The sequence below is a fragment of the Dromiciops gliroides genome, chromosome 3 (assembly GCF_019393635.1).
Source record: "Dromiciops gliroides isolate mDroGli1 chromosome 3, mDroGli1.pri, whole genome shotgun sequence".
NCBI lineage: Eukaryota > Metazoa > Chordata > Mammalia > Microbiotheria > Microbiotheriidae > Dromiciops > Dromiciops gliroides.
In genome coordinates this window covers 571,864,111-572,000,824 of record NC_057863.1, presented here as the reverse complement: position 1 = coordinate 572,000,824, position 136,714 = coordinate 571,864,111, and the positions used below count along the sequence as shown (strand labels likewise).

The following is a 136,714-nucleotide window of genomic DNA, read 5'->3' as shown; positions in this document are numbered from 1 at the left end:
TCATCTTGCAGACTTTGGTATTGGTTATCAGCATAGCACTGTTGTGCTTAGCAACACCCATTCATTCCTGAGGTGGGAGACAAAACTTCCCCTCCTCTAGGAAAGTTTGAGGATTCCTTGGGGGTTGAGGTCCCTCATCCCACAACATTCCCCCCTCTTTTTTCTGGGGAGAAAGGGGCAAAGGTCCATTTTCTGTAGCTTCTTCAAGGCTGAAAAATAGGATGTAGAGATGTCCCTATCGATTAAGGAGAGAGGGAGTGAAAGATCTTATGGGCACCATCCAAGGGTTGCAGGGGCATCTCTGCCATGCTTGTCATTTCTTTTAACTCAATAATATTCCTTTACAATTGTATACCATGGCTTATCCAGCCATTCCTCAATTGATGGGTATCCCTTTGGTTTCCACCATTCTTAGCCACTACAAAAAGAGCTGATAAAAACACTTTTATATAAATAGATCCTTTCCCCCCTTTTTTGAATATCTTTGGGATATAAAACTAGCAGTGGTATTAAATCATACTTTAACCATCTTCCCTTATAGATATAGGATATTATGGGTATTGAACATAACATACAAGGTCAGACAGGATTGATATATTCATTGAATTTACTGGACCATTTTTTTCCTCTTTCAATCAATCAACAAACTGGAATGTATTTAGCACTTACTATGTGTCAGGTGGATGCTAGGTTTTAGAGATACAAAGACAAAAATGTAATGGTTTTTGTCCTCAAGAAGCTAGCATTCTAGTGACAGTGAATAACATGAACATAAATAAATTTACCAAAAAAAAAAAACCAAATACAAAATAAACAAGATATTATGCATTAGGACTTTGGGAGATAAGCAAAGGCTTTATGTAGAAGGTAGAAATTGAGGTGAGTATCGAAGGTGGTAAGGGTTTGTACCAGGTGAAGGGGAGAAGGGAGTACCTTCAAGCCATGGAGAACTGCCAGTGTAAAGGCATGGAGATTGGAAATATAATATGTGTGAGGAATAACAAGAAAACTAGTTTGGCTCAATTGTAGAGTGCAAAAAGAGGCATAATGTATAATGAAGGTGAAAGAAAGTAGGTATGGGCCAGATTATTGAGAGATTTAAAAGCCAAAGACAGGAATTATACTTGATGCTAGAGGCAATAAAGATCCACTGGAATTGACTGCATAGGGGAATGTCTCAATCAGACCTACATTGAGGAAAAGTCATATTGGCAGCTATATGAAGTAGGAGGCTCTTGCAGTAATTTAGGGAAGATGTGATGAGGGTCTCAACTCTCACACATTGAGAAGAGGATGGTGCTAACAGATGTCATAGTAGTAGAAATGACAAGACTTGGTAACTAATTGAGTGTGTGGGCTGAGGGAGTATGAGGAGTTGAGGATAACACTGAGGTTAGTGTGAGAAAATAATGGAGGAAAGCAGTGTCATTTGAAAGATAAGTTTGGAAACCAAAGGGCAAAGGATTGAAAGTGAACTAGAGGAAAGGAAGTAGAAGCAAGATACCTTACTGGGAATAGTGGAGGGAGAAGATACATATTCAAAAATGAAGGTGATAAAAACCAAAAGGAATCAATAAAAATTAAATTAAAATGCTTCTGTGAATTTTCATCTGCCGATGTTCTCTGACAGATAGATTTCTTTCTTGATTTTAACAAGAGGAATGATGGCGAAGGCTAAGGGTGATGGAAGCTAAAGATGAAACTAAAGATAGTGAGGTGTCTGCAATTTTTACCTTCATGTGGAGCTCCTTTCTAAATGGTTTAGACATTCCCATTTCAAGAGGCAGGGGAATGGATTAGATGGGACTGCTTAAGGTCCTGAGTATGATTTTATATGTCATCATCACATCAGATTTTAAATTTCTCCATGAAAAGACTTGTGAACTGATGCAGAGTGGAGTAAGCTGAACCAGGAAAACAGTGTATACATTTACTATAACAGTGTAAAAGAATGAACAACAGCAACAACAAAACCCTAAAATTGAATGCTTTGTGATTATAATGACCAAGCTTGTCTTTCAAGGAGAGAAAAGGAAATGCACCTGCCTCCCTTCTTTGCAAAGTGGCTGTGGAACATTACATGTGCTATTCTTAGACTTGGTTGATTTGCTGATTAGTTTTGCTGAGCTGTGTGTTTTTTTCTTCTCATTTTTTTCTTTGCTAGTTAGGGGATGCAAAAGATAATTGAAAACTAAGGTGATAAAGAAAAATATATCAACAATATTAAATCTTTTAAAACTTTAAAATTTCTCTAGGGCAGGGAGAGTCTTTGGTGCATATACTGTCCAGCATGATTCCATGGATACACTGTAAGTGTAATAAAAATGGATAATATTATTTGCAGCTATATTAGTGTAGTTCTGGCTACTATCTTAGACATTAATAGTCTTAAAATCACAGGCTTATATATGAAAGAGAAATAAAGCAAAGAAAATATATAGAGATCATTCATTACATAGACTTTAAAAAACCCTTTATTTGAGAAACTACTAGTAGAAAATAACTTTAAGATTCTAGTCTATAAAATATCTAAGAAAAATCATTTATTTTAGGTTTGAATTCACTTGTCATCATGCAAAGTAATACTTTTGTACAATACTTTTTGTCACCTCTCTGGCTGATTGAAACTTTTGTGCAGAAAGTAATAGATCTAGATATTTGAATCCACCTAATCCTTAACAATGGGGTAGTATCATATAGCTGCTACCATCTCTTGGTTACCATAGCACATGACCAACTCCCTGCTAAAGACAGTCCAATGCTTTCTCAGAGTGGAGAACTTATCAACAGCAGCAAAGAGCTGCATATGCCAACCCTCACAATCCTAGCTTAGTGGAATGACATACACTGAACAGGCTCTCCTTATGATGTATATTAGTGCTGTCTTTAATCCCTATCCAACCGGATTTCATTTTGAAGCCAATAATTACTTCTTCAGGACCATGGTCAGCACAGAATATTCAGCTCTGTAAAGCTGAAATAAAATTGATCCAAGCACCGTACTCAATATATTACAGTGACTGAAATGAAAGGGAATGGTGGAGCGGAAATGAACTCACTGGCTTCAATTATCTTCAATTACCCTTTTGATGGAAGATAACCAGAAGATATTTGCACTACTATCTCTTGAAGCCACAAAAGATGCTTAGGTCTTCTTTGACACTTATTGGACACTACTTTGTGCCTTCAGATTGTTTATGCTGCTATTAGTTATTAAATATAAATGTTTCATATCTGACACATGCTGCAGCCAACTACCTGACAATTTACGAGGCTGCCTACCTTCTGGTAAAAGGCACGGGGTATGGAAGCAGACCACCTCGCCCCAGTTTAGATCAAGAGACTGAAGGATAGACGTCTAGGAGTCACCAAGAGAGGGAAGCAGCACACCATGTTTAGAAAGATTCATTCCATCTTTCAGTCCAATACCCAGAGAAAGTCTCTGACTGATGAAAGCTCTTACTATGATGGAAACAGTCCAACTGTAAGGCTGATCCGCAGTAGCTCTGTGTACATTGTAGGAGGCAATGGGGAGAAATTCAGTGAGTCCTTGAAAAAATACAAAAGCACAAGCAGCATTGACACCAGCATGTACTACCAACAAAATGAAGAGGATCAAGCATGGACCTACTCCCGGACTCAGGACTGTTTGCAATATTTACAGGAACTGTTAGCCTTGAGGAAAAAATATCTCAACAGCCTCAATGAATTGAAGGCCAGTCGCACCCATGGGATTTCTTCAACTTCTTCCAAATCATCTAAGGGAGCAAAAAAACCTTTTGCCCCATTACCTCTTAAGGAACATAAGGTAGGCACAACTGCATCATGGTAGAGAGATAAAATTCTTTCCAGTTGTCTGCCATAATTTTCTCTGAGCATTGTCCGGTTTTTCTCTTTCACTGTCCAGTTTATTTACTTACTTAATTTCTGAATACTTATTCCTCAGAACACTCCCTTTACTGTTCCCCAACCTGAGGAATGAGGGCTAGACTCTTTATTTCTTAATGCTGGGGAGGCGGAGAAAGATAACTTCAGGTACACAATATCTAACATTCAGATGAAAAGTAAAAATTCAGATACAATCAGATATTTCCAAGAATCTGCATTTGTCATTATATAAACCAAGCTGGAGAGTTAACTTCAGGTGTCCTCTTTAATCCAGGTGTTTTGAGGGTATTTATCTCGATGTTCACAGAGACACTCGGTGACCACATAGAATCCCTGACTCAGTATATAGAGGGGAGAGAACTCAAATTCAGGTTGGAATGCCTTGAATTGCTCCAATGTTCTGTATTTTTAAAGAAGGCCTTCATAAACCTTGTTTCATTTTGCCCTAACAAAAGGCTTGGTAGGTAGAGCATGTGTTACTGTCTTCATTTTATGAAGACATGGAGGCTAAAAGAGATGTTACATAATATGACTTCTATTGCATAGCCTCCTTCGTCACTTCAGCTTTGTAGACCTGAAAGTGATGATGTACTTGGATCTGAATCTCTGTTATTGCCTGTTCTTTTGTAATTTCATTTCTCCTTACCCCAGTGATTAGGCTATAAACTACTCTGGGTCAGGTCCTGTATTTTCTATTTTGTCTGTAACTCTCTAAAATGTGGTGCACGCAAGGCACACTTAATGAATGTTGAATGGCTGATTGACTGCCAAATCTCAGGTGTCATGGGGTCAGTCTGACTAATTGAAACTGTCTGTATTTAGCTCCAAAGACAAACAGTTCAAATAATGATTTGAACACTCTAAAAATAGGCCAGCAGTTCCCTTGGCATTTGTAGAAGAGGAAGAATGACTTACAGTATCCTCCTGGAATGCTATGCTTGAAATGTCATTCTAGATGTACCATATTACAATGGAAAGAACCCACTTTGGAGTCAGAGGTCATAGGTTTAAATCATACCTCTGATGCTAACTTTGTGACCTTGGGGAATTTGCTCAATTTCATTGACCTCAGTTTCCTCCTCTGTAAAGTGATGGCATTGGACTAAATGTCCAAATGAGGCTTATCATGGCTCTTGAGCTAAGATCCAATGATCTTCCTTCCAGAAAGAATTGATTGGTATTGTCACTGATGATAAATATCAATATATTGCTAAGAGTGAATCCCCTTCTTCCTTTTCTCTCCTTCTTATGTCTCTCTGAAGGGAAACAGGTAGGTTAGGAGTAGGGGCCATGCTATGGGTATGGGATAGAGTTTATAGGAACATCTGGGAAATGAAGTGAAGATCATATAAAAACTTTGAAAGTCCTTCAGAAATTATCCCACTTCCTTCCACGTCAGTCATCTGTTTGGAAGCAGCTGTTAGGAGTCAAAGATCGCAGAGAAGACTGTTTGTACTTCCCGATGTTCCTTGTAGCTCCTTTTTAGACTATGAGCTCCTTGAGGTCAGAAAAGTTGTCACTTTTTAGCTTTCTGTCCTACAATGCCTTGTATGTAGTAGTAGGTGCTTAATAATGTTTATTGAATTGAATTATGTTAATTGCTTAGAAGTAGCTACTTGTCTCATTTTCTTTTCTAGACTCTAAGCTCATTGGTGTAGGGACCCAATCTTACCCATCATCATGTCAAACACCATGCCAAGCTTAGATCTTTGCAAATAATAAGGGGCCAATAAATACTGAATCAGACTTAATTCATTTGAGTGTATTATTCTATCACTGAAAAAACTCCTCCCTGAGAGTCAAGTGGGGAGTGTCCATCCTCCATGTTCTTTTCAAGATTCATTGGCAGTCTCTCCTAATTGGTGTTCTGGGGAGAAACTGTCAGTGGCCTGAGGTCCTGGGTCTGTAAGCACTTTGGAAAGGGCTCCAGAATGGGAAAATCACAGTCACAGGTTCTGAGAATGAATTTACCTGCCTGTCTCAGAGTCCTTAATTACCTAACTAAAATATTTATTAAGAGTCAACTGTCTTTAGAACATTGGGTGAGATAGAAAGCTTAAGATGCAATCCTTTCCCTCATACAGCTTATAGTCAACACATACAAATAATTACAATACAAAATTGTACATCCTAAGCATGCTGTAGTGGAGTCAGCAGTAACCTAATGGTTCTCTTGAAGAAACATTTAGCACTGTCATCTCTCAGGGTTTCAGGGAGAATGACTACATCTGCACATTTTGCAGAAAGGTTGGTAATTTGTAACCAAATGGACAAAGACTACTTTATGAACAATTTAGTCTATGTCATGTCAGATGGTTTTGTTTTTGTTTTCTGCACCTGTCTAATGATAAGAGGCTTGTAGGGGATCGATTTACTTCAATTCAACAAATGTTTATTAAGTGCTTACTAGGCGCCAAGCACTGGACTAGGCATTAGAGATAAAAAGGCAAAAAGAATTGTTTCTTGTCCTCAAAATGCTTATAGTCTTGTGTGGGTATGTGACTTGCACACATATAAGTATAACAAAAGGCTATTTTAAGACTCAAGTTGAAAATTGAGGGAAGACAAGTGTTCTAAAAAATAGAAATGAAGAGAGAATGCATTCTAGACATGGGTAAGAATGCCAGAGATGGAGAAAGAACTTTAGAGTTTGAAGAAGAGCTGTTTTTAGTGTGAAGTTATCTGTAAGAAATAATGACACCATCTTGAAATGATGATTCATTAATGAACTTCTAAAAGCTTAGTTCTAATTAATTTATCAGAGTCTTAGGGTCTCTGAGAGAATGGAGCCCAGGATCAATAGGTTACAATTCAGAAATGAATTAGGACACTTCTAAAACAAGAAAGAAGGAAGGAAGGAAGGAAGAGAGGGAAATAGGGAGGGAGGAAAGGAGGAAGGAAGGAAGCAAAGATAAGTATTTCTTAGACATCAACTATGTGACAGGCATTTTACTAAGAGCTTTACAAATATATCATTTTATTCTCACAACCCTCAGAGATAGGTGCTATTATTTTTTCCATTTTATGGTTCTGGAAGCTGAAGTAAACAGGTTAAATGATTTACTTAGGGTCACATAGCTAATAAGTGCCTAAGCTAGATTTTAACTCAGATCTATTTGACTCTATGGTCAGTGCTCTATCCATTGTTCTACCTAGCAGCACTCGTCTAGAGTGGGACATTACTAAGATGTCTGAGGGTCATGAGGGCATTGATCCCTTGAAAAAAATGGGGGTGGGGTTATCACAAAGGAGCTAAATGAGAACTTGAGATAAATTTTATTGAGATAAATTTTATTTATTCCATGGTACTTTCAGTGATATAGACTCAGTAGCCATCTGACCTGGGTCATATCACCTTGTGTTTGAGAAATGAGGAATGAAAAGACTTCAGTCTATTATTGGTTTCCAACATTTGGTTTTTGTTTGTTTGTTTGTTTTTTTGGTGAGGCAATTGGGGTTAAGTGACTTGCCCAGGGTCACACAGCTAGTAAGTGTCAAGTGTCTGAGGCTGGATTTGAACTCAGGTCCTCCTGACTCCAGGGCCAGTGCTCTATCCACTGCACCACCTAGTTGCCCCAACATTTGTTTTTATAAGATTTCCAATTTCAAATTTTTCTCCCTCCCTCCCCTCCCTCCCCCTTCCCCAAGACAGCAGGTAATCTGATATGTGTTATATATGTACAATAATATTAAATATATTTCTGCATTAGTCATGTTATAAGAGAAGAATCAGAGCAAAAAGGAAAAACCTTAAAAAAGGAAAAAAAAACAGCACCAAAACCAAAAGAAATAGTATGGTTCAATTATTATTATTGGATTAAAGTATTATTAATGCTTTTTGCTTTTATATATGGCAATTTCTAAACCTCCTTCTTACCAAGTACCCACCAACAAGCCAAAAAAATAAGTTAAGGAAAATCAATCAGCATAGCAACTCAGCTGACATGATATGCAATACTCCACACTCTTCTTCAAGGAAAGAGAGGGATGCTTTTTCCCCACCTCTTCTCTGGGAACAAGATGGATCACCTTAATTATGCATGACTCATCTTCATTTTATTTCTCTTTATCCTTATATTATTGTTGTCATTGGGTATATAATTTTCTGGATTCTATTAACTCTGCATTAGTTCATATAGGTCTTCCAATATCTTTTGGAATTTCTCATATTTGTCATTTCTTTTGTTGCAATAAAATCCCAATACAGTCATGTGACAATTTTTTAGCCATTCCCCCAATCAATGGGTACCCACTTTATTACCATTTCTTTACTATCCCAGGAAATTCTACCATGAATGTTTTGCTACAGACTCTTTAAATCTGAATTGGTCAGCCAGCATGTTGTCATTCTTAGCCTTTCTTTCATGCGATTGAGTTAGTCAATGAGCAATTTTTTTTCAAAGGCTGCTCCATGTAAATCATAGAGATGGACACTGTGAGATAGTTTTGTAGGAAGGACACTCCACTTGTCCATATAATATACAACAGAATCATCAGCATCTACTGTGGTCACTCCAACAGTTACACCATTGTCTCCTTTCCTTCTCCCCATTTTGCTTTTGGGGAGCCAAATCATAGCATTGGTTGGCATTATCTTCCTTTTCTCCAGGAAAAAATCTCTGGTTGAATAGGTAAGGGGGTGATAGGAGGATTTTTTTCTCCTTTGCCCTGGGGGGTATGTGACAAGCACCCTTCCTTCTGCCAATTTATTACTTCTTTTTTTCCCCCCAGAAAGTTTTCCCTGATTATTTCTACCTAATTTTGATTAATTCTCTACTTTGACTTCTCACAGCACTTAAGTTTGAAATTTTGGTATATTATTTGGCATTTGTTGATTTGATAACTGGAAAATATTTTAAAGTTATAATAGATTCCCAACCAGATCCTCCAACATACTATTTATTTATTTATTTATCTATTTATTTATCTATCTATCTATTTATTTATTTTTTCCCCCAACATACTATTTATATAATTATCTGGCCACTACTCTATTAGGGAATACATGTATACAGGGTGTTTCAAAGACCTTAGTGTAGTATTAAGCTGTTAAGTGTTCAATATTGAACAAATTCTTGATTTTATCATTGTGAGTTCTACCCATGAAGACTACAATATCTCCTGGACTTAGTCTGCTAATTTTTGTTTTCCCCAAATTTCATAAACATATATATATGTGTGTGTACGTACATGCGTGTATACACATATACACAGCTATAGTATACACATGTTTCTACATACATCCTATAGATGTATGTGCCATATGCTATACACACATATAGTCTATAATATATGTGTGCATGCCATATAGTATGTTTTATAACGTAGGTATATACACATATAGTAGACCCACCTACACCTATAGTTTATATGTATAGACATGTATATTATACTTCAATGTACTTTAATATTTTACTAAGTACTGCCACATATGTTTTTGTTCAGTTGTTTGAGTTGTGTCTGACTCTTAGTGACCCTACTTGGGGTTTTCTTTTTTTCTTTTCTTTTCTTTTTTTGGCAGGGCAATGAGGGTTTAGTGACTTGCTCAGGGTCACACAGCTAGTAAGTGTCAAGTGTCTGAGATCGGATTTGAACTCAGGGCCTCCTGAATCCAGCGTCAGTGCCTTATCCACTGCGCCACCTAGCTGCCCCCTATTGGGAGTTTTCCTGGCAAAGATACTAGAGAGGTTTGCCATTCCCTTCTAAGTTCATTTTACAGATGAAGAAACTGAGGCAAACAGGAAAAACTATAGTCAGGCCACCACCAGAGCTACCTCAGGGAGGCCTTTTGATGTACCTGTAGCATCAGAGATTTAGAGCTATAAGAGATCATAGATGCAACCCAGTACAGCCAACTGCCCTGTTTTACAGATAAGGAAACTGAGGCCTGGAGGGACAGTAACATATTCATAACATGGATAGTGAGTGACAGAGACTGAATTCAAGTTGGGCCCTCTAATTCTCATCTTGAACTCTTTCTGCTATAACATTGAGTGCTTGTAAAAGGCTCACTGTAGTTATGTTCTTTTGTGACTCCTTAAATTCTACCTCCTAACCTCATTACTTACCTGGTAAGACCTTTTTTTTTTTGGTGAGGCAATTGGGGTTAAGTGACTTGCCCAGGGTCACACAGCTAGTAAGTGTCAAGTGTCTGAGGCCAGATTTGAACTCAGGTACTCCTGAATCCAGGGCCGGTGCTTTATCCACTGCGCCACCTAGCCGCCCCCCAAGACCTCTTTTTAAAAATAGAAACCCACACTATTTTTTGGAGACAGTAGGGGTTAAGTGACTTACCCAGGGTCACACAGCTAGTAAGTATCTGAGGACATATTTAAACTCAGGAAGATATATAATACATGGAAACTCCACACACGTGTACACACCCACCCACATATATACTCTAAATATGTATGTATGTGTATTTATGTATATTTGGTTTTGGTCCACATCTATAAGTTCACTGGTATAGAGAACCCTTGGTGTAGAAGTTCCCTCCACTGAGGCAACTCATCAATCTATCAGTAACTCATTTTCTTAAAAGATCCCCTGAAGGGCATTTAAGGCTTAACTGACTTGTCTGGGGTCAGCTATTATAGAGAGAGAAGCAGAACTTGAACCCAGATCTTTGACTCTAACTTGACCATTTGTAAATGATGATAAAAATATGAAAATAAAGAGCATGAGTGGCAGTGAGGTGGTGCAGTGGATAGAGCACTGGCCCTGGAGTCGGGAGGACCTGAGTACAAATCCGGCCTCAGACACTTGACACTTGCTGACCCTGGGCAAGTCACTTAACCCCTATTGCCTCAAAAAAGCATTTTTTTAAAATATAAAAAGGTCTTACCAGGTAGGTAATGAGTTTAGGAGGTAGAATTTAAGGAGTCACAGAAGAACAGAACCACAACGAGCCTTTTACAAGCACTCAGTGTGAAATGTATAGCGGAAAGAACTCAAAACAAGAATTAGAGGGTCCGAGTTGAATTCAGTCTCTGCCACTTACTAGCCATGTGTGAGCAGGTCACTGCCCCTCTGGGCCTCAGTTTCCTTATTTGTAAAACAAGGCAGTGAGCTGTATTGGATTGCCTCGACAGTCTCTAGTAGCTCTGAATCTCTGATACTATAGGTACATCAAATGGGCCCCCTGAGGTAGCACCTGTGGCCTGACTATAGTTTTCCCAGCACCTCGGAGAAGGGAAGGGTCCAGCCTCCTGAGAGGGGGTGAAACCAGGGAGGATGAGCTACAAAGAGCAAGCTTAGGAAAAGGATCCAAACAGTCCTACAGAGGTTAGAAATCTGGACAAGAAACGCAGTAGGCTTTGGTTTGGAAAGCTGCACACTATTCTATGTGTGAAAAAATGTAATTTGAAATGCAGACCTGCGGAGGGGAAAGGAAGCTTGAAAGGGGGCGATTCTGCAAACCACTGAAGGCTGAGTGTGAACAGCAAATTGGACAAGGGCCTGAAATGCGATCTGGCAGAAGAAAAGGCTCATTCTATTTAGAGCTGCCTGTAAGGTTGCACAGAAGTGTCATTACGTCATGGAACACTGTCCCTTTGCTCAGTGTGACACTAGCAAGCCTATGGAGGGAATGTGGGCTTCTGGGTTTAGTGAGGAGATAAACTGATGGCAGCAGTCCAGAGAAGAGGGGAAAACACTGAAGAGAAGACAAGATTGATTGAGAAGCAATGTCTTGGATGGACACTGGAAACTCCCCCTATCAGTATTGGTTCTAAAGGTGAATTCAATATAGGTTAACCCTGCCTTGGACCTCATCCCTCTGAAGGAGTTTAGTTATGGAGGTACCTTAACAAGCTCTGTATAAGAGAGCTACAGTTATACAGTAAAAGGAATCCTGAGCTAGGCACTGGATGGCCTAAGTTCTCACCCTAGTCCTTACCAGCCACTGATTTTAGGCGAGGCTCTTTCTTTGTCTTAGTTTCTTTATCTGTCTGTAATCTGTGGACCAGAATGCTAAGCTCTAGGTTTAGGGGGTTCAGTCTCCTGGACTTTACTGGCTATCTGATTTGGGGCAAGTTTTCTTCCCTTTCTGTGGCTCAGTTTTTTTATTCGTATGTAACCTGTTTACTGGAATGCTAAACTCTGAGCTCCTATGTCCAGTCTTAGAAGATAACCCCTCAGAGGATATTCTTTGACTGAGACAAGTTGGCTATAACTTGTGTGTAGTTTCCCAGAGATGCAGATAAAAAAATTCTCCAGATCATCTCATAAAAACATGTAAAGCAAAAAAAAAAAAACAAAAAACAAACCCCAAACATGTACAGGACGATCTTTATTCCACCTTGTAGAAAATGCCAAAAATATACATCCTAAGAGTTTTGGATTCCTCCCAGAAGGTATCAAGATCTAGAAAATAGGTGGGATGGAACAGAATAGCCCTTTCACTATGGATTCACAGGGAAATTCCGAGGGGATCACAGAGTTTGGGGCTGTAAAGCTTCTAATAGCTGACAGGAACACTGAATATGCATGAAGCATCCTTCCCAGGTCTTAAAAAAGTAATAATAATAGCTAGCATTTATATGGTACCTACTATATGCCAGGTACTATGCTAAGCACTTTACAAATATTACCTCATTCAAGAATCTCACACCAAACATGGAAGGTGGGAACTATTATTTTCCCCATTTTACAAAAGAAGAAACTGAGGCAGGAAGTAGTTAAATTACTTACCCAAGGTCACACATATACCTGAGTATCAGTATATGAGGCTGAATTTGAACTTGTCTTCTTGATTCCAAGGCCCAGCGCTCTATCCACTGCACCACCTAATTGTTTTGATTAAGTGTTATAAGCATTAAGAGATAGTGTAGCAGAGTGGATAGAGTAAAGGACCTAGAGTCAAGAAGGCCTGGGTTTAAATACTATCTCTGATCCATGCTAACTGTGTGACCATGGACAAGTCTATTGCCCATTTAAAAAAATGTTTATGCTTTAGTTTTCTTTATAAAAATAAGAGGGTTGAACTTAGAGGTCTTCAGGTCTTGTCTTGACTGAAGGCCTGCTTATTGGCATCCTCTTTCCATTTTTATTTTTGCAGTCATTGTACACAAGGATCTGGGCACTAGGAGTTTCCTAAGTGCAAACCAAGCCAGGCATTTCCTCCTCCCATTCCCTCTTTTGGTTACTTACAGCCTGTCTCCAAAAGTCTTGGTGAGATGTTTTTTGTTTTTTGTTTTTGTTTTTGCAGGGCAATGAGGGTTAAGTGACTTGCCCAGGGTCACACAGCTAGTAACTGTCAAGTGTCTGAGGCTGGATTTGAACCCAGGTCCTCCTGAATCCAGGGCCAGTGCTTTATCCACTGCACCACTTAGCTGCCCCCTTGGTGCGGTTTTAATAATTTAAATAGCTTAATAGTTTAATAGTTTAAAACTGCTCTAAAACAAATTACTAGTTAAACCTAAGTTTTAGTTTTATTAGTGTTAACTTAAAAGTAGTAAGTTAGTGCAGTAAAGACCTTTGGGGTACCCTATATCATAAACATTCCACAAGGACGAGTCATTCACCTCTGAAGCCCTTTCAGTTCCAAACTCTCTGTCCCCAGGTTCCACACCTGCTCTGCTCTTCATCTCTCTCTGTTACCTTATCCCCCATCATTACTTCACTCCATTGTCTCCTTTCACAATGAATATTCTCCTTTATCCCAATAAGAAAATAGGAAAAAAACCATTTCTTTCTCTCTACTTTTCTTGATGGTGATCTGATGTAAGTTAGGAGGAATTCCAAGCCTAATGGGCTTAGAGGTGCAGAGGGAGCTAGGAGAGGGGATGGTTGTGGGGAGAAAAAGCTTAACAATCACCCATCCAGGAAGAGATTATTCATTTCATCCCTTAAGGTCAGCCAACTTTGGAAGCAAATGAAACGTCTCTATATAAATAGCCAGGGTTCAGCTTTTTTCCCCTTTTAAACAGTTTTTATTAGAAATTAGAAATTCACCAATAAACATGGACATTTCCATACACAAAGAAGTCCAGAAAATTGTGATTATACAAGAGACCACAAATCCATAACATAAACTTGTTCCTTTTAATATATATTAAATGGTCCAGCATTGCTCTGCCTAAAGGTGCCCTACCTCCCTAAAACTCCTCTCTGGTCTCCTGTGCATTTTACAAATGTGTCATTTAGACAGATATAAAAAACAAAATAATGGTTTTAATTATTTATTATATAATTACATATTTATGACAAATAATATAATTGTTTTATCAGTCATATAATTATATAGCAATTATACTTTTATTATATAATATGCATATTTGTAGTAATATATATTATACTATTATTTTATTTTATGATATTATAATATCTAAATGTATATTTAGATATCTAAATACAACTATATAATAATAAATACATAAATAAGTTGAAACAAATAATAAAATATATTTAAAATATAAAAATATAATTATGAGACATTTAAAAAATGTACAGGAGACCAGAGAGGAGTTTTGGGGTTGTAGTGCACATGTGTGTATGTGTATATTCTTTATATTGTTCCCTTATATACATCATGATCACAACCCCTTTATCATCTCCCCATTCTCCACCCCTACATATGAAGCCCTTCCTTGCAACAAAGAATAGTCGAGCAAAATGTACTTGAGTTGTCATGTTATGACTGGAAGGGTTCCACTTTGAATCCAGCTAGGTGAGCCTTAGGAAGCTTAGAGGCCACAACTTAGAGTTATTGTCTTGGAGATAGAAGGGCATATGCCTTGAACAACATAATGATCTGGTTTGATATTTCATCCCTGAACTGGATAATAAATAGAAAGTCTGAAAAGCAGGTAGATGTGACTGAAAGACTTGGGAGGCAGAGTTGTGGGTTCGAATTTTACCTCTGCCACTGAATAGCAATGTGATCATTGTTGTAAGTCACTTAGGTTCTCTTAGCCTCAGTTTCCTCATCTGTAAGATGAGGATAATAATAATAAACTACCTCACAGGGTTGTTGTGCAGAAAGTGTTTAGGAGAACTTTTAGTACTATGTAAATGTGAGTTATTTCAAATAAAACCAGATTAGGAAAGGAAGAGAAACAGTCATTATGAATGCCATGGGAGATGGAACAGAGTTCAAATCCTTGGGGAAGCTTGAAGAAGTTGTCAGAAATGAACAGAATGAGGTTTACTAAGACAAATGCAGAAGTATAGCTTGGGAGAAGGAATGACCTACGCTGAAGCAAGATTGGGCATGGTCAGGAAAGGGAAATATAAGGATCTGGAAGACCGGAATTAAAATCCCATCTCCAGAAATAATAACCATATGACCTTAGGCAAGTCATTTCAACTCTCTGCAAAAGGGGAACAACATATCCATATTACCTCCCTCACAGGGTTATTTTGGAATTCAGATGACTATATATGTATGCGTATACACATTGTATATATTATATATGCATGTACACACACAACACATGTATATGAACGGACACACATGTGTACACATCACACGGCATATATGTGTATGACACATGCATATGTGTACATGCGCGTATACACGTGTGTACACACATATTTTGTTATTGTTATTGTTCATAGTTTTTCAGTCATGTCTGACTCCTAGTGACCCCATTTGGGATTTTCTTGGCAAGGATAATAGAGTGGTTTGCCATGTCCTTCTCCAGTTCATTTTACAAATGGAAAAACTGATGCAAACTGGGTTAAGTGACTTGCCCAGGGCCATACAGCTAGTGTTTGAGGTTAGATTTGAATTTAGGTCCTCCCGACTCCAGGCCTGGCATTCTATCCACTGTGCCACCAAACTGCCCTTAGATTATGTATGGGAACCTTAAAGCTATTATAATGATAGGGTTTGTAGCTAGAAGGATCTTTAGAGAGCGTCTAATCCAATGTCCTCATTTTACAAATGAGGAAACTGAGGTCCAGAGAGGGGAAGTGGTTTTGCCCATATTCCCAAAGCTAATCAACAGCAGACCCAGCATTCATCCTAAATCCTCTGACTCCCAAGTCCCGGAGTCTTGTTTCCATGCTATAGCTGCCTTGTTAGCATAATGGCCAGCATTTATACAAGTGCTTTAAACTTTGCAGTGTTTCCCAGACATTATCTCATTTGAATCTTGTGCTCAATCTGAGAAACTAGTGTGACGGGTATGATTATTCCCACTTTAAAGATAGAGAAACTGAGGCTTCAAGAAGGTAAAGTGACTTGGGCAGGGTCACATATCTAGTAAGTGTTTAAAGTAGGATTCCAACTCAAGCCTTCTTGTATCCACATCCAACATTGTATCTGCAATGCCACAACAATGCCTCTAGTGCTGGGGGGTGGGGGGGGTGGAGGGAGGGATCCCACTACAAATGCTTTGCTTTCAGTGACAAATAAATCGCTTGGACTCAATGTGTCTGGCCGAGGAAGGCTGGAAAGATGACCAGAGTATGAGAAGAGGTCTTTCCGTGGGAAGGATTGATCTCTGAATAACAGAGTTTTGGTCCCTCAGAGTATAGATTGGTCAGGCATAAATAATGTTCATGGCCATTTTTCACTTTTCAGTCACAATCAGGATTCAAATGCTCTTCCAACAGAAATAAGTTTTATTGTGATAAAAGGATGAATAGCCCACCAAAGGCTTCTGAAGTAGACCCAGAAGAGCAGTCTGTTCTAGGTCGGCTCACAAGTTTACTTGTCTAAGTGTCTAGGTGTGGCTGGAACGGTCCCAGGAACACAGTGTGAGGGAAAGAGAATCCTGAAACTTCTCCTGAGATCTCCTGAAGCCTATAGGTTTAGCACCAATGAGTTTTTGGAAGCCAGTAAAATGTTCCCATGTTTGAAGTAAATAGGCCGGGCTGCAGCTTTGAGACTAGGCTGGCAAACTTTTGAAAGCACAAAGGATGCTGGCAATATAAGCCATAAGCTAGGTTGATGGTCCGACAGCAATTTATTTAGTTAAAAGTTTACATGCACAGATATCTCCCCAGGGATAGTTCCAGATGACTCCTAAGAGGTTCACACGAATCCAGAGAAACAACAGTAGCAACATTACCTAAATTTGGCTTCGGCCCAACAGTATGAATAGTCAACAAGGCCAAGCTCTTTTTCCTATTGGTTTCTTTTGTTAAGTCTTCTAAAGGTAAGAGATCAATACTTGTTTTCTTTAAGTGTCCAAATGCCGGGTCTTGTTGAAACAAGATGATTTATTCAGACTGTTTTGAGTCTATTTCCAATGTCAGCTTTCCAGTCATTTTAAAAATGAATAGACTGGGTGAAGTGAAGGGTTAATTGGCAAACCACCTGGGTGAAGGAGGCAGGGTTTCTGTGAAATCCTGGCTCTGGAATCAGAACCCAGACTCTGTGGTTTCTTATCTGTGTGACCTTGGGTAAGTCACTTAAACTCCCTAAGCCTCATTTTCCTCATCTATAAAATGAGGGATTGGATTAGATCACTTTGGAGGTCTCTTCTAATGCCACATCTACAATAATAAATGCTACAATTTATATACTACTTCAAGGTGGGCCAAATGCTTTATAAGCTCTTCATAACAATCCTCTGAGTGTTTGTTGTTCAGTCATTTTTCAGTCGTGTCCACCTCTTCATGACCCCATTTGGGAATTTCTTGGTAAAGATACTGGAGTGGTTTGCCATTTCCTTCTCTGGCTCATTTTACAGATGAGGAAACTGAGGCAAAGACAGTGAAATGACTTGCCCAGGGCCACACAGCTACAGTCTGAGGCCAGATTTGAACTCAGGAAGATGAGTCTTCCTGATTCCAAGCTCTGTCCACTGCAGCATCTAGCTGCCCCATCCTCTCAGGGAGGGAGGTGCTATTATTAGCTCGTCTTATGGATGAACAAACTAAAAGAAGTGAAGCAGCTCATCCAGGTTTATCCAGGTGGTAAATGTCTGAGGCAGGATTTTGTATCCAAATCTTCCTGCTTCTAAGATGCCTCACTGCCTCTAATTATGATCCTATGCTGCTAAATTAAATACTCAAGGCAAAATTAATAATAATAACTATAATTTATATATCACTTTAAGGTTTGCAAAAAACCCATTTCAATATATTATTGCATTTAACTATTACAACAAATGTGGGAGGCAGGGACTATTTTTTTTTTTTCAGGGCAATGGGGGTTAAGTGATTTGCCCAGGGTCACACAGCTAGTAAGTGTCAAGTGTCTGAGGCCGGATTTGAACTCAGGTACTCCTGAATCCAGGGCCAGTGCTTTATCCACTGCTCCACCTAGCTGCCCCGGCAGGGACTATTTTTACCCCCATTTTACAGATGAGGAAACTGAGACAGAGAGTGTTTAAATGATTTGCCCAGCATCACATAGCCAGTAAGTATCTGAGATCAAGTTTTGAACTCAGTTCTTCCTGACTCCAGTTCCAACACAATATCCTTTGTACCATCTTTCTATCTTAATTGAGATATATTCTTTAAACACAACTTGTTAAGGGTTGTCCTTCATCAGAGACTTCCCAGCATTGCAAGAAATCATAGACTTAATAGTTCTTTTCCCTGGGGGGTCAGTCTAAGTAGTTCAAATTATGTTTCCTTCTGTCTGCTTTATCTTCCACAGACTGCTGTCTCTTAACTGTAGCTGTAATATTTCATTGTAATTAAAGTAACTTTTTTTAAGTATGAAGAAGTGCCTGGGGCAAAAATAAGTAATGATCAAAAAACAGAAAGTCAAGAGACTTGGGTTCAGGGGTGTGCTGGCAAATATTTTACAACTGGCTGGGGGCAGGGGGTAGGGGGAAATATATGTATGACACATTTTAAAGTTTAATTTACATTATTCACATTTTTCCCAATCTCTCTTTCAAGTCTACTATAGGCAATGAACACAATAATAAATCAAGCCCTCATTTGTAGTTTCTGCTGAATTTTGAAGTGTAAATGTTCACAATGAAAATTTAACAGCCAGCTCTCACTGGCAGGTTTGAGCTGATTCCAGCACATTTTGCCTAAGGTCTAGTCTTGGCTGTGTTTCTTATTAGATATGTGACCTTAGGCAAGTCACTACTTCTTCTAAGGCCTCATCTTGAGGACCCCTTCTGGCTCTCAAATTCTATAATCTGTGACGTAAATTCAGAAACACAGTTGTAATTGAATGCCAGATATAGCAAATGAGAGCTAGTGAATCTGATCAGCCACTGTTGGCTTTTAAAACTCAAGAGCTTAGATGGCTTAGCTCCCCCCTACAACCACTCACTTTTCCAATAAAAATGTCTCCAAAAAAAATGTCTTCCTGTTTCACGATTCAATGAAACATGCCTAGGAAATGACCTGGTTGATGAAAGAAACTGTTCAAATTACCCTGTTTGTGTAGAATTTGGGTAGACTTTTTTGGGGGAGGGGTGGGGCAATGAGGGTTAAGTGACTTGCCCAGGGTCACACAGCTAGTAAGTGTCAAGCATCCGAGGTCAGATTTGAACTCAGGTCCTCCTGAATCCAGGGCCAGTGCTTTATCCACTGCGCCACCCAGCCCCCCCCTGGATAGACTTTTAAAGCAAGCTTCATTTTACCTAAAGAGCTTTAGATGCCTGGCCCTGGCCAAATCATTTCACCATCTTTGCCTTAAATTCCTCATCAGTAAAATGAGCCAGAGAGGGAAATTGCAAACCAGTCCAGTATCCTTATGTCAAAAAGAAGTGATTAGCCATGGTCTGAATCTAAGAGCACACTCTATAAATATATAACAAAAAAAGTCAGCCTATTTAAGATAGTTTCTTAGAAATATGAATTGCATGTATTTGGACACATATGCAAGGGGCAACATGTCAGAGCACATGGAGTCAACCTTGAAGCTAAGAATTTGTTGTTGTTCGATCATGTCCAAATATTTGTGACTCTGTGGACCATACTGTCCAAGGAGTTTTCTTGGCAAAGATACTAGAGTGCTTCACCATTTCCTTCTCCAGCTCATTTTACAGATGAGGAAACTAAGGCAAACAGGCTTAAGTGACTTGCCCAGGGTTACACAGCTAGTACGTGTCTGAGGCCAGATTTGAACTCTGGTCTTCCTAACTCCAGGTCCTGATTCTCTATCTACTGAGCCACCTAGATGTGTTCAAATTTGGCCTTTAACATGTACTGGTTGTGTTACCCTGGGCTTAACTTCTCAGACCTCTAGGCCAGAGTTATCAAATGTGGGCTTGAGGGTTACAGGAGGCCAAGACACCCCAGTGATGCAGAAAACAGATTAAAATGCAATTGGAAATATTTTTTAAAATAATCAATAAAATACAATAAAATATATATAATGCTAATTTGTGATTTTCTAGGTCAATATGGGCCTATAGGGATCCTTATGTATAGTGGCCCCATTTCTATTTGAGTTTGACACTGCTGCTCTAGTTAGCTCCTTAAGAAATTTCAGAAAAAATGTCAACATGCATTGGTAGAAAGTTTCCTTACCTGGGAATTTTCTATACTATGGAAATCACAAGGCTAGTCCTTGTGTCTTATTTATACATAGATGTATGTTTATATACATGTACACATAGAGAAATATCATTGCGTTTCCCACCATGCCAAATTATAATTTTTACTCTTGTTCATCTGTAAGACTACAACATTTTTTCAAATTAATTTTTGGGGGAGCAGGGCAATGAGGGGTAAGTGACTTGCCCAGGGTCACACAGCTAGTAAATGTCAAGTGTCTGAGGCTGGATTTGAACTCAGGTCCTCCTGACTCCAGGGCCAGTGCTCTATCCACTGTATTACCTAGCTGCCCCTGCAAATGAAATTTTTTTTTGTCTTTTTTTTTTTTTTAGGCAACGGGGGTTAAGTGACTTGCCCACGGTCACACAGCTAGTAAATGTCAAGTGTCTGAGGCCGGATTTGAACTCAGGTACTCCTGAGTCCAGGGCCGGTGCTTTAACCACTGCGCCATCTAGCTGCCCCTGCAAATGAAATTTTAAAAATTTAAATATATAATTGCTTATGTCAACCTGAATTCATAAATATTTCTTGTAAATGTCCCATTTTCTGTTTTTCTTTTAGTTTTAACTATTTATATTGTGTCCTCAATCCCATGGTTTAGTCTCCTTATTAATTCACATGCTAATTCTGTCCTATCTAGTATCTATCTGTCTGTCTGTTTGTCTACCTACCTACCTACCTACCTACCGACCTATCTATTCATTCATTCATTCATTCGCCTACTTGTTTAGGTGGCTAGGTAGCCCAATGGATTGAGAGCTAGGCCTCAGAGTCAGGAAGACCTAAATTCAAATCCAGTTTCAGATACTTACTAGTTGTGTCATTTAGTCTTTGTGTGCCTCGGTTTCCTTCACCTGTAAAATGAGGATAATAATAGCACCTACCGCCTAGGGTCATTGTGAAGATCAAACAAGATAAAAATTGTAAAGAGCCTAACATAGTGCCTGGCACATAGTAAGCTATATAAATGTTATATATAACACCATATAAATGTTAACTTCTTTTATTATTATTACTATTATTTCTGTCTTCCATTGTAGCTTATCCACAATATATGTGCTATAACTCCCATGACATTGAGGTTATGAGACATAATAGAAAAAATCCTAGATTCAGAATCAGAAGACCTCGTTAGAATCTCAGATCTACCACCACTAGCTGGGCAACTTTGAGCAGGTCATTTACCATCTAGTACTTTAAAGATAATACCACCTACCTCACAGGGTTCATGTGAGATAAGCTCTTTGCAAATTGTAAAGCAACATATAACTGTGAGCTATTCTTGGTGAAGCACCTGCTATCCCCTGAAGACTACCTTAGGTTCAAGGCCCTTTGTGGGAGTGCATAAATAACCACTCAAAACTATAGCTCATGAGCCCCCACTGATAAATTTCTTTTTTTAATCAACCAGAGGACACATCAACTCAAACCAAAAGACATTTTATTAAATAGCATGGTAGGATGTCACAAGGAAGATTCCCCCTCTCCCTTACTAAAGAGGGTATATTCTACAGGTTATAACACAACGAATGGGAGAAGAACCCTATGTAGCCAGGGCAACTCACACTTCAGAGTCTACTGCTCCCTCTACTAGAAAGCCACCAGTGACTTCTTCCCCCCCCCCAGGGCAATGAGGGTTAAGTGACTTGCCCAGGGTCATACAGCTAGTAAGTGTCAAGTGTCTGAGGCTGGATTTGAACTCAGGTCCTCCTGAATCTAGGGCTGATGCTCTATCCACTGCACCACCTAGCTGCCCCCCCCTCGCCCCCCGCACCAGTGACCTCTTAATGGTCCCTGCTGAATTAGGGTCCTCTGCTGTTCTGTTCTTTCTTCCACACTATTCTTTGCTGGATGTCTCTATGTTTTCTATGGCCAGCTGCTGCTTGAACTTTTCCCCCATTAGAGGAGAGGTCTAATATTGTATTATACAGCAACAAGGTCTATTTAGCTCTTTTGTGATTTCAGGCCCTAGCCAACTGTATCCAGTTAGCTGACTAGAGAAACTTTTAGACATGTAAGTTTGTTTCTCGAACTCCTTTTCCCCACCTGCTGCTATCCAGCTCTCTGGGTCTAATTTCTTAGTTAAGGCTAAACATTCATTTAAAATCCTATCATACTTCTGGGTCACTAGACTGGTTCTATTCCAGTCGTTTCAAGGACTCTGCTTAATGAAATTGTAAGGAAGTTGGGGTAAGAAGATTATTTTTGATGCTTACAATGCCTCTGGTTACCAAGGAAAACACTTCTAGGGCTAGACTAAAAAGAACTGGGAGGAGCTGGTGAAATTGGTGATCTTGCCCTTAGCAACTAAAATTATGTTACTCTCCCATGGTATTATTCTAATCTGTGTACTCCTTCCATGAAAAGCCATTAAAACTCTCCTCTCTTTTTCTTTCTCTTGTTACCTCAACTCATTCAATAATAAGAACTCAATTTTATAGAGCATTTGTCAGAATCAGTGTCTGAGGATAAGTTTAATTGAATCTGCAAAGGCTGGTCGCTAGGAGGCTGCCTATGAGATAATGATTTTTTCAGGCGCAACAGTTCAAGATGTCCATGATAATAACTGAAACATATATAACACTTAAAGTCTACAAAGTGATTTGTATATATTATGTCATTTGAACCTCACAACCAGCCCCAAAGGTAGGCACTACTATTATTCCAACTTTACAGATGAGAAAACTGAGGCTCAGTGAGGTTAAATGACTTGTTGGTGATCACACAACTAGCAAATGTCATAGGCAAGATTTGTATGCAGTTCTTGACTCCAAGTCCAGCATTCCATTTACTATATAATACCACATTTTAGTTCAATCATTTTTCAGTCATGCCTGAGTCTTCACGACCCCATTTGGAGTTATCTTGGCAAGGACACTAGAGTGGTTTGCCATTTCCTTCTCCAGCTCATTTTACAGCTGAGGAAACAGAGGCAAACAGGGTTAAGGTATTTGTCCAGGGTCACACAACTAGTAACTGTCTAAAGCTGGATTTGAACTCAGATCTTCCTCACGCCAGGCCCAGCACTCTATTCACTGCACCACCTAGCTGCCCAAATGCTACATTATACTACCTCTGCTAAGGTACGGAGGGATTCCAATCCGCACTAGTAAAGGGCTTGCTCACACCCCTGAAAGCACAGATAAACTGTAATATGTTGAAATGCCATCACCTACAAAATGCTTTTCATATATTACTTTACATGATCTGCACAACAACGTGTTAGACAGATGGTACTGTAAGGGCTAAAGTTCTAGCTATCCTGTCTAAACTATCTAATAAGTGATTGCCAATAAATTATAAGCTTTAGCAAGAGTTTAAACTTTTAAGCATTTATTAAGGAGAATATGAATTTGGTGGAGAGAGAGAGAGAAAGAAGCCTAGATTCATCTATCTATTAAAGGGTGAGTGCATTCCTAGCTCCCTTCTCCACCAGAGTCCTCAGGAAAGAGTGCAAGCCAGCACGCCAGCCTCCCCCTTCTTCCTCCCACAAGCCAACGTCACTTCCTGACGCCAAAGAAAGCCACATGGTCCTGCCCTCAGGGGCCCTCTCCTCATGTTGGAGCTTTCCTACAGTAAGTGTCCAGCAGGTGGTGTCATTCCAATCATTACAGTACAAGCATTATGCCTATTTCATAGATGTAGGCATCGAGGCTCAGAGATTTGACCAAAGGTTACATAGGAATAAGCTACAGAATCAACCCGGAACTGTTGGCTCCAAATCTAGCTCCCAAATCATATGACTTCAATATTCTAACTTTGTAGTGCTCTGTCTCCCAGGTGCTATTTTTGGTGAAGTGACTCCTTTCCTTCTATCAGTGACAATGGTGACCTGCAGAGAATCTGACAGAGGCAAGGAGGCTGAGAGGCCATTTAACACACTGAGAGAAACTTTCAACATCCTAGTTCATAGTTATTTGAAAGGGAAAAGGCCCAAGAGAAGCTACAGGCAGTAGCCTCGGGAGCCATGTGTCAAGGGCTGCCTAAAATGGTATACCTTAAAAGAAATGGCATGCTTTACAGGCACAAACTGTCACTTTGTTGGGGAGGGAACATGCCAACTGCCCCAGGACAATGAAGGCTGTTTACTAAACAGGCCCAGGAAATCCTGGATGGAGAAAGATCAGTGGAAACTCAAATGTGATAACATAAGTAAAGCACATTGCAAATCCTCAAGTCCTACAGGTATAGCTCAGAGGAGAGATTGTGAGTTCAGTTCCACACTACCTCAATAAAGCAAGTCACATAAATTTTTTAGTTTCCCGCTGCATATAAAAGTGATATTTATACTATACTGTAGTCTATTAAGTGTGAAATAGTATTATGTCTAAAAAAAGAATGTACATAACTTAATTAAAATATTTTATTGCCAAATATCATCTGTGTCTTTGATGAGTTATAATCTTATGCTGGTGGAGAGTCTTGCCTTGATGCTGGTGGCTGCTGACTGATCAGGGGGCTGGTTGATGAAGGCTGGGGTGATCGTGGCAATTTCTTAAAATGATAACAATGAAGTTGGACAGATTGATGGACTCTTCCTTTCACCTGAGCACTTAGAGGCCATTGTAGGGTTATTAATTGGCCTAATTTCAATATTATCATGACTCCAAGAATAGGCAGACCCAAGGAGGAGGAGAGAGAGATGAGAAAACTGGTTGGTGGAGCAGTCAACATTTTATCTATTGTTTATGGTCTCATATGGGTGCAGTTCTTGGTGCTCCAAAACAATTATAATAGTAACCTTAAAGATCACTAATCACAGCTCACCCTAACAGATATAACAATAATGAAAAAGTTTGAAATATTTTGAGAATTACCCAAATGTGACACTAAGACATGATGCGAGCTCATGCTATTGGAAAAATGGCATCAATAGACTTGCTCAATGCAGGATTGCCACAGACCTTCAATTTGTAAAAAAAAAACCAATATCTGGAAAGTACAATAAAGCAAAAGGCATATGCAAGATATGCCTGTATATAAATGCTAGCAGTTGTTATTAGCTATGGACTCTGAGTTGTCTTTCTCATTCTCTTCCTCAGATATAGGTATTCTTCAGTTGGTAGAATTGTGGTTCTGTATTCTCTGCCTTTACTCCAGCAAATTTTTGTTGAAACAGATCTTTTTAATCCCATTAATTTGCAAATAGAAGACACACTATTTATTTCCATTTTAGATTATTATTGTTCGGTTGAGTAGCAATTCCATTCAGCAAACATTTGTTTCTTAACATCTTGGATGATAGTAGCTCGGTGCCTTCTCATCTCTCACTGTTGTATTACAGAAAATAGCACCAAAGAAATCCCCACAACTGAATGCAGATGTGATGGAAGCCATTGCTTTCTTTGATTCCATCATTGCTGAACTGGAGACAGAAAAATGTCCCCGAGCTCCTGTGGCAGAACCCCCAAATGAAGACGTTGACTTTGATGGTAAATACACCAAACACATGGAAAAAGGAGACATTCGAGTAGCCAAAGGAGATGGAGCAGGTGGCAAAATGGAGCTTGGTTAAGGCCATAGACTGATGCTGCCATCTTCCCTCTGGGGACCCCCAATAGTGCCTCCTGGTTAGCCCCACCCATGTCAAGTCTTTCAACTGCCATTCTACCTCTTGTGTATCCTTCTTCTTCCTACATCAATTGATTCAATATTTATTAAGCACCTACTGTGTTCATGGTATGAGGTGCTATGAATACAAAGGAAAAAATAAACTAGATCTTGTTTTAAAGGAGGATTTTTTAGGGGGCGGTGCTGCTCCTGCTGCTCCTGCTGCTGCTGTATTGCTCCCTATATCTTTAGCAGTTTCTGGTACATAGTGAGTGCTTAATAAATGCTTGTTTATGAAATGACTGACTGCTGCTCACATTTCCACAGCCTAATATCACTTATCTACTTTAATGGTATTTTATAGGAGAGAAGAACCATGGATTTGAAGAAGATTTAAGAACCTCACTTCAAATCCCAACTCCCCCACTTATTGCCTATATGACCTTGGGCCTCATTTTAAATATGAGAGTGTTAGACTAGATGACCTTTGACAACTCTTAAGCCACGAACCTATCGTATACACAGAAGGGAGGAAGGAAATAAGCATTTTTTAAGGACCTACTATGTGCCAGGCATGGTGTAAGCACTTTACAAGTATCTCATTTGACCCTCACTACAACCCCAGGAGGGAGGTGCAATTATTATTCTCTTATTAAAGTTGAGGAAACCAAGGCAGTGGAGGTTAAGTAACTTGCCCAAGTTAATATAGCTACCAAGAGTCAAAATTCATATTTGACCTTGGGTCTTCCTGTCTCAAGGCCCAGCATGACTGCTTCCAGAAATATAGTCCTTTCATAGACAAAGTTCAGTACAATCTCTGGTGCCCTTGGATTTAAAAAGGATTACTGCCCCATCCCTATTCCCCTACCACCCCATCTCAGAAAAGATTGAGAGAATTTTTCTCTCTTGGAAGGGCATATTATTAGCCTTTTCCTGAGCAAACTGGGTGGGTAAATTGAGCTCACTTTAAAATTACTATTTAACTTTCAACAACTTTGAAATAGGATTTATCAGCAGTGGTCTAATGAAATGGTGTTTTCCTTCCTGTCTTTATTCAATCAAGACCAATTTAGGAACGTGGTAGCATTTGGTGTGATTATTCCACAATTCTTGTGAAGTATAGCCAATGCCCAAAGTTAATTAAACTACTTTTGTTGTTCTTGATGGTCTGGCCTTCGTGGCAATGTGGAGGATATTTTGATCATTACTGGATTCTGTAAAATGTTCCCAAACTATGCCCCTCCCATGGATTTCCTAAGGCTGAGATCTGGAGAGGAATTTGTTATTTGTCAAGAGTCTGGCAGAAATGCTTTGGAAGGAGTTATAACTTTGTCTTGACTCTCAAAAGCTGGAAATAATGTGTTTTTTTTAAAACTTTATTATGAACTCAACAATAATTAACAAAACATTCCAAATACAAAAGAGGATTGAATATGAAACCATGACCTTCTGTTACACAGAATTTATCTACTAAAAGCACAAATAAAGTTTCATTTATTTATTTATTTGCCGGGCAATGAGGGTTAAGTGACTTGCCCAGGGTCACACAGCTAGTAAGTGTCAAGTGTCTGAAGCCAGATTTGAATTTAGGTCCTCCTGAATCCAGGGCTGGTGCTTTATCCACTGTGCCACCTAGCTGCCTCCATAAATTACATTTTTGAATAGAAGTTTGTTTTTCAAAATATATGTACAAACAAAATTTTAACATCAATTTTTTAAAAACTTTGTGTTCCAACTTCTCTTTCCCCCTCCACAGACACCTGGGTGACTCAGTGGATAGAGCTTTGGGCCTGGAGTCAGGAAAACCTGAGTTCAAATCTAGCCTGAGATATTTAGTAGCTATGTGACTTAATCTCTGTTTGCCTTAATCTACTGGAGAAGGAAATATCAAACCGCTCCAGTATCTTTGCCAAGAAAACCCCATGGAGAGTGTTGGCCCATGGGGTCACAAAGAATCAGACACAACAATAAAATCATCCTGTTTTTGTCCCCTTCTGAATTTTGTGAGTGTCCTGTGTATTTTTCAAGATTTAATTGACACTTTTTATCCTTTGACATCTTTGTCACTTTCCCCCAACCCTCTCCCTCTCTCCCATAGAAGCACTTCCCTGTACCCAATAAATGGTATCATTTTTTTTGGCCCCCAGACAGGAAATATCTTAAACTTTTCAACTATTTCCTTTACTGTCTTTGTATTTTATTGTTCCTGAGTTGGGATTCACCTTTCCCTGGTTAAAGAGCCATCATGTAGACAATCCCTCTTTCTTTCCAGTGGCAACCAGCTCCCAGGAACACAGCTTGCACTCCAACTGGATCCTCCGGGCCCCTCGCCGGCACTCAGAAGACATCACGTCTCATACCATTCGGATAGTGGAGAGTCATCTCCGGAAGAACATTGAGAGGAGGACCATCAGCACCCAGAGGAGGCTGGAGAGGCATCCCATTTACTTGCCCAAGGCAGTGGAGGGTGCTTTTAATACCTTAAAATTTAAGCCCAAAGCCAGTGAAAAAGAGTAAGTTCATAAGATAAAGACTTGTTGTTCAGTCCCATCTGCCTCTTCTTGACCCCCTTTGGAACTTTCTTGGCAAAGACACTGGAATGGTTTGTCATTTCCTTCTTCATCTCATTTTATAGATGAGGAAACTGAGGCAAACAGGGCTAAGTGACTTGCCCAGGGCCACATATCTAGTAAGTATCTGAGGCCAGATTTGAACTCAGGTCTTCCTGACTCCAGGCCCAGTGCTCTATCCACTGTGCCACCTAGCTGCCCTAAAATAAAGACTAAGAATGGTTTTATGTTCCTATAGTCTTTATGGTTTTTAAAATACTTTCTTCACAACAAGCTTGAGAGGTAATGAATGGGAGTTTGTTTTTTAATTCTAGACTGGGATTTCAGCAGTATTAAGAACTCACCTGTGTGGAAACTCCCATCTCCGGTGCATATCAACAACTTTTCTCTAAGATATAATTTTAGAAGAACAGAAATCCCCTTAATCAGAAATTCCCTATATGAATAAAACCACAGATTCCATCCCTATCTATAGTTTCAGTGACGTTCCTCTGATCTCTCTACCTCCAAGACTAGTTCTTTAACCACTGAACAAGTATTACCTTATTTTACAAATGAAGAAATGAAAACTCAGGGAAGTTAGGTCACTTGTCCACAGCAACACAGCTTGAGCTGAACTTTTATCTAAATCTAGTGCTCTTTCCATTGGTGAGGGGTCTGTCTCTTTAAGCATGCCCTTCCTCACCCTTTAACTAACAACCCCACCCTGAGGACCAGCTAGAATGCTCTCAGTGAGTCTCTCCTTCCCCCATCCTTATTACTCCCCTCTCTCCATGCCAACGATGTGTCATTGATGGAAAGCTCCAGCATTTGCCAAATGATCACCGCATTGCCAGGAAAGATTGAGAGTCAAAGGTTTCTTGGGGTCTGAGGTGCTAGAGAGGACAGCCCTAGGTCAGGTTTAACTGCCTTCTCTCTGCTTCCTACCTTCCAGCCTGGGGACGTCCAAGCAGATTCTCTTCAGCCTAACATGTGTAGAACCTGAGTGGGATACCGAGTTCTTCTCACTGGAGTCAATGACAGCACCAAGAGAAGAAAGCTACGAGACAGAGATCTGCACTCGACGGTGGTTCCCTTCAGAAAGTCCTTGGCAGCAGACTATGTACTGAGAGAAACGTTTTTCTCCCAGGTCCCGGACCCTTTAACTGGCCCGGTCAATCAGTTGTGTTCAGGGGAGAAGCACAGTGTGTTTGGTACAGTTTAAGACTAAAATACGTATGCTTCTTCTTCTTTTTTTAAAAATAACCACCAAAAGAAAAAAACCTGGCCTGGAATGGAGTCACACACAGAGCAGCTTGCCCCATCTTCCCAAGGCATTGTGCCTTCTTGTTGCCAAATAGACTTGCTTAGGGCACCACCTCCCACCGGAGGTTTTTGGTGGATTGTATAATGAAGGTATGGCTTTTGTGGAAGACCACCTCTAGTACCTGGTTTCCCTGGGGGCAGGCTGGGTTGCTTCCTAGACCAGAGACCTCTCTAGTCACAATCTCCAAGACTCACTGTTCTTATTCATTGTTTGCTAGACAGATCATTTTTCTCCTGTTCCCTCTAATGATCTAAGGCATCACGTGTCCAGGTGGCTTGGGCTAGGACAAAGTGCAGAGAAAGAAACCTTCCTCTGATCCAGTGAATAAGGTTTAAATTCTGGTCCTCCACACAAGTTTGGTAAGGCCCTCCTTTCCCAGTGTCTCCTTCCAGAAAGACCCTTACTGTGCACCCTTGGGGGGGGTCTCCTCCTTTCTGTAGGCCCCTCAGATCAGAGGGGAAAAATTTAGGATATAGTTATCCCCCATGCTCCAATCTTCCACACTTCCTCCTTTGCTCTAGTTAGAGTTCAAGGGAACACTGACCCCTTCTTTCTCTTTGGTTGCTACACAGGAGGAATCTGGACCAACTGCTTCAAGATTAGAATAACTATTTTGTTCAGAAGGGTAGACTGTTCATTATTATACAACTGCTGCTATCTACCCTCCAACTCTTACTGATCCATTTTATCCATGCTTGGATACTTGGGGGAGGAGAACCAATGGGAGGAGAGATTCTCTTTTCTCCATCTTCTCCAACTCAATAAATCCATGGAAGATGAATGCAGCTGCCGTAAGACTCTCATCAACCACAGGGAAGGGAAGGAATCCAGCGTTTTAATTGCCTTTACCTCAGAGAGGACTATACTAAGCGCATTCTCTTCTTCTTCTTTTGTTTCTGCACTGGGCACTGGGGCCAGGGACAGGGCAAAAGGCCTCCTTTTAATCCACCTGGGACCAAGTGCTCCTTGGGGTGTTCTGACCACAGAAGTAGATTCCTCAAGACTCTGATAGGGTCCAAGAGATGACATTGACTTAGGCAGAGTTTTGCTTGTTTTTTCAGTTTTTCTTTTTGTGAATTTGAATGTATGATCCTAAACACCTTTCATTCTTTTAAGCACAAATCTACATTTTGATTCTACTGCTTTCTTTGGCTTTTTATACAGTTTCTATTTGCCAGGAGAAAATCCTTGGAACTGCTTTTAATCTTGTCTCAAATTTTTTTTTTGAGTGCCAATTTCAAAGATGGGTTTTTGTTTTTGTTGTTGTTGTTGTTGTTTTTACTGCTTATGCTAACACATAGCTGCTTTTACTAGCACATTTCTGAAGAAACCAGACATTTTAATCCCTCTGATAAATAAATGTTTGGAGGTCTTGAAGGTATGAGTCAACAATGTCATCCATGGCACACAAACTGGCATAGTAGAGTGTTAGACCTGTAATCAAGAAAACCCAAATTTGGATCCTACTTTGGATACATATTAGCTGTATGACTTTAGGCAAGTCAATTAACCTCTGCCTCAGTTTCCTTATGGGTTAATGGGGATAATAATAGCACCTACCTCACAGGGTTGTTGTGAGGATGAAATGAGATAAAAATATGTAAAGTGCTTTGCAAACCTTAATGTGCTAATAAATGCTAGTTTTATCTTAGAATGGTGATTAAGACATCACTGTGGGTCTCAGTTGTATCCCTACAAAAGCAACAGGAATCCCAACATAGGACTGTTAATTAAAGCAGGAAGGGTCCTTAAAGTTCATTTATTCCAACCCTTTCATTTTACAGATTAGGAAACTGAGCCCTGGAGGGGTGCAGTGACTGGCTCCCAGGTCACACAGATAGCAAATAGTAGGGCAAAAGATTTGAAGGAAGCAACTCTGACATTAGGTCCTACCCTCTTTTCACAAAATAACCCTTCTGAGTAATCAGAAAATATTCTACCATCAATCTAGCCCAAACTGACTGGGGCTTCATGTGGAGAAGATGCACTAAATATATTTTGCTTTTATAAATAAAGCAAAAAACAACAAAGAGCAGGAAGGGAGGAGTTGTGTGGAGTTTGGGTTGTCTTTTTTTCCATCTACTTTTCATGGGAAATGAGACTTTGTTTTTTCCCTTTCTTCTAAAATTTTGTATATTTGCCTACTCTAAGAATGTGTACAGATAGTCCTGGATGAAAATCTGGTGATTTGGAAACAGAAGACTCATGCCCTGAAATGATTTTTGTGCCTTGATTATGAAGGGATGGGACCAATGACAATATTTAGGTGCTGAATTTCAAGTACTGCTGCTAGTCCCTAAGATTTTGTCTGGGGGTACTCTTAGGTAGGGGAATTATCATTGAATAGAGGAGGCTTAATTCCCCAAGAACTGCTTTGACTCTTTCTTTTCCCTGTCCCTCTATCTCTCCCCATCAATATCTACCAGGTGTTTGACTGAATTAGTTGGACAGCCTTAATTTCATTTTGTTCCAAATGTCAAGAGCATGTCAGAAATTTTTAAAAACTTTTAAAAATTAGTAAGCATTTATTTTCTCTTCTTCCCATCCACCCAACTTTCCCATTCCAGAAAAAAGAATAGAAACCAAACCCTTGTAATAAATATATATGTGTGTGTATATATCTATACCTATCTATATATCTATATATCTATCTATTTATCTATATCTATATTTATATCTATATCTACTTATACATCTACATATCTATATCTACATCTATATATCCACACCTACCTCTACCTCTACTCCTATCTCTCTCTCTCTACATCTACATCTATATTCATATCATATCCATATTCATATCCATAGTCACACGAAACAAATTCCTGTATTGGGCAAGTCAAAAAGTAGATGTCTTCATCTTCATCTCGAGTTACGACCATTCTATCAGGAAATGGAAACCTCTGGAATCCTGCCTGGTCCCTGCATTGATACGAATTCTTAACTTCAGATTTGCTTGCCTTTAAAATGTTATTTTATTGTAAACCAACATCATTTCCTAAAAGTAACCCCTAAGGAAACCTTTCCTTGGGCAAAAGTTGAAGGGAGAAGAGATAACTTCTTACAGCCTCCTCTTAAACTCTAAACCTCCTTCCCCCTCCCCTCCAGTGACTGCCTCTTAGAAAGTCTCTCCACTACTCTCACATGCACCAATGATTCTCAGGAGTCTCTGGCTAGAATGACTTGGACCTTTATTGGACTTCTATGCCACTGGGGGCAGGACAAAGGGCTGGGACAGAGGGCCCCTTGCAGAGGGTCTGGCAAGCTTGAACTTGACTCCAGATACATAAACCTGTTAAGGGAGCTCTATCATGAGACCACATTCACATTAACCATATTGCTGATGGCATTATGACAAGCTAATCTAAATCCTCAAATTAATACATCTTGGGACGGAGATGACTCTACACTTCTCAACCTTATTATTTATTTAATTGTCCTCTTTAGGGGAATTTAGCGCCCACAAAAACTCACTAAACAGCAAAGTCTCATTCTAAATTGATCTAACATGAGGGTTTATTTGTAGCATGTGGGGCCCCCTCCCATGCAGCGCTCTGTATGTCACTGAGAACTATAGCTCCCAGGCCCCCAGTGATGTGTTTATTTTTATGAGCCAACTATATAGCACAGCAATTTATAACAAAAGACATTTAATTAAATTGCTTAGCAAATAAAGGGACAGGAAAAGATAAGCTCATTCATGCTCTCTTGCAGATTGCCACCCTGCCAACGCAAGAGGGCATACATATGCAGAGAACATGGTTTGGTTGGAGCAAACAAGTAGGGGGATACATATGTGACCAGGGTGAGTCTAGGGTGTCCAGAGCAGCTCACATTTCCAGCTGCCAATATCCTCTAGTGATTTCATTGCACAATCCTCCACTGTACATCTCTTCTCTTCTGGTTTTTATATCTCTGCTTTCTGACACACTCATCCCTCCTGGTCTTATAGCCCAAGTGATTCTTACCTACTGTCCAGGAGGCAGCTAGGTGGCTTATGGATAAAAGCACTGGAACAGGAGTCAAGAAGACCTGAATTCAAATCCACCCTCAGCTTACTAACTGTATGACCCTGGGCAAGTCATTTAACCTCTGGATGCTTCAGTTTCCTCATCTGTCAAATGGGAGTAATAATAGCATCTACCTCCCAGGAGTGTTGTAAGGATCAAATGAGCACTTAGGACAGTGCCTGGCACTTGGTGCTTAATAAGTTCTTGTTTCTTTCCTTTCATCTTTTTAGCCTCTTTAAGGCTATCTAATGCTTTGTACTACCACTTAAAGTATGTAGAAAGTTTCCCCTTGGTAGAGAGAACTACAGTATTTTTAGTGTATGGTATAGGACTGTGAGACACTGTTTTCAGCAAGGCAGCCAGCAAGAACCAGAAGAAGCCCCTCAAGCTAAGATGAAATTTATTCTTTTGATCCTTTTAGCCTCAAGGTCCTTGGTCTCAATAAAAACTCTATTTGACTTGGGTTTAGAAAATTCCTTCTAATTCCTGTAAACCCTTGATTTTGAGTCTTCATCCTCCAATCTCATCCCACAAACCCCACAGGAACTTTGTCAGAGCAGGAATGATCAGGAATGATCACTCACAAGTTCCTTCATGGTCGCCAACACAAGTGCAGCTAGGGATGAGAAGGAAGCCTGAGGGGAGCTGATAGGCCCATCAGCTTCCACTCCTTCTTCCCATTCCTGCCTTTATTAGGTGGTCTTGAAAATGGCTTTTGTGCCACATGTGAACTTGAATAAACCTTACCATTCTCTCTGCAGAAACCACATAGCCATACTCAGAAAGAGTACAGGAAGACAGAGGCAGGCATGACCTCATCAGGGTATGTTACTGCTTCTTTACTTGGTCCTGCCCATTGGAAGGCTCTCCTAAAGTCAGCTCTGGCCATAGGTTAACAGCCTGAATACTGGCTAGCCTACAGATTCTAGGGCTTCTGTGGTTTTTATCTTGGGAAGGAAGGAAGGAAGGGAGGGAGGGACAAAAAAATCACAGGGCAGCTAGATGGGGCAGTGGATAAAGCACTGGCCCTGGATTCAGGAGGACCAGAGTTCAAGTGTGGCCTCAGACACTTGAGAGTTACTAGCTGTGTGGCCTGTGGCAAATCATTTAACCCTCATTGCCCAGAAAAACAAACAAAGGAAGGAAGGAAGGAAGGGAAGAAGAGAGGGAAGAAGAAAGGGAAGAAGGGAAAGGGAGGGAAGGATCAAGGAAGGAAGGAAGAGAAGGAGAGAAGGAGGGAGAGAGGAAGGAAGATAAGAAGAAAGATAAGGAAGAAAAGAAGGAAGGAAGGAAAGAAAGGAGGAAGGAAGAAAGCAAGAAAACAAATATTTATTAAGCTCTTACTATGTGCCAGGCACTGTGCTAAGTGTTTTACAACTATTATCTCATTTGATCCTTACAAAAACTCTGGGAGGTCAGTATTATTATTCCCTTCCTTTTTTATGGTTGAAGAAACTGAGGTAGACAGGGGTGAAGTGACTTGCCCAGAGACACACAGCTAGTAAGAATCTGAGATTTGAAGTCGGGTCTTCCTGACTCTATCCACTGTACCACCTAGCTATCCTGGATGAACATTAGCTGTGTTATGAATCTTGAAAGAATTCTATACTTCCATGACCCTGTGATAAATGAGTTCTGACTATAAAATGATAACATTAATGTTTTTAACACACATACTGAGACTGATACATCCAAATGAGTGTTCCTTGAAAAGAATTCACTTGGGAAGCTATACACTTATTCCTACAACGTCACCACTGCTTGAAACATTTGGGAAACGGCTCTTTTGGACCTGCCTCTAGGATGTGTTCATAAGTCACACAAGAGCTCTGCCTCATAACTTTATCTTCCCACCTCATTAGCTCCAGATTGGTTGCCCAATTTTTTCCACCAGACTTGTTTCCTTGACTGTTTCAAAAAATCAAACTCAGCCATTGACCATTTGCCACCACAGGGCTATGTTCTTTAAAATGTGCCATGGTCTCTGATGGACATCCTAAAATGGTGGGCACAGCAGTCACATCAATGAAATCTGTACAGACCCTTCCCAGGGGACTGCTTTGAAGAATATAACACTTACTTACATGTGCCTATTCATATGTGTTTAATATCCCATCAGTCCCATTACTTTAAAGTTACACCTGATGTTTAGACTTAACAGAGCTCTCAGCCTCCCTTCCTGGGTCTGTTCTAACATAACAGGACATTGTACAAAAAGTCTTGCAAGTTGTACTGAGAGGATCATAGATGTAAAGTTGAGAGAAATCTCAAAGGTCATGTAGTCCAATATTCTTTTTTTAATAGATGAGAAAACTGAAGCCAGGGCAGTTATCTGTGAAAGGCCACAAAGGTAGCAGGATTTGAACCCGTCTTCTGTACCATGATGTACCTAAATTCTGTGTCTGAATTAATCATTAACCCATATTTAATAATTATGCCCATTTATATAGCTCTTTATAATTTGTAAGGTGCTTTCCTCTAAATAATTCTATGGGTTCAGTCACAGTATGTGTGCTGAAGCCTGAAACTTTAATAGTTTGGCATTTTGGCCCTAACCTGCCAGAACATATATTTATTATATTCAGTCCTGTTCACCCCATGGTAGAATCATTTCATCTTTGTTGTTCTACACCCAGGACTTAGCATAGTGCCTGGTACTTAGTAGGTGTTTGATAAATAAATGCTTGACGAATGAATGAATGAATGAATGAATGAATGAATGAAAGAAATCAGTGTGGTACAATGGGAAAAAACCGGCTGACTCTAGAGTTAAGGGATCTGGATCTGAATCCAGGCCCTGGCACTTAGTATCTGTGTGACCTGGGCCAAGAGTCCAGGACCTCTCTGGGCCTCAATTCCTCATATGGAACATTGGGATTTGGAGTGGGGAGGAGATAGACTAGAGGGTTTCTAAGGTCCCTTCTAGTTCCAGATCTATGATCCTATAAATCATCTGCCCCACTTTAGGGATAGGAAAATGGGAGTTCAGCTAAGTGGTTTGTCTATAATGACTCTATGATTCAGGGAATAATCCCAGAATTGGGATGGAGACTGTGGGCCTTTGTCCAGGAAACCACAGTTCTTCCTTTGGGCTTTGAAGGAAATATGCCTGTCAACGTTTTAAGGCTCAAGAAGCCAGGTGCAGGGGGATTCCTGTGGTATAATGGAGCAAGGGCTGCTCTCCTCAGCCCCTTCTTAGAAATTCTGGTCTAACCGTTCACTGGCCACACGGTGGAGCTTGATCCCTAAGAAATCTGTGGTCTCCCTTTTTGCTGATCACTGAAGAATGTGAAGTTGTAACAGAAGGCAGGATGACTAAGCTCTCTTCACTTAATTATGTGCCTTAATAATAGGAGTTGCTGTGGATGGATTGCAGACATCCATGTGCTGCTCGCTGGAGGTGAACTGAGTTCATTAACAGATTGTTGATGTTTTCTGAGAGTGCCTCAGTTCCCTTTGTGACTTTCCTCAGTTCTAAGGACATGATTCACTTTGGGGGGGGAAAAACTGAGTCAAACCCATCTCGTGTCAAACTCAGAGACTGGGGGTCATATGGTCAACTTACCTTTGCCAGTCTGTATAGAACCACAATGGGATTTAAAGCCAAAAAGCAGCTTTTCAGATTGAGGACTCTTCTTAGGTTACATATTTCACACACACACACACACACACACACACACAGAAGGGCAGGTGAGATCTGACTTTGCTAGAAGGAAGATATTTTTTCAGAAGGCTTGATGGTGTAAGAAAAACATAGATAAGCTTGCAGGAAATAATGAAGAACAAAATAAGCAGAACCAAGAGAATGTTGTACACAGGAACAGCCATATTTGTTTTAAGAATAACTCCTGAGCAAATAAGTCATTTTGATTATTATAAATACCTAAATTAACCACAAAGGACATATGAAGAAAGATGCTACATGCATCCAGAAAAAGAACTGCTAAGTAGAAGTATGGATAGAATGATTTTACATATTTGTGTCTAATGATAACCATCTCTAGAGGAGGGGAGGGGAAAAAAGAAATTGATATGATAACATATATTTAAAAGGAATAGCAAATTGTACAGTCATCTTTTAAAAAAATATACTATTTTATGGAAATACTTGTTTTATTCCATAAATTAAAAATAAAATAGTAATTTGAAAAAGGCATTATCTTTCTCTAGGACAGGTCTTGCTCAACTGCTTTCCCCAGAATAATTACAGTAATAATTGAAATTTATATATTGCTTTAAAATTTTCAAAGCATATCAGTAACAATGGCCATCCCATGGAGCATACTCAAAGTTGCCTCCCCTGTCCCAGTGTTTTGGGGTCTGCTTCTGGCTTTGTATGACTCAAAGGTGAAAGAAAGCAGGGGTATTCTCTGGAGTGAACTCGAACTGGGTGAGCACTTAGACCTTGGAAATCAGCAAATGCCACAAATTAGAGCTTGATTTATTGTTTCATTGATTATCTAGACTTTAAAAAAGTGATGGAGAAAATGTTAATAATGCAGATTAAACTCATATTTTTATTTTTTTAAATTCTTTTTTGTTTTGTTTTTGTGAGGCAATGAGGGTTAAGTGACTTGCCCAGGGTCACACAGCTAGTAAGTGTCAAGTGTCTGATGCCGGATTTGAACTCAGGTCCTCCTGAATCCAGGGTTTGTGCTTTATCCACTGTGCCACCTAACTGCTCCATCATATTTAATTTTTTGAGAGCTGGTTGTTAAAAACCAGCTCACCACTGGCCAAAAGGCTTGAATTTTGAGATGATGAGTCCCCCTGTTAGTTACTGAGCAAGAAGAGCTGAAGATTCAGTGAATAGTTTAAAGAGAGTGTTACTACTCTTTCTTTCTGGCTGAGAATCATGTCAGGACTGATTTCATCCACTTCCCTAAAAGGAGGTAGGAGATTGAGGAGAGGGATCTGGCTTGCCCTATCCAATAACCCAGATTAACATGTGGTTGTGAGCATATAGCATCTAAAATACATGTCCTGAGGCAGCTAGGTGGTACAGTGGATAGAGCACTGCCCTGGAATCAGGAGGACCTGAGTTCCAATCTGGCCTCAGACACTTCACACTTACTAGCTGTATGACCTTGGGCAAGTCACTTAACCCCAATTGCCTCACCAAAAAAAAAAGAAGAAGATCGGTAAAATGCAAGTCCTGTTTAAGCAAGCCTAAGCCAGAGTTTGGACTACCTCTTTTGTGTTTGTTTTTTCTTGATTTTATATTAATGTCTCTATCCCAAGAATGATATGTCTAGGATTGAAGCCAAATGTATGAGTCTGAGGTATCTGGAGGCCTTGGAACTGATCAAGTGGGAGCTATCTGGTGACAAAGGGAAGAGTTGGGGCAGCTAGGTGGTGCAGTGGATGGAGCACCGGCCCTGGAGTCAGAAGTACATGAGTTCAAATTTGGCCTCAGACATTTAACACTTACTAGCTGTGTGACCCTCGGCAAGTCACTTAACCCCAATTGCCTCACTAAAAAAAATTTTTTTAAATGAAAAAACAAAGACAAGGGGAAGAGTCTCTAGAAACTTCTCCAGTGTTCTTGAAGAACACCAATAAAAAGAGGATTGGCCCAACCCTGGCCATTTTTACTTTTTTATGGGCATTGTTTTGGACAGTGCTGAGCTGAGGTGAAGTATGAAATGTCTAATTAGCATTCCTTTATACTGTTTTATATTCTGATGAAGGTTGATTATCATCTCATCAGAGAGAGTACAATAGTAGTTTTAAATTAAATGACTAAATCCTATTTCAAGTTTTCTGTTGGTGTGCACTATGAATCTTTTGTGTCCATTGACATTTCTTTTGCATCAGGATACAAATACCTGTCAGCTAGATAATACAAGGATAGAGCACTGGGTCTGGAGTCAGGAAGCTCAAATCCAGTCTCAAACATTTACTAGCTGGCTAAGATGTATAAATGCTATTATTACTCTCCTTTTACACATTGGGAAACTGAGGTTCAGAATGTTTAAGTGACTTGCCCAAAGTCACATAGTTTATAAGGTATAGAGCCAGGACTCCAGTCCAGAACTTCTGAGCTCTTTTGGCTACACCATCAGGCACAGGTAAAGTTGATTTTGAATAATCCTTCCTTTTCCTTATGCAGGGTTAGAAATGAGAAGCTGAAAAAAAAATTGATATAGAATAGAACATAGCAAAGTGACAACAAGAAGGGCTTAGAACAAAGAGCAAGGTAATATTTACACTGATTAGAAAGTTCTTTGAACTACAATAAGAACAAGAAAAGATCGAGGCATCATTTTATTTGAGCAATTCTTATTCTCTGACATATATAGTTCTTACATTTTTCTCATTTCAGACCTGGGGACATTTATCTTGGCAATCTCACTTTTAGACAGACATAGATAGACAGACAGAGGCTTTATAAAGCCTTTACTATATGCCAAGCACTATGCTAAGTATAGAAGATACAAATGAAAGCAAGCAAGACAGTTACTGTCATCAAGTAGCTAACAATCTAATAGGGAAAAAGAATACTTAATGGAGAAACTAGAAAGGAGGTGGAGTCAAAGGCTGGAATTGTCTAGAAAGAAGTGTTGTGGAGGCGTGAAACCAAGCAAGATTACAGGAAATCTGGTATTTCAAAGCCCAAGAAGGTTCCAGGGGCAGAGGCTGATTATCTGGTAGGAAGGTAGAACAGATCAGAGCTTCTTAAACTTTTCTCACTCGTGACCCCTTTTCACCTGAGAAATTTTCACACAACCCTGGTTATATAGGTATATAAAATAGGTATGCAAATCAAACGTTTACTGCCAAATTTTTTTTACAACTCCCATATTCAGTTACACAACCCCATATGGGTTCACAACCCACAGTTTAAGAAGCTAGGATATAGATAATGGCCCCAGTGGAGATGAGTAGAGACAGCATGCATGGCAGGACATATCTAGTAGGGAGTTCTTGCCTCCTCATTCCACAGAAAATTTAAAAAATAAAAATAAAAAAGATCTCTACTCAAATAACACATTTTCCATGGGAGACAGGATATGCATTTTGCTGCATGTGATTGCATACCATGTTGAAGGAACATCATGGTATAGTGGAAAAAACACAGCCTCTGGATTCAGAGAACCTGCATTCAAACCCTTCCTTTGGGTAAGTTTAGATAAGTCTCATTCTTTCCCTGAGTTTCAGTTTTCTTCTCTGTAAAATGGGTCTCTCTGCACTTCCATTGCAGGCTCTGTAAAATAGTCTCATTGATCCCTTTTGTAGTATATCTATATACTAAGTATACTGTATTTAAATCAGAAGATATGTATATGGTGTATTTAAATCAGAATCATATGTGTGTGTGTGTGTGTGTGTGTGTGTGTGTATACGTATACCCACAATTTAAGGGAAGAAGTCTGAACAATAAATTTCACTTTCTGTGAAGAGGTTGGGTCAAAGGGAGACTTAAAAAATAGAAAGAACAAAAGCAAGGAGACTTGATAATATGCTGCTGGGAAGCTAGATAGCACAGTAGATAAAGCAGCAGCCCTAGATTCAGGAGGACCTGGGTTCAAATGTGGCCTCAGACATTTGACACTTACTAGCTGTGTGACCCTGGGCAAGTCACTTCACCCTTATTGTCCCACAAACAAACAAGCAAACAAAAAGATAACATGCTGGAAGAGAAGTGTGGCTTATATCTGTAGAATGCATTCCCCCTCAAAAACAGTGTTTGTACAACTGAAAAAACAGAGGCTAAAAAGGGGCTAAGTTCAATCAATTGTCAATGTCTCTTCAAATCCAGATCAGGATATGAAAATGTTTCTAGGGCATTTGTGAGAGGTAGTTTATAGGGTCCTCAGCTTAAGTCCTACTTCTTTTTTTTTAACCATGATATGGGGGTGAACCTGAGACCCCCCCAACCCAAGACCATACCAGTGGAGGAGAAGCTATGACAAGTATTACCAAACTGTGAAAGCTTCAGGAATAGGCCTGATGATACATTGACTGAGGACCAGCCTAACAAAGGTCAAAGAGGATCATTTCAGAAACTTGTCTACTATGCAAATTTATTGGTCACAGCTTCTGGAGAGGTAGCAATTGGGTTTGGTGGAGGGAGTATTTCCATGGAGGGAAACAGTCTGTTGAAATGAATTGGTTGTATAACAGATGCAATTAGCAAACTGGCATGGTAGATGGACATACTCAGTGGACAAGAGATGTTTACTAGATTACCATATGCAATATTATTAACAAATTATATTCACCAAAGAATCCAACTGGTTGTTAAAAATTCAAAGCCATTGTTTTGTGGGACATCTTCCCGGCCATTTTGCCCTGGGTATGGAGCACTTTCACAGAGCTGCTGGGTTCTAAGAATGATAAGCCATCTGGTACTTAACATTAGAATCAAAATTAGCTTGGGCTTTTTGTGTGTGTGTATGTGTGTGATGCTTAAATTTATTAGAAAATCCAAAAGCTTAATTTCCACTGAGTTGCTGAGACCTGCCATCTGCTGCATGGGAAAGAAAATGGGGTTTTTTAGCATCCATTTATTGTGCAATGTGAGTGAGTGAGTGTGTGAGTGTGTGTGTGTGTGTGTGTGTATGTGTGTGTGTGTGTGTGTTCAAGGAGAGAGAGCAAGCACTTGGCAGCAAAAGACATAATGTCAGTTGAGTGAATGCAATGGACTGGGAAGCATAATTATGGAAATCACCTATTCCGGTTCCTTTTTTTCTCTCTGTGACCACATGTTCCTCTTACAGAGGAGCAAATAGCACACACTGCCTGATGTCAGAGAATGAGCAAGCTCTCTACTTTAGAAGTACAACAGGCTCAATTCATTAAAAAAGGATAGGGCCCAACCACCACAGTTGTGTTGGAGAGTCAGCTTGCTTTCTGATACATGGACCAATCTTGAAGATCCAAATAAAATGGGCTGGTAATGGACAGGCACCTGAGAATTCCAAGACGGGCTTCTGGGAAATGGAGTAGGGAAGAGATCTGAACTGATCTGCAGAAAGAGAACTGGGAAGAAAGAGATGGAAAAGGAAGTCAGAGATGAGAAAAGGAATAATATGAATGAAGAAAATAATATGACATAGGAATTAGCCCACTACTGTCCATCCCTAAAATGGGTTAACAAAAGGCATTGTGGATGAGAAACCTCTTGATAAGATTAAAAAGTAGGATTCTTTATCAGGCAAAATCCTTCTTGGGTCCCCTACATGGGAGTTTAACTCCTGAAGTATGAGAAATATTATATAATGAGTACTTCAGACTTTGTTTTGTTTTGTTTTTACATTCTCTCTAGAATGGGGATCTTGGTACTCATTATATAGTAGTCTCAGTTAAGGCATTTCTACATTGTTGATATCAAGTACCTTTACTATTAGTGACTAATCAAACTAAGACCATTCACTCACAATATTGTGAACTTTTTGAGGGAAAGGTCTTCTATCTCTGGATTTCCCACAGTGCCTTGCACAGAGAGGGTGCTCAAAAATAGTTCTGAGTGAGCCCACAGCATGTACACTCCCAGGTTTAGGACATCTAGTATCAGCTTTTTTTTTTTTTAAATGGAGGGGATAATGAAATAAAATAATTAATAATTGCCTGGGGTAACAATACACACTAAAAATCAACAACCTGGACTGGAGGGTCTGGAGTCAGGAAGAATTGAGTTCACATTCAGCCTTGGATATTTACTAGCTTTGTGACCCTGGGTTAGTCACTTAACCCTGTTTGCCTCAGGTTTCTCATCTGGAAAATGAGCTAGAGAAGGAAATGGTAAACCACTCCAATTTCCTTTTTTCTTTTTTTTACCTTTTCTTTTTCTTTTTTTTTTTTTCCTCCAGGGCATTGAGGGGTAAATGATTTGCCCAGGGTCACACAGCTAGTAAATGTCAATGTCTGAGGCTGGATTTGAACTCAGGTCCTCCTGAATACAGGGCTGGTGCTTCCAGTTTCTTTTCCAAGAAAACCCCAAATAGGGACAAGACTGAAAAGGACTATACAGCAACACATGTGGAATCTTGGATAAATGACCTCAGCTTTCTGGTCCTCTGATAAATGAGGAGAGTAGAGCCCCAAGAGCCCTTCTGGCTTTAGTATTCTATGATTATAGAATGATTATTATCTTCATCCGACACCATTTCTTCTTCCTCTTTTGTTGAGTCATTTCACTCATGTTGGATTCTCTGCAACCCCATGTGGGGTTTTCTTGGCAAAGATACTGGAGTGGTTTGCTACTTCCTTCACCAGCTCATTTTACAGATGAGGAAACTTGAGGCAAAGAGGGTTAAATGACTCACCGAGGGTCACACAGATAGTAAGTGTCTGAGACTAGATTTTAATTCAGACCCCTCTGACTCCAGGGCAATCTCTCTAACCACTGTTCCACTTAGTTTGTTTCTCCTCCCCCCACCTTCTTCCTCTACCCTTCCTCTAATGACTATATTGAACTGGTCTTGGAATAGAACAAAATGCATTTCACAAACCTGAAAATTAACTAGCACTATAAAAATTGGCAATATTGAGTCAGAAAGAACTGAGTTCAAATCCTGCCTCTGACACCAGTTTGTCTAATTTGGGGCAAAGTTATTTAATCTCTATGTGCCTCAGGCAACTCCCTAGGATTTTTCTACTCTACAAACTGAATGACTGTTGACCTAGGGAGTTCCCAGTCAGGAGATACTCAGAGAAATCCCACCTCTTTCACATGTAGAGATTGAGAAGAGAGATTCCACATCTTGAAAAGACAGGGACTACTATTTAACTGGCTTTATTAAGAGTAGCTAGCACACCTTGTATTTAGGGTTACTTACAAGGGAGGCACTGTGGTTTAAAGCCCTAAAGCTGGTCCTGAATTCTAATTCCTGCTTTGTACATCCTTGGAGAAGGAAACTGGGCTTTTCTTCCCTTATCTGTATAAGGAAGGAATTGGACTAGATGACCTCTAATTTCCCTTCCATTTCTTGATGACTACAAACTCTTTCCTCTCCATTGCCACAATCACAAAGCATGCTTGCCCTTCTTTTCATGACTAGAAGCCTTGCTTCTGATTTGTTTTAAGCCAGATGGTTGGAGGGAAGGTCCTTGTGGGGTGTGTGTGTGTGTGTGTAGAGAATGAAGCCTATAAGAAGCTTTGCCAGTTGGGTCTACCCCAAGAAGTGATTCTTCAGGTTTCCACCTGAAACTCCCGCGAGTTTAAGCTACCAAGAAAGGAGTCCCTTCAGGCTAATTATGTAGCAAGTTCTATTAATTTTCACCCCTCAGAAGCAAATCCCATTTGACCTCCCAGTGTCTCTCTGGGTGGTTGGGAAGAGCTGAGTTAGGCCTCCATCTGGAGAGAGGTTGGGTACAACAAAATGGTCTGCTTCTAATTTCCCCATGGACTGCGGCCATTTCCCCTTGATAGGCATTAGGCATCCTGAGTTGAGGTGTTGGAAAGGATTCTCATGGGTGGTATCCTAAATGGAGGGGATGGATGAGGAAACTATCATTTCATGCCCAAGCACTGAGCAGTGAGAACTGGCATTGGCGGCCGGGGCAGCAGCAGCCACCATGGTAATCAGCATTCCTACTTTGGTCTTTCCTCCAGTCTTCTTCCTCAGATGGGGTATGAATAAATTCTATCTAGATTGCAGGATCCTCAGCCTGGGGGCCTTGAATACATACACACACACACACACACACACACACACATATGTGTGTGTGTGTGTTCATATCATATATATCTCTGCAACCCCATGTGGGGTTTTCTCGTCAAAGATACTGGAGTGGTTTTGCCATATATGTTCATATCATGTATGTATCTATGTATGTATGCATGTATTTGTGTATGTATGTGTTCAAGGCCCCCAGGCTAAGGATCCTGCAGTCTGTCTTTCTATCAATCAATCTATCAATCTATAACATATATATAAAATTTATTTTTGGATATATTTATTTGCTTCTTCATATTTCTAGGATCTTTCTAATAAATATAAACATTACCTTGTTTTTTGTTCTAAACCCTTCCTGATGTGTGTGTGTATATATATGTATACACACACACACATTTGATGTATATGTATATATACACCATGTATATTATGTATATACAATTATACAATATTATAGATATACAAACATATATGGTATATATAATACTCTCTATATATAATATGTGTGTGCATACACACACATACATACATACATTATAATTGGCTTCCTTTGTAATCCTATGGGGTTTTATTTTATGCATTTAAGAACCACATTCTAGGAAGAAGTCCTCAGGCTTCACTGGACTTGGGTGGGGGTGGGGGATGGGGACAAAGCAATGACACACAAAAAGGTCAAAAACTTCTGAATTCTAGAGACATTCCCCAGCCAGAAGGTAGAGTGAGGAATTTTTTAGAATCTGTGGTGTTGTGGAGGACTTTGGGGGGGAGTGAGTATAAGATAAAGGGGAGAATGCCTTTTGCTCAGTTTAGGTTTCACCTAAACATTGAGGTTTCTTATTTGTTCTGTTTATTATTTATATAGTATATATTTATTGCTTACATATTTTATGTTTTACATACATACATATATATAATATACAATGTATATTATACCCATTTCAGCACCAAGCCTGGAAGACAATAGAGAATATCTGGCTCTTAGCACAGTGCCTGGCACATACTAGGTGCTTAATAGATGGTTATTGATTGATTGCTTACTTAATAAACTTGTGGGTTTGATTTTACTTTGAAAAATTAAGTGTCTTGTGGGCAACTTCTTGGTTTCCAGAGGGTAAAGTTTAAAGTTAAGATAAAACTATTACCCAAGAAACCCCTGAAAAGTTTAGGGCCTAAGAGACAGATGATACTCCCACTCCTTACAATACCTCTTTTGGCCACTTTCAGAGACATGGCCTGGAGTAGTGAATAAAGGACAGGTTTTGGAACTGGGTCCAGGATTGGTGGACAGGTATCTGATTCGTACTACTCTCTGATCCTGGAAAAAGAAACCTAGAAATGGTATAGAGGACAGAGGGTTAAACTTTGTGGCAGATCTAGGTTCAAATTCTACCTCCAAAACTTATTAGCTATTTGACTCTGGGAAAATCACTCTCTTGGGCCTCAGTTTCTCATCCATAAAATGAGAGGATTAGACTTCACCACCTCTAAGGTCTCTTCCAACAATTCTATGACCCTAATTCACTTAAGCTCTCAGTGTCTCCACCAACTCTCTGAGACTATAAGTTGCAAATAAATCTTTAACCACCCCTTTTCCTGCCATGTTCCAATATTTTTTCAGCTAAAAATTCTAAACTTCCTGAAAGTCCTATTTTCTTTGAAGGAGCTACTCAGTTTGGAGGTGACTCAGTTGAAAAATGTCAGGCATCTTCAACTCCTCACTCCCTCTTACATTCAGCCCCTTTCAGAGTCAGTGGTGCTTAGTGCATAAAGTGCTGGATCTGGTGTCAGGAAGAACTAGGTTCATAGCCCATCTCTCCTATTTACTCCACTATTTAATATAGTTCAGCAGTTCCCTACTACCTCTAGCAGCCGTCTGGCTTTTAAAGTCCCTCCCTACGTTTTCAGTATTCTCATACCTTATATATACCCTATGTTGTTCAGTCATTTCAGTCATGTCTGACTCTTTGTGACCCCATTTGGGGTTTTCTTAGCAAAGATGCTGAAATGGTTTGTCATTTCCTTCTCTGGCTCATTTTACATATGAGGAAACTGAGGCAAACAAGGTTAAGTGACTTCTTACCCAGGGTCACACAGCTAGTAAGTGTCTGAGGCCAGGTTTAAACTCAGGAAAATGAGTCTTCCTGACTCCAGGTCCAGCACTCTATCCACTGCACTAGGTTCTGGCTTCTTTGCTGTAATGGGAAAATGATGCACCATCTCTCAACTTTATGTATTTTCATTTGTTTTCCTCCATGCCTGGAATGTTCTCCCGCCCCAATCTCAAAGTCTTTTTGGATCCTCCTTAATATTAGTGCCTTCCCTCTGAAATTATCTCCAATTTATCTTGTATACATCTTGCTCATATATAATTTTTTTACATGTTGTCTCCCCTTATTAGATAGTGAGGTCCTTGAAGGAAAGTCCAGTTTTGCCTTTCTTTGTATCCCCAGATAGCCATCCCCAAATCCTGTTTATTCTACCTATGCAGTATCTATAAATCTTTTCCTTTTCTACAACTAACACACTAGCTCAGGCCCACTTCAGCTTCTCTCTCTCTCTTTTTTTTTTTTGCAGGGCAATGAGGGTTAAGTGACTTGCCCAGGGTCACACAGCTAGTAAGTGTTAAGTGTCTGAGGCCGGATTTGAACTCAGGTCCTCCTGAATCCGGGGCTGGTGCTTTATCCACTGAGCCACCTAGCTGCGCCGCCCCCCCCCCAGCTTCTCTCTTAATAGTGTATTAAGTGCCTAACTGCCCTCCTTCAGTGTATTCTTTCTTCCTCCCACCCACTCTCCTCAACCCATTCAACACTGCTACCAGATTAATTTTCCAAATATATGAATCTGATCATGACATCCCACTCTTCAAACACTTTCAATAGTTGTCATTGCCTCCAGAATAAGGCCTTAACTCATTAGCCTGGCATTGAAGGCCTTCTATGACTTGGCCCCAATTTGCCTTTTCAGTTTTATCTTATCTTATTCCCATATCCACAGTACTCTATAGTGTACAGTTCAGTCCAACTGGCCTTCTAGTCATTCCCAGATGCCTTGAGACTTTTGCTTATACTACCTGAAATTCCCTTTCTAAACTCCCCACTCACAAGCCATTTTCAATTATTAACACTCCAATCATTCTTCAAAACTCACTTCCTCCTTCAAAAGCCTTCCCTGATTCCTACGTTCCAGACAGAGAGGATGCCTCTTTCTTTTAACTCCCATAATATTTTGTACCTCTCTCCTTCGCTGAGGAACATGCAGAATAATGTGACCTCTATATATTAAGGGCTTTTTTGCACGTGTTAAATGTCTCCAGCTAATGTGCAACTTCCTTGAAGGCAAAAGCAATGTTTTATTCATCTTCCAGTCCTTCCAAAGCTTGAGACATTTGGGGAGGGATGCGGTGGGATTTGGACCTGTGTTTTCTTCCCCATCTGGGGGGAAATCTAGTATGGAAGCTCTCCTCCCCCAGCTGTTGGAAATTAGAAATTTATCTGTAAACTAGGGTCTTAGAGAATTGTCTGGGGGTACCAAGGGGTTGGTTAAATGACGTGCCCGTGGTCCCACAGCCAGTTTTGTGTCAGAGAGATGAGACTTGAACCAAGGCTTTCTGGAATCTGAAACCATCTTTAACCATCATGCAAAACAGTAGATACCAACATGGCCATGATTGTGTGCAAACTGAAAAGGTGTTAATGAATGTGAGGAGACATTTGTCTCCCTGGGGACAAAAGAAGGGAGCGTTGGATTTTTCCCTAGGGTAGGCCATGATTGAGCCAGCAGAGAAACTGCTGGGGACTGTGCCAAGGTAAAGAACTACTCTGCTGGTTCTTTGAGCTGAGACACTGGGCAAGCACTGGGTGCTAGTGTGGCTCCTAAAAGGGAGTGACATCAATTCTGGGCATGATGGTGATGATGCCCAAGCAGGTGTGAAGTACCCGAGCCTTCAGCATTCTTCACAAGTGAACTGGGAGGGGAGGGAGGAGAGGTTCCAGAGCCAGGATAAGAGAGTGAGAGTATACAGGAATGGGTTCATGTCAGCATCTCTCATATTTAAAGAAATTATACTTTCAATGAGGCTTTTCTTTCTTTGGGAATATCTTTTGTCAGACCCTGTGTCCAGTTTTCTTGGGCAATCGGGGTGACAGTGTTACATAGCTAGTAAGTGTCTGAGGCTGGATTTGAACCCAGATCCTCCTCACTCCAGGACCAGTGCTTTAGCCACCAGACAATCTAGGTGTCCCTTTGTGTTCAGTTTTTTATGGTAGAAAAAGGAGTTGTTTTATCTTTGTCTCTTACAGAATTGTTAGGCCTATGCAACCAGGAACACTAAGTGGACTGGAGAAATGGGACATGGAAGTACATGTGGAGAATGGATGGGGAAATTATCAAAAAAATTTCCCCTCAAAATTTCTAATTCAGGACCCTATTCTGTCTTCCTTGATTGCATGTCTCCCTTAAAACTTCAACCTTATAAACCAGATAAATTACAAGGTTTTTTTACATGACAAAAATATTCTTCCCTTGTTGGAAGTATTCACTAGCGGGCAGGGGAAAAGGAGAGGGAAAGGGAAAGTGTTGGAAGTACCAAGCCATATGGAGGAGTGGATAGAGAGAGCTAGACCTGGAGTTAGGAAGACTTGGGTTCGTATCCCACCTCAAATACTTACAGGCTCTGTGGCCCAGGTCAAGTCACATAACTTTCTTAGACCTACATTTCCTTATCTGTAAGATAAGTGAGGTTGGACCTCTAAGGTTCATGGCCTCTAAGATCCCTTCTAGCCATGAACTTGGATCCGGTGATAAGATCCTAAAGCTTATTTAAAATACTGTATTTCTGTGCCTTTAGGAACACCTATGAAAAGTGAGGCACATCTACCAAATGCTCATACGTCTGACTGTGCCGCTTTTATTTTCCCTCCTTGATGCAGTCCCAGGGGTATAAAAATGAAAGATTATGGGGGGCAGCTAGGTCGCGCAGTGGACAAAGTACCGGCCCTGGATTCAGGAGGACCTGAGTTCAAATCCATCCTCAGACACTTGACACTTACTAGCTATGTGACCTTGGGCAAGTCACTTAACCCTCATTGCCCCACAAAAAACAAACAACAAACAAAAAAATGAAAGATTATGAAAGGCAATAGTGATTCAAAAGCAAACCTGGCAAACAAGAGTCCTCTTTGAACTGGCCCTGGTGCTTTCCTTTGTCTCCTTTCTATTGTTTGCTCCCTCTCTCCCCAAGCTAGCATTCAGTTTTTAAAAGGGCAAATGTTTGTTCTCTCTCTGTTTTCTAGATCATCTAAACACATATGCATATGTTCGACTCACCCTCCCTTCTAAGTAGTTTGGACTTACTGTTTCAACTAGGCCAATACTAACCATTTCCAAGAGGAATGCCTCTTCCTACCCCCCTCTAATTATAATTTGGTTTCAAATTTAGTTAATCTGCATTCTCTATGGAAACAAAACTACTGATGGGTTGCAAGGTTTGCATGAAGCTGGGCCCAGTATAGCTATTAAGCAAATAAACTCACTGGAAACAAGGAAAAGGTATAATTAGTTTCCCAAAGTGGATGTCATTTCACTTTTCCTAAAAGAGACCATTAAGTTGTCTATACATGGGGTTTTCATGCCTCATTATACATTCTTTTTTCCTCTTCTTGGTTTCTCTTCTAGTATGGGTTTATCAACACCTGCCTGCAATCGCTTGTCATTGAGAAATTTGGTGAAGAGACCTGGGAGAAACTCAAGTAAGTTTTTAACAGAAGAAGCAAAATTGTTGGTGAGGCAGCTGCTTTCAAGGGTGACTTAGGTGTGTGTGTGTGTGTGTGTGTGTGTGTGTGTGTGTGTGTGTGTGTGTACATATATGTGTATGTTTTAATATATATGTATATATTTGCATATATGTGTGCGTGTATTTATACACACACACACAGAATCCCAGCCTCTCCTCTGAGCTCCAATCCCACATCATTAATTACCTACTTAATATTTCAAATTGTATATACCAGAGACACTTCAAATCTAAAATGTCAACAATAGAACTCATTATCACCCTCTTCCCCCTCAACACACTAATTGTCCAAATTCCCTTATTTCTGCCAAGGGCACTACTAGCCCCCTAGACTCCCAGGTTTAAATTCTTTTCATTATTCTCTTTCTTTTTTTTTGTGGGGCAATGGGGGTTAAGTGATTTGCCCAGGGTCACACAGTTAGCAATTGTCAAGTGTCTGAGGCTAGATTTGAACCCAGGTCCTCCTGAATCCAGGGACAGTGCTTTATCCACTGCACCACCTAGCTGCCCCCTCTTTTCATTATTCTCAACTCTTCAATATCAGTTGCCAATTTTGCTACTTCAATCTCCACAACACCAAGTGCTACTCATACAATGGCCACCTTATTTCATCATCCCTCACTCAGACTATCACAATAGCCTTCCATTTGGCCTCCTAGATTTAAATCTGTCCCTACTCGAAACCATCCTCCAAATAGCTGACAAAATGATTTTCCTTAACTGCAGACCTGACCATGTTACTCCCCTGGCCAATAAACTACAATGCTCCCTACTGCCTCTAGGATGAACTTTAAACTCTCCAGCATAATTTCTTTCTTTTCTTTTCTTTTCTTTTTTTTTGGTGAGGCAATTGGGGTTAAGTGACTTGCTCAGGGTCACACAGCTAGTAAGTGTTAAGTGTCTGAGGCCAGATTTGAACTCATGTCCTCCTGACTCCAGGGCCGGTGTTCTATCCAGTGCACCATCTAGCTGCCCCTGCAGCATGATTTCTAATGCTCTTTGCAGTTTGGCTCTAGCTTACCTTCCCTGCCTCAGTATACATTATTCTCCTTTGCATATGCTATTTTTTAGCCAAACTATCCTTCTTGTTGGTCCTCACAAAGGAGACTCCACCTTTCATCACCGGGTCTTTGCACCAGCTGTTCTCCATTCCAGTAATATGCTTCCTCCTTACCTCTACCTCATAGACTTCCTCATTGCCTTCATGAATTAGCTCTAGAGCTAGTATCTACAATAAGGCTTTCCTGATCTCCCCAATAGCTAGATGCTCGCTCCATCAAATACCTTCTTTGTTGTCTTGTTCAGTCCTTTCAGTGGTACCTGACTCTTTATGAATCCATTTGGGGTTTTCTTGACAAAGATGCTGAAATGTCTTGTCAGTTCCTTCTCCAGCTCATTTTACAGATGAGGAAACTGAGGCAAATAGGGTTACATGACTTGCCCAGGGTCACACAGCTAGTAAGTGTCTGAGGCCAGATTTGAACTCAGGAAGATGAGTCTTCCTGACTCCAGCCCATTGCTCTAACCAATGTGCCAACTAGATGCCCATTTTTATTTTGTACTTATTCTCTAAATACTTTTATATGTATTTGTTGTCACATATACACCACACCCTCCATTGTAAGGTAAGCTCCTTGAGGACAGGAACTGTCTACTTTTTGTCTTTGCATCTCTAGTTCCTAGCACAGTGCCTGGCACATAGTAGACACTTAGTAAATGTTCATTGATTTAACTCATCTCAGCAAAGACACCGAGGAAAACAGTTGTCCTCTGCTCTACTTCTACAAGTTGGTTGAGATCATTCAAGAATATTTTACTTAAGATTTTCCTTTCAGTAGATGATGCAGGCACTTCATTGCCAGGGCACTAGTTGAAATCACATTGAAGGAGAAGAAATGCACCAAGAAAGGATTTCTTATAGTATTTTCAGCTGAGGGAACAAACAGGATATCCTGGACACTCTAGGAACCTTAAAAGTTTGCAAATAAAGTAGATTTCAAAACAGGTTAGAAGAAAAATAATACAATTTGGAGAAATAAATACATAAACTGAACCCAACTGGGTGATAGCTGCTGTCTAGCTCTCTCACTTTTTTTATCTTTGTGATCATAATGTGCCAAATCCCTTCTGAGTTGAGCCCAAAATATTAAATCATAGCACATTAAAAACCTGCAAAATTTCAATGGAACTGCATCTTTAAGCCACAAACAAAACCAGATCTGAAGGTCAGTCAGCTATTAAATTTGCATTTTATTGGATCCCTGCTTTGGAAAAAACCCCAGATATTCCAAAATATGAAACACAATGAGGATGCTATTTGCATTACAAAAGTATTCCTTTCAGTGGTTCATTTAAATAAAGAGCTCTGCATTGTATTGAAAACTAGATTTGAAATTGAACTCAAAATTAATATACACATGATTTTTAAGGGCACATCTTTTGAGTAGAGTAAGGCACATTCATATGCTTTATACTTCCAATTTTATTTGGTATAAAACAAACAATCAGATAGCATCACCTCTTAACCCTCTATTATTCACCATGTTCCTCCCACATCTGCTATATTTGTAGGTTACTAATTGCACTCCTGAAATTCAGTTGAATTCTATTAATTCTTCTTTTCTTTTTTATTCTGAATTGAACAAAAACCAATAAAAAAGAACATTTCCATATACTAAGTAGACCCAAAACCAAAGAATACACACACACACACACGCACACACACACACATATATAAAAATTCAGTTGAATTCTATTAATTCTTTTCTTTATTCTGAATTGAACAAAAACCAATAAAAAAGAACATTTCCATATACTAAGTAGAACCAAAACCAAATACACACACACACACACACACATATAAACCCAACACTCTTTTTATGCGCAGATGGCCTTTTTTAAAGGAAAGAAAATTCAACATATTTTCAAAGCTATCCTGCTTGTTTCATTCTGAACATCCTTCCATCCTAAAATGGGTGGAAGAGAAACATTCTATGGCCCTCTTCTTTCTTTTCTTCTTTTTTTGGGGCAACCCTATTGCTAGCTTCCCTCTACCTTCAAATTAAAAGAAGGAAAAATAAAGCTTTTGGCGGGGGGTGTCAGGGCAATGAGGGTTAAGTGACTTGCCCAGGGTCAAGCGTCTGAAGCCGAATTTGAACTTAGGTCCTCCTGAATCTAGGGCACCTAGCTGCCCTGAAAAATAAGGTATTGAAGAAAATTGAAGAAAGTTTTATCCCTCTGCAAAACTCTAAACCCTTAGAGGACACAAATTATATAATTTTTCATCTTTGTCTCCATGGCATTGATTGCAATGCCTCATACATAGTAGGAATTTTGTAAAAATGTTTGGATTGAATTAAATTGAAGATAAGAAGAAATACAGTGTGGTGGGCATAGCACCAAGGAGGCGTGAAGACAACTCAGCCTTTTCGGTCATGTGATCTCAGGCAAAGAGTTTGAACTTTCAATCTCATTTTCCTCATTTCTAAAAGAGAATGCTTACCCTAGGAAAGCATTTTTTTTTTAGTTGTAAAGTGATACATGAAAGTGAGCTATAATTATCAAGTTGACTGTTACTGAAAGTCTTTGAAAATCCAAATCAGTCCAGACCTGGATTATATACCTATGTCACCAGCTATTAAAATCCTTTCTAACTTTTTTTTTTTTTTGCGGGGCAATGGGGGTCAAGTGACTTGCCCAGGGTCACACAGCTAGTAAGTGTTAAGTGTCTGAGGCAGGATCGGAACTCAGGTACTTCTGAATCCAGGGCTGGTGCTTTAACCACTGCACCATCTAGCTGCCCCCCTTTCTAACTTTTAAAGCACAGCTCAGGTGTCCCCTCCCCTATGAAGAATTCAGTTCACTTTCCTCCTAGTTCAAAAACCTACATCAAGCCAATTTCACAAAGATTTATTCTCAGGTCCATATGCACTACCTCCACTAGATGCTGCTACTGGTGGTAGCAGAGTGCTGGGTCTGAAGTCGCGAAGACCAGATTTCAAATCCAGCCTCAGATACTTACTAGCTCTGTGGCTCTTGGTGAGTCACTTAACCTCTGTTTCCCCCAACTCTAAAATGGGGGTAATAACAGCATCTACCTCCCAAAGTTGTCGTGAGGATCAAATGAGATATTTGAAAAAACGCACAGTGCCTGGCACATAGTAGTCACTATACAAATATTTATTCCCTTCCTCAGACAGGTGGATTCAAATCCCATCATGGACAATTACTTATCTGTGTGACCTCGGGCAATTCAATGAATTTCCCTGGGTCTCAACTACTGCATCAGTAAAATGAGGGTGTCAAGATCTAGCCAAGGAGACTGAGAAGGGCAGTTAGGACAAAAGGAAGAAAGGTAGACAGGAAGAATGAAGATAAAACATTCCACTCGCCTCTTCGCAGAGAGAGGTAATGAACTTAACGTGGAGGAAGGGATTTCACATGTAGTTAAAGAGGAATTTGTTTTTACCAGATTATATAAATATGTCCACAGATATTTTTTAAAAGTTGCTCATTGGGGAAAGGGGTTAGTAGAAGGAGCAGATTAATGAAAAATACTTAGATAAAATAAAAATAAAACTAAAAGAGAGAGGTTTGACCATAATGGCTCTATTTCTATGACCCTCTGTTTTCTTACTTTGTTCTAGTTATTGTTTCTCTGTCTTTTCATATCCCTCCCCCTTTCCTTATCACTGCTTTGCAATCACTGACTATTCTAGGAAATGTTGATTATGTCCCTGGCTGAACATATCCCTTCACAGAAGCAATCTGAGTGATGATGCAGATGAGTGGGATGCTTCCACAAGAAGTATTATATCCAAGAACATTGGAGTCAATAAATGAGAATGGAAAATCTTCATGTAGTCAGTCATAACAGTTTGGGGTATGTTGGGCATCCCAGTGACTTATGATGGATAAACAAGCCCAAATAAAAATGCAAGCCAAAGTTCAGCTTCTAGAAAAGAGGAGGTCAATGGACTTTAGCAGAAATGAATGAGAGGCCCATGAATGGGGTCAAAGATGGCTACAAATGGTCATGGCTTGTTTGGGTTCTATTCTCAGAAGTACTAGAGGCAAAACATTCTAGACAGCAGCCTTGGCACTAAATTTTGACAGGCAGAGTTTTAATTAGGAACTTTCCCTGCAGTGTTTCCATTCTTCTGTTGAAGAAGTAAACGGCTAGATTGAGAAGGCCAACTTCTCCTTTGGGCAGCTGGTAGAGAGAGTGGGGTGATGAACCAGCATTAAATTCCAGATCCAGTAGAGAAGGGTTTTTGTTCAACCTTATGGGTGGAAGACTAGATTTGGAGTGAGAAGAGCTGGGTTTAAATACCAGCTCTTACATTTATTAATTGGCTGAATTTAGGCAAATTCCTTAACATCTCTGGGCCTCAGTTTCCCTCTCTGTAAAATGAGGGACTTTAACTGGAAGAACTCAAAGGTTCCTTCTATCTCTAAATCTATGATCTGCCAATTTAGACTTGCCCCAGTTATCCCATCTAGCTTTTCCACAGAGTTTCAGCTTCCTTGTCAGAGGCTGCAAATCAGTGATAGGAAAAAGGGGAGTGTCATGAAAAGACAGAGAGACAATAACTCCAACAAAGCAAGAAAGCAGAAGATCATAGAAATAGACACACAAGGGACCTCAGAGGCCATTAAAGTCAACCCCCTATTTTTTTTAGTTTATTATTTTTATTTTCTCCAAAATAAGTATTTTTCCTTAATCTGCCCTTTTACTAATTCCCTTCCCCATTGAGCAAATGTTTAAAAAATGTAAGTAAGCAACTTAGAAGGTTGTTTGAAACACATAAAGGTTGAGGGACTTGCCCAGGGTCACAAGCTAGAAATAACAGTAATAACATTTACATAGCACTTTAAGGTTTACAAAGAGTTCTCCATATATTTTTTCATTTGAACCTCACAACAACCCTGGGATGTAGGTGTCTTTATTACTCTCATTTTGGAGACAAGGAAACTGAGAGTCTGAGAGAGGTGAAATTATTTAATCTGGTTCTCAACCTAGTAAATATTAGAGTCAGAATTGGAACTCAGGTCTTCCTGACTCCAAGTCCAACACTCTACCCACTATGCAATATTGCCCCTATTACTAGAATAGTATCATCTTGGATTTGTAGAGTACTGTTATTTTCTCGGATCCCTTTCATTTCGATTCAATTCAATCCAATAAATATTTATTAAACTCCTTCTATGTGTCAGGCACTGTGCCAAGCACTGAGGATACAAAAAGAGACAAAAGACCATTATTGTATTTCATCCTGACCCCTAGGTAGGGCAGGTATTACTCTAATATGGATGATGAAACTTGAGGTTAAGCTGAAAAAGAATATTTAAGGGGAGAAACAAGAGATGTCTTCATATAATTGAAGAACTGCTATATTAAAATAGGGAATAGAGTTAATATATCACTTAGAGTATGAAACCAGGACCATAGGACAGAAGTTCAGGGGAACCAGAATCCTGTTCAAACAAAGAACTTTTTTCAACACCATTCAGGACTGGGTAGCAGCATGACTCTCCAACATCAGGGATGCTGGGCGATGGGAAGACCTGCCAACTCTAAGAGCACCTCTTGCCTTCTTCCTTTGCCATCTCCCTTCATAGGAATTCATCTGGGCTGCTTCACTGTTCACATGGCTTAGATAATATGAAACTCAACTCTATTCCTTTCAGTGAGATCAAGGACTAACAGGCCTTACCATCTTCCTTGCAACTACCTCCTGAAGTCTTCCAGGTGTTGCTATCCTTCCTGCCTATATGTTCTGTGGAGCCTAAGGCTGATATCTGGTTTACTGATGTAATCTAAAGACCTCCAGTGCTTTCCATTTACATGCCCCGCCCCCCCAACATCCTTTGGACTTTGTTTAGTTATCTCTCTCCATTAGAATGTGAACTCCTTGAGAATAGGAAGAATAGGGGCTGTCTTGTGTTTTTGGTTTTTTTCTATTTATATCTTCAGTACTTAACACAATATTTATAGTACTTAAATGCCTTTCACTTGCATGATTCACATGCATAATTTTCATGTGCATAATAAATGCATAAGTAATTCATTTATTAATCCATTTATAAGTGTGAGGGGTATATTGAATCAATCAAATTATTTATTTTTTCACATTTTAATTTTTTTTAAATAAAATTATTTAAAGTAAGCAACAAGTCATCCCACTTAAAGTAAGTGACAATAGGCTACGGCCCTTATAGCTTGATCAGGTGAGAATAAACAATTAGAGGTGTGAACTGGTACAAACAAAGCCTTCCTTTTGGTAACATACTGGTACTGTGTAGTGAATCAGGGTACACTCCAGGGATTTCATACTGAAGGATGCTCTTATTAGCTCCTGGACTACTGAGGATGCTTCTCATTATAGTTAGGTTCCACAGCACTACATGGTCCCTGTGTATTGACAAAATGCTGCTATGGGAATGGTGTTATGGCTTTGAAGTCAGACTGAGGTTCAAATCCCAGCTCTCTTATTTACTGCCTGTGTGACTTTGGGCAGGTAACTCAGTGTCCCTGGGTCTCAGTTTCCTTATATGTAAGATGAAGAGGTCAGGCAAGATGAACTCTCAGGTCATCTTCAGCTCTAATCCAATATGCAGTGGAAACTTTATCATTTTTTATGATATAACTATGACTTCATGGTGAATGATCTTTCCACTGGTGCAAACAGCAATTCCTCTATAAATTTTTATACTGCATGATTCTTACTCATGTCTTTTTATATATCATCCAAAGATTGTCTATCACATAAGTAGAAGAACTTTCTCTGGTTCTTTTAATATGTTGTGTACACTAATGCAAGCCTTAGGTTGACTATAATTAACTGTTACTCTTACTACATGATTGATGTACTCCTTTCTTTTGTCATGCATATCCTTGATAATGTCATTTATACTACTTCTTGTACGTAAGCCATCATTGGTAATATTCCTTCATCATAGATGTCTTCTTTCCCTTTCTTGGGGAAAAAATTGCTCTCATAGTGAAATACCCAGAGATACTATGCTTCTGGGTTACTTAACATAGCTCTACTCTTAATCAGGTGATAGGCTCTGTCCAAACTGCATGCAAAAGGCCCACTTTCAGTCATAATGGATCTTTATGTTTTATGTCATCAAAATTTTTGATCATTAACATGATCTCTTCTGAGCATGTGTTTTCATGACAAAGCCATATGGTATCACTTGGATATTAGTGGTATTAAGGAGATGGATGTTTAAAGAAAAGTATTTAATTGTTCATACACTTTGACCAAGTTGTTCCTCTACTGAGACTAGATATACTCCAAGGAATTTATTGACAATGAGAAAAGACCCATGTGTGAAAAATATTTATAGCAGCATTATAATAATCACAACAAAAAAACTCTGGAAAAAAATATGTGCCCAACGATTGAGCAATGGTTTCACAAACTATGATGTGGGTAGCTGGGTGGTACAGTACATAGTGCTGGGCCTGGGTCAGGAAGATGAGTTCAAATCCAGCATCAGACACTTGGGCTGGACCTTGGGCAAGTCATTTAATCCATGCTTGCCTCAGTTTCCTCATCTATAAAAGAGGGATCACAGTAACTACCTCCTAGGGTTGTTGTGAGAGCCAAATGTGATAGTAATTGTAAAGCAGTTAGCACAATTCTTGGCCCATAGTAAGCTTTACATAAATGTTAGTTATTATCATTATTATTAGGACATAATAGAATATTGCTAGAATATAAGGAATGAAGATTATGATGGATTCAGAGAAACATGCAAACACTCATATCAAGTTATGAAGAATGAAGAAATCAAAGCCAGAAGAGTAATAGATACAATGACTACTATATATAAATGCCAGTGTGAAGAAGAAACAAAGCCCCATGAAAGGCAATGGCCATTTGTAGAGTAAGATGGCCCTCTCTTCCAGAGCCAGGCCTGCTACATCAGTCACTTGGAATTGCAGGGTACTTTGAAGGATTGTTGGGTGCCAATCCTTTACTGCCATTGGCTTAAGCCCCAACAACTTGTGTTGTTAAGGACCAGTGACTAGAAAACCATTTAAATATTTAACATTGATACATTAATTAACTTTTCCAAAGACATATTCCTTCAGAGCCATAGCAAGAACAAAGTACAAATATTTCTTCCCCAAAACTTGAGGGCATACTCCCCTTCTACATTACTTAGGAGAAAGAGTGACAAAATAAGTTCAAATTAACTCTTTGTTCCCTGTGGCATAGTTGTTAGATTGGCTATAATACCTGATCTGGATATTGACTCTTGGATTTCTTGAATATATATGACTTGAATTTCTGTGGTCTGTCCTCTGGACCTTGTAAGGTTCCCAAGGTTGGAGACCCCACTTTCTTTATGCAGACACCATGAGAGAAGGATTGACCGAAGTCCCCCAGGAGCAAATGAAGCAAGAACACTGTAGCTGGCCCTCTGCAGCCAAAGAGTCTCCTCTTCACCCTGTGGCTAGCTAACTGGAACCACGTAAAGAATTCCTATGAATGTTCCAGTCTTTCTGAGGCAAGTCCCTCACTGGTCGTAATTACTATCCTAGAAGCAGCCTCCCAGCAATGGAAAGATGTTATTCTAGGTGCTTTATGAAGGCATCAGACTCTCCATTACAATAAAACCACACTGCCAAAGTTACAGGACATAACCCTCTCTTAATAATTGAACTATTTTGAGAGATAGAGGAAGAATGAGGAATATAAGGAATTTTGTTCAGATACTTGTTAGAAAGTGTCTCTTGTGTCAAAATACAATGTATCAATAAATTTAAAAACAAATAAAGAGAAATAAAGTTTCTGTAGAAATGTGGCATCCACAAAAGCAGATTACTAAAGCACTGCTCATTTCTCCAAATATATATATATATATATATGTACATGCATATAAATGTAATACATACATGAAAATACACACTCACTAATAGGCTGCCTGTCCAATTGCACATTGTGATCTTGGTCATATGTATTTTTCTATCCACTTTGTTTTTCTAGGGTGTGTTGTTAGGCCAATCTCTTTCAAATGAATATAAATTTCACTGAGGAATCTATATCATGTTCCCATGTTCCAAAACTCTATGTCAAAAATGCAATAGCATCTGCAAATAGAAGTACTTGGAGGATATCAATGTGTACAGGAAAGACTTCTTTTACTTGGGTTCTGCATAGTATGCCCTCCATGACATAGGTCAACACCTTAAAATGAATATACACATACACACACACACATATATATATTTGTATATGTATATACACACATACATATGTACACACAAATATTATTTACATATATATATATAAATATATAAAAACATGTACAACTGTTGAGAAGCAACTGACGATGTTAACAACAAAACAAAAACAAATTTAAAAAAAGTTATCTCCATGGTCCTATCTATGGTAGAATATTAAATGACTTTTAACATGTGAGAGAAAGACACCTTGAGGAGACACCTTGTGGAAGAGAGCTGAGGCAGCATTTTATTTTTAAAGATAGACTCTGCATTTCCCCTGCCCATCATTTGAGCAGTTGGCCAGGCCAGAGAGGTCTCACACAGAAAATTGCCAGCAGATCTTTTATAACTTCATGTAATTCTTTGAGCATGTCAGAATATGTCATTATGGATTGCCAAATGAGACAGGTCCAATTTATTTGAATAATTTTATACTCAATCTCAAGCTCAGTGCTTCCTTTCTCATAATTGGCCATCCAAAAGACAGAGGGAGAATAAAAAACCTTTTCTTTTCATCTAATGAATGCAATTATGTTTTTTAAAAATAAATTTCTCTTTCCCTGATTTTAGATTTGGATCTAAACAATCTTTTTGTACCTATTCATCTGACAGATGAGAAAAAAAATTAAAAAGAGTTTAAGATCAAGCATTTTGCCCAAGGTCACACAGCTCATTAGGGGTAGAGCTGGAACTAGGACCCAGGTCTCATCACACCCAAGGCGCAGAGCTCTTCCCCATTATCCTGAGATAATTTCTTCCCACTGGGGCCATCGAAGAGCTTCATTCTTTTGTAGTTGACTATTCTATGGAAAGATGACTGTCACATACACTTGGGCACATTTGACTCTGCATTCAACAGAGGGGAAGAGGTGTGTGTTGTGATGTTTAAAATCTATATTGTGTGATCACCTTAAATTAGAAGCTTCAGCACCAGTCTTTGGGCATTAAACATTTATTAAAGCATACAGATATTCACAAGGAGTTCAGAAAGTTAAGAAAAAGAAGTCCTACCTAGCCTAGAGCTCCAGCCTGGTTGGGTTCTTCCTCAACTCCTCCTCCATGAGCCTGCTTTAATCAGGAACTCTTTAGCAAGCTGATTGTGGAAGCTTTTCATAGGTCTGGAACAAAGGCGGTCCTTACACACTGCTTCAAGCTGATTGGTTGACGTCATCCAAATCCATTGGTTTTGAAGGTGTTCTCAAGTTGAGTTGACAGTCTAGTTTCTGAGAACAATACCTTCTTAAGGGTATAGCCAGGTGTGATTACAATCCAGTTAACTTGAAGTAGGCTAATCAGCAGTCAATCACTCTCACTTGATTCAATCAGTCTAGATTAATCTCCAGGGGGTCTTTGAGTATCTGCTAAATCCCATTATTTCATCACATTCCCCCCATTGTTTCTGCACAAAGAGAGTGAAGGGTTACTGTAATCTTGGAGGCCTAGGGCAGGTGTTGATAATAGGGCCTGTTTCATATTTCTCTTCCTCTTCTCTTGGCCATAGCCTCTACTTCTAAATCATTCACCTAGGCAGCATTTGCAGGAGAGAAATTACCCAGCTAGGTGACAGAGAAGATAAAGCTCTAGATCTAGAGTGAGGAAGACCTAAGTTCAAATCTAGCCTGAGAACTTAATCAGCTGTATGACTCTGGGCAAGTCACTTAACTTCTGTCTGCCTCAGTTTCCTCATCTGTAAAATAATAATAATAATAATAATAATAACAATAACACCTACCTTTCAGGGTGATTATAAGCATTATATGAAATAATATTTAAGTACTTTGTAATATTTAAAGTAATATATAAATGCCAACTATAATTATTATCCAGCACATTTTTCTTTTGTTGTTTGTTTTTTCTTGTGGGGAAATGGGGGTTAAATGACTTGCCTAGGGTCACACAGCTAGTAAATATCAAGTGTCAGAGGCTGGATTTGAACTCGGGTACTCCTGAATCCAGGGCCAGTGCTTTATCCACTGCGCCACCTAGCTGCCCCTAGCACATTTTTCTATTTCAATACTCAAGGGAAGCTTTTCTATATTCTAAAGAGTCAAAGATTGTGTGAATCTGGGGCTAAAGGTCAATTGAGTTCTGCTTCAATCAAGGGTACAAACTTCGGTAAATCTGAATCAGGCAATTCTTTGTATTTTAGATCATGTGCAGAAATCCAAGATGCCTTCATGACATATACTGTATATGATGATGTCATCACAATCAAACTGATACAAGAAGCCTGCAAATTTCTGGGTAAGTATAGAAAAGAAAGGGGGTATGTATGACTCAGAGCTGTATCTTAGGATATTTTCTCCTTGGGCAAAAACAGTTGCTCTTGCGTTAAGAGTTGTGGGAACAGCAGCTTACAGAGGATAACCTGACTGCTGTTATAGAAACACAGTCTGACCATGGGAAGACAAACCTGCAAGAGGCACTGTGGCCTTGGGACTCTCTCAGGTGGGGTGGGCCAGGCCAGTCATACTTGGTCATGCCATGTGGTGACTTGGGATGAGGGAGGATCATGAAAACCAGGGAGGAAGGGAACCTCCTTACATGTTGACTTGCTGAGGCAAAGCCCCACACATTTCAGGCTAGTTATGGTGCTTTCAACTCTAGTAAAACTTACTAGTTTTAGTACAACATTACCATAATGAAAGCCAACATCACTACAATTTTTATCACCACGACAGTCTTTAAAATCTTTGAGGTAGGTTCCATGCTTGATACTCCAATGCAACTAATAATACTCCAGTGGGTAAAGGATTTCATTTATATGGTCACTTTCCCCAGTGATGCAGATCACAGCCCACTCTGGCCAGTCTTTCCTAGGCACTTCTTGAGCATGTCCTCCCATAAGTTTGCCACCCAAACCTGGGGATCTTCCTCAAGTACAACACAAGCTATTCATTGGCTTTGCTTCCACTGAACCATATGATTGGTGCTTCTTCTCCTCCCCCTTCTCCTCCTTTTCCTCCTCCTCCTTGTTGTTGTTGTTGTTGTTCTCATCCTTCTTCCTTTCTTTCCCATCCTCCTTTTTATTCTCCTCCTCCTCCTTCTCTCTCCATATGTATATATACACAGAAACTCACTCTCACACACTCACACTCACACACACACACTCTCTCTCTCTCTCTATATATATATATGTATATATATATATACACACACACACACACACACACACACACACACATGCACGCGCGCACGCATGTATCTTATTTATGACACACCTTATGTCTCTCCTACTGAAGGATTCCTTGTTGTAAATGTGTTGAAATTTGATCACATTCACCATGCACCTCTATTTTATTTTGTATGATTTTTAACTCTGATTTTTCAGACTCACAGATATACATCACTGGAAGAATATTGAATTTTTTTAAAAGATGTATCTTTTTGTTGTTCAAAATTAATTTACTTATACTTTTTATTATCTATATCACAGCCATGAGGCAGCTAGGTGGTGTAGAGGGTAAAGAACTGGGTCTGGAGTCAGGAAGACCTGAGTTCAAATCTGGACTCAGAAACTGACTAGCTGTATGACCCTGGGCAGGTCACTTAGCCTGTCTGCCTCAGTTTCCTTAACTGTAAAGTGGGGATGCCAGTTGAACCCAGGACTTCTGATTTTCCTTTTCCTAAAGCAAGTTGTGGAGGTATGACACTCTCAGAGAAATAGTCTCTTTATGTGGTTATTCCTTGTATGTTAAAACTCATTGTAAGATTCCCATCTCACTTTATGGACTTAAATTTTAAAAATTTATTTTATTTTTAATTTATGAAATGAAACAAGCATTTCCATAACAGCTCAATAATAAAAAGATGATTGCACATGAAATTACAAATCTGTTATGTACAATTTGCTATTGCTTTTAAATATATAATAAGTTTATCACTTTATAGACTCCCATGAGTATGCTCTTCAGCAAGACCCCTCCCCTAAACTTAGCCAATCTCTCTCCCTTTCCCTTCCCCGATTTCAGTCCCATTTATTGATACTTCATTCATTTTGCTATAGCCCCTCTTCTTGCTGGGATACTAAAGGAATTATCTTCCCTTCATTGTTTACCCATGGACTTGATTAGAGTAAATCACACATTCTCTTCTACCTCCCCCTTTCCCCTTCCCTTTTATTCACCCTCCCATTCTGCAATTTAGTTCCACAAAAGACATTTGATTCACCTGTAAAATTCGGGGTGGGGTGGCTTGTGGTTTAGTCTATGATTTTTCAGGCATGTTCCTCCCCCATCATTTCTATTTCTCTTAATTTTTAAAAATTGATTTTTAATCAATTAATTTCTTTTTCATTTCTGTTTCTTAATATTTGGCTTTCAGCTTTATTCCTTTGTGTTTTGAAAGAAATGTCTTAATGGTCCCTTTGTTGTTGTTGTTTTAATCCTATAGATGTCTTTCACTTTTTTCTTTCAATAGTCTCTAGAGATGAGGTAATTTATTTGATTAGTTGCACTTTCCTTTGTTGTTGTACTTATTTACCTTTCTTGGATTTCTGACCCTGGGGTTGTTAGCAAGTTGAATAATCTACTCTTAGAAGTAATACTACTACTACTAATAATAACTTGCTGGAATGGCTGCATTTAAAGAACCATGAGGCCATGAAAAGGCTTATACGGGGCAAATAAAACAAGGAGATGCATGTGACCAATAATAGGGTCCCCTGTGGGAGAGTGGAAAGGGTCAGGAGCCTCAAGAGTTATGCTTCTGGTAAACTTGAGTATTTGTTAGTGAAGGTACTATGAAGGAGGGAAGAGAGCACTTTTTTTTTTCAATACCTGCAGTGGTTGGTTTGATATCATGCCTCTGGAAAGGCAACAGAGTCTTAAGTTTTTAAGTTTTCCTCTTGGTTCAGTTATAGGTTATTTATCCATTCATTAAATAAGCATTTATTAGGCACCTATAGTGTTCAACAGACTGTTCTAAGCCCTGGGGATAAAAGGACAAAAATGAAACATCTTTGACCTCAAGATATTTACATTTTAAAGAGGCAAAACAACATGTATACAGATCAGTAAATAAAAAAAAGATATACCAAGTAGCTACACAGTGATTTTGGAATGATGGTACAAACAACTGAGGAGATTCATAAAGGCTTTGTGTAGGAAGTAGCACTTGAACTGAGTCTTGAAGTCAGCCCCAGGAAGAATAATCATTAATCAGGCATGAATTCCTGCTAACACATTTGTTCAGCCAGCTATACTGAATCTCATAGAGACAGGTGGCTCTCCCAGAAGGCAGTAGTCACCCTTGTTGCTTGGGGAAGGCACTGAACATATTTCAGTTTCATCTGAATTTTTTTTTAAACCCACTGATCTTTTTGTTGTTTTGTTAAAGGAGTAAATAACTTTAACTCAGTGCTTCTGGCTCTAGAAGGCTTCTTTATCATCTATTCTATCAGCTACTTCCTTGTATCTCTCTCTGCTAAAGTTTCCTGGACTTCTGTGGACAAAGAAAATCAACAGAAAATCTGTATGTCAGAGAGAGGCCAAATGACTCCTGGAAACTTAGAGGGGTGGGAAAGAAGTAATTGAATCTTTTAAAACCAAAGCATGCTCCATTAATGGTCTGCCACCATTGTCAACACCAGCTTTACCTCAACCTGTTGCCACCATCAGTGTGCTAATTAAGAAGCTCTTGTCTGGCTGTGTCAGGCACTCCGAATGGAGTAGCGTTGGGCAGAGCTGTGTGATGCCATCCTAAATGAAGGCTGACAGAAGGAAGGAGACTTCCGGCTGGGAGAAATCCAGGGGACAGAACGGCCATGGAAAATCATTTCCATCCAGAAATGTGTTCACCCCTGTTCATTTGGCACCAGAACCCCAACAATTCAAAAGCGAGTTATGGCTGAGATGGGAGTCATAGCTCAGAGAATGAAGCATGCGTGTGGGATGCTTACTTCAGCTATTAGGAATCAATCACAGGAGGCTCCAAGAGCATCTTCGAAAGAAGATGAGAGGCCACCATTTGGAGGGACAGTGACTCAGGAATAAGCCATTTTTTGTCTCTATTACAAGAGTTCTAAAACTGGGATCCACTGGTTCAGTGGACCCCAATTTCTACAGCGATTTGAGTGATTCTGTGGATATGGATGGGGAACAATGACACCATTATTCTCACTAACTTTTAACTGAAATTTAGTATTTCCTTCCATTATTTAAAAACACTACCACCAGGCAGCTAGGTGGTGCAGTGGATAAAGCACCGGCCCTGGATTCAGGAGTACCTGAGTTCAAATCCGGCCTCAGACACTTGACACTTACTAGCTGTGTGACCTTGGGCAAGTCACTTAACCCCCATTGCCCTGCAAAAAACAAACAAAAAACCCCAAACAAAACCACTACCACCACCAATGCACTGTTTTGGGAACCAGTCTGCCTAAGAGGTCTACGACACAAAAAAGGTTAAGATTATGTGTGCTATGGAAAATACTTTGTGAACCATAAGCATTATCCAGAACGAGTGATGATTCTTACTTAGAGCAGAGATTCTTATGTATATGTATGTTCTTGAGTAGTGAAGGTGGGGAGAAGGTCTAGAGATTGCAAAGAGACATTTTAGGGAGAAAATGGAGAAAGGTCAGAGTATTGTGCCTGTTTTCTCCATCCTTTTTCTTTGCATCCCTTTCAGAGATTCACTAGGTAGACTGCAGTTCCTTCCACAAGTGCTTGTGGATGATTTCGTTGAAAAGGGAGGATTGTTTGAGCATCAGAATTTTAAGAAATAGAAAAAAAATAGCGTAGAGGGGACATTCCTCTCCATAGATCATGTGGTAAATGTTTCTTGCCTGCTTCTGACATGCTCAAAAACTGAGTCATACATGTAGTTGCCTGGAGGCAGGACCAATGCCTGTAAGTGGGAATTGGGGGAGGAATGCTTCTCACCATCACCAACACACAATAGTTCATATTTCTATAGTGCTTCATTGTATTAAAAAACCCACCTATAACCACTTTATAGTCACTCTGCGAGATATAGCAGAAATATAGTTATTCTTATTTTTTTGTTGTTGTTGTTCAGACATTTTTCAGTTGTATCCAACTCTTTATGATCCTATTTGGGATTTTCTTGGCAGAGATACTGGAGTGCTTTGCCAGATGAGGAAACTGAGGCAAACGGGGTTGTGATTTGCTTAATTTCACAGAGCTAGTAAATATCTGAGGCCAGATTTGAACTCACAAAGAAAAGTCTTTCTGACTCTAGGCCCAGGACTATATCTACTGTGCTATCTACCTGCCCAGAAAAAAAGAAGAATGGAGGCTAAGAAAGGCTATAGGGACATGTTCATGGTTACATAACTAGTAAGTGGTAGATCTGGGACTCAAGTTCAGGCTTTTTAACTCCAGGGTAAATCTTATTCCTACCACATAAAGCTCCACACAGATCTTATATAGGTGGTATATACTGGTGACATAATAATTCTTTAAGAATTAACTGAGTTGGTGGCAGCTAGGTGGCACAGTGGATAGAGCACCGGCCCTGGATTCAGGAGGACCTGAGTTCAAATCTGGCCTCAGACACTTGACACTTACTAGCTGTGTGATCCTGGGTAAGTCACTTAACCTTCATTGCCTCCCCCTCCCCCCCCCTCCCCCGCCCCAAAGAATTAACTGAGAAAACTCATCCAGGTATTACCCAAAGAAGAAAAGACCTTTCCTTCTTTTGTAAATTGATGCATTTTGTTTTTAAATCACACTCATTTCTGATTATATCTTTTCCCCTCCTCTACCTTCAAGACTTCCCTTGTAACAAATATCAAAAAAAGAAAAAGAAAGGCTGAAAACTCATCAAATGCATTAATGGGAAGAATGGATTCACATTAGGAACATGAGTCAAGGATGTTCTTGTGATCATGTGCAGCCAAGGCACATATATGGAGGAACAAATATAAAGAAGATATATAGCCAGGGTTCACACATGTAGGGAAATAAATGGAAAATATGTGGCCAACCTACACGCAAGGAAGAGCATACCTACAGGGAACAGGTGTGGCCAGGGCACATGCATGAAATGCAACTCATGCTTCCACTGCTACAGGGCCATTGATGTCTTCTAGTGATACCATCATGCTGCTCTTGGTGGTCTCTTCCAAAAGCATAGCCTCTTCTGGAGGTTTCCAAGCACAATCCCACTGAGTACAAGGACATGAAGGTTTTCTCTGCTTTTTCAACTTCTGTTTTCAATTGAAATCTTTGTACTGTAGCTTCCTCTTAAGAAGAGTGGTTTCTGCCATGCTCTTTTAGAAAAGCAGTCACTATTCTTCTAGCCTTAAGACAAGAAACAGACCAAATTGTGGGGGCAGGAGAGGTGATCTTTGGTCAGCTTTATTATGTTGGTTTTTTTCCTTAATCTAGTAGTCTTTTTCTTCCTAGCCAGAGTCTTGGCTAGAAGACTTTTCTGTCTCCCAGCAGAAGACTCTTTGTTCTAGGCACCAAGCTTGTTAAATCATAGAAGAAGAATTCACCCAGCTAGCTAATACTCTCAGGCTTTAATCTTTTCTCTAGACTGAACTTGTTGGTCATTGAGTTTGCTTTTGTAAGGGTGACCTCAGTCTACTTTATGGCAAATGTTCTGTATACTTCCAGATCTTAATCTCTGAAGTCTAGAATATACCTGGTCATTACTCTTTTTTTTTTTTTTTTTTGGTGAAGCAACTGGGGTTAACTGACTTGCCCAGGGTCACACAGCTAGTAAGTGTCAAGTGTCTGAGGTCGAATTTGAACTCAGGTCCTTCTGAATCCATGGCCGGTGCTTTATCCACTGCGCCGCCTAGCTGCCCCCCTGGTCATTACTCTTAAAAGAGCTATTTACCTAATAACTACAGATGAGATCTGGGGTTCAGAGTCCCCTTTACTTCCAGTTTTTTCAATTGACAAGCTCTTCTCTTCTTCTATCCAGATCGATGGGTAAGAGAAAGGTACAGAGATGGATAGCACAACCCAGGTCTCTCCACTTGTCTAGAGTAAGGTGGTTAATGCCCTGGCATCAACAAAAATTGATTGCCTGTTGATTATGCGTAAGTCACAGGTATGTGGTAATTATAGCACCAGATGCTGACCATACAAAAATAAAAACCTACATTGTCCCAGCCATTAGAGAGCTTAGAAGGAAGGAGTTTAAGACATGTATGAAGAATTATAATACAAGATAGGATGTAATTCAATGCACGGAAGAGTTAAAATTGGTCAGAGATTTGAGGGAAGAAGAATCATTCCCAACTGGGGAGCTGGTGGTGATAGAAGCTTCCAAATATCTATGTTTTTGTTTGTTAGTTTGTTTTGTAATTTGCTGTTAAGTGGCAACACCTCTGACCACTTTTATTAGAGTGGATTATTGAAGCAGGAGGCTTTTGGGGGTCAGATCATTAAACCACAAGACCTGGCTTCTATTCCCACGTGTGTGGCCAAGAGATACCCTTGCTAGTTCACTGTTTTGTCTTTCTAAGATTGATTTCTGTAAAATTTCTGTGAACTCTTGCTTTTCACTGATCTTAAAGTGATCAAGATTAAGGAAAATTATAGTATAGTAGAAAGACTACTGAGGCTGGAGTCTGTCAAGTTCTGGGTTCAAATCCCACCTTTGATACTTCAATAGCCCATGTGATCATGGCCACATCCCATCATTTCTCTGGCGCTCAGTTTTCTCATCTATAAAAGGAGGAATAATGGATGGAGCACAAGGCTTGGGGTCAAGAAAGCCTAGGTTCAAATCCTTCTGACTCATTAAATGTGACAAGTTTCTTAATCGCTATGTGCTTCTGGTAACTTTTTTTTTTTTTTTTGGCAAGGCAATTGGGGTTAAGTGACTTGCCTAGAGTCACACAGCTGGTGTCAAGTGTCTGAGGCTGGTTCTGAACTCAGGTCCTCCTGACTCCAAGACTGGTGCTCTATCCACTGTGCCACCTAGCTGCCCCCTTCTGGTAACTAAATCAAAGAAGGGCTATAAGTTGCATTCCACTATCTCACAGGGTTTTTGTGAATGGTATATGTAAAGCACTATATAGTTGTCTTTTTTTTTTCCAAAGATTTGAGCCCCACAAAGGAAGAGCATGCCTACCAAACAGATCTGATTTCTGGGGCTTTCGAACCCTTTTACAATGCAGTTAACTAGAGAGAATATTCAGATCCACAGAGAGCTGCTATATGAGGGTCATTATTATTACAATTAAGTTACATTGTTTTCTCTGCTGATACAAAAAAAATAAAAAGGCTCTGGGACCTAAATCTACTACTTTTAAGCAACTGTTGAGGTTTTTCAAGGCCACGGCAACAGGATGCTTTCTGATTAGCGTAGTTCAAGACGGGACCAGATGGCACTTTGAGCATTTCATAAGTAATTATTCTGTATATGAATAAATGCCTACTTAGCACCTAAGTAGGTTATTAGTGAACAGAAGTGGTAAGATACACACAACACACACACACACACACACACACACACACACACACACACACACAGTAATTTGCCATAGTTATGGCAACCCATACTGTAACTTCTAAGAATCTAATAGTCAAATGTTTTTGAGCAATAAGCCTGACCATTTCTGTATGGGAAATGACAACTGTGAGGGTGACCAAATAACAATGAACCATCTAGTTAATTCTCTCATTAGAACACTGGAGAAATGATAGCATGAACAAGATGTGGGATGGAATTAGGGTCGTCCCAAAAGAATTACAAGATGCAGTAACTCAATTTCCCAAGTTTTATTGCAATACTGTGGGTGACCACAGGGAGAGAACCAGAATAGTGGAAAGGTATCTTTTGAATAGTGAAAGAAAAGATAGTTATATTTATAGTATAGATAAATTGATTATCAGTCTCATTATAATAATCTCTATTACTACAACTACTATAACTACTACAACTACTACAACTACTACAACTACTACAACTACTACAACTACTACAACTACTACAACTACTACAACTACCTTTGGGAGGTACAGGGGAGGACCTGTCCTAATTTGGAGTTCCTGGGGTCCTAAGCCAACCCGTGAGATGGGTACCTTTTTCTGTGGAGGTGTGTTTTGGGGGTTTACACATCATAAGGTGAATCTGGGGACAAATTTGGCCTTTTCTGCACGACTTTTTCTGGTTCCCATGCTTAGTTTCAAAACATCTTCATTTATCATTTATTCCTAGTTTGAGTTTCTATAGCCTGTCAATGCATCATTGTTATATGACTTGCCCCTTTATGTTCCCGTTATAGGTACTGATTACTGTGGGTAAGAGAATCTAGCATCCTGACTTGTAAGTTGTCCATTAATTGGTGTCTGAATCCCTTTTAGAGCTAATATCTGAATTAGAGCTTGAACCTTAGGTTTTTCTATTTTGCCTCCCCTATTTTGCCTCCTACATCAAAAATATCCTGAAAGAAAACCGAGCTGTACTATTTGGATTCAGTTTCCATGGGAATTTGTGTTTGTGGATGAATACAGTATACTTGGCTGTCAGATGTGCTCTCTGATGTATGAGTGCCCAGTAATATAGTTAGGCGGAGAGAGGAGAGTAATGGAGCCAAAGAAATCTTTGTCAGGCAGATGACGACTGGTTCTTTAAGTTTCTGTCTTAGCTTATCTATAAGATAATATTAGCAACCTGGTTTGGTAGATCATTTCTGTAACCCCTGCTACCAGGGAAATTGAGGCTGATAGATCTCTTGAGCTCTGGAATTTTTAGCTTCAGTAGGCTACTGCTTATCCAGCGAGTCCAGCACCAACATGGTGAGCCTCTGGGAGCCAAGGAGCCACCAGGCTGCCTAATAAGGGACAGACTAGCCTCAGGTCATAAATGAAGCAAGTCCAAATTTTTGTGGAGATCACTGGAGGGGTCAATCCTATGAAGGAGGTACTGCCTTTCTAGCCTGGGTAACATAGGGAGATGGCATCTCAAAGATAACAAAACCAAACCAAAGATAGCATTAGCAAGTCTAAGGAAGCTTCCTTAAGTACACTTAAGTGAATAAAATTAGGAGAGACAGGAAGGACCTGGTGATATCATTCATGACACTTGGTACTTTGTATAAAACTATGTGACACCTGGGACACTGCATTAGTGTAAGCAGCCCAAAGTGGCCCATATTCTGCCTTCCTTAAAACCTAAAATGGGGCAGCTAGGTGGCACAGTAGATAGAGCACCAGCCCTGGATTCAGGAGGACCTGAGTTCAAATCTGACCTCAGATACTTGACACTTACTAGCCGTGTGACCCTGGGCAAATCACTTAATCCCAATTGCCTCACAAAAAAAAAACAACCCCCCCCCCCACCAAAACAACAACAAAACAAAAACCTAAAGAAAGGCTTTATTTAAGTCTAAAGAAGGCTGCAGTTAATTATCTGGTGGGGGAAAATAATATCTTAGCCCTTCACCAGGTGGAGCTCTACCCAAGCCACTAGCCCAGAGGACTTATTAGAGTCTCCTTCTATTGCATGCACAAGGGTAGCCTCTAAAACATCATACTTCAGGGTTCTGAGCACCAGTGCAGAGTGATTTAAAATACACACTAGTGAGGTTCTGAATTTATCTAGAGAATGATATAAAATATTGCTCAAAATAATTTTTTAAAAAACACAGGGAATCAGTGGGTCCTCCCCACTTTATCTCTCTGGAATTTTCTTTCACTCTTGAATAATCCACCCACTCCCCACTTCTAAACTCAAAGTATTTGGTTAATTAACACAAAGAAGTCACTTAAAGCTTCCTGAATTCAGGGATTCTTGTTTTTGTTTTTGAATCCCTAGAATCTAGTAGATAGTAGACACTTAATTGATACTTGTTGGTTGACTGAATCTAGAAAAAATGAAAGGAAAATAAATATTAAGCACTTCGATGTGGAGCATTCTGCCTCAACTCTTTCCTGAAACTCCCATCAGATACCTTCCTCATTCTTTGGATACAACTGGGAGATTTCTGAACTGTACTCATTTAGAGATTGTATAAGGAAGGGATTGTAAAAGGAAGGAAGGAAGGGAAATAAAGAAGAAAGGACTATATGTCTGGGACCTGAGCTCTAGGCAATGAAGGGGAGAGAGGGAACATGCTTAGCTTCCCCCACACCTGGCTCACCAATCTACCAGACTTTGCAAATAGGTGATTGATTATTTCCAGCACTTGGGATCTCTTCAAGCTCTGGTTGCTGTGTCTTCTCCCAGGTTGGTATTGCCTCCACAGTACTGGTCTAGGCTCATGGGTTACCATAGATACAGCTTCTGGCTGTGACAACCTGTGCTGCTTGGCAATCTCCAATCCCAAAGTCTAAGACAAATCGCTGGGTCTCCTTGATCCCTGTCACATGACAACCCAGGAATCCAGTTCTCAAAATGAACTGCTTCTTGCCCATAGGATAGGCAGAAAGCCTCAAGCATGGCTTTATGCTTCCTGTACCCAGCCCCTCCTCCCCCCTGGCAGACAGGAAGCTTCTTTCAAGGGTAAAGGACAAAGATATAGTAAACCTGCTGCATATGTGACCATGCATGGATCTTTGTCACTTCCAATGTCTCATGATTTTGTTTCTGCCTTTGTGAATTTTCAAGTGCCCCATAGTTCTCCAAAGAGATGAAACATGTTGCAGAAACACTTGCTGCATGCTACCAAGGATGTTATATTTCCACCAAAAGTTGCCCAACATGCTAACAATATCCAAAATAAAAACTTTCATTTTGTCTTTCCAAAAGAGACTACCAAACTTCCTCCAGCCAGTGACTTCATCTCTCTAATTCACCATGACCATGGCTTCTTTCTCAGATCTTGTGTGAGTTTCATTTTTGTAACCTCAAAGTTGCCTGTGACTCAGAGAGTTAAGTGACTTGCCTACGGTCACACATTTCAATGTTAGAGGTGAGATTTAAACCCAAATGTGTCTGATTCCAAGTCCAACATTGTGGCATAGCACAACTTAAAGTCAATGAATCTTGGGGTTCAAATCTAGATTCTGACAAATATTATCTATGAGACCATAGGCTAGTCATCTCTTTCAGACTTGGGCAACTGTCCAATTAATGAACAAGCATTTAAGTGCCTCATGCATGCTAGGCACTATGTTAGGTGCTGGGTAATATATATTTTTTTAAGTGAGGCAATTGGGGTTAAGTGACTTGCCCAGGGTCACACAGCTAGTAAGTGTTAAGTGTCTGAGGCTGGATTTGAACTCAGGTACTCCTGACTCCAGGGCCAGTGCTCTATCCACTGCGCCATCTAGCTGCCCCCCTGGGTAATACTTTTTAAAAACAACCCAGTTACTAGTCACAATGAGTTTACTCTAAGACCTATTGACTAAGTTACAGATAAATCAAGAGAGAGAGGAAAATGGGTTGTTATTCCAAACTCATGAAATCACAGATCCTTTAAAGGGTTGAAATAATCTCACAGTGTAAATATCAACCTCTGATTTTGTCTTCTTTCCTTCATTCCCCAAACTGTTTTGTCTATGAAAGGCAGGGCTCATTTCCTTGATCGAGAAGACCTTCTATCTTCCATATATCAGAACCTTTTAGTTCTATCATTCATCCTTTCCCTATTAGCTACAGTCTCAGAGAATATGGCTCATCTCCTTGCCCAAGGTAACCTATCCCCTTGTGTCCTGGACACTGCCCACACCTCCCCCTCACCCATTTCCTCCATTGTCTTGCAACATTGATAATTCAGTATTTCACACTTTCAAATCCCCTTCTGGATATTCTCTCCTCCTTTGACCTTTATAATTTTTTTTTGTCATGTGCTTCTTCTACCTATCTGGCTGATCCTTTTTGAGCTTTTTTTACTGGTCTATTGTCTATCTACTACCACTAAATTTGGGTGTTCCCATAGTCTCTCTCATTTCTTCACTTTCTAAACTCTTTCCCACAGTGATCGCATTTATTCTCATATCTATAATTACCATCTCTATGCAGATGACTCCCATATCAGTCCCCTATCCTCCAGGACTGTATCTCTAACTACCTGCTAGTCATCTCTATTTGCCATCTAATCTGATGGCATGCCAAACTCATCATGTCCAAAACTGTATTTATCATTCCCCCTTAATCCCCTCTACCCTCAAATTTCCCTATTTCCATTGATAACGTTTCTGTTTTCCCAGTTATTCAGGTTCAAAACACCAGCACCATTCCATCTCTCATCAACCATATCCATTTAGTTTCCATTTCCTGTTGGTTGTACCACACCCGTATTCCCCTCATCAATGTCCTGTTCTCTATTCCCCAGTTTGACATTTATAACACTAACTCAGTTCAGGCCTTCATCATTTAACTCCTAGATTTTTATAATAACCTTCTAAAGGGTCTCTCTATTGCCAGTTTCTCCACTCTAATGGATCTTCCCTCCATGCACCATACAGAGCAAAGGGCTTCGCTGTCTCCCTTTTGCCTGTAGGAAAAACAAAACAAAACTCCAAAGCCTAGCATTTGAAGGCCTTTGACAATCTGATTCTAACCTTTGTAGTATTATTTTATGCTACCCCAATTCACAGAATCTAAATTTCAGTGAAATCTGACTTTTTGCCATTTTCTGATATCTGATATTTTCTGAAATTTCCAATTCTTGGAATATTCTCTCTCCTCATTTTTGACTTTTGAAATCTTTTTCCTTTAAGGTTAAACTAATAAAGCCTTTTCTAATCTTTCCACGGAAACAACTGCTTACATCCTCAAAGTCCTTTTCCCCTCCTAAATCCCTCATAAAATCTCTTCCCCCCAACAGACCTTCAACTTGGAAGGCTTCAAGTCTGGTTCCAGTGATAGACTGTATAGCAGTCATCTGAGGACTAGACAGGTTACGCTGAGAGAGGCTCGTGACCAGCTTGGCTACAGAATGTTAATTTCTTTTTTTTTTTTGGTTATGGCCGCTCTTGAAGAACATCTATCAGATTGTAGAAGAGTTGTGATTTGCCTTGGGGAGTCCCAGGGCACAGGGGAAGTCTCTTCACTGATAAAGAGATACAGGAGACAGGATTTGGTAACTGATTGGTTTTTATTTTGTTGGGTTTTTGTTGTTGTTGTGTGTTTTTTTGAACTGATTGGATTTTAGAGGTAGGGGAGAAGAATAAAAAGAAAGGGTTTGAAGGTGGCAGTTTAGGTAAATGGTGGCACCACTTCCAGAAATAGTGGAGGCAAAAAGAGAGAAGCCTCAGTTTTCTCATCTGTAAAACGAGCTGGAGAAAGAAATGGGAAACCACTCCAGTGTCTTTGCCGAGAAAACCTCAAATGGGGATGCAAAGAGTCAGACATGACTGAAATGACCAAACAACAGCAAATAGATTTTAGATGGAATAACCAAGCAAAAATTTCTATACTCACAGACCAACTTTGTTGCTTCAAACTAGCTTGGCTTCCACTCAACAAATACCTCATGAGACAAGTCCTAGGGAGGAGGGGAGGCCTCCCTCCTTATATATGCTTTCCTTGGCAGGTAATGAGGTGCACCTGTTCAGAGCACCACAGTCCAGCAGGAAGCACAGCTGCTTTCTCTCAACCTGGATGAGCTGGGGACTGAGGGAAGGAAGGAGAGAAGGGGAGAGGGAGGAAGGAAGGAACAAACTACTTTTCAAGAGTTTCCCCATCCAGGGACTCATAAGCACTGGCTAGGATTTGGATAGGAATTTAATATAAGCTCATTCAATTCTCCTAGGAGTGTCGTCAGGTAGCATAGAACTACTAGATTCCTGTTTGCATCTGGCTGAAGTTCTCCAAGTTAAATAGAGAATTTAGGCAATTGCCTTCCCTTCATATCTTCCCTACATTTACTGGTTTTGTTTGTAGTATTTGACTAACATTTTTTTGGAAAGTGTAACTCACCTCTGACCAAAATAGACTGACTATTCAGATGCCTCCCTTTTAGAGCTAAGAGGGGCTACTCAGTTGCTTGGTATTATAAAAAATGGGAGCCCAATACATGGTCAATGGCTTTTGGCTGGATGTGACAGGCCAGAAGGGGGCAGTATGGTCAAAGTTATTGAGTACGGAGGTGTAGGCTTTCCTATGTTATGACCCTCACAAACTAGCTAGGGAGGCTGATACTTTTAGGGGTATAGATTTGGGATTTTCACTGGTAAGGACCATATAAAAGGTTTCCTTCTGATTCGTGTTAGCCCCATGCCACCCAAGAAATCTAGGGGACTTCTTTGGGAAGGGGGAAACTTCTGGGGTATACCTGTCTCCAACCTAAAGTATCTTGGAACCCAAGGTGTGGTGAGTGGTACTCAACTAGCCTCAGTCAAGAGTGGGGTCCCTCTAATGGGCTTTCAGATTCCACCCCCTTCACTACCCAGGTCTATAAATCTGGGAATTTCCTTGGGATTCCAAGAGTTGCCTTTGGGTTACCAGATATGAACAAGAGGCCAGATGACTTATGGTGTGGGAGCAATGAAATCATATTGTCCCAATAGATTACAGTTTATCTTTCATTTGTTACCAGTATCTCTACAATAGGGTGTCATGAATCACTCCAGAATCATCAGTCACACATTTGCAAGCTATCTTTTAAGGTGTTTCATACCTGAGAAAATTTTCTCATGTGTTTAAAACCACACACACATAAATATACACAGACACAGACTCATATATACATATACACATACATCTATGTATGTATATGCATATCTATATCTATAGACTGTTGTTAACTTTCACTTCTTCTTTTTTTTTTTTTTGCGGGGCTATGGGGGTTAAGTGACTTGCCCAGGGTCACACAGCTAGTAAGTGTCAAGTGTCTGAGGCTGGATTTGAACTCAGGTACTCCTGAATCCAGGGCCGGTGCTTTATCCACTGCACCACCTACCTGCCCCCCAACTTTCACTTCTTAAAGTGACATTTAATAAATTAGTCCCTAAATTCTGGAGCATGTATCTTTTTTGAGTCATATACTAACTCTGCCAATGATCCAAAAAGGGCACTATATTAAATAATTGTCAAGACACTCAAAGAGAAACATGAGGAAACTCCAGCATCCAGATTAGGATTTCAGATAGCCTGAAGCCTGCAGAGCTCAGGTCAACAGGTTAGATGCCCATAGCTTCACTCTGATCAGGAAGCCCTGAGGTGACCAGAAGCCTGTAGTAGTGTTCTGAATGGGGATGTCTCAGGGGGAAGGGAAGGATTAGTACCAGATTTCAAACTATACTCAAAGACAATAATCATCAAAATTGTTGGGTATTGATCAAACAATGGAAAACCTATTAAGAAGGACAGATGAGGAACAAATGAACAATAGCAAAGTGTTTAGTAAAGCTAAATACACTAACTATTCAATCCAGTCAGCTGGAAAAACTGGCAAATAGTTTGGAAAAAAATAGGTCTATACCTACATCTCACACCATAGGCTACAATAAGATCATGAAATAAACACGTTAGAAGAGCAAGAAATAAGGTATCTTTCACAGCTAAAAATGCGGGAAGCATTCATGATCATACAAAGGATAGAAAAGATAACAGGAGATAAAAATGTACAATTTTGATTATGAAAAGCTTTTACATGAACAAAATCAATGTAACTAAAAATAAAAGGGGAAAAACCATTGACTAAGAAAAACCTTTGTAGTTTAATAAATTCTCTAATAATTCTCTAAATTTTTCTAATAAATAAATGTTTCTCTGATAAATTTCTGATATCTACGATAAATAAGGAACTGATTCAAATATATAAGAAAAAGAGTCATTCCCTTAAAGGTAAAAGGTAAAAAAATATGAAAAATGCAGTTTTCAAAAGAAGAAAAGTCATATGAAAATAATTCTCCAAATCACAAGTAATAAGAGAAAAGAAAATGAAAATGACTCTGAGTTCCCACTTCATATTCCTATCATATTGGCAAAGATAACAAAAAGGAAAATTGCAATTGGTAAAGGAGAGATAGAAGTAAGGTCATCAGATACACTGATGCACTATTGGTGGAACTATGAATTGGTCCAGCAATTATGATTTTTAAGTTTTATTTGAATGCATGTGTTTTTAAAAAAATAATACAATGATTTTAAAATGCAAATGGTATCCAATTTAAATCTTGTGTACTTAAAGCTTTATTTTTAAAAAATTAATCCTCCCTGTTCCTTCTTGATAACAGTGGTAGTAATAGTGGTCTTAAAGGATTTTTAGTGGCAAGATGATACAGTGTATTTTCACCATTCCTCTTTGGCATTATGGCTTAGTACTTGAATTTTAATTCAGAGCAATGCTACCATATAATAATAAATTATATTGAAAGAAATGTGGCGTGTTATAATATAAACATTCATTGCTTTTTTCTTTTTAAAACTAATTTGTACCTCCCATCATCCCCCCTTCCTTCAATATATAGGTATATAGTTAAGCTAAACAAATGCTTGCACTGATCATATTTGAAAATATGTCTCTACATCTTAAATTTATTTCTTGTCTGTCAGGTGAGTGGCATGTTTCAATCATCATTCTCTTAGACTTGTGGTTTATCATTTCATTGATCAGAATTTTGAAGCATTTTAAAATGATTTTTCTCTCTAGTGTTGTTGTCATTGTATAAATAGTTCTCTTACTTCTATTCACTTAGCTCTGTACCAGTTTCTAGAGTTTTTTCTAGTTTCCTCTGAAACAGACCATTTCATTATTTCTTAAAAGCAAAATAATTTTCATTATATTCATATACCATCTTTTCATTAGCCATTCCCCAAAAGGAGGAAGACTGTCACAAAACACTTAGCTATACCATTACTAGGACTATACCCCAAAGAAATCAAAGAAAGAGAGAAAGGATTTATATGTATAAAAGTATTTATTTTAATTTTATCATGGTAGCTAGTCAGGTGGTCAATAAACATTTATTAAGTGCTGCCTATCTGTCACTGCACTAAGTTCTGAGAATACAAAGAAAGGCAAAAGACTGTGCTTGACCTCAAGGAACTCACAGTCTAATGGGGAAGGACAACATGTGAACAACTATTTACACACACAAAAAAAAGCCATATATGAGATAAATAAGAAATAATTGACAGAGGAAAGACACTAGAATGAAGAGGAATTGCCTTCCTGTAGAAGGTGGGATTTCAACTAGGACTTGAAGAAAGCAAGGGAAACCAAGAGGTAGAGGTGAGATGGGAGAATATTCCACGCATAAGGGGGTAGCCAGTGAACACATCTGGGGTAAGAAAATGGAATGTCTTATTGAAGGAACAGTAAGGAGGCCAGTGTCACTGGATCAAAGAGTAGGTAGGAGATATAAGATATAAGAAAATGGGAAACGTAGGAGGGGGGCTAAGTTATGAAAGACTTTGAATGCCAAATATAGTATTTTATATTTGATCCTAGAGGTGATGAGGAGCCATTAGATTTGTGTGTGTGTGTGTGTGTGTGTGTGTGTGTGTGTGTTTAGAGACATAATTGTATTCAATCTTCTGTTATCTTGTTCAGATGAAAGTGAGCTTTGTGGTATGCCTGTTCCTACTACCCTTAAGTATTATAGTCACTTCATTTTATTGATGCAATAATGATTTCCTTCTCCTTTCTTTCTTCCCCAGTATAGTCCCGTCCCTCACCTTTTTGTCTTTTCCTAAGACCATTAAAATAGAACAAAACTACCCACAGACCCTCTATCATTTTAACTTTTTTCTATGATCCTTAGAGATATTACGGTTCTGAGAAGACATTTATTTCCAGTCATTCTGGGAAGCAATTTGGAACTATGCCTAAGAAAACAGTAAACTGATAAATATTTTTTAAAATTATAATTTTTAAATTAATAAACATTTATATTCCCTCTCCCTTCCATCTCCCTCCCAACAAACAGCAAATAAAAAGAAAACCATTGTAACAAATATACATAGTCAAGTAAAGAAACTCTTGCATTGTCCATCTTGAAAATTGTATCTCAGTTTGCATCTTGAGTTCATGATCTTTTTGCATGAAGCATTATTCAGCATCAGTCCTCTGGAGTCATTACTGGTTATTTCATTGAATAGAATTATCAAGTCTTTTAAAGATGTTTTTCTTTATATTGTTGTAGTCATTGTAAAAATAATTTTCCTACTTCTGTTCACTAAACTCTGCAGTGATTTCATACAAAATTTTCCCAGGTTTCCTGAAATCCAACCCTTTCATAATTTTTTATAGTACCATAGTATTCTATTACATTTGTACAAGATAATTTGTTCAACCATTCCCAAATTTGGGCTACTTCTTTTGTTACTCATTCCTTGTTACAGTAAAAGGTGTTGCTGTAAATATTTTTATACATATGGCTCTTTTCCCTCTCTGTTTGATCTGAGTATATGCCCAGTAGTTGTATGGCTAGGTCAATGCAATGACTAACACTGACTCCAGAGGACCACTGTGGAAATATTTCCCACAAATTGACAAAGAGATGGATGATGGAGGTGCAAAATGAGACATATATTTTTGAACATGGTCAATGCCTGGAATTGTTGTTAAAAGGGAAGGGATTTTGGGAAGAGGAGGGAACATAGTAATAGTTATGCACAAAAAAAGGAAAGAAAAGAAGGGAGCATTTTTGAATAGGAGATTTGGTGGGAAACTCAGACAAGAACGGCAGTTTGGGAACTGATGTGCCGAATTTAGTACATACTTTAAAAACAATTTGTGTGTAGTAAAGATGAAAAGGTTTCATAAATAGTCCCCTTTTTCTGTTCTTTGCATATAGAGATGTTTGTGTTTTTCAAACTCAGAGTCATAATTAAAAAAAAATTAGGGGGCAGCTAGGTGGTGCAGTGGATAGAGTCAGGAAGACCTGAGTTCAAATCCAGCCTCAGACACTTGACACTTACTATGTGACCCTGGGCAAGTCACTTAACCCCAATTGCCTCACCCCTCCCCCTCAAAATTTTGAAAAATATTATGGTGCTTGCAACATTTCTTATATAATCATGACCGTTCTAATAGAATAATGACTTACAAAACAGAACCCATGAAAATATTTCCCTTCCCCAAGGACAAAAATGCTCCTTCCAGGAAAGTTGAATATAGGTTTTTAACAATGCATCAGGCCATCACTGAAAGGCAAGCTAGTCCAAATAATGTCCACAGTGCTCAGTTATAAATCAGTCTGTGCTTTTGCCCACACAGGTGTCTCCATGGAAGATATTCTGAAGATGTTCGGTGAATACTTTTTTAAGTTCTGCAAGATGTCTGGCTATGACAGGATGTTACGCACCCTGGGAGGAAATCTGACAGAGTTTATTGAAAACTTAGATGCCCTCCACAGTTACCTTGCTCTCTCTTATCAGGTATAGTTTCGGGGTTTGGTTGTCTTTCTCTGTTTTTTGTTTGTTTGGTTTGGGGTTTTTGGTTTTTTTGCGGGGCAATGGGGGTTAAGTGACTTGCCCAGAGTCACACAGCTAGTAAGTGTCAAGTGTCTGAGGTCGGATTTGAACTCAGGTACTCCTGAATCCAGGACTGGTGCTTTATCCACTGCACCACCTAGCTGCCCCTGGGGTTTGGTTGTCTTAACAAGAAGAAAATTCCACCTCCTTGATGGCTGGCCAGAACATCTGCAGAGGGTGAGCTCCCTCCCCTCTTCTGCTGTCACCCTGTCGATAAATCATGTCAATAATTTAGTGGTCTTTATTAGGTTGGTAAAGAATAGAAATAATTAAGGTCTTTTTATAGCTGAGAATCAAAAATTCAAAAGGGAAAACTGGATGAAGGCAGATTTCTGGTGAGGGAAAAATCTTTTCCCCTAGAACTAGTTTGGATTTGCAATTAAACTTTGGGAGAGCTCACATAGGGAACAAAGACAAGAGTGTAGTCAGGTTTGAGAGGGACTTTGGATTCTTTCTTTAGGGATGCTGGCCTGGAATAAGATGATAAGTGTGTTGAGCAGCCAGACAAAAGGCAAGAAAAACTAACAGGACCAATAGCCAGTGTAGGAAACTGTCCAACTCTGATTAGCTAATAGGGTTACTGGCTGAGCTGCTAAGAAACTAATTTCCCTATTGGGACCTTTCCTTTCTGAGTTCATTCATGTTTTTAAAGATCACTGGGCATGCAGTTGCTTAGTATCCTGATGTTTAGCAGAAGAAAAAACTGTATTTCAAAAGGCAAAATGGAGGGGACCATTCTCTAGGCAACCAAAACTTTCCTTCAGGTGAAGCTTCATTTTAGTTTGTCTTTCTCACAGTAAGCCTGTGTTTTTGTCAGTCCCCAAACAGAGAATGCACACAACTAAGCTGTTATTATCAATGAAGTCGGGAAAGAGTATTGCATTCTTCATTTCCTGAGAGTATGGTGTTGTGTTGGTGTTTATACACAGTGTTGTTCATATCATAGGCACTCTATGGAAGGCAAGCTCCTAGCGGCAGCTCGGTGGCAAAGTGGGTAGAGCACTGGTCCTGAAATGATAAAGAACTAAGACCAAATCAAGTCTCAGTCGGTTACTAATGGCATGATCTTGGGTCAGCCACTTAATCTCTGTCTCTGTCTTTCCCCAACTGTAAAATGGAGATGATAATAGCACTTACCTCAGAGTTTTGAATAAGAAACTATTTGTAAAGTGCTTAGAACAGTGCCTGGCACAATGTTGATGTTGTTGTTGTTCAGTCATTGTCATGTCTGACTCTTTTTGACCCCATGGACCATAGCACAGCGGGCTCTTCTGCCATCCAGTATCTCCCAAAGTCTGTCCAAGCTCATGTTCCTTGCTTCCATGACACTATCTATCCATCCCATTTTCTGCCATTCCTTTTTTCTTTTGTCTTTCATCTTTCCTAAAATCAGGGTCTTCTCCAATGAGTCCTGTCTTCTCATTATGTAGCCAAAGCACATAAGCCTCAGCTTCAGCATTTGTCCTTCCAGTGAGTAGTCTGAATATGTTCCTTTAAGTACTGACTCATTTAGTCTCCTTGCCATTCAAGGGACACTCAAAAGTCTTCTCTAGCACCGCAATTCACAAACACTGATTCTGTGGCACTCAGCTTTCTGTATAGACCACCTCTCACAGCAATGTATCACTAGTAGAAAAATAATAGCTTTGACTATATAGAACTTTGCTGGCAAAGTCATGTCTCTGCTTTTTAGTATGCTGTCTAGATTTTCCATACCTTTCCTTCGAAGGAGCAAGTGTCTTTTAATTTCCTGGCTGCAGTCATTGTCTACAGTCATCCTTGAGCCCAAGAATATAAAATCTGACACTGCTTCCATTTCTTCCCCCTCTATTTGCCAGGAAGTAATCTTAAGGTTTTTTAAAAATGTTAATGCTTTTACATTCTCCTCTTTCACTCTTATCAAGAGGCTTCTTAATTCTTCTTCACTTTCTGCCATGAGAGTGGTATCATCTCCACATCTGAGATTGTTGAGATCTCTCCCAGCAACCTTGATTGCAGCTTTTGATTCATCAATCCTGGCACTTTGCATGATGTACTCTGCATAAAAGTTAAATAAGGAAGGTGACAATATACAGCCTTCATATATTCCTTTCCCAATCTTTAACCAATCAATTGTTCCATGTTTGGTTCCAACTGTTGTTTCTTGAGCCTCATACAGGTTCCTCAGGAGACAAGATGATCTGGCACTCCCATCCTTTTGAGAATTTGCCACATTTTGTTGTGATCCACACAGTCAAAGGCTTCCATGTAGTTAATGAAGCAGAGATATTTTTTTCCTGGAATTTCCTTGCTTTCTCCATAATCCAACAAATGACAATTTGGTCTCTTGGTCCTCTGGCTCTTCAAAAACCAGCCTGCGCATTTGAGAATTCTCGGTTCACATGTTGCTGAAGCCTAGCTTGCAGAATCTTAAGCATAACTTTGCAGGCATGTGAAATTAGGACAGTTGTTCAATAATTTGAACATTCTTTGACATTGCCCTTCTTTAGGAATAGGGCATAGACTGATTTTTTTCCAATCTAGTGACCACTGTTGAGTTTTCCAATTTGCTGTCATGTTGAGTGTAGCTCTATAGCGATATCATCTTGTAGGATTTTAAATAGCTCAGCTGGAATTCCATCACCTCCACCAACCTTATGGCTAGCAATGCTTCCTAAGACCCACTTGACTTCATTTTCTAATCTGGTTCTGGATCAGTAACCACACCATCATGACTATCAATGACTTTAAAATCTTTCTTGTAAGGGCAGCTAGGTGGCGCAGTGGATAGAGCACCGGCCCTGGAGTCAGGAGGACCTGAGTTCAAATCCAGCCTCAGACACTTAACACTTACTGGCTGTGTGACCCTGGGCAAGTCACTTAACCCCAATTGCCTCACACACACACACACACACACAAATTTTTCTTGTACAGTTCTTCTGTATATTCTTGCTATCTCTTCCTAATCTCTCCTGCTTCTCTTAAGTCCCTACCATTTTTTACTTTTATCATGCCCATTTTTACATGAAACATTCCCTTGATATCTCTAACATTCTTGAAGAGATCTCTTGTCTTTCTTGTTTTTCATAGTTTTCTTCTATTTATTTGCATTGTTCATTTAAAGTAGGAAATCTTTTATCTTTTTAATATCATACATGAGGTTTCCTAGGCAAAGATACTACAGTGGTTTGCCATTTCCTTCTAGTGGATGAACTTTTGTCTGAACTCTCTACTATGACCTATCTGTCTTGGGTAACCCTGCATGGCATTCCTCATAGTTTCATTGAGGTGCATTACCCCTCTGCCATTACAAGGCAGTGATCTAGGAGGGAGTCTGGCACATAGTGGTGCTTAATGATTATTCCTTCCCAAAATGTAAAGCTGCTCGAGGGTAGAGGTGATATCATTTTGTGTTTATATCCTTGAAACCTAGTACAGTGTCTATGACATATCAGATATTTAACAAATGCTGGTTAATTTGAGTAGAATTGAAGAGATATTTATGAACTGATTTTTGGAGGGAGTGACTAATCCAAAATGCTTGTCTTAGTCTTCCACAAGCCTAGAAAGGTCAGTTTGACAGCTGAGTGGAGATTGGATTGGAGAGGGGAAAGACAAGGCAAGGAGACCAACCAGCAGGCTATTGCAACAGTCTAGGCATTAGGTGATGAAGACATATACCACATTGGTTGATGAAGCCCTATACCACATTAGGTGATGAAACCCTATACCAGGGTAGTGGCAGAGGAGAGAGGAGTTTATGTGGAAAATGTGACAAAGGTAGGGGTCTCAGGCAAAAGATTGGACAGAAGGTAATGGGGGGAAGAATAGAGGATGACACCTAGGTTGCAAGTCTGAATGACTGGGAATATGGTGGTACCTTGGTCAATGATGGGCAAGTATGGAAGAGGGGAGGGTTTGGGGGAAAAGATGATGAGTTTGGACTTGGATATGATAAGGACAGCTAGGTGGCATAGTGGATAGAGCACTGGGCCTGGAGTCAAGAAGACTCCTCTTCCAAAGTTCAAATATGGCCTCAGACACTTACTAGCTGTGTGACCCTGTGAAAGTCACTTAACCCTGTTTGCCTAAGTTTCCTTATCTGTAAAATGAACTGGAGAAGGAAATGGCAAACCGCTCTAGTATCTTTGCCAGGAAAACCCCAAATGGGGTGACCACAAAGAATTAGACATGGCTGAAAAATAACTGAATAAAAATGATGAGTTTAAGATGTTGGCAATAATCTAGTTAGAGATGCCCAATGGGAAGATGGAAATACAAGACAGGAGATGGATCAAATTGAGATACATAGATATAATCAAATATTACTCTGACATAAGAAAGTATGACATAAGAAAATTATGGAAAACCTTAGGAAGACTTAAATGAGATAAGGCAAAATAAGATAAGGAGAATGGGGAAAACAATTAACAGGATAATGGTCAACATACATTTATTAAATGCTTAGGATGTGCCCAGTATTGTGCTAAGTGATGAGGATATAAAGAAAGGCAACATAAACAAAACTAAAGACAGTTCTCACCATAGAGGTATACACATGTAGTGGAGGACTCAACATATAGATAACTAGCCATATAGAAGCTCTATATAGAGTAAATAAAGATAATCTCAAGAGGGTAGGCATTAGCATTGGGTGGGGGGGGGGTGGGGGGGCTGTGAGGGGAGACCAAGAAAGGCATACTGAGAAAGAAAGGATTTGGCCTGAGTCTTGAAACAGCATGCTCAACCAGAAGGCTCTTGCATTAGTCCAGAAGAAGAATGGTGAGGGTCTACAACATGGCGTTGTGAGTTGAGTAAAGTATGTGAGAAATAGGAAGATAGAAATGTCAAGGTTTGGCAACAGATTGTATATGTGGGATGAGCTGTTGAATTGATGTTCTTGAAGCACATCTCACTATATCATCCCCCTACTTAATAAATTCCAGCGGTTCCCTATTGCCTCCAGAATTAAATATGAAATCCCGTGTTGTTTTTTTTTGTGGGGTTTTTTGTGAGGCAATTGGGGTTAAGTGACTTGCCCATGGTCACACAGCTAGTAAGTGTTAAGTATCTGAGCTCGGATTTGAACTCATGTCCTTCTGACTCCAGGGCTGGTGCTCTATCCACTATGCCATCTAGCTGTCCCTCTGTGTTTGTTTTTTTAAGCCTTTCATAACCTAGCCCCCTTTTAACCTCTCTAGTCTTCCAATTCCTTAACTTCCCCTTCACAAATTCTATAATCCAGTGATGCTGGCTTCTTGCTATCCCTCATACACTCAATTTCCTGATGCTTGGCTCCCAAATAATGTGCTTGAAATTCTCTCCTTTCTCATTCCATCTCCTGGTTCCCCCGATTCTCTTCACTTTCTGGCCAAAATCACACACTGTGCAAGAAGACTTTTCATGCCAGTGCCTTCACTTGAAGATTATCTCCAATTTATTCTGTCTATATCTTGTTTGTACACAATTGTTTATATGCTGTCCCCACTGTTAAACTAATTTAGCAGACTGACTGTTGGAGCAGCTAGTTGGTGCAGTGGATAGAGCACTGGCCCTGGAGTCAGGAGGATCTGAGTTCAAATCCTACCTCAGACACTTGACACTAGCTGTGTGACCCTGGGAAAGTCACTTAACCCCAATTGTCTCACCGAAGAAGAAGAAGAAGAAGAAGAAGAAGAAGAAGACTGACTGTCTTCTACAATGTTTACAAACATTTGTTGACTTAATCTGAGTGTGAGTAAAGAGTCAAGGGTGACAGTGAGATTGTTAGTCAAGGTGCCAGGGAGGATCATGGTTTCCTCTGCAGTAATAAGAAAATTCAGAAATGGGGAGTTATTATCTAGGGTGGGGAGAAAATGAGCTCTTCCCATCTTTTCTATCAACATGACTATTTTGTACATGTTAGGTTTGAGATGCCTCCAGGACATCCATTTTAGGATGTCCAAGAGGCACTTGGAGATGTTTGAAGATAGTGCAGCAAAAATACTAAGGCTGAGCATACAAATCTGGTAACCATCCTCCTAGAGACTGGACCTTTCTCACCCTTCTCTCCTTACTATATGTACCTAGTGATGGAATCTCTGGTTCCAAGGTACAGGGACATTTTATGGGCTAAAAGTGTCTTTCCCAGTTCCATAATTTTCAACAAAGAAGACTCCATAGCTTGGAAACTCTTACAATCAAGGTATTTTTCCTTCTGTCTAATTGCAATTTGTCTTGTTGCTAGACATTCTTTACAATCCAAGTCCCTGAACTTTTCCAGGAAGAATATAGAATCCTCTGAACCACATTTAAGTATTAATTTATCTAAATCGTCCCCTTTCCAACAGACTCAACATTTTCTCACTATTCTTGCTTGACAACATTGCCACAGCCCTGTGTTTTCCATGAGTTAGCTCTCCTCTGGGATTTTTCTTCTTCTTGATCCATTCTCATTCTCAGGGGCCAGAACAAGACAACATTCCAAGTTTAGGCACTTGTTATAACTTACTGTACCTCAAAACACTGAGAGATCAAGTTAAGGGTTCCTGTTGTCCCACTGATCTGAAATCAATATTCCACAGGAATAGAGTTTTTAGGATCATTCTACTATGTGATATAATCAGGAAATTGAAAAGAGTCTCAAAGGGGTGATTTGGACAAAAGAAGAAAATGTGTTGTTTTGTTTTTTACTTAGGCAATGAATGCACCATCATTTCGAGTGGAGAAAAGGGAAGATGGGGCAATGCTTCTTCACTACTATTCTGATCGAAGAGGTCTGTGCCAAATTGTGCCAGGTAAGGGTATCAGGCTGACCATTCTTTGAGTACTCAATCCTTGAGTACTTCTGAAACTAAGACATGCTCTCCACCATATCCTTTTAGTTATTTAACTTCATCATCTCCTGTAGCTTTGTTAAGCCATATTCCTTGGGAGACCACCATCTGTCTTCATCCTTACATTTTTCTGCCTTGGCTCAGATGGCTCATGTCTGGAATGTTTTCTCTTGTCTCTGTCTGGTACCATCCTTGGATTCTTATAAAGTACCACTCAGGTGACACCTCTTACCTGCCCTCTTATTTCTCCCATAAATAAATGTGCCTTTAATTAAAGTTTCCCTAGTGTTAAAAGGTGGAATAACTTTTAAAACATACATTTTGATAGTTTTATCGTTGGGTTTTGTCCCTTTGCTTCTTTTTTTTTTTTAAGGTTAAAGTTGTTTATCACAATTAAATTCAGATCTCAGTTATTGGAATAATTGGTTTCTGTGCTATGGTGTGACTTTTTCCTTTTAAATTCAGAGATTTCTAGGTCCATTATGAAATAAAATTGGATGAGTATTAATTTAACACTTATGAGTGTATGCCTGAGTTAGGCTTTGCTCACTTCTTAGGGACCACTGCCCATTGTGTTAATGTCTAGGACCGTCTCTAAAAATTTGTTTAATTGATTCTTTTTCTTTCTTACATCCCAATCACTTTTTTTTTTTTTTGGCAGGGCAATGAGGGTTAAGTGATTTGCCCAGGGTCCACACAGCTAGTAAGTGTCAAGTATCTGAGGCCGGATTTGAACTCAGGTCCTCCTGAATCCAGGGCAGCCACCTAGCTCTCCCCACCCCCCCCCAATCACTTTCTAATTATTCTTTCTCCCTCTACTAATAGAACTCTCCTTTTCGGCAGAAGGATCTGCTTCTTTTTTAAAATTCTGCTTCTTTTTTTGATAAAATAAATATCTTAACTCAAAATTTTTTTAAAATTCTGAAATAGGATGGAGAGTGACAAAACTTTTCTAAAATCCCCAGTATAAGCCTAAAGGTTCTGAATAAGACCTAACTTTGGAGTACAGTGCTTCAAGTGAAAGATTCAGCCCAGATGTGAATATGGGTCTTGATTCACAGCTTTATGTCTGAAATAAATTAGTCAACAGGCAAGCAAGAATTGTGATAAAAGTATGGCCTAATTCATCATCATTATTTTACTGGAAAAAATTCTAATGGGTGGTAAAAAAATGAGTTATATGAATTTTTGGAGCCTCTTTGTAAGATTGATTTAAACTCAAGGAATTAACAAAGAATCATCCAGTAATGGAGAGTCACAGAGTCCAAGACAAACACCACATGATCCACTAAGCCTCTGGAAACATGGTGTCAGGTCAAGACCTGAATCTAATGACAAAGCAAATTGGAGAGGGTTTGTCCCTCTCCCAGCAATCCCCAGAGCATGAGCATTAATCAGTCTTGCTCATTTGTCTTCTTACACTGATGAGTCTCCTGAGAGAAACAGAGCACGTGCTCTGTGCCTGTTTGTATTTGTCACATTGTAGTGCTCTGAAGAAGGCATGAAGTCGATACATGGATGTTGATCGACCAGCTGGTCTCTCTGATTCGTAGGTGAGGCCTGTCTGAGTGCTGGATCCATATTATGAATTCTGGAGATCCTCTGGGGAACTGTGACTTTGTTATCTCATGATTTATTTAGGGGCCAGACCCTTATCGCCTCTACCCTAGACTCCTGTAGTGGCTTCTTAGTGAATCTCTCTCACCCCCAAAATGTCTTTCATCTTAAATCCAGCCTTCAAACAGTTGTGAAATTCTTAAGATGCAGATCTGACCATGTTACACCTTCTCCCTCTCCTTCCAAAATTTTCAGTGGCTCTTTAGGATTTAAAAAAATGCAAAAATCATCAACCTGGCTTTTAAAGACCTCCCCAATCTGATTCCAGTGGTATTGGATATCATTTCCTTTAGGTTTTGAGGTCACACAGTGGAGAGAGTGTTGGGCCTAGAGTTAGAAAGATGAGTTCAAATTTAGCCTCAGACACTTACTAGCTGTGTGACTCTGGGCAAGTCACATAACCTCTGCTTCAGTTTCCTCAGCTGTATTATGAAAATAATAATAGCGCCTACTTTCTTAGGATTGTTGTGAGAATAAAATGAGATAATATTTATAAAGTTCTCTGCAAACCTTAAAGTACCATATAAATTTTTATATCATTATTATTATTTCTGTATCTCAGGAAGGACAACTCAGGGGGCATCTTCTACAAGCGATGTTAACTGATTCCTCTCCCCATGTTGTTAGCACCCTCTTCCTCTTGAAATGATTTTGTATATTTCTTTCTTTCTTTTTTCTTTTTTTTTTTTGCAGGGCAATGAGGGTTAAGTGACTTGCCCAGGGTCACACAGCTAGTAAGTGTCAAATGTTTGAGGCTGGATTTGAACTCAGGTCCTCCTGAATCCATCCATTTATTCACTGTGCCATGGAGCTGTCCTACTTTATATATTTCTTGCTGTCTGGTGCAGTGGATACAGAGTCACCCTCAGAGCTGGGAATGCTTGTGTTCGAGTCTTGACTCTCATATTTACTGGCTGTGTGACCCTGAGTGCCCTTGGCCTCTCAGTCCTCTAGGCAGTAGCCTAGGACTAAGTGGCAGAGTAGATGGAAGTGTACATTGGTGGAGAGAGTTTGTACATCCGGGAGTTCCCTATTTCAATGAAATCATAAGTCCAGTTTGCTGCCTTTGTCTCTTTTATTTACTTGTCTGCACATAGCATCCCTTTGCAGTAAGTTCCATTTAAAGCTTCCTTCTTGTCTCTGTACCCCAACACCTCCTACAGTGCTTCATTTATAGTAGGCACTGAATAAATGTTGAATTGAATTGACATCGGCTGTAACTCATGATTGTTTTCTCCTGGCCCAGGCATCATAGAAGCAGTTGCTAAAGACTTCTTCAACATGGATGTGACGATGGAGATTCTCAATAAGGGTGAAGAAGAGGAGAGGACTGGGAAGAAAGAGCATGTTGTGTTTCTCATCCTGCAGAAACATCATGGACAGGAGAAAAAGACAAGATCAAAGATGTCCCAAGGAGACAAAAACTCCCAGCAGGACCAAGAGGTACCAAATGGGTTCTTTTGGCAGTAGCACCTTCTCATCTATGAAAAAAGTCTCCTCAGAGCCAGGCATCTATTGGGTCACCCTGTGACAAAAAAAATGGATTCACTCTGATGTCTAGTAGTCTTGGTTAAGAGGGACAGGACATGTTCCTCTGGCTGGAGTGGCCCTTTGACCTGTTAACTTCTCATTCCAGTAAATGGCATGGTCACCTACTCTGCACCTGAAATTCATACAGAGAGGCTTACCATACAGAAGTCAGTTCATACCACCTTGACATAAGCCCATCTCTTAGGTCTCCAGTCTCTATTCTTCCTTTCAGTTTAAGAGGTCAAGCTAGAGATCTAGAACCATTACTGACCACTTTAACTTTGTACTTACTGGGCACAAATCAAATTTGAGCAATAATAACATTCCGTATTTATATAGTGAGAGGCAATATGACATAGTGGATGAGGGCTCAGGAAGAGAAGGGAGCAAGTGTTTATTAGGTGCCTGCTATGTTCCAGGTACTGTGCTAAGCATTTTTACAACCATTACATAATTTCATAGATGGCCAGGAGGGCCTGAGTTAAAATCTCTCCCCTAAAACATACTGGTTGTGTGACCCTGGGTAAGTCACTTAATTCCATGACTTTAAGTTGTGGAACTGGTTCTGACCTTCCTGGGTGGAAAGAGTTTCCTCAGATGGGAATCATAGGTCCAGTTCTTAATTCTATTAATGTAGAGTTTTAAAGTTTACAAAATGCTTTCCCAACAGCATTTCTGTGATGTTGTCTGGTAGGTTCTCAACATTCTAGATTTAGAATGGACGGACCAGAATGGTCATTTAATCCAACTCCTTGATTTTTCAAATCAGGAAAATGAGGCCCAGAAATCAAATGTCTTACTTTAGGTCATGAAATAATAGTACAATCTTAGCAATAATAATAAAATATTAATATCAATATAATAATATATCAATACCATTATAATGAATGGCAGAGTCAAGATTTAAACCCTACTTTTGTGAGTCCATATATAGTGATCTTTCATTTACAATACACTATTACTAATAAGTCTTTCTATCCCCATCTTACAGATAAAGAAATAATCTCAAAGAGGAGGTAGGATTTGCCTATTGTGATAGAGTCAGTGTCAGAGTCACAATTTGAACCCAATTTGCTCCATTCCAAAATTAGTTATCATTATCACCACCACCACCACCATCAGTGATGATGATAACCTGGAGAACAAAGTCATACATCTTCCATATATCATATTACCTCTTTTACTTCATGATGTAAGACATTATCAATTTACAGGCCATTATCTTTGAGGGTGAAATCTGTCTGTGGGTGTCTCTGTTGTATTAGCTCCAAGATAAATATAATCTCCTCTACACAGGATTTTTATCTTGAGGAATGTAAATCCCATTTCAGTTAGTCTGTATGTAGGATTTTCAAACACAGATGTTGTGGCTGGTAACATGAGCTTTTCACCCCATTGGTGATGATCTTCCCCTTTGAACTTTACATAGCACTCTAAGAATTAGTTGGGCATTGAATAATCATTTATTAATTAATGAACTAAGTACTGTATTATGTGCTGGGGTTCAAAAGGCAATAGTGAAAGAATCACTGCCCTAAAGAAGCTTATATTCTATGGAAGGAGACAACATGTATATATGTATGTATGTATGCAGGGAGAGAGAGAGAGAGAAAGAGAGAGAGAGAGAGAGGGGGGGGGTGAGAAAATTATTAACAATGGGGTGTTTTGGGGACTGAGAGACCACACACACACACACACACACACACACACACACACACACACACACACATACACACACACACACATGGCTTTTAAACTTTAATGCCCACAAGTGGTGCAGTAGCCTCTAATTTCTAAGTAGCAATATATTAAAACTTCCCAGGGCAGCTAGGTGGCACATTGGATAGAGCACCGGCACTGGAGTCAGGAGGACCTGAGTTCAAGTCCAGCCTCAGACACTTAACACTTACTAGCTGTGTGACCCTGGGCAAGTCACTTAACCCCAATTGCGTCACCCCCCCCCAAAAAAAAACTTCCCTAAAACTTGGGATAGAGATAGGCACCCCCATAAAATTTCAAATGACACAGCTATATAGGTAGCATGCCATAATGGATTATTTTAGCCTGGAGTAAAGAGGACCTGGTTTCAAATCCTGCCTCTGTTTATTAGTCATGTGACAGCGGGCATATTGTTTAGTTTCTTTTTCTCTCAGTTTCTTCATCTGTAAAGTGAGGATATGTGCAATGCTTACCACACAGCATTTTTATAAGGCTCAACTTGGATCACATGCATAAAGTGCTTTATAAATTTCTGTAACCTGCCAATGTGCTTCTTATGGAATGCTATGTATTATAGCTGTATATATTGGAGGGTTAGTCCCCTACGAGACTATGAAATCTATGAAAAAACATAGATTATCTAAACTTCAATTCTCACCTGTCACAAGTGTTCCACAAACAATACTTAACTAATGTTGGTTGAAAGAGTAATTGAATGAATGGGGTACCACCCCAACCGAACTACTTCTGGTGAAAGTCTTTACATGAAAAAATTCCCTTGGCTTTCACTTTTTCATGAGTGATGTAGTAAAAAAAAATAATAATAGTCTGCGGGAGGGAAAGTCAGACGAGACTCAAATTTCAGCTCTTACTGCTCATTACCTGTGTGATCTTGCACATGTCACTTCCCTTTCCTCTAATTTCCATCTTGCCTATTAGAATGTGACCATCTTGAAAGGAGGGGTCATTATGTTTCCTTAAATCGTATCCCCAGTGCTTTAGCAAGGTGTCTGTCACATAGTATTTTATAAATGCTCTTTTCTTTCTCTCTCTCTCTCTCTCTCTCTCTCTCTCTCTCTCTCTCTCTCTCTCTCTCTCTCTCTCTCTCCCTCCCTCTCCCTCTCCCTCTCCCTCTCCCTCTCCCTCTCCCTCTCCCTCTCCCTCTCCCTCTCCCTCTCCCTCTCCCTCTCCCTCTCCCTCTCCCTCTCCCTCCACAAGTGCTCTTTTTTTTCAGTTCTTTCTATGGGGGTGGATAGTATGCATTCTTGTTCTCCCTCACTTTCACTCTCTTGCTCTTACTTTCTCACTCTTTCTCTCTCTAGCTCTCTCTGTCTCTCTGTGTCTCTTTGTCTGTTTCTCTTCATCATCTCTCACTGTTTCTTTGTTTCTGCCTCTCTATTCCTATCTCTCTCTATCACTATCTCTCTCTTTCTCTGCCTCTGTCTCTTGTTCTCTTCCTCTCTTAATTTTCTCACTTATAAAATTAGGTGGTCGGACCAGATAAACTCTAAGCTTCCTGTAGATGGCTACTCAACCAAGGACATCACATTAGGGATACAGGTGGCGTTAGACTTGATTACTTTTGCTTCATGACCAAAGGCTCCAAGTAGGGATTCTGGTGCCCCATGCTCTACAGTTTTCTTGCACCATCTAATGGGACTAAATAGCACTATTTTCCCCATGTTCCCTTTACCAGTCATATAGCTTGAGACTGAATAGGATTCTATCTCTAAAGTTCTCCAAACTTACTCAACATAGGAGCACAGTGTGAATACAAAGAATCACTACATTGGAAATTACCAGATCCAATACATATGCTTCCTCTCTCTTTCCTGACAGCAGGTGACTGAGCAGGCTTTTCAGAGAATGAAGGAGAATTATTTGACTCTCTCTGTCTGCCCGGTGAAGAAATCCCGCTGGGATATTGTGAGAAGTGTTGTCATATTTGGAAAAGGTGAGTGGGCTGCTTACTAGGCCCAACCACATATGTCCGAGCAAGAGCTAGAACTCATCTGGGCATTGAAATGGCTTTTATCCCAGGTGGTGACAGACAATTAGTCGGCAAAGCACCCCCTGATTAGGATATCACTGATTGAGTTAGTGATATGTATGTATGTATGTATGTGTATGTATGTGTGTATATGTATGTATGCATGTACATGTATATGTGTGTACTCTTCCTTTTCGTATATATGTGCACACATATAACTTATGTTAGTTGAATGTATATACATATAACTCATGTTGGTTCCTATATATGTGTATATTTTTCAGTCATGCCCAACTCTTCTTGACCCCATTTGGGATTTTCTTGGCAAAGATAATAGAGTGGTTTGCCATTTCCTTCTCCAGCTCATTTTACAGATGAGGAAACTGAGGCAAACAGGGTGAAGTGACTTGCCCAGGGTCACACAGCTAGTAAGCATTTGAGATCAGAATTGTACTCTTCCTCAGATATGCAATTTGGCCTCAGAGACTTCACACACACACACACACACACACACACACACACACACACCCCTACCTCCCACAGTGGATAGAATGCTGGGCCTAGGGTATATATAATAATTATGTAGATATATAATATGTATGTGGATATTATATATGTATACACACATATAATGTATACATGTATACTTATATGATATACACACATGTACTCACATATATACATTTGTGTGCATGTGTATATGTGTGTTTGTATGTATGTGTGTATGTATATAATCACTCCATATTTCTGATGAGGTTTTGGAGAATCATACTCAGTGTTAGGATGGGGATTTTCAGGGTTCTAAGGAAAAAGGACAAGCACTGAGTCCTCATGTCTCCTTGTCTTTCTAGGAAAATGCTCTTTTTAAATGACTTGCCCAGTCTCATGCCCCTTGCTTTTGCTGCCTCAAGGCCCTCTTCACCACTGATAGAATATTGGGAGGTAGTTCTAGAAGGAAAGTTGTAAAATGAGTGGAAGTTAGGTCTCATCATAGTGATACAGGGTAGCGTGGAGAAAAGGGTTCAGAAACGGGACTAAGGAGGCCTGGGTTTTAGTCTTACCTCTGCCCAAAAGGGCACTGTGTATAATGGACAGAGGGCTGAACTTGGACCAGGGTTCAAATCTTACCCCCAATCATTACGAGATGTGACCTTGGTCACTTAACCTCTCAGGGACTCATTTTTCTCATCTATAAAGTGAGGGGATTGAACTAGATAACTTTAAGGTCCCTTCCACTTGTGAATCTCTGAACTAACTAACTAGCTCTGTGACCTTGAACAATTCATCCAACCTGCCTGGACCCCAGTTTCCTCTTCTGCCAAATGGCTGATAATTTCTAGATTAACCGAAGACCAGTTCCCCAATTCTGTGATCCTCTGATCCTCCTGGTCAGGCAGTAGGGCTCAATCAATAAGCATTTTTAAAAAGCACCTACTACGTGTTGGGCCCTAAGTGGACTCACAAAGACAAGAATAAAGCACGCAAGTTTAACTTCCCTAAGTGGGGAGAGCATTTCTTACCACTCCATCGGTCACACTGATGGGCCATGATTACATACATCTGAGAACAGGTCTGTACAATACAAATGGCTGCGTTTGGAGGCTTTCAATCCGTGGCAGGCTATTCAAACATGCAACTGACAATCCTTTGTCTGGAAGATTTTCATATCAAAAAGCCTCCATTTTGGATTGCTACCCTCTGCCAAAGTGGGCTGTTGGTGAAAATTTCATGTGCTACCCAATGCTGTCAATCTGGGCGGGGGGGAGGAACACCCATGGCAAATGTCACTGAAGCTAGACTGGGCACCGCAGAGGCAGCTTTGAATAGCAGGAGCAGGCTTTTTGCGATCATTATCTATTCTGTCAGCATTTTCAATGCTAACTCTGTTTTCATTGAGATACTCAATTAGCCAAAAAGAAAAAAAAAAGAACCCCACCAACCCCAAACCTCTTCTCTGGGCAGAAACTTGGCATGGGGCAGGAGGGCTTCTCGATCCGGTAGCAAGGTTTTTTTTGTTTGTTTTAATTTGGAAAAAGATTTGCCCTGGCCATCTGGAGACTGAAAGAGATTAAGCTGAGAAGGGAACGTAAGAGAACTTTAGCATAGGTATCAGAGGGGAGTTTTGTATGGATGATGGGCCTCCCATCGAAGGAACTATGTTCTCACATTCCTCAGGTTGAGACGACAAGAAGGGAAGTAGAAGCCGTGTCCTCCATGGATTGGTCAAAGGGCACTGTGCTTGTTTAGCCAGAAGCTAAGACTTAGTGGGGAGGCTGGACAAGCAGCATCCCCAAGTAGCAGAAGGGCCACTATATGGGAGAACAATTAGATTCATTTTGCCACAGAGGGCAAAAATAGAAACAACGAGTGGAACAACAATAATAATAAGCATTTATTAGGGGCATCTAGGGGTGCAGTGGATAAAGCACTAGGTTCTGAGTGAGAAAGATGGCTTCAAATCCAGCCTTAGACAATTAATAGCTTTATGACCTTGGGCAAGTCAACCTCTGTCTGCTTTGGTTTCTTTAACTGTAAAATGAGAATAGTAGGGGGCAGCTAGATGGCGCAGTGGTTAAAGCACCGGCCCTGGATTCAGGAGTACCTGAGTTCAAATCCGGCCTCAGATACTTGAGACTTACTAGCTGTGTGACTCTGGGCAAGTCACTTAACCCCCATTGCCTAAAAAAAAAAAAAAAAAAATGAGAATAGTAATAGAACCTACATCCTAAGGTTGTGGTGAGGATCAAATGAGTTAATATTTGTCAATCACTTAGTACAGTGTGTTAAAAAACTTTCATATTTTTTATTACCACAAGTGCTTAGCATGGAAAAAGCCATATACAAATGCTAGCTATCATATTGTTCAGTATCTATTATATGCCAGGCACTAAGATAACCATCCTATAATTATTATCTCAATTGAGCCTCATAACAGCCCTGGGTAGTAGGTGCTATTATTACCCTCATTTTCCATATGAAGCAACTTAGGCAGACAGAGGTTAAGTGACTTGCCCAGGGTCACACAGCTAGTTAGGGTCTAAGATAGGAGTGGAACTCAGATCTTTCTGGCAGTGCACCACTCAGCTGCCTGTGCTGAGAAACAGATTTCATCTCAACATAAGGGGAAAAAAATCCCTAAGGATTAGTGGCTGCCTTGGGAGGCTATGGGCTCTCTACAGTGGGAAATTTTCAATCGCGGTTGGATAACTACTTATTACAGATGTTACAGCAGGCAGTTAGGATTTGGTTAGGACTTGGACTAGGTGGCTTCTGAGGTCCCTTCCAAGATGAGATGCTATGATTCTATAGTGGCCACAAAGAATATTTCAATCTTTACTTTGAAAAAAGTGTCAGATTTAACAGAGAAACGTGGGACTTGTTTTCCTTCTCCTGCAGGGAACATACAGAATCTTTTTGAGCCGGTATATCCAGAAAGGCTTTGGATCGAAGAGAAAACTTTCTGCAATGCTTTTCCTTTCCACATTATCTTTGATGCTACAGTAAGAGAACCCTTTCTTTAAACCTTCCTTTAGCTTGTAACTGGTGTTGTGACAGTGAAAGGCACTTGTCATTAAGCAAAACCACATAGCACCAACTCTAAGTAAGGGGATTTATCTTAGTTAACACTTGTATGACTTGTCTGGTCAGCCTTACCTAAATTATGTAATACTGTAGTGCCTCAGTTTTTCCATATGTAGAAAGTTTGTGGAGTGGGGGGGTGAAGGGAGGGAATACAGAGAGACAAAGAAAGATAGAGACTGAGAGAGACAGAGACAGGGTGGGGTGGGGGGGAGAAGTGGGGGCGGCAGCTTGGGAGCCAGCCTTAGGAGTCAGAAAGATACCATCTCTGAGACACCCTGGCTTGTGTGGTCCTGGGAAAATAATTTAATCTTTCAGTATCCCAGGCAATGCTCCTGAGGGGTCAGCAGGGTCTACAAAACTCTCAAGTGAAGCCAGGAACCAGATTAGAATGTAATCAGGAAATGTTTAATAAATAAAAATACAGTACAACATAGATAATGTTAATTTGTGGTTTTCTAAGTCAAGATTTATTTCTGTTTGAATTTGACACCATTGCCTGAGGTGAATTAGAGCATAGGTGTGGATCTGCCTTGTTAAAGGGAGTTTTCTCACTAGGAATCCCAAGTACCCACAAAATCACAGGTCTTACTCAAAACAAAATTTCTTTTTTATTTTTTGAACAATTTTCAATTTTTTTGGTCCAATGCCATTTTAAATTCCTCCTTGTAAGATGCTCTGTGTCTACCAGATCTTCTTCCACTTGGCAGCAGCCTTTTCCAAGAGAAGAACTTGATGATCCTTATATTCTAGGGCTAATGAGCAGGAATCACAGAGGGTTCTCTGGTCTTCCTCACAGAAGAGTTTCTCCTTTTCCCCATGTTGATCACAGGTGGTCAGGCCCACGATGGTCTGCAGCAGATGAGGTCTGAGCATTTTGGCAGTGATGGCCGGTTTCTGCAGGTTCCTGTTGGTCCCCAAATCAGTGCTGTATTCAATGACTCTTCTGCACTTTGGGCAGGTTAACGTTTCATGGGATCTCTCCCTGCACTGGATAAGACACCCTGTGCAAAAGCAATGGTTACAGTTGACAGTCACTGGGTTGGTGAAGTAGCCCAGGCGGATGGAGCAAGTGAGATCTGCCTTGAACCTTTCAATTAAATCTTTGGCATCCATGTCCCCAGGCTTTCCTTCCGGGAGAGAGAATGCTAACCCTTTCCCTTGAATCCTGGCAGCAAAAGATATTAGGATTGAGTTGTTGGGGTCTTTAACCCTCTCTTTACTCCACCCACAAAAGGTGAGCACTCCTGGGCTTGGATAGATAATCTTTCCATTCTCTGCTCTGGGGCTGAGTTCCCACCTTTGTCCTTTTTGCATAGTAATAGGCTACAATTCACAACAGTGTTTACACCTAGGCCCTTCAAGCCAGAGTTGTCTGGCCCCTCAATTCCAAGCAGAACCAAGTTCTTCTGATTCTCTCCTTCTCTGATATTCCTCTCAGCATAGATAATACTAGCTCTTTCCCTTGAGTTCTGACAGCAAATATACATAAGGAAAGAACAATTTAAATAATTCCTGGAGAATATTGTTCCTTTTTTTTTAAACCACCATTCATTACTTTATTGACCTGATTCACATGGGTTATAATGAGCAGATATGAGTATCAGGTGATATTTTGAGTTGCCTTGGAATGAAAAGTGCCTCATAGACCTTATGATCATTTGGCAGTCACCTACTGGTTACTCCTGAGCCAGGTAATGAGAGACCAGGAGCACTTTCTTCATTGAAAAGGCAAAGAGAGAAACAAGGACTAAGAGGCCCTTGAAAGACTTTGTCAGGGAGACTGCAGATAAGAGATCTGTCTATGGCATTGTAAAATACTACACATCTCCTTTCGTAATCCTGGAAGATACCCACTTTGTGTACAGGTGGGCTTACAGGATAGACATCTGATGAATTCCAGGGAAAGAAATAATTTCCATATTTGCAGCCTCCTAAGAGTCCTTATATCCTCAGGTAATGGGAAGCATTTCTCCTTTCTGCTGACTGAATCTTTTTTTAAATTTATTTTTAATTTATGGAATAAAGCAAGCATTTCCATATCATAGTATAGTGAAAAGGATGATTACACATGAAACTGCAAATCTATTATGCATAACTTTCTATTCTTTTCAAATATACAACAAAATTATAATGTAAATTACTTTCCTCCCATTTTTTCTTCCCCATCCCCTCCCCCCACCCAGAGATGGCTACCATTAAACAAAAATAAACATATATGTGTAAAATTATTTTCTACATACTTTTATTTATCAGTTCTTTCTCTGGATGCAGTTAGTGTCTTTCTTCATATTTCCTTTATAGCTAATTTAGTTATTTATAATAGTCAACTTATCCACTCAAAGTCATTCTTAAAAGAATATTGCTCTCACTGTACACAATGTTCTTTTGGTTCTTCTCATTTTGTTCTTCATTATTTCATGCAAGTCTTTCCATGTTTTTTTTAATACCATTGAGTTCATCATTTCTTATAACACAAGTGTTCATCATGATCATATGCTGCAATTTGTTCAGCCATTCCTAATTGATGGACATCCCTGCAATTTCCAGTTCTTTGCCACCTCAAAGAGAGCTGCTATAAACATTGTAGAACATATAGGTTCTTTTACTTTTTTCCCTAATCATCTTTGGAAATAGACCTACTAGTGGTATTGCTGGGTCAAAGGGTACAGGTAGTTTAATAACTCTTTGGGCATAATTTCAGATAGCTCTCTAAAATAGTTGGATCAGTTCACAATTCCACCAATAATAAATGTGTTCCAATTTTTCCACATCCCCTCCAGCATTTGTCACTTTTCCCTTCAATCATTTTAGCCAAACTAATAGCTGTAAAATGATATCTCAAGGTTGTTTTAATTTGCATTTCACTAATCAATAATGTTTTAGAGTAGTTTTTCCATCTATCTATAAATTGTTTTGATTTCTTCATTGGAAAACTGCCTGTTCATATCCTTTGACTATCGATTAAAGAATGACTTATATTTTTATAAATTTGGCAAGGATCTTTATGTATTTTTGATATGAGACTTTTATCTGATAAACTGTCTATAAATTTTTTCCCCAATTTTTTGTTTTCCTTCTGCTCTTGGCTACATTTGTTTTATTTATATAAACCCTTTTTAATTTAATGTAATAGGGGGCAGCTAGGTGGCACAGTGGATAAAGCACCAGCTCTGGATTCAAAAGGACCTGAGTTCAAATCCGGCCTCAGACACTTGACATGTACTAGCTGTGTGACCCTGGGCAAATCACTTAATCCTCATTGCCCCACAAAAATTTTTTTAAATTAATTTAATGTAATAAAAAGTATCCACATTATACCTAACTTTGCTTTCTCTCTCTTGTTTATTTATAAATTATTCACCCATCTATAAGCCTTATGAATAATATGTTCCATGTTCTAATTTTTAAAATATCTCTCTTTACATACATACATACATATATACATATACATATATATATATGTGTGTGTGTGTGTGTGTGTGTGTGTGTGTGCGTGTGTGTCATGTATCCATTTTGACTTTATCCTGGTAAATAGTGCAAGATATTTGGTCTATGCTTAGTTTCTGCCATACTGCTTTCCAGTTTTTCCAATAATTTTTATCAAATAATGAATTCTTATCCCCAAATCTTATCTTTACACTTGTCAAATGCAAGTTCTATTTCTTAGGTGGTACAAGATAGTTTTGCTAACTACTGCCTTATAATATAATTAAAGATCTGGTACTGCTAAACCTTTTTCTTTTGCATTTTTCATTAGTTCCTTTGATATTCTTACAACTGAATTTTGTTATTATTTTTTCTAATTCAATAAAATATTTTTTGTTAATTTAACTGTGATTGTGTTGAATATATAAATTAGTTTAGATAAAAATGGCCATTTTACTATATTGGGCCTGACTACCCATGAGTAATTAATATTTCTCCAATTTTATTTGTATAAAATGTTTTCTAGAAAATAATTTTTTTACATAGTTCCTGGGTTTGTTTTGGGAGATGTACCCCCATGTATTTTATATTGTCTAGAGTTATTTAAATGGGATATCTTTTACTATTTCTTCTTGCAGAGTTTTGTTTGTGATATATAGGAATGCTGATGATTTATGTGGATTTACTTTATACCCTGCTACTTTGCTAAAATTACTAATTGTTTCAACTAATTTTTAGTTGGGTTATTGGGATTTTCCAAGCATATCATCATATTGTCTGCAAAAAAAGATAGTTACCTCATTCCCTATCCTGTTTCCTTCTATTTCTTTTTCTTCTCTTAGTGCTATTGCTAGGATTTCCAATACAACGTTGAATAACTGGTGACAGTGGGCATCCTTGTTTAACACCTAATCTTACCGGGGGAACTTCTAGTTTATCCCCATTACAAACAATTACAAAATTTCTTTTTAAGTGAAAAAAAAGTCACATGCCAATCCCCCATTCTTGTGGTGAAGCACTAGAATTTTGTGAAGATTATGAAGGTTCATCTGTGTTAGATTCTTTGAATGAAATACATGAACATGGAATGACATTTACTTATTAACAGATTTATTAACCTACCTCTCAGGGGTTATTATAAAGAAAAAATGAGATAATACCTACAAAGTGCTTTGCAAACCTTCAAGTGCTATATAAATGACAGCCATTATTAAATACTCAGAGATGAGTGACAAAGTCATGTACGTCTACTTCACTCCCCCCAAAGCTTCAATCTGACTAAGCCCCTACCCCATTCAAAAACCTTCAACGGCTCACTATTGCCCTAGAATAAAATACAGACTCCTCATTCAGGCAATTAGAACCCTGGTCAATCTGGTTCTTATATACCATTGCAATCTTCTTTCACCTCTCTGCCCTTCATGTGCTCTAATCATTAGCTATATGACTTCTAGCTATTTCCCACACTTGACATTCCATCTACCACCTCCATGCTCTTTTTTCTCATCTCTACCTGTCACTCTTCATCTTCCTTCAGGGTTAAACTCTATCTCTTCCATGAAGTTTTTCCTGTTCCACAAAGTTGCTACAGTTCTCTCCCTCCATAAATTTTCCCTCCATGCCTGGAGCGTGATATTCTTTTGGTAAAATGAATGAAAGGAACAAAAATCCCCACATTTATTAAGCAATTACTATGTGGCAAGAACTGGGATAAGTGCTGAGCATACAAATACAAAAATTTGTATACAAGTACAAAATAAAATAGAAAAAATACAAATACAAAAGCAAAGACAGTACCAGATCTCAAGGACCTTCCATTCTAATGAGGAAAACATGTAAGAGCCCTGCATGTGAATGTCCTTGCTGAATCCTTAGCTGGACTTTCACCTTCCCATGGAGAAACATCCTTTTCTTATCCAGTCTTGCTCTGTTCTAAACCCACTGGAAAATTATGAAATTTATGTAGAAGTAACAAAACTTCTCTGCTTGAAAGAATAGGGAGGCAAGAGAAAGAACACCCTGTCTTGATTCAGAGAGTTTGTGTTCAAATCTTTGATTCTGTGTGACCTTGGGCAATATATTTAACCTTCCTAGGACTCAGTTTCCTTATCTGAAGCTGAGGGCTGGATTAGATGGCCTTGAGGTCCCTTTTAGCTTTATTCTATGATCATATTCTGGACCACTGGAGGGGATGCTGTATGTGCCCAACAGAGCTGGATGGGGAGAATTGGGCGAAATAATTATTTTACCCTAACGATGCCTTACTGATCTTTTTTCCCCTCACTTTCTTATTATTTGCAGATTTAATTTTTTCTCTTTTTTTAATTTTTAATTTATGGAATAAAACAAGCATTTCCATAGCATAGTGCAATAAAAAAGATGATTGCACATGAAATTGCAAACCTACTATGTGCAACTTGTTATTTGTTTCAAATATACAACAAAAGTATCATGTAAATTTCCTTTTTTTCTTCCTTCTTCCTCCCCTGCCCTAGAGATGGCTACTATTAGACACAGATAGGTATATATATATATATATATATATATATATATATATATATGTATGTGTGTGTGTGTGTGTCTGTCTGTCTGTCTGTCTGTCTATCTATCTATCTATGTATCTATGTTCTCAGAGGTATTGAATTATCACTATTCCTTTCTGTATTATCTATCTGAGGAGTAAAAGGATTGATCAGAGAGGAAGACACAGAATTTTCTAATTATATGTTGGATAAGAGTGGGGTGTAAACTCACATTGAAAATGGTTTTCTCTGCATCATCCAATTGGACCTAGCTATTAAGCACTAACTTCTCTTTTTAGACTGTTAAAGCTAAAATTCTAGCTAGTCTGTCTGAAATATCTAATGAGTGGTCGCCAATCAATTATAAGCTTTAGCAAGAGTTAGGCTTTTGAACATTTATTAAGGAGAATAAGAATTTGGTAAAGAGAGAGAGAAAGGCCTACATTCATCTCTCTATTAAAAGGAGAGCGCATTTCTAGCTCCCTTCTCCGCCAGAGTCCCCAGGAAAGAGCGCTAGAGTCAGAGTGCCAGGCTCCCCCTTCTTCCTCCTACATGCAAATGTCACTTCCTGATGCCAAAGAAAAGACGCATGGTCTTGCCCTCAAAGACCTTCACCTCATGGGTGGAGCTCTTCTACAGTAAGTCTCCAGCAGGTGGCGTCATTCCAATCGTTACAAGACCATTCCTATTCTGTGTGAAAAGTAAATAGAATCTAAAATTCTGTACTCTAATAGTTCTAGACAGATTATTATTTGAATGTTGCTGGTCTTCATAATTAACACTCTCCAATTGGTAGTGTGTGTGTGTGTGTGTGTGTGTGTGTGTGTGCATGTGTGTGTATAAAAGAATTCTACACATCTATTTAACAGTTCTTTTTCTGGATGCAAATAGTATCTTTCTTCATATGTCCTTTATAGTTAATTTGGGTATTTATAATAGTCAAAATAACTTATTCTTTCAAAGTCATTCTTAAAACAAATATTGCTGTTACTGTATACATTATTTTCTTGGTTCTGCTCATTTCGTTCTTCATTATTTCATGCAAGTCTTTCCCTGTTTTTCTAAAATTACTGAGCTCATCATTTCTTATAGTACAGTAGTATTCCAGATTTTAAAAAATATATTTATTGCTTTCATTAGGATTCTTTTTAAAAATTTAATGTTTTTCATCCTTTTCCTAAGTGAGTTGTAAAGCATGGTTAAAATATTATTTCTAAGAAAGAGCTCCTTCTGCAAATTAACTTTCTGACTCACTAGCTTTCCTTTTGTCCTTTGTGAGTAGCTAAGGGTTAAGCAAGCCGGAGTAAACATTCAAAAGTATGTCCCAGGACTCCAAACCCTGGATATTCAGGTTGATGAATATTTCACCATCATCCATCCCCAAGTCGCCTTCACCATTCTCAGCATCTGCAAGTTTATCAATAGTCAATTTGTTTTGAAAACTCGAAGAGAAATGATGCCTGAAGCATGGAAAAAAAAGCCTACACTCAAACTCAGAGGTATTGAATTCTCACTGTTCCTTTCTGTATTATCTATCTGAGGAGTCAAAGGATTGATCAGACAGGAAGACACAGAATTTTCTAATTATATGTTGGGTAAGAGTGGGGTGTGAACTCACATTGAAAATGGTTTTCTCTGCATCATCCAATTGGACTTAGCTGTTAAGCACTAACTTCTCTTTTTAGACCATTCCTATTCTGTGTGGAAAGTAAATGGAATCTAAAATTCTGCATTCTAATAGATCTACACAGAGATTAGTATTTGATTGTTGCTGATCTCCATAATTAACACTTTCCAATTGGTATAAACCAAATACTTCTGCTATTCTATAGTTCATAGGTCATAAACACTGAAGTTGTTTTTCTAATGGTGATAGAGGTTTGGTCTGCTTCACTCACACTGTCTTTTCTGTTTTCCCCTGTGACCAGTGGTAGTATTGGTGAATGTGGAATTAAGGATTCAGTCTGTGACCATGAGGCCGGGTGTAGACCAATTAGTTCAATTATATTTCATGGCCACAGACAAACCTGCTCACAGTGAAATGTACTGCAAATGCAGACCATTGGTCATATGTGAGATGAGGCAAAAAATGGTGACTAAATGAACATAAATCTATCAATCAACAGTTATTGATTATAACAAGTATGGAAAAATTCAGAAGTAGCACAGGGCTTTGAGATAGAAGATTTATTTCTTCTAGCTTTGTGACCATGATCAAGTCATTTAAACCTTTCTGTGCCCTAGTTTCCACACCTATAAAATGGTGATGACAATACTTATACTATCAACTGCTCAAGGTTGTTGTGATGAATATATTTGGCACATTGGAAAATACTGAATTAACATAACCTATTATTATTCATTATTATTATCCCTTTCATCCTTATCTACTTCAAACTGACCCCTACAACATCCCACTCAATACCTGCCTGCTTCTTTCACTGTGTCCTCTGGGGATTATTGTTCTATATTGTTGTTTTTGTTTTTGTTTGGTTTTTTGGCGGGGCAATAAGGGTTAAGTGACTTGCCCAGGGTCCCACAGCTAGTAAGTGTCAAGTGTCTGAGGCCGGATTTTGAACTCAAGTCCTCCTGAATCCAGGGCTGGTGCTTTATTCACTGTGCCACCTAGCTGCCCCCTCTATATTGTATTAATCAGCATCCTTTCATTTAGAACCCAGTCCTCTCATGATCCCCATATCTTCTGGCTCTCACTGAGATTTGGCTCCTCAGCGATGATACTGAGTCCTTGAATATTTCTTCTAGTATGGTTAGTCAGTCAACCAGTCAGTCATTTGGTCAGTCAATTACTGTTTGTTAAGCATTTACTATGTGGCTGGCACCATGCTAAATACTTCAGGTACAAAGAAAGGCAAAAACAGTCTTTGACCTTATGAAACTCTTATTCTTATGCTGGAGACAAGATACAAATAACTATGAATATATAAGCTATATACTGTATAAAACTAAGAACCACAAATTTCAAGGGAGAAGGCACTAGCAACAGGAGGGACTGGAAAGAGTCCTCTGGAAGGAGGCAGAATTTGAGCTAAGTTGGGAGGCCAGGAAAGACAGTGGGTAGAGGAGAAGGGGAAAAGCATTGGGCATAGCCAATGCAAAGTCACATGACTGAGAGAGGTAGAATATTATGTGTGAGGAATAAGAAGGCATTTGTTGCTGGATCATACAGTTTGTGGAAATGAGTAAAGTATAAGAAGATAAGAAAGGCAGGAAAGAGACAAGTAGTGAAAAGCTATAAAAACCAAACAAGGATTTTATATTTGATTCTGGATGTAACAAGAAGCTACTAGAGTTTATTGAGTGGGTGGGGGAAGGTGATGTGACATAGTCAGACCCTTGTTTTTGAAAACTCATTTCTACGTCTGAGTAGAAAATGGATTATAGGGGGGAAAGACTTGAGTCAGAGGGAGACCAACCAGAAGGGTATTATAAGAGTCCAGATGTGAGGTGATAAGGGCCTTTACCAGGGTGGCAATTTTGTGACTGGAGAGAAGGGTCCATGTACAAAAGAATTTGTGAGAGTAGAAATGACATGGCTTGACAACACGTTAGATATGTAGGGTGAGTGAAAATGGGTAGTCAAAGAAAACATCGATGTTGTGAACTGAGAGAATGGCAGAGCTTTTAACGATGACAGGAAAGTTTGGAAGGTGGGGAGTCTTAGGGAAAAGATAATAGCCCTGTTTTGGACCTACTTACTTTGAAACACCTATGGGACATTCAGTTGAAGATGTCTGAGAGGCATCGGAGATGTGTGATTGCAGCTCAGGAGAGAAACTAGGATTGGATATATTGATCTGGGAATCATTTGCATAGAGATGATGATTGGACCCTTGGGAGCTGATGATGAGACCACCAAGTGAGATGGCATAGAGGGAGAAAACAAGATAGCCCAGGATAGAGCCCTGTGGGACACATCTGGTTAGTGGGCCTAATATAGTTCTGATGAGAGAAAAGGAGATGGAGAAAGTGTGGTCAGACAAGTAGAAGAAAAACCAGGGAAGAGATAGAGTGATAATAACATAGAGAGTATCCTAGAAGAAAAGATGATTGACAGTTTTAAAAGCTGCAGAGAGGCAGGCCAAGAAGGATGAGGATTGAGAAAAGGCCATTGGATTTGGTAATCAAGAGATCTTTGAAAAGAGTAGTGTCAGCTAAATGATAAGTTTAGAAGCCAGATTGGTGTTTAGAGGCAAGTGAGAGGAGATAACTTTCTCAATGGGTTTAGATGACAAGAGAAAGAAAGATATAGAACAGCAGCTAATGGGGATTATCAAATCAACTGAGGAGGAAAGAGGATGTTTGCAACAGTTACTGTGGTGAGTAGGAGAGTAAATAGATTAGGGAGGTATAAAAAGAGTGCATGGCCTCAATGAGTGCCCCGTTGAGATTATGTAACACCAATTTATAGTGGGCATGATTTCATGATTTTCTCATGTTGAGCAGCATGTAAACAGGAGTAAAGGAGGCAGATAGTGGGAGTAGTCTAAGGTACAATTGGTAATAGAGCAAGGAAACTGAGTTTAGAGAGTAGGGTAGAATTGAACTGATTGACCCCCTGTGAGGTGAGTTCCCCATGCTAGGGAAGGGAGGAGAGTATAGCTCATGCAGGATTGATAACTTGGGAAAGAAATTAGGTGTAGAGGGAAAAGAGATTGGAGCCCACAATGAGAATGAAGTAGAGATTTTGAGACTTAAGGAAAGATAAAAATGATAAAAGACTATGTGCAGATAAAGGACTATGCCCGTGGTTTCCAAATAATCTGAGAGGATCCTAGTGAATGAGGGACCAGACTCTATATTTTCTATAGGTTTTTGTTGAGGTCTGGAACTTTAGTCTTAAACAATTTGGGTGCATGGAGTAGAGTATGCCAGGTGGAGAGAACAGTTAAAGGAGAATTTAGAGATCCTTTAGTCCAACCCCTTCATTTGACTAATGACAAAACTAAGGACTAGAGAGGAAAAGTAACTTACCCAAGAATTGGAAAATAGTAAGTAAAACCAGGATTCAAACTCAAATCTTCTGATGCCAAATTCAGTGCTCTTTCCATATCAAACTGCCTCTTTGTTCCAGGTGAGAATGATTATAACCTTTTCATAATATGGTGAAGCATTGACTAGAAGAATAGTGGAAATAAGATGGGAAAAGAAGTGCAAGTGAGGAAAAATGATAGAGGTCCTTAAAAATCAGGAAAAGGAATTTTAGATTTAATAAGGTCAATAGGGAGTATAGTAGGCTCCCTATTAGGATGTAAGGTCCGTGAGGGCAGGAACTGTCTTTGCTTCTTTTTGTATCCATAGCACTTAGTCTAGTGCTAAGTTACAGTGCTTCTTAGTAGGTGCTTATTGACTAGCTAATTGGGTTGACCACATCAGGTTGATAACTCAGGTTTGAGAAAAGAAATAAGTAAAAAATCCATAGTCCATCTAATAATCAACAACAGTAGATTTACATTCAAAACAGGGAAAGGATATTCAATTGAGGATACAGTATTGATTCAGTCAAACACAACTTTCCTGTCTTTGTGTTGCCCATAGTGGCCTGCTGGTCAACCCTAAGGTTGCTGTTTGAGCTCCTCATGTTTTTTTTTTGTATTTAGGTGAACTGGAAGCCACATGAACAGCCTTAACCTTAGTCCTCTGAGCCAACCAAGACTCAATAACAGGTTGGGGAAAAGAATTATCCTATCCAACATGGTAGGGGTTACTGATAGATATTTCCACTCTGAGCAAAGCAAAGAAATGTCTTAGTGAAAGTGGTGTTTAAGCAAGATTAATTGAAAAGCCAAATATATTATTTGCAGTAGGAAATACTGAGGTCAAAGAGTCTGTATTTAGAGTGAGATAATGCAGGTCTGGACAAAGCAATGGAAATGCAAAAGAAGGGACAGTTATGAGAGATGTTTTAAAGGAAGAAGTGAACATACTTGATGATAGACAGGACATCTGAGGTGAAGGAGAAGATAAGTAAAAAATTATTCCAAAGTATCAATCCAGGGTGAGTAGAAGATTTATCTTGTCTTGGCAGAGGAGGAAGGATGTTATGTTTTATTTGGATGAACTGAATATGATACTTAGTAGAACATCTAAGTGGAAATACCCAGTAGATAGATAGAAATCAAATGTAACCATTTAGCATGGAGGTAAACAGACCTACACACTTGAATCATTCCCGAGGGATTCATTGAATCCCAAAAGCAGGGTGGTGCGATGGAAGTAACATTAGACTTGGGGTCAAAGGACTCAAATTTTAACTCTGATCTTTATTCCCTCTGTGATCTTAGGTCAATCACTGACCTACTTTGGGTCTGTTTTCTCACCTTTGTAATAAGGGGATTGGACTTCATGGCCCCTTGGTTCCCTTTTACTTTAAATTTTTGATCCTATGGTATTCATAATAATTTATAGGATTTAGAGGAAGAAGGAACCTTATAGATTTCCTGGTCCAACCATTTTATTTTACAGATGAAGAAATGGCTGAGATCTAAGAGTGGGGATCTGAACCCTGATCTTATCACTCCCAACATACTTTTTCCTCTATGTCATGCTCCCTTTTATCTCTTCACAACCTTGTCATTAAGGAAAGTTTAAATTATGCTCAAGGGCTTTCATTTAATAAATCAAGGAAGTAAATATTATATTTTATAATTATTTCTATAAAATGATTAATAGAAAAGACTTTAGCACTTGAAAGGGTCAGTTGCCCAGAAAGATGACCTCTGTGGTACTCCTCATCTCCCAACAGTGGTGGGCATTTGGTACATTATTGCTTCTTTCTGTTCTGTTTTCAAAGGGCAGATGATCTGGATGGAATCATTGCAATGCATGATATATCTCTGCTCCCCCAAACTCCGAAGCCTCCAGGAGCTGGAGGAACGGAAAATGCACATCTCTGACATTGCCAGACATGATACCACCCGGGATCTCATACTTCTGAACCAGCAGCGATTGGCTGAAATCGAGTTATCCAACCAGCTGGAAAGAAAGAAGGAAGAGCTTCGGATCCTCTCCAAACATTTAGCCATAGAAAAGAAGAAAACAGAAACATTGTTGTACGCGATGCTTCCAGAGCATGTCGCAAACCAGCTGAAAGAAGGCAAAAAGGTTGCAGCAGGTACTAAATTTGATTCATCTCATGTAGGAGCTTAGGGTTAGAGCTGGAGTAGGTTCATTCTATCACTGACAGGCCATGAAAGGCACCATCTTGGTGCCTCTATTTTGTTAAATAGACAATTACATAAATTGCTCCAAATTTAACTCAGGGAAATTCTCTGATGATCTTTCTGGGTGAAAAGGCTATTCCTGGATGATAAAAAAAAAGTCTTGATAGTTTTCATAATCTGATATTTAAGTTCACAATTTAACCTTCAAGTGATTATTTTCCCTTGGAAATAACTGCAGTGAGGGAACTACTACCAAATGAGCACAATGTCTTATTTATGGCCTCATGACTCAAGCAGTCAGGTTTCAACATGATTAACTAAGAGAAAGGAACTAGAATGATTTTCCAGTCAATTTTCCTTCCTCTTTTTTTCAAATACAGATTTTCTTACTAAAATAGCTGAATATTATGAGTATTATAATATGATATAAAGCTGAAAGGGCTTTTAGATATCATCTAGTTCAATTCTCTCATTTTACAAATGGGGAAACCAAGGTCCAGGTGGTACCTGAGCTCATGGAGGTAGGAAGGACTATATTCAGAATTTAAACCAGACCCTTTGACTCCAAATTCCCTGTTCTTTATACCACACTGCTTCTCATATCACCACACTATGAACACAGAGTATTAAAGATGATACTTTAATAGATAAGTTTTATAGAAATAAATAGCAGAGTCCTTTCTTACTAATTCTCCACTCTTATTAAGGCTTCCTAGTGGAAACAACACTGAATTTGGAACAAAGGACCTGAGTTTGAATCCTGGTAGTACCACTTAATACCTCATGACCATTGGTAGGTCATTTAGCTTCTTTGGGTCTCAGTTTCCTCAACTGTAAATTGAAGAGGTCAGAATAGACACATTCTAGGGTAACTTCAAGCCCTACAACAATGATTCTTAACCTTTTGTGGCTTCAGTGAAAGAAACTTTTCCCTCTTTTTTCTCCTTATCTATTTAATTTGATGTCAAAACCATGTGTGGTTACTTTGGTTTCAATCCAACAAATGTTTGTTGAGCATGGACCATTCATTCATTCACTCATTCATTCATTCATTCATTCAACAAACATTTATTAAGTCCCCATTGTGTGCATGAATGCATAAAGGTAAGACACAATCTCTGCACTCCCTGATTGGGTGTAATGTAAATGTAATGTAATTGTGTCCTACCTTTATAATATTTGTAATGTATTTGGAAGGCATTTTGCAAAATACTGTAAGAGATGAGGAAAAATTTAGATCTGGTCCCTGACCTTAAGGAGTCTATAATCACATTTACAATCACTAGAAGTTAAAGCTTGCACACCTATGTTCTCCTTTCAAGAGATACCATATATTTTCCCTTTACCCCTGGAGGCAGCAAAAAGAGATCCCCAGGGGAGAAAGCAAGAAGCTACCTCTCTTCTCTGGCATTTCTTTCCTAGATCTTTCCTTTATTTCCATATGGTAGGCAGACAGGCAAGCAACAAGGATTTTTAAAAGTATTTACTGTGTACCAGGCACTACGATAAGTATCCGAGAGAACTTAACAGGGAGAATAGAAATACAAACAAAAGGAAAGACAGTTCCTGCCCTCAAAAAGCTTACATTCTAATAGGGGAACACAACATAAAAGGGAGATGAAGATTGGAAGGGGGAGTAGAGAGAAGGTTTCAGGACATGGTGGTGAAGTGTGGAGAATCAGCAGGCAGAAGAATGAAGCCTGTCTGCTGGACTGGGCTGGTCCACAAAATGGAGATCCCAGAAGGAAGTTGCCAGTGGGAGAAAGATGGAACAGTGGAAGGATATTCCAGGGTGAAAAGTGCCCAGCAATTGGGGAAAGTTGTAGAGGGAGAAGGCAGCTCAGTCCTCATGACAAAATCCAGAAAGTGTGAAGTACAACCTGGTAGCCAGAAGCAGAAACAGAAGATGGGAGATTAAAGTCACAAAGTATCTCTAAGTGTGAATCCCACAACTGTGCACCCATGGTCTCTGATTAAAGGACATACTCTCCTCATCTTTGCCTTTCAGATGAGGCCTCCTCTATTCAGTCAGGTACCCCCTCTTTCATGAAGCTTGCCCTGATTCACCATTTGTTGTTGCTCTCTCTCAATTTCCTTCGTATTTAACCAATGAACATATAATGTTCAACCCTAATCCATTATCCTCATTAGACCATAAGCTTTCTAAGAGAAGGAATTATTTGTTTGGGGGGATATAAAAAGACAAAAACAAGTAATCCCTACCTTCAGGGAGCTTACATTCTAATGGGGAAAGACAACAACATAGGCTCATCAGTTTAGAGTTGGACATTATACAAATAAATATACTATGAGGAATTGTAATAATAATAATAATAATAATATAATACAAGGTATTTAACATGTTTGTTGAATTGAACTGAATAAGAAGGTTTCATGGTAGCATAATCCAAATCCTGAAACCCACTGGTATGAGACTCTCTCCTCATTGGTAGAGATCAATGCCCCAGGCTTACATGGGGCGGGGGGAGAGAGGGAGAGAAGGAGAGGGGAGAAGGAGAGAAGAGAGAGGAGTCTCTTCAATCTTGGCTGTTTCTTCAAGTCTCAGCTTCTTCAGGCTCTACAATCCCTTTGAGTACTTCTGACCTCCAGCTTTGAGAAAAAAAGATGAATGATATAAATCCTACTCTAGGTTGCTGAGGGGAGAATAAGACTCTGGGAAGAAACTAACATGAGAGGAACTGGCAGTATCCATCATGTCCTTATCCCCAGGATGCTACAATAGAGACTTGAAGATGTTTCCCTTGGGTGAGATCTAGAACTTTCTCTCTTGGTGGGGTTAAGTTACCCTGCGCCAAAAACTCCTTCTTTTTGAATTGTCTGGTATATAGTATAGGGTGGGGAGAGAAGAAGCTAGAGACATCTAATTTGCCTTCCTTGGAAATACACAACATTCCCATGCTACATGCAGGGGCATTAGAGCAGTTTATCTATTTAATAGGAAAGAGATCTGAAATGACCTCTCATCTCCATTTCTATTTGACATTCCTTACCCAGATCTCATGTGAACTGAAATTGGCATCCAATCAGGACCTAGTAACTCAGGAGGCAATATAGTATACTGGAAAGAGCTTGACTCCGGAAGCAGAAGGTGTGGGTTCTAATCTCACCTCTGATTCTTACTACCTATGGAAACTCAGGCTGGAACTTCACTTTCTTGGATCTCAGCTTCTTTTTCTGTAAAAAGAAGGACTGTCTCTTCCTACTCTAGATTTATGACCCTATTAACTCATCACTTGCCTCTCAGAGTTAAAAAAAATCTCAAATTATAAAAGAAATATTTCTTAAAAAAAACTAGTGGCTTTTCTGAAACAAACCATTTAAAAATCCGATCTTGAAATAGGAAACAGGGTTTTCAGATCAATATTTAAGGTAGTTCTATCAGAGGTTCATTAGTTCTTTCAAGTCTTGGGCTGATACCTCTGGAGAGATGTAAGAGCACCTGCATCCAAGTGCCACTTCATATATAGGCTATGTAACCCTGGGCAAGCCATTAAAATTCTCTCTTCTATAACTTTCTTTTGTAAGTTGCATTTGTAGGAGAATTTCCTTATCTGGGAGGTCCCTATGTCAATGAAATCACAGGTTGTTCCCCATTGTGTCTTTGAAGGGAAGGATCAATAGAAATCTAATAAGCAAATGTATGTAGAATTAATAAATGTATCTAGACATTAAGTGGTCCCCTCCTGACTTGAGAAGGTCAAAGACTATGTTATACACATAAGAGTTTGTTCATCTTTCAAGTTGTAGCTCAATGAGGGAAAAATTTTGGGAACGAAAGCATTGACAAATAGAACATATAGTAATATTTCTGTGGATGAGGATGCATTCAAAAAACATAGTTAACTGTTTGCAACTTCATTATTGGGGCAACTAGATGGAGCAGTGGATAAAGCACCAGTCCTGGATTCAGGAGGACCTGAGTTCAAATCCGGCCTCAGACACTTAACACTTCATAGCTGTGTGACCCTGGGCAAGTCACTTAACCCTCGTTGCCCACAACAAAAAAAAAAAAGAAAGAAAGAAAGAAAGAAAGAAAGAAAGAAACTTCATTATCAGGGGTACTTATAAAATAATGGGCACAGGGATATATTAATACTTATAGATTCTTTTCTCGTTGCTCTTGAACTGTGGGGACCAATTTTTAATTGGGGAGTATTAGCTAAGCAGCTTGCCGCAATATTGGGGCAAGGAAGGAGACTGGCAGCCTCCCTCAAAACAAAACAGGATTTATTTTAACAAGAACAACTTAAAAAAACACAAACAGGATCAGTAGGATCAAGGGAAAGGAAATAAAATGGGGAAAGGGAAATTATACAACCTGAAAAAATACCACCGACCAGGAATCAGCTGAGAATACACAGCAGAGCTCCTGTCGCCTTCTAGCTTCCAGCTAGAATGGCGACTTCTCCCCGTCCCCAAAACCCCACACAGCCCCTAACCAATTGTCTGGCCGCTCTGACAGTCACATGACTGCCCTCACTAGGCTTCCAATCATTATAATTTTGCCAGACCCATGTAGGCGTTGGTGAGTGGTGATGACGTGAGGTGCCAGTGCCGTGGCAACGGCTACAACCAGTGGGTGGAGCACCGTGCAGTTTGCGGAGTCCCAGGCCAGTGAGTGCCGAGGCATAAAAACCTCAAATAACAATTAATTCTTTACAGAACGTACCTCTTTTCTTTCTGCCCTTTGGACAAGGCAGGCAGAAGCTACACAACTCTCCAACCTGTTTAGGAAGCCATCCTGCCTTTCTTAGCATGATCCTCTGTTCCAAAACATGGCCTGTGCTTTACGACCCTTGTTCCCAGGTGATTGGAGTATGTGACCCTCTGGAGAGGAGCTTTGGCTTCAGCCTGGCCTAAGCACTGTCCCAGACACCTAAGTCATCACCAATGTTGCCATGACTACCACATCGTTTGCTTCCTCATTCTCCCTGCCTTCCCAGTTATCTTCTACTTCCAACTCCCGTTTTCCTCCTAGGCAGCTAAATGGTGCAGAGAACAGAGTGCTGGGCCTAAAATTAAGAATACCTGAGTTCAAATATAACCTCAGACATTTATTAACTATTAATTAGTCATTCCGGACAAATCACTTAAACCTCTGCCTGCTGCAGTTTCTTTAACTGTAAAAAAGGGATAATAATGGCACCTATATTCTATGGTTGAGGTAATAATATTTATAAAATACTTAGCACAGTGCCTGGCAAACAGCAAGTGTTTAATAGATGCTTGTTTCCTCCTTTTGATTGTTTTATTCTCCATCATTCTTTTCCTACCCTCCTTTGCCTTCATGAAACCACTGATGCTTGACCAAGCACTGTATAAAACTGTACGCTCCCAAAGAGTTCTCTTTCCAGATAGATTTTGTTAAAAAGAGTTGTATTCCCACTGAATTTAACTAATGCCTCAATATTGGAATATTTAAGCATCAGACCATGTATTATTCAGACATTGGTGCCTAATATCCAATTTCTGTTGCAGGTGAATTTAAAACATGCACCATCCTTTTCAGTGATGTGGTGACATTTACCAACATATGTGCTGCCTGTGAGCCTATTCAAATAGTGAACATGTTGAACTCAATGTATTCCAAATTTGACCGGTTAACCAGTGTCCATGATGTCTACAAAGTAAGAGATTGTGTACCAGATAGTAGATTTAAAAATTCAGCAAAATGCATTTTTCTTGTATATAGTTTGCCATGAGTTTCCCTTAGCCAGCCCTAATTCTCTCTTTTTCTTTCATCCTTTTCTTTCCTTCCTTTCCCCCTTTTCTTTTTAAAGAGGTGGGTTGGATGAAAATATTTTACTCTGTCAATAGAGTCATAACTAGGACAGGGAAACCAGGGCTTTGTAAGTGTACCAAAATTTAGAACACAGGGGCAGCTAGGTGGTGCAGTGGATAGAGCACCGGCCCTGGAGTCAGGAGTACCTGAGTTCAAATCCGGCCTCAGACACTTAACACTTACTAGCTGTGTGACCTTGGGCAAGTCACTTAACCCCAATTGCCTCACACCAAAAAAAAAAAATTTAGAACACAAAAAAATGAACACACAGGCTTTTTTACAATTATATAGTTAAAATAATTTGTTAAAAATGGAACCTACCAATAACCAGCATTGTTGATAATACTTATGTATGAATCAATATAATACCTAATCCCCCATTCTTAGAAACTGAATTTATCTTAAATATTTCATGTGTTGTTTCTACATCATGAATTAAAAAGTTGATTTGAAGACCTATCTACCATTGTTTGCACTGGGTACTAAATTTATTAGTTATGACTCCATCAGTTAGGATACCCTTTTGGAGACCTTAGGAAAGCACATTCCTCAGTTGGAACTCTTTTGCCTAGGAAGAGTTAAACTGCCTCCTGCAAGAGAGCACTTTAATCTCAGAGAGTGGTTCTCTTACTCTTATAGTTTAGCAGAAGGTCCACTCTCAATAATTTGCTATCCAATGTAGAGTACCATATGGCCACACCAGGAAATTCATTTTCTCCAAGATTTGTTCCCAGTGAAAGGCAAAATGGCCTTGTTGGCTTTCCATAGCATTTGCACCTCCCCTTTCCTTAGCAAAGAGTCACAACGTGTAACTTGATCCTTGGTGCCAATACAAGGGAAAATGATGAAATATATGAGCTGTCTCTTGTAAAAACCAGAAGCTGACCAGGCTCCCTCTTCCCTCACAGGTGGAAACCATAGGTGATGCATATATGGTGGTTGGTGGGGTGCCAGTGCCTGTAGAAGACCATGCTCAGAGAGTCGCTAATTTTGCCCTGGGGATGAGAATTTCCGCAAGAGAAGTGATGAATCCTATCACTGGAGAACCCATCCAGGTACAGAGCAGATGAGTGCTCAGCATGATGGGAAACATTCCACAACAGCCCTGCATTTCCTTCATTGGTGCACAGGCACGCCTCGAAATGGTGCGATTTGTTCAGACTACCCCTCTCTTTGGAGCACACTCTAAGTAACAGAGAAATAGCAGGCTGCTGGCCTGAATTCACTACAACTCAAATTAGGTTCTTGGAAGTGACTGGAGAATATTTGGATCTATGTGTAACTTCCCTGTAAGAATCCCATTTCCTGTAAACAGGAACAGAATTGAATAGCTCTGTTCTTTTTGTTTTATTTGTAGATATGCAGGGCTTATCTCTTATAGGATCATAGATTTAGAACTAGAAATGACCTTGGGGGTCATTTAATCCAATCCTCTCATTTTACAGATGAGGAAACTGAGGCCCAAAGAAGTGATATTGCTGGTCCATGGTTACATAGCTAGTATGGAGAGGCCTGGCCTTACTGTTTGTTTTGGTTTGTTTTGGTTTTGGTGAGGAAATTGGGGTTAAATGACTTGCCCAGGGTCATACAGCCAGTGAGTGTCAAGTGTCTGAGGCTGGATTTGAACTCAGGTCCGCATGACTCCAGGGCCAGTGCTCTATCCACTGTTCCACCTAGCTGCCCAAAAACTTTCTTATTTTTGGTGTGGCAATGAGGGTTAAGTGACTTGCCCAGGGTCACACAGCTAGTAAGTGTCAAATGTCTGAGTCCAGGTTTGAACTCAGGTCCTCCTGAATCCAAGGCTAGTGCTTTATCCACTGCGCCACCTAGCTGTCCCTAGGCCTGGCCTTTCTGACTCTATCCCCCACACCATAAGCCATGTCCTTTCTACTTCATGCTTTTTAGAGCATAAGTTTACTGTATTGTATTCTTGGGTTGGTCATGTTTACTAAAAAATATAAAATAAAATAAATCAATGCTTCGTATTTGTGGAAGATGTGTGTTGCAATCGCTAAGGGAGCAGTGTGGCCCAATGGAGAGACCACCAAACTTGGAGTTAGCTGCAGGACCTGAGTTCAAACTGAAGTTATATTGCTTATTATATATGTGACCTTCAACAAGTTTTTTCTCCTCTCTGGGACTCAGTTTCCACATCTGTGAATGATATGGGTGGACTAAATGATCTCTGAAGTCTCTTCCAGATCAAGATCTAAAACCTTAAGTTCTGGCCTGATCTATAAAGCTGACAGCAGCCAGTGGGGCTAGAGATATTAAGGCAGCAGGAAAGCCAGATGGTCTTGCTGTTACCACTCGGTCACTAATGGAAACATCTGTTCAGCTTTCTCATAGTGCTAGACAGGAAGGTTATGGAAATGATGACATCAGCAAACAACACAGTATATTCTAGAACAAGAAGAGAGACCACTGAAGGTTTTCAGGGACTGAATAATGGTATAGAACTCAATCATTTCATTTTAGCTCTAAATTCCCAAGCCTTCCAGAGTTTGTGGTTCTATTGGCACAACTTCCAAGATGCAAAATCACCGGTATACCAAAGTGTCCTTGGGGGAGGATTTTTTGTGACTGTAGACAAACATAAGTCAAATCTCAGTTGAAATGAAACATAGAGGTTGGGGAAATTTGAGGGAAAGACAAGGGATGACAAACAGAGCTGAATTTCAAGGATTTTAGTACCAGATTCTAGAAGAAAAATGGTTGAAACAGTGTGGATATGTAAATGGAATCAAATAATTGACAATCATTTATTAAGTACCTACTATAGGCCAGCCACTGTTCTAGCTGCTAAAAATCCAAAAAGATCTCCATTTTCATCTAAGGTAAGAGTCAATTGATTGTCTGTGATCATTTCCAACATTTAAAATATTGATTTACAGTCAACAAGCATTAACTAAATGTTTACTATGTCCCAGGCACAGTGCTGGGCACAATGTCTTTGACAGGAAGACAAAAATGAAATACTCCCTTTTCTTAAGGCACTTACAATCTAAAGGGATGCATATATGTATATATACATACAGACAGACTGACAGACAGACACATATATACATAAAGTACCTATGAATTGCAGATACAAGATACAAGAAGATACAAGGTAACCTAGGGAAGCACAGAAGGCACTGGTAGGTGGGTGTGTGACTGGCAAGGTTTCATAGAAAAAGTGGTGTTTGAAAGAAGCCAGGGGGGCAGCTATGTGGCACAATGGATAAAGCACTGGCCCTGAATTCAAGAGGATCTGAGTTCAAATCTGGCCTCAGACACTTGACGTATACTAGCTGTGTGACCCTGGGCAAGTCACTTAACCCACATTGCCCCACAAAAAAAGAAAATGGAAAAAAAAAGAAAGAGGCCAGGGACTTCAAGAGGTGAAGGTGAGGAGAGAAAACATTCTAGGCATGGGAGACAACCAGTACAAAGAAGAAAGCTGTAGGATTATACTTACTATGTGCCAGACACATAGGAAAAATAAGAAGATCAATACCGCTGGATTGTAAAGTGCATAGAGGGCAGTGACTGTCTAATAAGGCTGGACAGGTAGACAACTAAAAGTACAACTAGTCTGGAAAGCAATTTATAATTATACCCTAAAGCCACTAAAATGAAAATCCTTGACCCTACCATACTATTAACACTAGGTTTATATCTCAAAGGGATCAAAGATAGAGGAAAAGGATCTGTACGCACATGCACGCCTGTGCTCACACATACCCAGAACTTTTTGTTGTAGCAAAGAAATGAAAACAAAATGGCACCTGTCCATTGGAGAATGGTGAAATAAATGAGGTATATGAATATTTTAGTCATTTTTCAGTTGTGTTCAACTATTTATGACCTCATTTGGAGTTTTCTTGGCAAAGATACTAGAATGGTTTGCCATTTCCTTCTCCAGCTTATTTTATAGATGAGGAAACTGAGGCAAATAGGGTTAAGTAATTTGCCCAGAGTCACACATCTAGTGTGTGAGGAGGGCATAGTTCAAGGTGGCTTCTGTATATGGGATAAACAGAATCAAGGGGCAGCTAGATGGCGTAGTGGATAAAGCACCGGCCCTGGATTCAGGAGATCCTGAGTTCAAATCTGGCCTCAGACATTTGACACTTACTAGCTGTGTGACCCTGGGCAAGTCACTTAACCCTCATTGATGCCCCCCCCCCAAAAAAGAATAAACAGAATCAAAAGTCCCGCTTGGGAGAGGTGCAGCCCAAGCTGGTTAAAGAGCCCTATAGGTTGAGAATAATCACATTGCTTGATCATACCCTTCAGAAACTGCCTGCCCTCCGGAAATGGGGTCTAACAAAGATGAGGAAAAAGACAGATCACAGAGTAATATTGTTTATTAAATAATATGGCATAATATTAATTATCCTCAATTACCCAGAGTCATAGTACAATCATAGGTTCATCCAACCAGGTCTCAGTGATTCCAGTGAAATTATATTTGTTTTCTTGCATTAGACTTTTTTAGTTCATCTTACTTGTTATATTTTCTGTATAAATATCAGGGCCATTGGTTTTGTTGATGGTTTCCCCCTTGTACTCAAATTTATTTTTAAGCATCTATATTGATATTCTTCCACCTACTTTGCAGCTACTCTTTATAGCATGTAGATTCATGAATAGAGAGGCATTTTTTTTTCACCCTACCTTTTCCCTCTCATTTTAAATGATTTTTATTAGCTTTTCAAGAGCCCACCAAAAAGCCATTTTCCCCAGTCCTTGTGAAGCCATATGTTTCCAGCCAGGAGTTTGCCATTCCCGTATTTTAAGCTATGAACCAAAAGTCCAAACTCTATTTTTAGGTACCATCTTCTTAACTAGCTGTTCACTTGCTAAACCTGCTATTCTCTTTGAAGTCTTTGCCTTCAAACAGCAGGTAGTATCAAAGAAAGGAAAGAGCAAAGGGAGGCAGGAATCAAAAGAAGAAAAGAAAATTCAGATGGTCTCAATTTAATACATCAAGTATTTATCAAGCCCCAACTATGCGCTACTCATTATACTAGGTCCTAAGGATACGAATGCAAAAGAAAAACAGTCCCTGCCCCGAAAGGATCTTACATTCTATTGTTTACATTCAACATGTAGATGTCAGGTCTTATTGAAGAAAGGGACAGGCAAACTCCTAAATTCCTGATTTTTCACTGGTTGTTCAATCAGTCAATAAACACTTGTTAAGCACTTACTATATGTCTTTATTGAATTCCTTTGATGCGTCAGTCACTGTGCCAAGTGTTGTGGTAGACATGAAGATTTATGAAACAAATTATTTGTCCTCTGATAAACGTATAATCTCATGATGGGGACCAAAACCAATTCACAAAACTTAAAGGCTTGGTGTCATGTAATTTGTGACTAAGTAGCTTTTTCTCTTTCTAGATCAGGGTAGGGATCCATACAGGACCAGTTTTGGCTGGAGTTGTGGGTGACAAGATGCCCCGATACTGCTTGTTTGGAGACACAGTGAACACAGCTTCCAGAATGGAAAGCCATGGGCTTCCCAACAAGGTGCACCTCAGCCCCACTGCATACAGGTAGCCATTCATTCCTTCACTCATTCTTCCAATAGAGTAGAGTGCAGTCCCTGCCCTTGAGGAATTTATAGAATTATAAAGAAGAAAACATACTCTGTTCTTATCTTTAACTGTCATTCTTGGTGCCAGCAATATTATATCTGATATGTTCCATTCTCTACTTCAAACTCAGATGAGGCAGAGGAAAGGGATGAAGAGAGCTAGTGAGCGTCAAGCAAGTCCTGATGTCAGCATAAATATGTAGCAATGCTGTGATCGGACATGCTTTCATACCCTCACATGTTGCATCAGGGATTTTTGTTTCAAGAGAGGGGTAATTGTTTAAAAGAAGGATCTGGTTTTGAGGCAGGTAGGCGGGTGGGCAGGTGGGCAGGAAGAGAGTACTAACTGGTAGGGTGCCACCTGTAGTATCCTCCTCCATCCCTATGTGCTGTGACCAAGGAGGCAGTTCCTGCCCTCTCTCCACCTCTCCCATGGGCCCTTCAGTAGCAGGGATTCACCATTTGGCAGATGCTGTGAATTCCAAGGCATCCCCTGCTCATCAATCCTTTACACCTGTGCCAACCCCCAACCTTCTATACCTGGTGACTTTGATGTATGATAGACTTCTTTATCTTTTACAGTGCTCTGGAAAATCGTGGGTTTGAGATCGTAGAGAGGGGTGAAATTGAAGTGAAGGGGAAAGGGAAGATGACCACCTATTTCCTGATTCAGAATCTGCAGGTCACAGAAAATGAGATCATGGGGAGAACTGAAAATTCTGAAAATAAAGGTAAAAAAAAATGAACGGCACTATCCGTTCAAGTAAGGGATAATCTTTTGTCTGTGAGCAGTTCCAGTGGTGTTTATTTTGTGTACATATATTTACATAGACTACACAAAACTACTCCATCACTCATTTCAACTTCTGATTCAGCCTTGGGTGGTCCTATAGAAGGAGTACTGTTTCTGGAGCAGTTAGATGGAGTCATAGTGCAGAGAGCACCAGCAGTCAGGACAACCTGAGTTCAAATTCAACCTCAGCTACTATCAATAGCGGCTACCTCCCAAAGTTGTTGTGAGGATCATGTGAAATAATTGTAAAGTGCTTAACATAATGCATAGCACATAGTAAGCACTATGTTAGCTGTTGTTATTAATGATAATGATAATTATTATCATTAATAACCCAGTTCCTCTAACAAAAATAATAATAATAGTAACTATTACTATTATTATTATGGGGTCAGAGGAGCTGGGTTCAGATCCTGCCTCTGATGTTTAGTACCTTTTTTACTCGTGTGAATCACTTCATCTCCCTAGGCCTCAGTTTCTTCATTTGTCAAAAAAAATTGAAAAAAGATGAGACAGAACTAGATGGTATCTAGTCTCTTCCAGGTCCAGGTCTATGTTCCTCTGGTTCTTTTGCCTTGACAAAGGTTGTATAAGGTGTGGATTTGTTCTGTCATCCCCAAAACTCTCTGTTCCCTGGTAAAGAACTATACTATTATAATATAATATGAAGTAATAAAGAATGTAATATTATATAAAGTAATGTATAATATAATATATTACAAAGTAATATGTAACAAAGTAATGTATAATATAATACATTACAAAGTAATACGTAACATAAAGTAATGTATAATATAATACATTACAAAGTAATATATAATGTAAAATAATATATAACATGTTATAATATAATATATTATAAAGTGCTATCCCATTGACCTCAGGGAACCTAACTAGAGTTAAACCTTCCTGAACATGTGTAGCCAACCAGAGGGAGAAACTGATTATTTCAGACAAAGCTGAACCTTTGGCTAGTGGAGGAGTTTGATATAAAACCATCTCTGTCCAGAAGTTCCTTAAGTCATCAATATATCCAGGCTCTGGCAGTTTTTTCCGCAGAAATACTCTGGGGTTTAGCCCAAATATTCGTGAAATGAGCAGAACTGCTTATATTTGTCATTTTGAAAGAGAGGCCATCCCACCCAAGGGAAGGATGAAGGGTTGTTTTATGCCTTTGGGGGCTTCTCTAAAGCTCTGTGTTTCTTTTAAGCGTGCCACCATCTTTCTGGTGCCCCAAGTTCCCCGTGGTGTCTTCCTTAGCTTTCCCCCTCCCATAACACCTATATCCAGTTGGTTGTCTGTGAGGTTCAAATGAGGGAGCCCAGGGCTTGCCTGTACCAAACCGAACACTCCAGCATCTTTCAGGGCAGGGTATTGAGGTACAAGAGGAAAAGCATTGGCTCTGATTTCAGATCCCACTTCTCTTGTTTGCTCCCATCGAGACCTCAGGCAAATCACCCGGGCTTCAGTTTCTTCATCTGTGAAATGACCAGGGCAGCAGAATAGCTGGGCTCTGGGATTCCTTCCAGTTCTAGAACTGAGTGACCCTGTGATCTAAACAAGCAAGAGAGACTCAGGTCACAGGACTGAGAGCTGGAAGGGCCATTAGAGATGATCTCATCCAGAAGTTCTTAATCTGAGGGCTGTGAACTTGTTTTTATTTTAAAAAAAAATGTGATAACTTATTATCCTCATCTTACAGTTGAAGAAACTGAGGCCAACAGAAGTTAACTAACTTGCCCAGGGTCACTAATCTGAGGCCAGATTTGAACACAGGTCTTCCTAACTCCAGGCTTGGCACTGCATCCAGAGTATCACTTAGCTGCCTTGTACAAAATTCAAGATGTTTTTAGTTCTGAGTTGGAAACATGAACAGAACCATACCTCTGAATGTGTGTACATGTGTAGGTGTGTGAAAAAAGAGAGGGGGGAAGGGAGGAAGGAAGAGAGAGAGAGAGAGAGAGAGAGAGAGAGAGAGAGAGAGAGAGAGAGAGAGAGAGAGAGAACTTTCCTGAATGTCCTTACCTTGAAATTAAATAGATAAAAAAGCAGGTGGCAAAGTAAGAAATATGAGACAAAATGGTATAGAGAAGTAGAGATGATGGTCTTATATTAGGATTCATTTAGGCTGGTGCCCTAATTTCCCAGAGACTTGGAAGTGACCTTTTCCCCAGAGAGCTGATCCCTTTCAGATTTTCCCCAATTTTTTTCTTCACTGAAACTGTGTTGTTGGACCCTAGTTCATGGCCTGGGCCTAAGAGCTGACCCTTGGCCTGCACAGGTTTGCACCTCATTCATTCACACTTCCTCCTGGGGGTGGGGGTGGGGGAGAGGAGCCCAGATCTTTATCAAGAAGAGAAGGAAAGGAACCAGAGTGGTAATGAGCTCTCCAGAGAACTGTGGAACCCATGGAAATAATTTCAGGAACAGCTAGTAGCTATAAACTACAAACCTGGGGTGGGCGTGGGGGTGAGGGTTATTCCACAACCTGCCACATTATCCAAAGGCTTGGGGCAGATTGGGTAAGGAAATACTAGAAACAGATATTAGTTAAGGCCCATTGCTGTCTTTTACTTAGTAAGGCAGGATCTCCTAAAACCAGGGATAGGAGGAGGAAGGATATAAAAGGGTATTAATTACCACATGATAATAGTCTTTCCAGTGATTTTTATTTGCTTAAGCTTTACATCTGTAGTTGTCAAGTCTTTTCTGGTTCTTTGCATTGATTGTTCTTTGGGGTGGGGAGAAGGTGGCATGAAGTCAAGGAGATCATTTCAGGGGGCATTCTACACAAACTTCCTACAATCTGCCCACCTCCTCTGTGAATGAGAAAGGGCAGATCCATAAGTATACACTCATGGAATCAACTGGAGAGATGGAAGAGATCTTAGAGGGAATGTAGCCTGATGCACACAGCCATTACTCCCATTTTACAGATGAGGAATTGGAGTTGGTGCTTTCTGCTGCACCTCACAGAACCCAGAAGCTGATCAGTGTCCCAGTCTACAAGTCACTGATTCAAATAGAACTGTGGAGTTTCCTAACAAAAATCTAAGAAAGGTCCCCTTTGTCCCCTTGTGAGCTATAAAATGTACAACTTTCCCAGTCCCCGCTGCTAAGCAGAGAGTATGTGCAAGTATTTAAACTATCAGAAAATAACGAGGACTGCAGTATTAGCAAGTGCAGAGCAGAGCCAAAAGATGCATCAGTGTCAACATGTGGTGTAACTCCTCTCCATCACATTAAAGACTGCTTATAAATCTAGGAGAATAACTAGCATTTTCGGAGAGTCATAAGGTTTGCAAAACACTTAACAAATATTATCTCATTTGAGCTTCACAACATCCTTGGATGGGGGGTTGGTGTGGGGGTGGGCGGTAGGAAATAGGTGCTATTATTACTCCTATTTTATAGATAATAACAATAGCTAACATTTATATAATACTTACTATGTGCCAGGCACTGTGCAAAGTGCTTTACAATTATTATCTTACTGGATCCTCACGATACCCCTGAGAGGTAGGTGCTGTTATTATCTCCATTTACAAATTAAGAAGTGACTTGCCTAGGGTCATACAGCTACTAAGTGTCTAAAGCTGAATTTGACCTCAGGGCTTCCTGGCTGGGCCCAGCACTCTGTGCACTGCACCACTTAGCCACCATCAGATAGATGTCCAAAGGATTCACTTACTTATGATATCAATCCTTTTTTTTTTTTTTTTTGAAGCATTTGGGGCTAAGTACACTGGCCCTGAAGTTGGGAGGACCAGATTTCAAATTTCACCTCAGACATGTACTAGCTGTATGACCTTGGGCAAGTCATTCTTCTGAGCCTTAGTTTCTACATCTGTAAAGCAGTAGTGCTAATAACATGTGGGACTCACATGAGATGATGTATGTAAAACTCTCTATAAATATGATTATTACAATGACTCTGGGATTGGTCTCTTGGGGATCTTACTTGCTTAAGCAGTGGCTAGGACCCATGCACTCAATAGTCTTGCTTTCCCTTAGGCTGCTGCCTAGCTGTGGAGATGAGAAAATGACAGCATTCCCTCCCCCTTCCTTTTTCTCCCATGGGCACAGCCAGTGGATCGTGCCTAAAAGGTGGATGGAGGGAAAGGAGAAACAGATAGTTAAGGCACACAGTAGGGATCGAGCTTTATTACCCACAGCCTTCCCCTCTTCATTCTCCCAAGCAGGTACATTTCAACATCCCCTATCTTGGAGTTTTAAGTGTTTTAAAAATAAATATCTTTACCCATCTCCAAAAGCAACAACCCTTATACAGGCAAGGCTTATTAAAAAACCGAACTGAAGGATGGTACTGACATGAAAGTGTGCTTGTGTTCCCCAGGAGCCAAAGAAAAGCCTTCCATCTCAACTTTTCAGGCAAGTACTTCAGAATCCCTTGCTATCGATAGAAAGGTTGTACACACTGTCACTTGTTTCTTTCCCCCAGAAGCAAATACTCTGGGAATTCAAGACAGCCAGACTGTTGCTGTTGGGAGGTGTGAAGACAGTCAGCATCTGCTCCCCAACATTGATGGAGCATATGGTGAGGACACCAAGGATTGCTCTCAAAATACTGATTCAGATTTCCAGATCCTGGGGGAGGGAGAAGAGATAGAATAGGAACTCATAAGCTGAGACAGACAGCCCTTAGCAAGAGCTAGGGCTTCGTGGGGTCTCATTCACTCATTTTCAGAACTGCTTCTCCTGGTGTGAGGTCTGCCACCTTTCCTGAAATGGTAAAGGTGAGGATGCTGTACTCGATGTAGGCCCAAAGGAAGCCTCTCATTCTTATTCTGAAAGGACTCTTTGTTGTTCAGTCAGGTCTGACTCTTCATCAGCCCATTTGGGCTTTTCTTGGCAAGGATACTGGAGGGGTTTGCCATTTCATTCTCCAGAAAGGACCCTTGGACCCCTCCCAATCCATCCTTATAAAACTGTATTCACTCACCACCTACTCACAAAATGAAGTTCACCTGACTCAATGAACCTAAATGATTCTTCTTGACAAACACCACCCCAGCTGCAAAGCGAGCATATGCTCTCCTCGCTTTTATTCCCACCTGGGTCTTATACTGCCTTATGAAACTTAACAATAACATTACAATGTCCCTTACTTGAACCGTGAACAGAATGGTCCCAATTCTCCTCCCTTAACCCAAGGGAGGATTAAGCTGCTCCCATCTCTCCTGAATTCTCCTCTTAATCATTGTCTATGCTTGGGGAGGTGAGGGGAAAGGGGAGAGAAGGGGGGGACTTCTGGGGTTTTGGCGAGAATCTCTTGGAATTAGAATAATTAATTCCAGGAGATGGTGAAGTCTAATGAATGATGACCCACGTGGGTGTGGGGCTGAAATGAGGTGACAAAGAAAGCCTGGGTTGCTGAAGAAGTTGAAGAACTGAGATGTCAGTCATACTGTCAGCCACCAGTATGAATATTGAAGTCCCTAAGGATGGTAGAAGAAGATGAAGTAGAAAGCCAATGATAACATGTTTGCTGTGAGCTCCTGAATATGGTGTCTGACCTTGAGCAATTAATCACTAAGTATTTATTAAATGCCTACTGTGTACTGGGTGCCGCACCAGGCATGAGGAATACAAATATAAATAATCTCTACTATCAAGGAACTTGCACAGTGGTAGGCAGTACAAAATCACTTTTTTGGCCTCAGTTTTCTCATCTGTAAAATGAGGGGGAGGTTTGAACCAGATGATCTCTGAAATCCCTTCCAGCACTAGAGTTATGATATTTGAAAGGAAATACAATAGCCAGGCCAGAGGAAGGAGGAAAAATATTAGTAAGAGCAAGGTAGGTGGTGCCACTCTGGGAGCAGATCTATATAGAACCAAAGGATGTTTGTTAAGAAATCTAAGGCAGAGAAGAAAAAGATGGGGAGATATCTGTTATAGTTCATTGAAAGTGGAAGGATTAGAGACAGTGTTTGGAGAACACTGGCTAAAATTTGGACAGAGGAGATAAAGAGAATATAGAATTTCTAGGACCAGAGAAGGATGGCACCAGCTGTTGAGGGAAATGTTTATATTCATAGTAATTTTGGTCAGAAGTAAAAATGTATTCAAGGCTCCCAAAAGAAGAACTTTCTCCTTTGTATGATATGGTGGTGGTGGTGGGGGGGAAATCAGGCTTAGAGTTGGAAGATTTGGGGGTTGTCTGACCTGAAGCAAAAAAAAAAAAAGAGAGACTTAGGGAAGTAGGACATGCTAACTGTCTTCAAACAAGAAGGAAGGAAAGAAAGAAGGAAGACAGGAAGGGAGGGAAGGAGGAAGGAAAGAAGAATTTATTTTGCAGCTAGGTTTCACAGTGGATAGAGCTCTGCACCTGGAGTCAGGAAGATCTGAATTCAAATATAGTCCCAGACATTAGCTGTGTGGTCCTGGGCAAGTCAATTAACATCTGTCTGACTCAGTTTCCTCAACTAAAAAAATGAGGATAATAATATCACCTACTGCCTAGGCTTGTTGTGAGGATCAAATGATATAATATTTGTAAAGCACTTAGCATGGTGTCTGGCATATAGTAAACAATATAGAAATGCTAGCTATTATACTACTGAGCACCTACTATGTGTCAGGCACTGTGCTAAGCACTTTACAAATATTATCTGATTTGATCCTCACAACAACTTTGGGAGTGGGGTGCTATTGATACCCTCACTTTACAGTTGAAGAAACTGAGACAAACAGAGAAGGTTATCACAAAGAAGGATGAGGCAAGTAGGTGACTGAGTAGATGGAGTGCTAGATATGGAGTCAGAAAGACATGAGTTCAAATCCTACCTCATAGTTACTAAGTTACTAATCACATGACCCTGGGTAAGTCACTTAGCCCCTCTCAGCCTCAGTTTCCTTATCTGTAAAATGGTGGTAATAACAACTCCTATCTGAAAGGGTTGCTGTGGGGATTTAATAAGAAGGGACAAGGGGGTGAGGCAGCTAGGTGGTGCAGTGGATAAAGCACTAGCCTCGGATTCAGGAGGACCTGAGTTCAAATCCAGCCTCAGACACTTGACACTTAACTAGCTGTGTGACCCTGGGCAAGTCACTTAACCCTCATTACCCTGAAAAAAAAGGGACAAGGGCAGGGAGAGAGGGAGAGGAAGAGGAAGCACGTGAGTGGAAATTTTCCAAACCTTAAAGCACCATATAAATGTTAGCTATTATATATTTGTTATGGTTGGCCCCAGAAAGCAGAATTTAGGATAATGGGTAAGCATAGTAGAGTAGAAGATTTAGATCTGATATAAGAAAGATTTTCTAACAGCAAGAGTTATCCCCAAGTGGATGGGCTGCCTCAAGAGGGAGTGACCCCCCCCATACTGGAAATTTCCAAGTAAAGACTGAAGGACCACATGCTGGGGATACCACAAAACAGGGCTTCTTAAACTTTTTTCCTCTTCGACCCCTTTTTACCCAAGAAATTTTTGCATAACCCTAAAAGGGGGTGTATAGGTATGTAAAATGGGTATACATAATCTTTTATTGTTGCTAAATTTTTTCGTGACCCCCACCTTCAGTTATGGTACCCATGGTTTAAAAAGCTGAGCTACAGAGAATATCCTTTTTTGCATACTAGACAACCTCTCAGGTCCCCTCAGACACTGAGATTCTTTAATTCTAGATTGTATTTGTTCATCTTGCTAGGGTCTCAGGTGATTTGGAACTCCTACCCTCTGTGTGTGTTTATAAACATTTGCAAATAGCTTGTCTGGCGCCATTTTGTTTGGACATACCAACAACAAGGTCCCTTTTCGGATGCTAAACAGGAGCAGCAGCAGCAGCTCTTCATAGTGGTTATTCTGCTACATTTTATACATTAGATACAAGTGATCTTAACTCCAAGACTGTAAGACAAAGCAAAGTCCATAGTGCAATTTTATTGGAAACTCACTCGAGTCTTTGGCATCCCCTCATGTATATATCTATGGTGGCTTGCAAGGGTCATGCCTTGGAGTAGTAGTAGTAGAGACACTAGAGTAAAAGTCACACACCAGCAGAGGCCCAGGCTCCTTCCTGACTATGGGGGTAGAATGAAGGAAGGTTTGTTTTGCCCTGTTTCCTTCTTTTTTCACAAATGCACTGGATAAAATGCTGGGCCCAGAGTCAGGAAGACCTGAGCTGAAATCCAGCCTCAGACACTTATTATCTATGTGACCCTGGGCAAGTCATTTAACCTCACTCTGCTTCAGTTTCCTCAACTGTAAAGTGGGAAGGCTAGGTGGCATAGTGGATCATCCTGAGTTTAATTCTGACCTCAGATGCTTACTAGCTGTGTGACCCTGGGCAAGTCACTTCACCCTGTCTCCCTCAGTTTCCTCATGTATCAAATGAGCTGGAGAAGGAAATGGCAAACCAGTATCTTTGCCAAGAAAACCCCAAAAGGGGGTCACGGAGAATTGGACACAACTGAAAAATGACTGAACAACAAAAAAGTGGGAATAATAATAACATCTACCCTCCAGGGTTGTTGTACAGATCAAGCAACATCATATTTGTAAAATCAGTTAGCACAGTGCCTAGTACCTAAAAGGAGCTTAATAAATAATTATCCCCTTCCCCCAGTAGTTGATTGGCATAGGACCAACTACCCTAAGACCTAAAGCAGTTCTGAATTTTAGTGGTAAGCTACTTGTGAGCATGTGGGAGTCTATCCATTACACCATCTTTTCATCATTTGTCTTGCCTCCTGGCCCAGAGAAGATTTCATTCTTTCCTTTTCAGACTCCCATAGTGGGGGCCCTGAAGTCCTGATTGGTGAGTGTAGCCTATCAGTCCAGCTACTAAAGCCATGCTTCCCTTCCCCACCATCTTCGCTCTAGTCCTCTTGCTCCTACTCTTTTTTTTTTTTTTGGTCAGGGCAGTGGGGGTTAAGTGACTTGCCCAGGGTCACACAGCTAGTAAGTGTCAAGTGTCTCAGGTCAGATTTGAACTCAGGTACTCCTGAATCCAGGGCTGGTGCTTTATCTACTGCGCCACCTAGCTGCCCCCTTGCTCCTACTCTTGTATCCCCCTCACCTCCACCTTCTAACTCTCTAAGGCACTTAGCATGCAATGCTGTGCATGATAGCTCTTCATGCTTATGTCTAGCCCCCATTAGATTATAAGATCCATGGGAGCTAAGCATGTTTTATCCAAAGTTTTAATGTCTCCAAGCACTTAGCACATTCATAGACGTAAATCTGGGGCAGGGTCCTCAAAGCCCAGTTCTCCACAAGCTCCTCTCTATTATTTACAAACCACCTCTTGTTATTCAGTCATTTGAGTCATGCCCAACTCTTCAGGACCCTATCCAAGCACACATCTTAATGGCCTCTAGTGTCCTGGGACTTCCTCCAATGAACAATAGTGCACTAGCCACAGTCATTATCATCAAAGGTAGGATGAGAGTCAACAATTATTGGCAGTAACAGAAATGACCCTATCACATGGGAGAACAAAGCTCAAAAAATGGCAAAACCCACTACTCACAGGGGCAGCTAGGTGGCGCAGTGGATAGAGCACCGGCCCTGGAGTCAGGAGTACCTGAGTTCAAATCTGGCCTCAGACATTTAACACTTACTAGCTGTGTGACCCTGGGCAAGTCACTTAACCCCAATTGCCTCACTAAAACAAAAACAAACAAACAAAAAAACCCCACTACTCACAGTGGATTTTGTTGTTCAGTCATTTCAGTCGTGTATGACTCTTTATGACCCTATTTGGGGTTTTCTTGGCAAAGATCCTGGAATGGTTTGCCATTTCCTCCTCCAGTCCATTTTACAGATGAGGAATTGAGGCAATCAGGGTCAAATGACTTGCCCAGGGTCACACAGCTAGTAAGTATCTGAGGCAACATCTTAACTCACAAAGATGACTTTAGACCCTGACTTTAGACCCGGAACCCTATTCATTTTGCCATCTAGGTGTCCTTATAAACGATTGTAGGTGCTTAAAAACAATTGGAGAATTGTTTGTTTTGTGGGACAATGAGGGTTAAATGACTTGCCCAGGGTCACACAGCCAGTGAGTGTCAAGTGTCTGAGGCCAGATTTGAACTCAGGTACTCCTGAATGCCAGGGCCAGTGCTTTATCCACTGTACCACCTAGCTGCCCCACTGAGGTCAGATTTTAACTCAGGTCCTCTTGACTCAGAACCATGACAAAAACTTGTAAACTCAAAATCTCATGACACTGCACCACCTAACTGCCCATGATGGGAATCAATCAGGGATAAAAGAGACATTACCTTAAAAAGTCCTAACCAGGTTTCTTAAATCTTTACTCTCAGTCCTATTCTACAAGAATTGAAATATACTCATTCATCTCAGGGTTATTTTTGGTTTCCTAAGTGCCTTTTTATTTTCCATTCTCTGGAGTTGGAAAATATGAGTTCCAATCTAGCCTCAGATACTCACTAGCTATGGGAGCCTAGGTAGGGGGAGCTAGTTGGCA

The 136,714-nt window shown here is 39.8% G+C and overlaps 2 protein-coding genes across 2 annotated transcripts; both read left to right on the top strand.

Annotated features, from left to right (window-relative positions):
- Positions 1-3,391: 3,391 nt before the first annotated feature.
- C3H13orf42 (chromosome 3 C13orf42 homolog) lies at positions 3,392-29,542 on the top strand. Its single transcript, XM_043993723.1, has 4 exons — positions 3,392-3,808; positions 25,598-25,745; positions 28,136-28,376; positions 29,368-29,542. Exons 1-4 carry the CDS (start codon positions 3,392-3,394, stop codon positions 29,540-29,542), a joined length of 981 nt encoding a protein of 326 aa, XP_043849658.1.
- A 19,595-nt stretch (positions 29,543-49,137) lies between these two features.
- Positions 49,138-130,888, top strand: LOC122747959 (guanylate cyclase soluble subunit beta-2-like). Its single transcript, XM_043993722.1, has 16 exons — positions 49,138-49,178; positions 49,672-49,729; positions 51,047-51,120; positions 63,560-63,654; positions 83,453-83,613; positions 90,365-90,464; positions 93,367-93,563; positions 97,212-97,323; positions 100,756-100,859; positions 108,172-108,388; positions 113,701-114,021; positions 119,570-119,718; positions 120,782-120,928; positions 125,265-125,419; positions 126,043-126,191; positions 130,611-130,888. Exons 1-16 carry the CDS (start codon positions 49,138-49,140, stop codon positions 130,886-130,888), a joined length of 2,358 nt encoding a protein of 785 aa, XP_043849657.1.
- The last annotated feature ends 5,826 nt before the right edge of the window (positions 130,889-136,714 follow it).

Bases quoted from the DNA above. Each gene is read 5' to 3' on its own strand.
- C3H13orf42 (XM_043993723.1), top strand. From the start codon at position 3,392: ATGTTTAGAAAGATTCATTCCATCTTTCAGTCCAATACCCAGAGAAAG. The intron at 3,809-25,597 runs GTAGGCACAACT...GTTGTATTACAG, and splicing joins TACCTCTTAAGGAACATAAG to AAAATAGCACCAAAGAAATC. The intron at 25,746-28,135 runs GTAAATACACCA...CTTTCTTTCCAG, and splicing joins TGAAGACGTTGACTTTGATG to TGGCAACCAGCTCCCAGGAA.
- LOC122747959 (XM_043993722.1), top strand. From the start codon at position 49,138: ATGATTGAGCCAGCAGAGAAACTGCTGGGGACTGTGCCAAG. The intron at 51,121-63,559 runs GTAAGTTTTTAA...TTTGTATTTTAG, and splicing joins GAGACCTGGGAGAAACTCAA to ATCATGTGCAGAAATCCAAG. The intron at 114,022-119,569 runs GTACTAAATTTG...TTTCTGTTGCAG, and splicing joins AGGCAAAAAGGTTGCAGCAG to GTGAATTTAAAACATGCACC.